We start from the raw sequence: 144,179 nt of genomic DNA on the forward strand, positions 1-144,179 counted from the left end.
ATTGGCCAGTAACAAGAGCATTATACAATTCAACAATTTCGATTAAAAGTGGATGTTGATATGACATGTTGACATGACGAAAGAGAATCAGAAAATATGATAAACTTCTGATATTTTGACTGTTTACAGATATATTTGAGAGCTATTAGAATGGCATTGGCTTCCGCTGTGAAAATAGAAGAGTTATCAGGTAATCTGGATGTGATAGTCCTGGATAGTCCTGGACAGTGGCGCTGGCAACAGTGTCACCATCCTTGGATCCATCTGTAAAGATTGATTTGTAAGTAGTATTATCATATGTGTTTCTTAATTCATGAAATTGGTGTTGATTAACTAGTTCATTTGTTTCAGATTTCTTTCGTCTAGTTAAGGTTAGGTCCTCTGGCTTTATCAACTGCCATGTCGGAGAAGACAAAAGTTCAGTGGGAGCGATATTTTCAAATTTAGTTTAGCAGCAGAAATATAAGATTATTGTCTTATTCCATGTGATTTTCGTAGATTTTCGTAAAGGGGATTAAAAACATATGCTGGATTCGAGTTATTGGTTGTAATTTAGATCCTTAAATATAATAAAGATCCTCTAATGTGCCGTGTTTTAGGGATGGCTCGTCCGCCTTCACATACAGACTATTAATGGATGTAGTAGCAAGAGGTACCACTTCAGGATCTGTTTGATATATCTGCCAAGTTTTGTTGAAAAATATTAAACGGTTACACTGTGGAAAAAAAATGATTACGGACAGAAGTATTTACTAATATTAGAGATAATTAATTTTGTTTTGTGCACATAGCTTGTAGGAGATGTTATAACATATATCTGTCCATCCTCATTGCATATTTCTGTATTTTTGTACTTTATTGTTAGTAGTTTCCTTGAACTCTATGGACATCTGATGATGGGACAATACAATCTGTTCATTTGTTTTGGTGTTGTTTTTTAGAGCATATTTTCAAGCAGCCTTACTCGTGTTACCTGTGGAGCCAGCCTTACTCGTGTTACCTGTGGAGCGAGCCTTACACGTGTTACCTGTTAAGCCAGCCTTACTCGTGTTACCTGTGGAGCGAGCCTTACACGTGTTACCTGTGGACGCAGCCTTACTCATGTTACCTGTGGAGCAAGCTTTACACGTGTTACCTGTTAAGCCAGCCTTACTCGTGTTACCTGTGGAGCGAGCCTTACACGTGTTACCTGTGGACGCTGCCTTACTCATGTTACCTGTGGAGCCATCCTTACTCATGTTACCTGTGGAGCAAGCCTTACACGTGTTACCTGTTAAGCCAGCCTTACTCGTGTTACCTGTGGAGCGAGCCTTACTCGTGTTACCTGTGGAGCCAGCCATATTCATGTTACCTGTGGAGCCAGCGTTACTCATGTTACCTGTGGAGCCAGCCTTACTTGTGTTACATGTGGAGCCAGCCTTACTCATGTTACATGTCGAGCCAGCCTTACTCTTGTTACATGTCGAGCTAGCCTTACTCATGTTACATGTCGAGCCAGCCTTACTTGTGTTACCTGTAAAGCCAGCCTTTCTCGTGTTACATGTCGAGCCAGCCTTACTCGTGTTATCTGTGGAGCCAGCCTTACTCGTGTTACCTGTGGAGCCAGCCATACTCATGTTACCTGTGGAGCCAGCCTTACTCATGTTTCATGTGGAGCCAGCCTTACTCATGTTACATGTCGAGCCAGCCTTACTCGTGTTACATGTCGAGCTAGCCTTACTCATGTTACATGTCGAGCCAGCCTTACATGTGTTACCTGTTAAGCCAGCCTTACTCGTGTTACATGTCGAGCCAGCCTTACTCGTGTTACCTGTGGAGCCAGCCTTACACGTGTTACCTGTGGAGTGAGCCTTACTCGTGTTCAATGTTGAGCCAGCCTTACACGTGTTACCTGTGGAAGCAGCCCTACTCGTGTTACATGTCGAGCCAGCCTTACTCATGTTACCTGTGGAGCGAGCCTTACACGTGTTACATGTCGAGCCAGCCTTACTGATGGTACCTGTGGAGCCAGCCTTATGTTACCTGTGGAGCCAGCCTTACTTGTGTTACCTGTTAAGCCAGCCTTACTCGTGTTACCTGTGGAGCCAGCCTTACTCGTGTTACCTGTGGAGCCAGCCTTACTCGTGTTACCTGTGGAGCCAGCCTTACTCGTGTTACCTGTGGAGCCAGCCTGACTCGTGTTCCCTATGGAGCCAGCCTTACTCGTGTTTAATGTTGAGCCAGCCTTACATGTGTTACCTGTGGAGCCAGCCTTACTCATGTTACCTGTGGAGCCAGCCTTATCATGTTACCTGTGGAGCGAGCCTTATCATGTTACCTGTGGAGCGAGCCTTACTCGTGTTACCTGTGGAAGCAGACACTAGGCGACATCACTAGACTAGAAATCCGGTTTCATCAGCAGTACAGAGGTCTGGACAACTTTCAGTTCTCTGATGGCGATCATGAGCTCTGATTTTTCTAGGTACCCAACTTGCAGATACCTTGGACATACCAATATGCTCATGAATAATGGTTCCAACAGTTCCAACTGATATTTGGAATTCCCTTGAAAGTTCAGATACTTTCACTCGTCAGACAGATAAAATTATTCTTTCAATAGCAGCAATAGTTTCCGATTGGGTGGCATCTGAAGGCCTGCCTGACTTTGGGTCATCGTCTATGGACTCCCTACCCCCTTTAAACTGTAGAGACCAACGGCAAACTGTGGAATAGCCAGGAGCATCCTTAACCATTACTTTACACATGCGATCATGGATTTTTAAGGAACTTTATTACAGCGCGTTGTTCATGCTTGAGAGAATCCATGATTGTGACCACCCTAAGGTGAATGACGCCATCACATCTAATGATGTTATGACTAATGTCACACCTGCCACAAGTTGACATCGTTTGTGTAAACACAAATGCCCAAGTAGCAAAACATATTGAGCGCCCCTCGTAACTGTTGAAACTACCAATATTCATCCATTACATCGATCTGAAGGACATTTCTCCACAAATTGATTCATCTGAAGTAATGTTATAACCCTGATTAACAAAGAAATACGGTAATAATTAGCAAAAAAAACAACATGTGCATGAAGAAATATATATGTTTATTTCTCTTGTACTCATGTCTACATGAAACACAGACATGGTGTTTGTTTATTTGTTGTTGAACGCTGCACTCAGCAATATTCCAGCTATATAACGGCGGTCTGTAAATAATCGAGTCTGGACCAGACAATCCAGTGATTGACATCCCGAACATCGATCCATGCAATTGGGATACAATGACATCAATGCATCAGGCAAGTCAGCGAGCCTGACCACCCGATCTGGTTAGTCGCCTCTTACGACAAGCATGGACTACATCACACAATACATAAGTCATATTAAAACCAATGCAGATATGTCCAGTGATGCTGATGGGACTATTTTTGTTCATGTAGCATAGACATTCCCACAATCCTTTCTGCAGCTAACAATTGTTAGCAATGTCAAAGAAGAGTTACATACTGACTTCCATGCCAGAATACAAAGTGCTTCAATCAAGAAGTTTGACATGCAGTTCATCTCATTCTTTACTTTTTGTTGGTGATGTTGTTTGTTCTGCATTGTCAAACTGATGCTAATATACAGTTACGTCATAATGTGGTCCATGATATCCATGTTCTATTAGAACCTGGCCTCAAGAGCTGACCACACCAGAATTGACAGCTCTAGAATTGACCCATCTTCCCGAGGCATGGGAGTTAACTGACTTTAAAAGTCTATTTTCGACCCCTGACGAACTAGGCTGGAAGTTTGTGGCTTGATTGTAGCGCCACCAGTGGCTATTACCAGTTGTGTCAGATTCCACCTCTCATATCACATGCATTTGCTGCAAACAAAATGGTGGCGCCCAGTTAAGATAATCTGATCTATAATCAAGATAAATATTATAGTAAAACAGGTCTTACCTCGCAAAGTGCATCAAATCATTTGAGCACCTAGGTTAAAAACATGAAAAGATTTGTAAAATATCTGTTGATGCCAAGTTGACGGTACACATGCAAATCCTGCAGTTGATTGATATCTGCACGTTGAATTCCATGTTGTTCATGAACCGGATGTCTAGTTTGTTGCATGATTTTGATTAGCATATACATGTACATAGACTCCATATAGTCCAGCCAAAATATAACTCCTGAATTCCAGTCTAGTTTGGCAAGGGTGGAAACTGGACTTTTACAGTCAGGTAACTCCCTTGCCTCAGAAAGATGGAACTCACCACACCAGCAGTGAGTGTACCTGAAGTCATGACCTGGTAGTGCAGCTGGCCCTGAACTGACTTCTTCCCATCAGTAATAGTGAGTTTCCAGATAAAGGTACCAGGGCTGCTGAGAGTTCTGTCTTGGGTTATTGGGTAGGCTGGCACTGTTCCGCATAACCCTGACAACCTTGTATCACATGGATTGAACTAACTCGAGGACAAATCAGTCATCACTATCTCGTGTGTGCAAACTGAGTGAACTCTAACGTGGTGAAGTTGGGTGCCCTCACCATGGCGTTGTCTGAACAGTGGGTGGGAGAACGGATCTTTATCCGCCGTATGTGTGTATCTCGACCATTTTGGTGATTGGACAGGACAGTGACCTGGATCATGAACGTCCGGATGGGTTTGTCATTGACGTCTTTGAGTGGGACACACACCCAGCCCACCGGCTCACTCATCTCCACCTGCTCCACCTCCGTCAGGTCGTTGAAGTGGTTGCCAGCTCGGATGGATATTCTGAAACAATTCCACCACACAGCATTATTGATGAGTTGGTATGTTTCTGAGGGACTAAACAAGTGAAGCCAAAACTTTCATGAAATAACTCGGTGAAAAAGATTATGTAGCTCACCTTCATGTTTTTGAAAACTAGAAAAATGTTTGGAAGTACATGAAACATAAGAAGCAGCCGGTCATTTCCAGAAAGAATCATTACAATTTACATATAATCATCCATTTCCAGTCGGATGTCTTCAGTTTGGATTATATCTGCCTTCAACAACCTCAAACCAGATTAAACTGCCTTGCCTTCATCATGATATATGAAAAGAAAAAGACACCTAAATGTCCCGAATAATGACATTAACAGTGCCCTGTTCCTCAAAGCGATCTTAGCGCTACGATGATCGTAAGCCTATGTTAAAGTATGGGACTTAAGATCACCTTGGTGCTAACATCACTTTGAGGAACAAGGCCCTGCTGCATGTAGGATTTGCTCAGTTTGGGTTGTGTAACCGTTCAACTTAACTAGAAAATTGGTACTAGAACTGTTAGGTGTGAACTGTTATTAGAGCAGATACACTGTGAGTTTACATGTCGGAAAAATAAGCCAACTTTTCAAACAGCAGACTAAATAGGTCACAGGCTTCTCAATGTTACATAATCTGACCAATAAAAGAAACGGAAACTTTCATCAAGAACCTCTACACATTAGATATCTGTTGACACTAGCTTGGCGACAGGGTCATCCAGTTCTGCTATTTCTGTCACTGGAACTGTCGCTATTGCTGATGTGTGCACCTGAAGTCAGTTAAATGTGTTTGCATGGCTCCAGAATGAACTAGGGTAGAGGAAATTGTTTTCCGGACCACAAGTAAAGCTGTCAATGATTTTGGGGCTCCTACCTGGAAAGGAACTGTACTGTCATTGAAGAAAACAAAATGGTTGTTGTCTCAGGTGACCTGTCTCAGATATAAAATAAACCTCCCGTCAATGTTTCAATATTGTGCGATCAGAATGGACCAAACATAATTTTGTTGACTATGTCATTTTAGCTGTTAATTTCTTTAAAAAACATATTATTTCAGACTGAAGAATTTTGATTTTCTTTAAAAAATGTAAGAATGAGAGTGCGCACACGTGGCAATGGCAAATTGTGAGTAACTGACCAATGAAATTTTATCTTGTCAAACTGGTTATCCTGTCTATCATCTACTAATGTTACAACGGTATTCAGATCGCAGAACCAGTTTTCATTTAGACCAATGAAAGTTTAGCTTAGTGTAAGGGAGGTTACACACATTTGTTTTACTAACTGATCGACTATCATAAGTCCAACATTCATTGTGACATAAACATGATAAAAGACGGCAATTTGTGGAAGAAATTAAATCTTCCAACAGCATTCTGGATGACCTGGCTGAGAGTGGAGTCACATTTCCAACTGTAGAAACTGCTGGTGACAATTTTGTCCAGGTTTGTTCAGCGACATATTCTACATTAAAGTAACTTACGTCCCCATATATCTACTTGTATAAAAAAAAATAACTGGCAATTAAAAAATGTATTATATGTTTTATAACCAGGTTAACGTTCTTACTTACCCAAGTGGCATTTTTTTTTTTTAAATTTACAGTAATATGGGCACATGGAGTGGACAAACACTTCTCTACATTGCTGTGAGGTGAGGGGGAAAAGGGTCACATTTACACTGCACTCACTGTACGTGGGGTACTGGGCACATGGAGTGGACAAACACTTCTTCTCTACATTGCTGTCAGGTGAGGGGAAAAGGGTCATATTTACACTGCACTCAGAAGGATTCCAACCTCATGACTGCAGACTGTCAATAATCCAGTGATTGACATCAGCATCGATCAGCGCAATTGGGATATCACATACATCAACCAAGTCAGTGACACTGACCACCCAATTATTGCCTCAAAACCTAGTCACTTTCAATTAATTTGTGTACAGAAATGCATGCATCAAATGAAAAACTCAAATGTATAAAAACAGCTCACGTAAATAACTTATGAAGCTTTTTCAGCATGCGAACAAAGGAGGTAATTTCCAAAACACAATTCCGAATTAATTTACTTACCGTGAGTGAGTGAGTTAAAAATTTAACGTCACATCGGCAATATTTCAGCCATATCGTGACGAATTTACTAACTGAGTCAAGCCTATATATTTAGAAGTTATATACATCTAAACATAATTTCATTTTTTTTAAATCTTAAAATGTTCACTTATTTTGGGAAAAACACAATAGGGTGATGCATAGATGAGTGAATAAATATTGGTTACCAAATGAAAATGTAATAACCAAATTAAAATAGAAACCCCAGGGTGAAAACTCAATAGCTCAAAAGGCAAGGTTCATGTTTAGATGATTGCATTGTTAACGTTTAGTTGATTGCAAGGTTCATGTATAGTTGATTGCAAGGTTCATGTATAGTTGATTGCAAGGTTCATGTTTAGTTGATTGCAAGGTTCATGTATAGTTGATTGCAAGGTTCATGTATAGTTGATTGCAAGGTTCATGTTTAGTTGATTGCAAGGTTCATGTTTAGTTGATTGCAAGGTTCACGTTTAAATGATTGCAAGGTACACGTTTAGTTGATTGCAAGGTTCATGTTTAGTTGATTGCAAGGTTCATGTTTAGTTGATTGCAAGGTTCATGTATAGTTGATTGCAAGGTTCATGTTTGGTTGATTGCAAGGTTCATGTATAGTTGATTGCAAGGTTCATGTTTAGTTGATTGCAAGGTACACGTTTAGTTGATTGCAAGGTACACGTTTAGTTGATTGCAAGGTTCATGTTTAGTTGATTGCAAGGTTCATGTTTATTTGATTGGAAGGTACACGTTTAGGTAATTGCAAGGTACATGTTTAGTTGATTGCAAGGTTCATGTATAGTTGATTGCAAGGTTCATGTATAGTTGATTGCAAGGTTCATGTTTGGGTGATTGCAAGGTTCATGTTTAGTTGATTGCAAGGTTCATGTTTATTTGATTGGAAGGTACACGTTTAGGTAATTGCAAGGTACATGTTTAGTTGATTGCAAGGTTCATGTATAGTTGATTGCAAGGTTCATGTATAGTTGATTGCAAGGTTCATGTTTGGGTGATTGCAAGGTTCATGTTTAGTTGATTGCAAGGTTCACGTTTAAATGATTGCAAGGTACACGTTTAGTTGATTGCAAGGTTCATGTTTAGTTGATTGCAAGGTTCATGTATAGTTGATTGCAAGGTTCATGTTTAGTTGATTGCAAGGTTCATGTTTAGTTGATTGCAAGGTTCATGTATATTTGATTGCAAGGTTCATGTTTAGTTGATTGCAAGGTTCATGTTTAGTTGATTGCAAGGTTCATGTTTAGGTGATTGCAAGGTTCATATTTAGTTGATTGCAAGGTTCATGTTTAGTTGATTGCAAGGTTCATGTTTAGGTGATTGCAATATTCATATTTAGTTGATTGCAAGGTTCATGTTTAGTTGACTGCAAGGTTCATGTTTAGTTGATTGAGTTTGGTCTCCACTGTGAACCAATGCTTGTTTGCCAATGTAAGGGAGCGATGACACTTTTACACAGCTTGAAGCAAAACAACATTTACATAAACATGATAGACAGTGTACCTGTTAGGAGTGTAGCTTTCATCTGCCTTATAATCCGCATACAGACAGATATCTTGTATTGTTGTTTTCTTCTTGAATTGGATGTTCACAAGGTGTGGCTGAGGTCCATCTGACTGCCAAAAGGTCTCGTAGGATTCATCCCTAAGCTGATCTACTCCAAATCCTGCAAAATGATCACAGCTGTCCATTTGATTATGTTTTTTGCATAGGCCCACAGAAAATGTCAAATTTTTATGTTACTGAAAACAGAAAATATTGCAGTGCAGTTTTCCTGGCTAAGTGTGAGAGGTGAGGTGCGGTGAGATCACGTTCAAGATTATTCCACTTATACCATGTATACAGCGAAATGCGTGCACTTGGGTATGTATGTGTGTGTTGTGTGTATGGCTGCTTGCACTAGTACGGACTAATGCCAATTTTATAGTGCTAGCCGACTGAGAAACCAAGCCCATTTAACAGGAATACCCCACTCAGACACAGTATACTGACTCCAAGCCAACCAGTCCTTATTTTAGACCCTTAATGCTTAGTGCCAGGCAGGGTAACAACAAGTACCATCTTTTTGTATGACATGGCCAGGCACTCTACCACTAGACCAAAGAGGTGGTTACAGTGCAAGAGGACCCATCCCCCGATGGCTCTGGGTGGCGTCACACCTTTAGTTCATGCATGATTCAATTTACAAACAAAAACAACAGGCCTCCGCACAGCGAAGCCGACAACCCAAGTGCTGTGCAGAATAACTGGCTTTGGTCATGTTTTTATTAGAGGAAAATTGAAGAGAAAGCTTCTTTGCATTTCTTACGGATAAGTTACAAAATACAAATTGCCAGCTTGATTGGATTAGATCAAAGCCTAGATTACAACCTAAATGCCTTGGTCATATGAAGATAATCATGTTGAAGAACACTCTCCTACCTAGGGCCAGCCTAGTACCTCTGCCACATCGTCACACCTTACACAGTCCATTAAGATATGCATTATGTTTTTCATCTGTTTCAAATGTGAAAAACTCTTTCCATTTTCGTATTTATCCTCTGTTTACACTGGAAGTATGGCTCTACATGCTGTCATCAAAGCCCTTCGGAGAGGTCATGATACAGTCACTTTGATGTGTAAAGCCATATTGTCATGCATCTCTGTCACAGTTGTAGTACCATATCGATATAATTATGCAAAACAATATGTACATGTACCAAAAGGCTCTCATTAGGCATTTTTTCAGAATAAGTGCGTTTGTAAACAACAAGCACAAAGTCCGGTAAAGCCTACTCCTGTGGTGTGGTCACTGGAGCAGAAACTTCTCCCACGGAATATGGCACGCAGGACCAAGTTAGCTTTGGGGTTATTGTTTGCAAACAATGCTTCAGACTGTCAACATACTGGCCCTTTCAAGGTAGCCACTGAGTAGTCATTTTTTAAACATGGGTACAAGCCTTATCATGCTTATGTAGCAAAACCAGAAGGCTCAATCGAATGTCTACTTATATAAATTGTTTCTTTTGCAGCATGATGTGTACTGCTGTGAAGGGGGATTCCACTGTAGTGTATTTAGGCCATGTGTTTAGGTCTTCCACTGGTGGGGTAGTATGACAGTTTCTGGAATGTTTTTGAAGCAATCTCATTAAAACCAGACCTTAGTTCTCGCTACCGCTAAACAAAGATCTGAAGACATCCCATTAGGGCTAAGACTATCGCGACTCACATACTTTAACAGACTAACGACTGTCGTTGCGCTACAATACGATCGCCTTGTGGAACGGGCCTTGCACCTGAAAGTTTACAATAACGTCACAATACCCGATGACGTAATCTGTGGAATTTTGTTGCAAGATCCATTGGCAAAACAATGCCATGTGATTTCAGCCTAGCAACAAGGTTGCTGGGGTCATCGAGTGTGCATAAGCTCCTCTCAGTGATCTATCAATTCTACACGCAATGTCGTTGAATAAGCCAAGGGATGTTGAGAGCTTTCAATATTTGTTCGTGAAACGTGTTCCGAGAGTACATAAGCACGCGTTTTGGTATTACACAATGTGTAATACAGCTGTATGTAAACGGGTGATCTCTTCAAGGGCAAGTAATAAATCACTGTTATTTTATGTCAATTGAATGCGCAATGTTAGTTTATGCTGATTTCGGAAGAGTTCATGTCTGAGCAGTTCAAACAGGCTGATCTGCAGCATCCTCCAATAACAAGCTTCGCAAATGTATTGGTTCTAGTGTTCATCTCAGACTTCTTACAATCTGGCCATACTCCCGATATTATAGCATGCCAACTCTCCGCTAACTAGGCCTATATCGCAGTGTTCACAGCTCCATGGGCCTACCTGGTTTGCACGATGACAAAGACCATACCGCTTGGTTACCAACTTCTCTCAATTTTCCCTCCCGTTCTGCTTTGAATATATCAACATCCTGCACTCCGTTCATCTTCTTCGCCATTTTAGATAGTACGTAGTTGCAGCTTTTCTATCTGAAGAGAAGACCAAATATGTTCAATTTCGCCGCGATCTTATAACGGAAGTTCATTTGCCTGTAAAATACGGACAATTCCTGTTTGTGCCTGTGGCTGGGATTGCGATAATTTCGTGACCCAAACGAATTCGTACCCCTAGAAAATTCGTAACCCTATAAATAATTAAGAAACTTCGTAACCCTATTTCGTATTTCGGCACCCGTGTTTCTAAATATTCGTTTATGCTTTCCAAACATCTTTTATTCGTGTACATAGATCTACATGGACACTAATACGATAGGTGAGGTGAGGTGAGGGTTAACTTCACGTGCAAGATAATTGCACTTATAAAGCGACGTGCATGCACGTGTGGGTGCGTGGCTGCTTGTACTAGTCCGGACTTATGCCGATTTATAGTGCTAGCCCACTGCCGCAGGTTAACATGAATACCCCACTCAGACACAGGATACTGACTCCGAGCACGACCATGCAGTCCTTGGTTTTGCCCCTTAATGCCGAACGCCAGACAGGGTAACAACAAGTATACTCGGACCCGTGGTACCGCGATAACCCGAGGTTGCAGGCTACCATCTCTTAACGTCTTTTGGTATGACGCTGCCGGGGATCGAACCCCGGACCTTCCGCTCTCCGGGCGGATGCTCACTAATACGATATTTAGGTCTTTATATTTATTTTCTATATTTAGGATCCATGGTGTATGCTATATCATAGTCGCTATCTAGTCATATCGCACATTGTGACGCTGAAGATATGACGTCACAGTCGTTTATAGAAAAATATCCAAATTCCAAGGTCACGGTTGTCCCCAAAACTGAAAATATATTTTCTTTGTAGATTTGTACGAAATATATTGCCAAACATCCTTTGAATATAGCTTTGCGTTTTGTAGCCTATAATTGTACTGTAGATAGAATTGTTTTAATATGCCTACCTACGATGACTGAAAAAAGTACTATTCTGTGAATGTTATAGCTTCTGCGGTGATATAGCCGTCAAATCGGCTGTTCCAATCAGGTTTTTTTGGTGTGATTTGATGCCTCTGATTGACCTATCTAAATCGAGTATTTTCCAAATTCATGGTAGAATATATGTTGTTAAGATCTGTGTGTAAATCACGATTTTATAAAACGAATTTATTGCTTATTGCACAAGAGTTACGAAATTACGATTTGGGGTGCGAAATATCTCATTTCAGGTGATTGGTCGTTGTGGATGAAGGAGTGAGTGAGTGAGTTGGGTTTAACGCCGCTTTTAACAGTATTTCAGTTATATCACGGCGTGCCAGCTTAATGTGGGAGAAAAGCCCGAAGTGATGCAGGTCTGAGACGTTTACCACTTCGGTGAAACCAACGAGCACGGGTGTGGTGCTGACAAACCTAGAAACATAATTGGGGCGAACCGGGATTCGAACCCACAATCATAGGTTTCTGGCGTGCCCAAGGGACGCAACTCTGCACAGCGAATCGCGGCGCCTTAGACGACTACCCCCTGTGTGGATGAAGGAAGTTTGAAACATACGTTGTAGGTATTGAATGCTCCAGAGAGCAAAGGTAGGCCCCACAAACGTGGCATGTACATAGGCATAAGAAACATCAATATGCAAGATACATGTTATACACCGAGCTAGGAGTGTACATAAAACATATTCTGAATTAAGAAAAATGTATATTCTCATTGCTTTTAGACACTGTTCTCCCTAACATCTTTTTTATATCCTAATGCTTGTAAGAAATTGCAAATTGCAAACAACCTCAAATTATTGCATTCTGTGTTCACCATGCTCTGTTGAACATAAACGATTGTTAGCGATGGACATGAAAAAGACTGTATAAAGTTTGCCGAGTGAGTCCGGTTAATATGTCTCCGAAGAAGGAACGGAAATGACGTTTGCGCATGCGTGTCAAATATCAACAGGAAATGGGTTATCTGTATATAATTCTACGGAGATAACTTGAATGATGATTAATTGTATTTCTTACAACTCTGTACGTTAATGTGGAGCTCATTTATATTTCATAGTGTCATGGATGTTAATCAGACATAGATTAGCGAATGTAACGTTTATTACTCTGTGAAATAGGAGCAGCAGCGAGCACTTTCTTGGAGCTGTCAAACTGAGAATGTGATTGTCAGAGCCCTGTCATTTAAGTGTTCAAAATGATATGTCGATAGAGTTCAGCTGATTTGTCTTCTGCATCAACTTAGTGAACCGAAAATTTCTCTACGCAGACTGAAGATGCAACAATCAGCTCCAAATGACAGAGGTTGGTGGACCTATCAGTGTGTTATCTTGTACATGTTGTAGTTGTAAAGAAATTGTGACTTAATTCACTCCTGTAGTTTCTACAACTCTTTCTCATCAGGCTCATATTGTATATATCATATTGTGGCTAGACTTAAGAACTGACTTTCACTTTAAAAGAGTTCTTTGGGAGAATGAACCTCGCAAGCGTTGTCGTTCATACAGATTGCCCCTCACTCTGTGAAGGTTCATACTCCAATAAACTGACATGATCAATTCATAATTTTTTTTTACGAATACTGTTTAATACCTCAAAGAATGCATAGTCAATTTCATTAATAGCAACATTGCAGTACTTCCAGTTACTGTATTTGCTAAAATAACATGAATTCTTTCAGAAGATGTTATAATCATGATAATGTATCATATGACCATGATGACCCCAAATACATGAAACACGCTATTTGCAGTTAATATATGAATATGGTATAACAGGTCTATCTTTTTAAGTTTTGATTGAAAATTGCACATTTTTTCGTAGTTCCGTGTTGTTGATCATCTCAGGGCCAGCAGGCTATTTGTACTAAAATGTCTTGGTTACCCCCAACTCTATCCTTAGCCCTTGGATCCCTTTGCTGAAAAAAATCTAAATGAGAACTAATTATTTGTGAAAGCACCATGGTTCCGTTTAAATAGTTGTCTAATCTAAAATGAGTCTATCCAACGTGTCCAAGTTTCAGACTGTCAAGCGGGCATTTGCGTCCCAGTTGTCTAACATGTCAAAGACACCGCAATTCGCTGTTTTGAGTTGTGTCCCTTGGACACCCTAGAAACCTGTGATCATGATGATTGTGGGTTTGTATCCTGGTTAAGCCTGATTATGTTTCTAGGTCTGTCAGCTCCATGACCATCCAAAGTGGTTAGTTAATGTCTGTGACCTGCATCACTTTGGCGTTTCTTTTCACTCTAAGCAGACCCAGGCTCGCCTTGATATAACTGGAATACAGTTCAAATTGGCATTAAACCCAACTGACTCAAACTTCCTCCACTCATACATTAAATTAGCATGAATAGTGCTACACTTCTTACATGAACACGAAACACATAAGGTTGAAAAGCTCTGAACTGGTCCATGATATGCTCTACTTATAACAGTATCCTTTGTATTTGTATTCAACAACAATCAGAAAGTAACACATGCTACAGTACCCTTGTGTAATATATTGACTCAGAAATGCACCATGTTCACATTCCAGGTTAAAATTGTGATTACTATGCTGGTCGTATGAGGCAACAAAATAGATTGGGTGGTCAGACTCAGTGACTTGGTTGAATGTGTATGATCATACTCCAAGCGTGGATTGTCGCTCACTGTATCGATCACTGGTTTCTCTGATCCAGACTTGATTAGACCGCCTCCGTGGTCTAGTGGTAGAGCGTCCGCCAGGAGAGCGGAAGGTCCGGGGTTCGATCCCCGGCCGAGTCATACCAAAAGACGTTAAAAAATGGTACTTGTTGTTGCCCTGTCTGGCGCTCAGCATTAAGGGGCTAAAACAAGGACTGGTCGGCTTGGAGTCAGTATAGTGTGTCTGAGTGGGGTATTCATGTTAAACTGCGGCATGGTATCTCAGTGAGCTAGCACTATAAATCGGCATCAGTCCGGACTAGTACAAGCAGCCACACAAACACACACACGTACATGCACGTCTCTTTATAAGTGCAATAATCTTGGACGCGACGTTAAACCCCATTTCACTTCACCTCACCAGACTTGATTATTTACAGGCCTCTGTCTTATAACTTCTTTGATAGGCATTTAGAAGTTGGAATACTAAGAAAGGTAGGATTTATGGATGAACAACTTCTTTATTACAATTAAGAGCGACGTTTCAGTGTAGGTTTTTGTCTCTGATATGCATGATATGTGTTTAACTTTAAAATACCACAACTTCTAAGTTCCTCTTTTTATGTGAGAAATAAATTTTCTCACAACAACAAATGTATGCCACCATTACGTGCTGGTTGTGTAAATAAGCTGACCTACATTTTTTTACACAGTTTTCTGTTGTTGCCATGGAAACAGCATGATATGAAAATTTGAAATGCAGGGCATATCAGCATGCTAACTAAGTGTCGACTATGCATGGTTCGTACCCTGCTTAGTCATGTTGCTGAATACTGAACACCTCCAGATTTGTGTATTTGTAAATGATTGTACCTGAACGTGTTGAATGATAACACTAGCCAGGGAATTTATTTTCATTTGCCTGAGGACATTATTTGGTGGATCAGAAAAATAGCAAAATACAGCTTCAAAAATCTAACAGAAAGGAAATGTTTATGTTTTTAATAATAATCATGATAATTGATCCAATACATTTATATACTCTCTGTAAACACCACATTAATAGAACAATGCCATCACTAATAGAAGTAAATAAGTCCCAAACAAACTTGTCATTCATTTTTGCCACTCAACCATGACCATGATGTCCATGATGTCAGCTCAACTGACATACCCAATACAACTGTATGCCAAATAAGCATGATCAAATTGAAACATTTGTTTGGCTGGACAAAATACTTTTTTAATCCAGTGCACACATGTTGCATACTTATCATGTATTAGTTTGCAAAAAACCTGTAAACCCTGAAATTTAATTCCTAAACCCTAAATATTATTTCAATAATAAGAATGTACTGATCGGTTGATAGAAATTAGAAAAATTCAATGGTGATAAATCATGTTTATGTCTGATGTCAGTTCAATCTCACTAAAATCGGACACGCTGAAGACCCGGGTTCGATTCCCGACATGGGTACAATGTGTGAAGGCCATTTCTGGTGTCCCCCGCCGTGATATTGCTGGAATATTGCTAAAAGCCGCGTAAAACCAAACTCACTCACTCATTAAAATTGGATCTTAGTTATCGCTAAACAAAGATCTGAGAACATCCCATTAGGGATCACGTTAGAACAACCTTTCATCCAACCAATCAGAGCGTCGCTTACCAGATCATGAAAGTGACAGTCGGAATGTGATTTCTTACCATGCAACCTCGAAAACATTAATACAGGGTATTCCGAACGATAGTTAGACTCAACGACTGAATCCATACAATCTAGACCATCTGTTCTTTTGTTCAGGTTTCAAATGTTTAATCAAGAATTTGTCAAAATATGTTTTGAAGTGTAGTCACCAATTTGAAATTAGTGCCACAAACATGATAAAGCACGAGAAAGCTGCCTTCTGATTAGCTAATGTCGACTACTTGTCAGTCATTCCATTGGTCGGTCAAAGTTAACTCAAGGTCGGTCTGACGTGACCTGTAAGCGGGTGTTCTCAGATCTTTGTTTAGCGGTAGCGAGAACTATGATCTGATTTGAATGAGATTGGATGTCAGTGTGACATGGGGCAGAATGTAATATCTGAATCAATGTGTTGTAGTTTACATGTGTTGCTCAACAAACAGCCATTGAGAACACGAGAACTCCCATGACTGTACAGTATGCACTGATGTAGGTCATGACATATCAAGGTAACATATGCCTGCTTGCTGCAAGCCTACATGTATCACAATGCGAGAACAGATCCATATTATCAGCTGATATACCTGTGAAGATCTGAGGTAGAATAGGTCTCCAGCAATCCATGCTTGCTGTAAGAGGTCACTAACAGGATTCGGGCGGTCACTGTCAGGCTCACTGACCTGGTTGATGCTTTTCATTGTATCCCAATTGTGTGTATCGATGCTTATGATATCAATCACTGGATTGTCTGGCCCAGACTTGATTATTTACAAACTGCCATCATGTAGCTAGAATATTGCTTTTGTGCGGCAGTAAACAAACAATCAGCTGATCATTCGTACCTCTCAGATATACGTTTTATTGTTTGCAAATTTATGTATGACAGACACAATGTTTACCCTAAATTTTGTCAAAATTTGCATGAAAAAATAACTTAATGAAATCTCTGCCAGTGATGACTGACCTGTAGTTTGACATGCCTGAACATCCATGTACCCAGACAATAGTTATTTTTCAAAAGCGTTTTGTCTTATTTCCCTGGTTACCAACCATTATCATGATAATCTTTTTGACATAAGACCATGAGATGAGTTAAAGTTCATTTGTGGAATTTAATCACAATTTAATTAACTTGGAATCATAATTCAAGTATTACCATCATGAGCATTTGTATGACATTTTCCTAAGTACAGACATTCAGTATTTCAGGTTTTCACATGGCCTCAAGTCTGCTTGAGGAACAATAGCAGGTATATCATGAGTGATTGTAGTGAGAGAGTCAACAATAGTCAAGCAATGTCATGTTGGCAGCCTGTTTATCAAATCCTGTTCAGACAAACCAGGGGTTGACAGCATGAGCAACAATCCCCACTATCGGCACAACGAGGCACAATCATCCTGATCTCACTGTGTAACAACCAGATCACTATTTGTGGCCCCCACCCTAGAATTATGCCTGATGGTGTCTGCCACAACATTAATGGTATTGCATGGTGAAGAATTTTCAGATAAGATTCAGATAAAATTCAGGTTAAACAATGTTAAAGATGTTCACCTGGTTAGCTCTTACCTTTAAAACACAAATGTCCATGTGCTCTGTCTTCACCTGTATCATGCGTATGCTGTCACTGGTTTCACACTGATATAGAATGTATCCAGATTCTGCTGATATTGATTGAAAACCAGTATGGCATAGGTGGTGAGTTAGCTTTTGTTGGGACTGTGAATCGGAGTGCAGTGAGCTCTTGCTTTAAGAGTGACCATGAAACAGATGGAGCACAGGTGGTGGGAGGCTCCCCATGAGGGGGCACAGGCACACAGTGTTAACATTTTAGAACATATGTTTTTCATGTTACATTTGACCCAGTTTAACAAGTGTAGATGCTAGGGTTGGAACGAGTCCACATTTACTACCCGGGTACCCACCTACCTATTACCCAACCCTACCTGGGTACCCACTGTAGGTCTCAAGAGATAGGTACAAAATGTCCGATTGGGAATAGTATGACTGTAGCCCTGGACAAAATGTATTTAGATACACGTATAAAATGATTTGGTCATGCATACACTGAAGTTGACTGAAGTTTTATCTTTATTCAAACATATAAACGTCTGGGTGCATAGTCAGAAAGAAATGCCAACATTGGTGACTTATGATGTAACGATATAGTTCAAGATCATTTTTGTCATTAAAGAATATATCACATGACCAACCAGGGGTCCTTGTAGTTCTCAGTACCCACCTGACACAAGTACCCTAGTTACCCGTCCCAGCCCTAGTAGATGCTGTCCATCAGTTTGTGATGTACTCAATTGACTGGTTGATTAAGGCTCGCTCTTGTACAGTAGTTTTGTTATGCAAACAGATTTTGCTGTTTTTGTGATATGTGGTTAGGTGGTAACATTTCTGCTATAACCTGAGTTGGTATCAGGCTGGGTTATTGTGAAACTTTATAAAGATTACTTTTGAAAATAGAACCTGGATTGAAAGTGTATTGTATATCTTTACATTGAGTGCACATTTGAAATTAATTAAATATTATATATATATACTTATGAAATACACAAAAGGTCATGGAGATAGCATCTGTTTAGGTAAGAAGATAATGATATTTGAAATAATCAAATGGGCTGGAAACACCACACCTATCCAAAAAGATCAATGTGTAAAATATATGTGGACAAATAATCTAGAGCTTGTTTCATAGTTAGTTTGGTGACAGACTTGTATAATATGTTATATAGGTCCGTGGGTTGGTTCAAGCATTACTTACTGAATGTAGAGCAGATGCCCCACCCATGGAGAACCCCCAGGCAGACTGGTTTATGTGACTGTTCGATTATTACAGTCACATCAGTGTGGTAGTTGGCAGAATGACATGACCATCACCTAGGCACACAACACATGTACTCACACATGCAGCCATGGCAGCAAAACTTCTTTGTAGACGAAGGAAAAACAGTTTGCCAAAGTGCAGTAAGACTATGCCTTGTTAATCTGTGTGTGTGTGAATGATGGATGTTTAATGCTACGGCAGGCTGCATGGTATTCAGTGTAACACTAGATGTTACATGTACTGCGCTTTGTGTCTTGTTTCTGTAAAGTATAACCAGGGATTTAGCTTGGATTCCAAACTAAGTGCCTTTGTCTAGCAAATTTGGAAAAAAATTGTGATATTGTTCAAAATTCAATTTTATAAAATGTTCCTCTTTTCGTAAATTCTGAGAATTAGGAAATTAGATTCAAATTTGGTATTTCTACTGTCATTTGCTACAGAATTAAGGACAATTATCGACCTCTGGTTTGCCTAAATCCCTGAGCTTATTCATGTAGGCACATGTATATTTAGTAGTGATAAATTTATTTGTATGTTTCAACATGTTCAATGTAGGCCTATCCTTGAGAGAAAACAACCCGGGTCAACGAGAACCTTTGTCCACACTGATTCTATTTGGCATTCATCATGTTCATGTAGCCAGGTAGCGATTAGATTGTAAACAACTAATATCCTTATGAATAGGAGTTTTAGGTCAAAGGTGATGTGATGTCTGTGCAAAATATATTTCCTTTAAGGGAAAATCTTTCAACATATCTGGTTGTCATGGTAGTTTCCTTGTTTTGTACTCCACAATGTGTAGTCAGTGTCCATTATGAGGGCATGGTTGGCCAAGTGGTGTTAATCATGTTAATTCTCTGTGCAAGGTTGCATCTTTCATATCTGCTGTGTTTGAATTTGGAGATGGACCTAATAACAGGCAGTATAACTGTAGAGTATGTAGGCTATTGATAGATCTGTGTACACACAAGTGTTTGTGTGAAAAGTCTGAAAGATACCTAAAATTTAACAAGACTTTTCACACAATTTTTTCACTGATTTTGATGTTATTTTGACATCTAGAATGAAGCATTCCTAAGTGTGATGGTAGAATTCCAGATTGTTACCCATGATGCACCTTGGTCTGTCAGTTCTTGTGTGTTTCACCCAAGTAGCAATCATGATCATCATCAGTTACGTCACACTGGCTTTCCTCCCCAAGTACAAGCTCTCAGGCCATGCAGTGTTAGAAAGTAATAGTTTATAATGATAACACATAACAAAACCCTTAAATATAGCCAATTTCTACTAGTCCTCATGATACCTTAACCATGTTAACTGTTGGGCAGTTGTTTGGGCAATTTCTATCGCTGCCATGGTGTGACACAGTGTATTGGAAGCAGTGTGAAACTCACTCATTCACTCTGTCTGTCTGGGTCATTGCTCACACTATCAATCACTGGTTCTTTGTCATGGATTGATTACTTGACGAGTATTGAACTTACCGTCTGTCTGGGTCATCAGACAGACGGTAAGTTCAGTAATCGTCAAGTAATCAATCCACGACAAAGTAAAGAACTTGGTCATGGATTGATTACTTGAAACATTACCATGGCTACGGGATGATATCACTCACTCACTCACTCCATGAGGGACAACTGGTTACTCCAGTCACAACAAATGATCCGGAAACAGCAGGCCAGCATTCCTGATCAGTCGTTGTTTGTTGCAGCTAATACATGTATTGGTGATGAGGAAGCCTGCAGGATGAAATGTCAAACATTCCACAGATTAAGTGAACATGCTGAATACATCATTTATCAAAATTGCTTATGATATAATTACAGTGAGCTTATTAAGTTATGGCTGATTGGGTGTCTAAGCTTGAGAGCTATAACAGAGAAACTTGCAACAAGCAGTACAGGCACTTTATTAGATAACGCTTCATCAGTGAGGAGTTATAATTACATAACTCGTGTCCCAGTTGAGTTAGCAGCTGGATATAATTGTCTTGTCTAACTGTTTTAGTTGTCCCATCCATCAATGTATTTGTATGAGTCATAATCTCATATTAAGATTAAGAGATTATGTTAGGTTATTCATGTGTTAGTTGAGTTGATCTCTGCATACCGAGGTGGATCATGTATGCAAACAGAGTCTGATGATAGTCTCCACATACCACTGTGGGTAGCCTTGTCATACCACAATATAGCGTGTTTGCAAACAGAGTCTGTCTGCATAACAGTTGTCCTGGTTGCCATGGTTATTGTTGTATAGGTATGATGAGAAAGTTTAGTTTTGTAAACATAGATACGTTTTCATTCCTAGATGGTGCCCGGCCACCAATGGAATCTGACTTGCTGCTGAAGTTTCCATGGCGACCTAACAACACTAGTACAGAGGAAGGCAAACCTGGGGAGTATATTCTTCGCAGCCTCTTTCTGGAGTTCTGTCGCCTGTCGGAGAAGAAGATTGAACAGGTTCTTGCGGAGCCCCTGGTAAGTTAAACAGTATTCTACAGATCATGAACATAGGAAGTTTAATTTAATTGAGTATAATTGTGATAAGGGGATTGTTTGATTGACATTCTAGCATGTCTAGAAGGCGGTGGGTAAATAGGAAATGTACATCTCTAGGGATAACAACTTCTGGTTATTTGCATATAGTGAGTGACCGTTCGATGTACAGTAAACTACTTTTATGACAAACACGTTTATAGCAAACTGGCAGATGTAACGAACTTTAGGGTGTTGTCCCATATGAGTTTATTTTGCTGTATGTATGATTATAACGAACTACAGTTAAAACAAACTAAAATTAGTGGTCCCTTTGAGTTCGTTATACCGTAGTTTACTGTAGTTAGAAACATCGAAATGTCACTATATACAATAAAACAGTTGTTATCCATAAAGTTGTATGTTTTCTAATAAGGGGATGTTTTCAGTTATGATAGAATTACTTTGGGCTGAATGTTAACTATCATATTGATAAGAATGAGAATGGGATTTTGTCCACCTTTTTATATGTTTCTGTGACTGAATTAGCATGGCTAGGAAATAACATCCAGGAAACATTTCTGTTGAGAATTTCTGGGAGAAGTGGCAGTGTGGTCATCGTCTGCCTGATAAATCGACTGTTCTTGTGTTTCATGATTTTTTTGTTTCCAGGAACGTCCACTGTCCAACTCACTAAGGAGGGGTGAGGATGCCTTGTTTGACCAGGTGGGTGTGGCAGGGTGGGAATCTCTGTGATTAATTCAGGATTTGAAATAAACATGTCCACTAGTCCGAGACTAGAACCAATTAGGATGGACCAGTGATATTTCTTTGAGGGCTACCACTTTTACCATTAGTTTGATGGAAACTGTGATTGGTTTTCTGACTCTGATTGTGCAATTGAACATCATCCTGTTTCAGTTGTAGTACCCAACCACATGCTCATCAATGTTGAGAATTGAGGATAACTTGGAACTCTGTCTATTTCATTATATGATCATGATGATGTTTAAGGAGTAAACGTTTGGAGAATCTTATTGGCATAATGATCTGTAGCTCATGTCAAACTACAGATAACTTACTATTTTGATATGATCCCCAGGACTTGTGAGTTGTCTATTTTACTACATGTTGTATACATTTGATAGTTTATCGAAAAGTTTTGTCAAAGTATCAGCATCATGATAAAAAGGATCTGTTGTCCTCCATTTATTTTTTAATGATGGATTTTGACCACTATCCCTGTACTCCAGATCCTCTGTGACTGCCTCCTTGGTCTAGTGGTAGAGCGTCCGCCCGGAGAGCAAAGGTCCGGGGTTCGACCAAAAGACATTAAAAGATGGTACTTGTTGTTACCCTGCCTGGCGCTTGGCATTAAGGGGCTAAAACAAAGACTGGTTGTCTTGGAGTCAGTATACTGTGTCTGAGTTGGGTATTCATGTTAAACTGAGTCATGGTATCTCAGTGAGCTAGCACTATAAATCGGCATCAGTCCGGACTAGGACAAGCAGCCACACACATGCATGCACATCACTATATAAGTGCAATAATCTTAACTCCATTCCACTTCACTTCACTTCAGATCCTCGGTGCTCTGGGCTGTGTTGCTGAACAGAGTCTGCCGTCCATCCTGCGGACTCTGTTTGTCTGGTACGACAGACAGACTCGTGGCGATGAGGCAATGCAGCAGGACTCTAGACAGCGACACAGGAGCAAGGGGTAAGGCAGGGGGAGGGGAGTGACAGGGAGGATGGATGTGTGGTTGAGGGTGACTAGGTGGTGGTGGGTGGATGGGGGGCCTCCATTAATGGCAAGGAGGCCATGAAGCTGGATATGTCACAGACACAAGGGGTAGGGCAGTGTGTGTGGGTAGGGCAGTGTGTGTGGGTGGGGAAGTCTGTGTGGGTAGGGCAGTCTGTGTGTGGGTAGGGCAGTCTGTGTGAGTGGGGAAGTCTTAGTGGGTGGGGAAGTCTGTGTGAGTAGGGCAGTCTGTGTGTGGGTAGGGCTGTCTGTGTGGGTAGGGCAGTCTGTGTGTGGGTAGGGCAGTGTGTGGGTAGGGCAGTCTGTGTGTGGGTGGGGCAGTCTGTGTGGGTAGGGCAGTCTGTGTGTGGGTAGGGCTGTCTGTGTGAGTGGGGAAGTCTTAGTGGGTGGGGAAGTCTGTGTGGGTAGGGCAGTCTGTGTGGGTAGGGCAGTCTTAGTGGGTGGGGAAGTCTTTGTGGGTAGGGCAGTCTGTGTGGGTAGGGCAGTCTGTGTGGGTAGGGCAGTCTGTGTGGGTAAGGCAGTCTGTGTGGGTAGGGCAGTCTGTGTGGGTGGGGCAGTCTTAGTGGGTGGGGAAGTCTTAGTGGGTAGGGCAGTCTGTGTGGGTGGGGCATTCTGTGTAGGTAGGGCATTCTGTGTGGGTCGGGCAGTCTGTGTGGGTGGGGCAGTCTTAGTGGGTGGGGAAGTCTTAGTGGGTGGGGCAGTCTTAGTGGGTGGGGAAGTCTTAGTGGGTAGGGCAGTCTGTGTGGGTCGGGCATTCTGTGTGGGTAGGGCATTCTGTGTGGGTAGGGCATTCTGTGTGGGTAGCGTTGCGACCTTCATCAGTTGTATAGCACTACTCTCTTTACAATATATTAAGGGAATTACATTGAAATTGTTCGTTTTTATTATCTTGGATTTCATTTTATGTCTCAATGGTTTGTCTGTACCAGACTCGACTCCTGTTTGTATGCTTTACTACTGTTGCATCTACAACTGTCTGGTGTTGCAATCCTCCCCATGTAGGAAAATCACTGTCAATGATAGGAGTACAGAACTTTATGATGGATGTAGCGTTATCAATTTCATGAAATCCATAATCTTTTATGCATCACTTAACTGATGTAATAACCGTAGTTCGTTATGAGCATACATACAGCATATATACAACATATGGTTGGGACTAAAAAATATGTTTGTTATATGAGTCAGTTCGTTATAAGCATGTTCGTTATAAACATAGTTGACTGTATTTCTATTATTGAGTTTTTGTATTGTTTTAGTTGAGATTAGGTAAAGCCTTGAAAGTTGCGCTTCTAGAACACATAATACATAATACCAACCCATGATACACGATAAACATACTTATTCTTCCAGGAGCAAAGACTTCCTGTGTGAAAGGAGAGATGTAAGTTTTCCAAGACTATTCTTTGTACTTTTAGAATCTGATCAACGTACCACAGTGATAATCACAACAATAAATGTCCTGAGACATCCTGAAGATTAGCTACACGAGTGAAAGGAAGTGAATACATGATGCTCAGCAGAATGAATAATCAGCAATCATACACTTCATGTGATCGCGATATGTTTTAAATGTTTGCTATTGTACAGGTTCATGAATTTGTAATGCCATGTTGATTTTGACCGCCTCCGTGGTCTAGTGGTAGAGCGTCCGCCCGGAGAGCAGAAGGTCTGGAGTTCGACCCCCGGCCATGTCATACCAAAAGACGTTAACAGATGGTAGTTGTTGTTACCCTGTCTGGTGCTCAGCATTAAAGGGCTGAAACAAGCACTAGTCGGCTCGGAGTCAGTATACTCAGGATCTGAGTGGAGTATTCATGTTAAACTGCGACATGGTATGTCAATGGGCCAGCACTGTAAATCGGCATCATTCCGGCATGCACGTTGCTATATAAGTGCAATAATCTTGGACGCGACATTAAACCCCATTTCACCTCACCTCACCATGTTGATTTCAGCTTGCTGTGGAGTTTGTGTACTGCCTGGTCCTGATCGAAGTGCTCTCTAAGGTAGGTTCAACTCTCAGTATGCAGTATTGAGATTTTCTGTACCATTGATAAACACTTGACATAGCAGTTGACTAATGTAATGATTCCTATAATTTGTTACGACCGCCTCTGTGGTCTAGTGGTAGAGCATCCACCCGGAGAGCAGAAGGTACAGGTTTCGATCCCCGGCCGCGTCATACCAAAAGACGTTAAAAGATATTACTTGTTGTTACCCTGTCTGGTGCTTGGCATTAAGGGGTTAAAAACAAGGACTGGTTGGCTCGGAGTCGGTATATGGTGTCTGAGTGGGGTATTCATGTTAAACTGCGGCATGGTATCTCTCGCACTATAAATCGGCATCAGTCCAGACTAGTACAAGCAGCCACAGTTACACACACATGTGCATGCACATCGCTATATAAGTGCAATAATCTTTGGCCAGGCGCCAAGCCCAATTTAACCTCAACTATTATTTGTTACATTTAATCAAACACTGCTGATGTTGATAGGATTGTTATGTGGTGGGATCTTTCAGTATACCGGTATTGTCAATCACATGAATAGTTCATGTGATATTACCTTGATGAGTTTAAAATTTTAAAAAGACTAGTCCTACTTGCGGTGTGGATAATGTAGACCATATTTGACTTTATTCTATTGGGTTTGCAGTTTACATACCACCCAGGTCATGACGACCTGGTGAGCCACATCATCAAACAGGCGTTCAAGCACTTCAAGTACAGAGATGGGTAGGTTACCAGCTTGGTCAGGCAATTTGTGGGAACATGCCAATATATTGGAAATCTTTCAATCATGGCTGAGATCCTGCTGCATTAAATATTGCTCAAAACTATGTTGATGATTTTTAGAGGTGATACTATTCCAGTGCTTAAGTGAGGTATGTTTGTCATGTTTATGTTGTATCTGTTGAATTGAACAAGAGGTGGAAATATTGCCTTAAGTTACAGTTGAGGAAATTTCACCTTGATGGATCTCTCTCAGCTTGTGCAGAGAGGGGGAGTTTTTGTAACATCATGTGTCTAGTCATGATAATGCTGTTGGTTAGAATTGGTCCCTGCAATCTGTGCTAGTTGTATGAGGCAACTTCATGGATGGCGTGGTCAACTTCAGTGACTTTGAGTGTGCTCATATCATCAATCACCGGATTGTCTGGTCCAGATTATTTACAGGCCGCCCTCATATAGAGGGGTTATTGCTGACAACAAACACACAAGCAAACAGACAAACTGACACAATCTGTTTTCCTTCAGTCTGCAGACCAACCCCAATGCAGCCAATGTGAACACTATCGCAGACCTCTATTCTGAGGTGGTCGGAGTGCTAGCACAGTCCAGGTATGTAAGAAGGAAGATTTGCTCATCTTTGTTCTTTTTGTACTTTGAGTTCTGTAAATGAACATCTGACTTGAATCACTGCTGTCATTCGTAAATGCCTGTTCAAAAGGTATGATTACTTAACACTGTAAATCTTGAAATAAATGCGTCTCCACATTAATACGACTGCTGACCCATGGCCAATAATACAACTCAATATCAATGCGACTCCCCTCACCCCAACCCCAGTGGAATGATACATATCCTTACCTTAATCCAATCAAGGGGCGGTCGGGTAGCCTAGTGGTTAAAGCGTTCGCTTGTCACGCCGACGACCCGGGTTCGAATCCCGACATGGGTACAATGTGTGAAGCCCATTTCTGGTGTACCCCGCCGTGATATTGCTGGAATATTGCTAAAAGCGGCGTAAAACCAAACTCACTCACTCACTCACTCCTTACCTTAATCCAATCAAGGGGCGGTCGGGTAGCCTAGTGGTTAAAGCTTTCGCTCATCACGCCGAAGACCCGGGTTCGATTCCCGACATGGGTACAATGTGTGAAGCCCATTTCTGGTGTCCCCCGCCATGATATTGCTGGAATATTGCTAAAAGCGGCGTAAAACCATACTCACTCACTCACTCACTCACTCACTCACTAATCCAATCAAACAGCAAATAGCACTGCTTATTAGTGCTGAGTAGAGCACTCCCGTAAAAACAATAAACAGTTTATATATTTACTCTGTTGACTGGCATTAAGGAAATTCAAAGGCAATGCAATATGTGAAAAAAACAACAGTTCACTGATTGGTATGCAGAGCTTGACACAAGTGGGTAGAACTCTTGCCCCCATCAGTGATAACTCACCCGATGCCCATTGTGTAATTCCTATTCTTTGAATGACATTGATATATGCTTGTCACAGCTGCTGCTCAATAAACTGTGTTTGTGTTTGTATTCAAGTTGGTATTTCCACTATCCAAAGTGTGCCGTGAGGCTGTCTTATTGTTGATAGTCATTTTGGAGACATAAATGCATAGTTAGTTAATGGGAGCAAAGACCAGTCGCATTTTTCGCATGTAATTCACGCTCACATTAATTTCAAGATTTACAGTATTCCCATTTCAAAAGTTCTGGTGTAAGAATGAATTGAGAGCATGTCACCCTACAGATGTGAAGGGATAGCATGTTTGCAGGAACTTGATCATGTCGATGGTAACACCTCGATGAAAAGGTACCTGCCTTGAATAAAGGCCTGTTCCTAAAGGTTCTTCTGAAATGAAAAATCTTCTGATGCTCAGTCAAGTATTATGTCTATAAATATGAACCAAATTTTGAAATATCTTCAAGTAGTTCTGAAGTCCCCGTTTTTGAAAGAGGCATTAATGTGACTGAATTGTTGATATTGCCTAGTGTGTGGACCATACTTGCCATCTGTTGTGAATGTAGACCGATGTATTGGCAGATTCCAGGCAGTGAGGAAGACATTCCTTAGTGAGTTGAAGGAGCTCAAGCTGAGAGACCAAACTCCCTACACAGCCCAGAGCATCATCAGCCTTCTGATGGGACTCAAGTTCTTCAGGGTTAAGGTAAGGCTCCCTACACAGCCCAGAGCATCATCAGCCTTCTCATGGGACTCAATTAAGCCCAATTCTACCATGAATTTGGAATTTACTTGATTCTGATTGGTCAATCAGAGGCTATTAAATCACAATAAACCCCCTCTGATTGAAACAGTTGGTTTGACGGCCGCATCACCGCGGAAGCTAATATTAATAGAATAGTACTATTGTCATTGTCGGTAGGCATATTTAAATAATTATATCTACAATTACAGGTTACAAAATGCACAGATGCGGTTACTACAATATTCAAAGGATGTGTGGCAATACATTTCGTGCAGAAAAACACGACAGAAATCAACAAAGGGAATGTATTTACGTTTTGGAGACAACAGAGAGCTTGAAATTTTGGTGCTTTTCTATATACGACTGTGACGTCATATCTTTTGCGTCACAATGAGCGATATGACGTCGTAATGGTGACGTGCGATGTAGAGCGAAAGCCTTGCAAAGCTTGCTTTGTTTTCTTTAGGGATACCCACCTCATGTTAGCTTACCAAGTTGCCGTGCTTATATGCTTTCAATGCCTGTCATATGTTCGAGTGAAGTATTACGGTCTAAACAAACTGCTTGAGTATATACAGCACCATATTTTGTTTGGTGATTCCGTAATTCAGATCGATTACCCACTCAAAACACTGAACTCAATCTATGCCGCTTCACTCAGTATATTTGCTAACACCAAAGAGTTCGCGTTTTATTTAGTCATGATAGAATGGAGTTAAACATACTGTGTTTTCAATGTAGAGCTAGGTTACCTGTAGATTTAACCGCACTAAATTAAACATTTGAAACCTCACGCTGCGCGTTCGGTTCCAAATTCAATTTAGCGGGGTTAAATCTACAGGTAACCTAGCTCTACATTGAAAACAGTATGTTTATCTCCTAATTAACGATACCTGAGAAATTGTTAGAGCATTATTCACAGAATACATGTATTATTCACTAAGAATGGTAGATCAATTGATTCCTTTCCTCCTACATCAGCTGCTTTGTACCAACATGTCAAAAGAGCTGCATTTCAAGCTGGCCACTGTTGGGGACGAAGTCTGGTGTCCGAAACAGACCTTCCCACACCAACTGAGCGAGGATGAAAATATTTAGAATGTCATTACCTACAACTGAGCCAAGTGTCATGCATTTATCTCAAAGTGCACAATTTTTCACGAAATGGCTCCACTAATAACCAATATGATAGTTGTGGAGTGTTTTGGCAGTATTTGTTGTTTTTGATACCAAGGCCTTCCTTTGTTCTAGATGCACCCTATAGAGGACTTCGAAGCGTGTGTGTCATTCCTGCAGGAACTGGGCCACTACTTCGTGGAGGTGAAGGACAGGGACATCAGACATGCCCTGGCAGGACTGTTTGTGGAGATCCTTCTGCCTGTAGCTGCTGTGAGTGTCATGTAGTGGACATGTGTAGTTACAATGGCTGGCTCCAGGGTTCGGAGTGGAGAGGCAGCACTCATAGTTTGATTTTACTCATTTATGTAAAGCCCTTTATCTGTAACCATGTGATGCTATGGTGAATGGGGTGGTGCGGTAGCCTGGTGGTTAAAGCATGAACCTGTCATCCCAAACACTGGGGTTCCATTCCATCTAAACTCTTGATATATTGTGGCTGTCACACACTCACTGTTCATCTTCAGACTGCCAAGAATGAGGTGAATGTGCCAGTGCTGAAGAACTTTGTAGAGTTGCTGTACACTCTGTCTATAGACATGACCACCAAGAGGAAACACACACTGGTGAGTGAATCTGTTGCCATAGAAACACAATGTCATATTCAACACAATAGTAATAGTCAGGAAATCCCTGCACAATAGAGTTCAATGTCTACATTATTCTTGTGCAACAGTAATGGATCTAACATGATGTGGTTGGTGAATGACTATCGAACAGTCCTTTGTAATGTGACCTTTTCACAATTGTTAATGACATTACTCATAATAATCGCGACCCATGAAGATCTGGGGTAGAATAGGTCTTCAGCAACCGATGCGTGCAGTAAAAAGCTACTATGCTACTAGACAGGATCGGATGGTCAGGCTCACTGACTTGGCTGATGCATGTCATAAATCCCAATTGCGTGGATCGATGCTCATGACCTCAATCACTGGATTGATCCAGTCTGGATCAGACTGTTCCAGGCTCAATTATTTACAGCTCTCTGTCATATAGCTGGAATGTTGTGAGTGCGGCGTTAAACAATAAACAAACAAACAAACAAACAAACAAACATGCATAATAATAATCGTAAAATAAAAAAATAATTATTGAAAATGCATTGTGTCATTTTTATCATGTATACCTCTTGTGTCTCAATGTTGCAGGTGCATTCAATCTGTCTGAGACAGTTTGTGAAACACCTCTTCGGATTGATCATGAAATATGTTCTTCTTGGAAGACTTAGTCTTGGAGCTGTTGTCTTTCTGTGTGTCAGTCCCCTGTTGTGTTTCAGCACCTGTTCCCGCTGGTGACCTGCCTGCTGTGTGTCAGTCACAAACAGTTCTTCCTCAACAACTGGCCCTACTTCCTCACCATGTGTCTGTCTCAGCTGAAGAATAAGGACACCAAGATGTCCCGAGTGGCCCTCGAGTCTCTCTACAGACTGCTCTGGTAGGTGCCCACTTGAGGTCATTGTAACCTCCACACTGCACTGTCAGCAATATGTTACAGCTGATGTGATGACTTTGTGTTCATGTTGTGCTGGTATGCTGTGTTGCTAGGGTGATGTCATTACCTTCAGAAGGCGCAATTCTGTGTTGCTAAGGTTATGTTATTACCTATTGAGGGCGGAATGCTGTGTTGTTAGGGTGATGTTATTACCTACTGAGGGCGGAATGCTGTGTTGTTAGGGTGATGTTATTACCTACTGAGGGCCGAATTCTGTGTTGCTAGGGTGATATTATTACCTACTGAGGGTGGAATGTTGTGTTGCTAGGGTGATGTTATAACCTACTGAAGGTGGAATGCTGTGTTGCTAGGGTGATGTTATTACCTACTGAGGGCGGATTGCTGTGTTGCTAGGGTGATATTATTACCTACTGAGGGCCGAATGCTGTGTTGCTAGGGTGATGTCATTACCTTTAGAAGGCGCAATTCTGTGTTGCTAGGGTGATGTTATTACCTACTGAGGGCGGAATGCTGTGTTGTTAGGGTGATGTTATTACCTACTGAGGGCCGAATGCTGTGTTGCTAGGGTGATATTATTACCTACTGAGGGTGGAATGTTGTGTTGCTAGGGTGATGTTATAACCTACTGAAGGTGGAATGCTGTGTTGCTAGGGTGATGTTATTACCTACTGAGGGCGGATTGCTGTGTTGCTAGGGTGATATTATTACCTACTGAGGGCCGAATGCTGTGTTGCTAGGGTGATGTCATTACCTTTAGAAGGCGCAATTCTGTGTTGCTAGGGTGATGTTATTACCTACTGAGGGCGGAATGCTGTGTTGTTAGGGTGATGTTATTACCTACTGAGGGCCAAATGCTGTGTTGCTAGGGTGATATTATTACCTACTGAGGGCCGAATCCTGTGTTGCTAGCGTGATGCTATTACCTACTGAGGGCAGAATGCTGTGTTGCTAGGGTGATGCTATTACCTACTGAAGGCGTAATGCTGTATTGCTAGGGTGATGTTATTACCTACTGAGGGCCGATTGCTGTGTTGCTAGGGTGATATTATTACCTACTGAGGGTGGAAAGCTGTGTTGCTAGGGTGATGTTGTAACAAACTAAAGGTGGAATGCTGTGTTGCTAGGGTGATGTTATAACAAACTAAAGGTGGAATGCTGTGTTGCTAGGGTGATGTTATAACAAACTAAAGGTGGAATGTTGTGTTGCTAGGGTGATGTTATAACCTACTGAAGGTGGAATGCTGTGTTGCTTGGGTGATGTTATTACCTACTGAGGGCGAATGCTGTGTTGCTAGGGTGATGTTATAACCTACTGAAGGTGGAATGCTGTATTGCTAGGGTGATGTTATTACCTACTGAGGGTGGAAAGCTGTGTTGCTAGGGTGATGTTATTACCTACTGAGGGTGGAAAGCTGTGTTGCTAGGGTGATGTTGTAACAAACTAAAGGTGGAATGCTGTGTTGCTAGGGTGATGTTTTAACAAACTAAAGGTGGAATGCTGTGTTGCTTGGGTGATGTTATTACCTACTGAGGGTGGAATGCTATGTTGCTAGGGTGATGTTATTAGCTATTGAGGGTGGAATGCTGTGTTCCCATGGTGATGTCTGTGTTGCTAGGGTGATGTTATAACAAACTAAAGGTGGAATGCTGTGTTGCTAGGGTGATGTTATAACAAACTAAAGTGGAATGCTGTGTTGCTAGGGTGATGTTATAACAAACTAAAGGTGGAATGCTGTGTTGTCAGGGTGATGTTATAACAAACTAAAGGTGGAATGTTGTGTTGTCAGGGTGATGTTATAACAAACTAAAGGTGGAATGCTGTGTTGCTAGGGTGATGTTATAACAAACTAAAGGTATAATGTTGTGTTGCTAGGGTGATGTTATAACAAACTAAAGGTGGAATGTTGTGTTGTCAGGGTGATGTTATAACAAACTAAAGGTGGAATGTTGTGTTGTCAGGGTATACATGGTGAGGATCAAGTGTGAAAGTAACACGGCCACACAGAGCAGACTACAAAGCATCGTCAACAGTCTGTTCCCCAAGGGGTCCAAGATGGTCACACCCAAGGAGACTCCCCTCAACATCTTTGTCAAGATCATCCAGTTCATTGCCAAAGTAAGTTGTAGGATTAGTTAACTACTTCTGAATGCATCCATGTTACGCCTTGATACGACTAGGTTAATTGGAGGAGTCCTATGACATGCCATTACCTTGCACCTATCTACACACCCTAATATCATTTAGTGTATTTGCATTTTGGCAGAAACATTAAAAAGTAATTACATTATGATCCATTTGGAAATGGTTTTGTACTCAAATTAAAATTGCAGTTTTATTTACATAGTGATTATCTCTTCTCATATGGCAAATAAATCGTTAAGTGTACACATGGTGTAGATGGATTGGCTTTGGCTAAGAACATCAACACATAATATGCATTTCTTCCTGCAGGAGAGACTTGACTTTGCCATGCGGGACATCATCTTTGACCTTCTGTGTGTTGGAAGGAACTTCAAGTTTCTCACCCCAGAGGTATGGGTTTCACCACTACCTGCTTGATAGCAACTCGGAATGTTACAACTACTGGCTTGCAATCTCATTAAAATCAAATTTTAGTTCTCGCTTCCGCTAAACAAACATCTGAGGACATCCCATTACGGGTCACGTCAGATCGACCTTGCGCAAACTTTGACCGGCCAGTGGATTGACCAATCAGAAGGGAGCTTTCTCATGCTTTACGGCACTAATTTCAACTTTCTCGTGCTTTACGGCACTAATTTCAAATTGGCGACTACGCTTCGAAACATATTTTGACAAAGTCTCGATTGCAAATTTGAAACCTGAACAAAAGAACATTCTGGAATGGCTAATAGATGGTCTGGACTGTATGGATTCTGTCGTTTAACCCGTAACTATCGTTCAGAATACCCCGTGTTAAAGTTTTCGAGGTTGCATGATTAGAAGTCACATTCCGACTGTTACATTCATAATCTGGTAAGCGAATGTCTGATTAGTCGGATGAAAGGTCGTTCTGACGTGACCCCTAATGGGATGTCTTCAGATCTTTGTTTAGCGGTAGCGAGAACTAAGGTCTGATTTTAATGAGATTGACTGGCTTGAAGATTTAGAAATGGCGCTTTGTGCTGACTTTGGTTTTGTTTTGGTTTATTTATCTTTCACTTGTCACCTGGCAGCAAACATTATATAGTGTCACCTGGGACCTTTTGTAGAAGTGTTTGAGCTTTCTCTCCTGCCTGTCACTTTGATGAACAATCGATACAGCATCAACATTCTTTGTTACCGATACTTCGATTTTTTAGTATATGATGACATCACTCCTTTATTTCCAAGCAAATAAACCTACCAATTTTTCATAGACCTGAGATATTGTCTGACCTTTGAATAATTATGGACAGGTGTATGAAATAGGTTGTGTTTCTGTCTCCAGAGAATGAGCATAGGTTTACGAGCCTTCCTGGTGATTGCTGACAGTCTCCAGCAGAAAGATGGCGACCCACCGATGCCGCAGTCGACAGGGACCCTCCCATCAGGTAGCACTGTGAGGGTCAAGAGACAGTTCCTGAACAAGATGCTGTCTGACCCCATGGCCAAGTCCATCGGCCTGTCACAGTTCTATCCACACATCCGTAAGACATTTGATGCCATGTTGAGAGCCCTTGACCTCCAAGTTGGTCGACCTCTCCTTCTAACCAAGGCAGAGAATGCCAACAAGGAACCCGATGAAATGATTGTGTAAGTCTTCTACAGGAATTGTATGCATGTATTTGCTGGTATCAAGTGTTGATAGATATTTCATGTACAATTTGAGTCTGACTGGACCCTCTTTGGTGCAGATCTTATTGGTAAAATCAAAGATTTCAAAAATGAGTCATGTTCAATTTCTTGTGTGGAGAACTATATTGATGATGATTAAGAAGAAGAGATCAATTTCAGTAGATTGCCTTTAACCATTGCTTACTGGAAGGACCAAACAAATTTAACTTTCATCCAGTGATAACCAAGGTCTAGCTTAAAGGCTGGACAGAGGATATGCATTGAGTCAAACATGTAATGGAAACTACAGAACTTAACTAAAAGTTGAACTGATTGATGTTTTTGATTACAGCGGTGATCGTAAGCCTAAGATTGACCTGTTTCGGACATGCATTGCTGCCATCCCACGGTTGATCCCAGACGGAATGAGTAGCCAGGAAATAGTGGAGGTGCTCACAAGGCTTACTGTCCATGTGGACGAGGAACTCAAGGGGTAAGTCACTCGGGTCACCGTCCATGTTGATGAGGAACTCAAGGGGTAAGTCGCTGGGGTCACAGTCCATGTGGACGGGGAACTCAAGGGGTAAGTCACTGGGGTCACCGTCCATGTGGACGAGGAACTCAAAGGGTAAGTCACTGGGGTTACCGTCCATGTGGACGAGGAACTCAAGGGGTAAGTCACTGGGGTCACCGTCCATGTGGACGAGGAACTCAAGGGGTAAGTCACTGGGGTCACAGTCCATGTGGACGAGGAACTCAAGGGGTAAGTCACTGTGGACGAGGAACTTAAGGGGTAAGGGGTAAGTCACTGGGGTCACCGTCCATGTGGACGGGGAACTCAAGGGGTAAGTCACTGGGGTCACCGTCTATGTGGACAAGGAACTCAAGGGGTAAGTCACTGGGGTCACAGTCCATGTGGACGGGGAACTCATGGGGTAAGTCACTGGGGTCACCGTCCATGTGGACGAGGAACTCAAGGGGTAAGTCACTGTGGACGAGGAACTTAAGGGGTAAGGGGTAAGTCACTGGGGTCACCGTCCATGTGGACAAGGAACTCAAGGGGTAAGTCACTGGGGTCACCGTCCATGTGGACGAGGAACTCAAGGGCTAAGTCACTGTGGACGAGGAACTTAAGGGGTAAGGGGTAAGTCACTGGGGTCACCGTCCATGTGGACGAGGAACTCAAGGGGGAACTCACTGGGGTCACCGTCCATGTGGACAAGGAACTCAAGGGGGAACTCACTGGGGTCACCGTCTATGTGGACGAGGAACTCAAGGGGTAAGTCACTGGGGTCACCGTCTATGTGGACAAGGAACTCAAGGGGTAAGTCACTGGGGTCACAGTCCATGTGGACGAGGAACTCAAGGGGTAAGTCACTGGGGTTACCGTCCATGTGGACGAGGAACTCAAGGGGTAAGTCACTGGGATCACAGTCCATGTGGACGAGGAACTCAAGGGGTAAGTCACTGGGGTTACCGTCCATGTGGACAAGGAATTCAAGGGGTAAGTCACTGTGGATGAGGAACTCAAGGGGTAAGGGGTAAGTCACTGGGGTCACTGTCCATGTGGACGAGGAACTTAAGGGGTAAGTCACTGGGGTCACCATCCTATGTGGATGATTCTGAAGTAATAAATCTGTTACCATGGTTACACTTTGGAAAGACCTGTTGAAACTGTAACACCCTAAGTGTTCCTGATCTAGATGCTGTCATATATTTCATGGATTTCAGTTTTACAAGGCTTGAGGTCTTCAGGTTGTTTCATGGGTATTGTCTTCATTACAGGCTGGCCTTCCAGGGTCTACAGAACCTGATGCTGGAGTCCCCGGCGTGGAAGGAGCATGTTATACATGGTGAGAGGGGCGGGCAGAGTTAGGTCGGCCAATGTGGCTGAGCAGGATGGTTCTTGTGCTTGTTTGATGACTTTGTTTTTACTGTACACTGACTGCTGTTTACATATATGACAAGCTGATGACTGACTATACACTGACTGGACCATGACAACTAGTAATGTTGGTAAAGAAAGAATATTGAAAAACATAATCTGTCAGTGATATCAATCCCTGTTTAGGGCTTTTTGTGTGGTGAGTAAATGTTGCGCAGTTGAATATTAACTATTAACTAAAATGTGAATTTCTCTTTCTCTTGTATGCGGGGAACTAAACGTGACTCTCTTGATATTGATGCCGTAATTCAGATAATAAATGTGGAAACTAAATGTGAATCTCTTCTTAAAAGCATGACAAAATAAACTAAATATGATTTTCAAAGTTTATCAGTCTATCAATAGTCTAAGCTCCATTAGAGCAAGCTATGATGTGCCCTATTGCGACGACCTATCAAAAGGAATGTTCTACCTCCATCCAACCTTGATGAGATATAAAACAAATTTGTTGAATGTATGTCCTATTGCCATGACATATCAATTTATCATGCCAATCTGACAAATGTATGTCCTATCAAGTTGAGATATCAAACCAATCTGACCTGAACTCAAGTGAGTCCGATTTGCCTCGTTTTGCACATACTCGGACAGCACGTGCCTTGTCATACTTTTGTTTTCTCCGCAAAAGCAAGTTGTGGAGGAGCTAACCTCCTGATTCTATGCAAAATGGGGGGCGGTCGGGTAGCCTAGTGGTTAAAGTGTTTTGCTTCTCACGCCGAAGACCCGGGTTCGATTCCCGACATGGGTACAATGTGTGAAGCCCATTTCTGGTGTCCCCTGCTGTGATATTGCTTGAATATTGCTAAAAGCAATACTCAAGGTGTATACTCACTCACTCACTCACTCACTCACTCACTCACTCACTCACTCACTCACTCACTCACTCACTCACTCACTCACTCACTCACTCACTCACTCACTCACTCACTCACTCACTCACTCACTCACTCACTCACTCACTCACTACTCACTCACTCAATCACTCACTATGCAAAATGTGACCATGACAATAAACATTCACTCACTCACTCTGTGCTGACAGCAGCGTAAACAGTTACCTTGCTTGTGTGCAGATTAACAGTGTGTATATGCACTACTTGTAGTTTAGCCATGTGCCTCTTTGTAGAACATTGTTTCTGTGTTGTGCAGGATTTGTGCAGTTTGTGCACAAGGACATCTCCGACACCAACACCCACCTGGTGGACGGTGTACTACGGATGATGATGCAGCTGCTGGTGCAGTGGAAGTCCAACCCTCAGGCCGGCAAAGACATGCACGCTCAGAAGGTGACCACTAGTGTGGGGATGGGCGGTGAGGTGAGGTGAAATGGGGTTTAACGTCGTGTTCAAGATTATTGCACTTACATAGCGACGTGTGTGAGTGTGTGGGTGTGGGTTGGGGTTTGTGGGTGTGGGTGTGGGTGTGGGTGTGGGTGGGTGTGGGTGTGGGTGTGGGTGTGGGTGTGGGTGTGTGGGTGTGGGTGGGTGTGTGGGTGTGTGGGTGTTGGTGAATGTGTAGCTTGCTTGTACTAGTCCTGACTCATGGTGGTTTTATAGTGCTAGCCCTGAGATGACATGCTGCAGTTTGAATGGATACCCAACACAGCACCACAATATCAAAAGTGTCCCTCATCACTGTACCCATTCTGCATCACTTAAGTCTTTCTTCCCACATGGATCGAAGATAACATGCCATGTTGGAACTTAATACTGTTGACAGTGACATCAAGCCTTACTTTGAACCTTTGTACATTGTGTGTTGCAGCAGGACAAGCCCCCAGGGGACCAGCAGACCTCCAACAACCTGGCCAGTCAGGTGATGAGTCTGGGGGTGCTGCATGAGGTGGAGGGGCTAGCCCTCGTCATGATGTGCAGCTGCAGAGTCGTCACACGCAAACTCTCCGTCCATCTACTCAAGGAAGTCCGCAACATCTTCAACTCCTACCGTGTTTCTCAGGTTGGTGGACTGGCTGTGTAGACTTGCTCTTGTCTTGTAGTACAGCAGGCACATACTGAATACATGTTTCTCTGGAGACATGATAGATAAAACATCTTCAGTTTTCTGAACTTGACTCCTGAAATGATCTTCCTGTGCCATCAGCAGGTGTATGCTGAATGGAATCTTTATTCTGAAACTGAACAAAATTAAGCATGAAATGAAATTAAGGTTAAGGGATAAAAAATAAGGGCCTGAAAATTCAAATACTATAGGAGAAAACCTCATGGACCCAAGTACCCCCTTAATATTGAAAACACAGGTTGTTTCCAGGCTGTTCTCAAGTGCACAAGCCATGAGCTAAATCAGACTTGTTCATTGGTCAATTAGGACTAGTTGTCATGTGACATTGCTACATGTTCTCCTTGCAACTTTTGACTTGTCTTGTACCAGTAGACCAGCACTTGTGTGAAACCCCGTGAAAACCTGAAAAAAACCCCAGTGTTCCTGCTTAGAGAATAGTAGAGATAGTAATCACAAGGGAACACACTCTTGTCTTCCTGTTAACATGTTACTAATTATTTTTATTTTTGAACTTTATTTTCAAGGCTTCATTTTACTGGGAGTTGAATGAATAAAACCAAGGTTATAGTCTTTGTCATATTTATACTTGTAGTTGAACCACTTCCAACACATTTGGTTGTATTCTTCGGTTTGTGGTTTGTTTGATATGGCAGCTGCATGAGGTTCTATTGTAGATGTGCACACCGTGTCTGATAGACGTTATAGACAAGGCCTGCCCTGCCATCCTGGAGAAGCTGCAAGTCTTCCTGCCGGCCCAGGAGAAGGTGAGCACACAACCCACAACCTGATGTCTGGACTGGCAAATAATACAGGATATACAGGATATACAGGATATACAGGATATACCTCTACTTATGCCCTGATATACATGCCTCACATGTTGCAGACTCTACTTCATGTTGCCTTTGGGACAAAGAGTTCAGTAACATGACACTGATGTCCATCTTGTGATACCGTCTCTGTTTAGTGTTGAGTCTTGTCAGGAATTGGATTAGCCAAATCTCCCTACATCTGTACTATGTGCTGTGCAGGCAATGTCCTGTCTCTGTCCACCATAGAGCTGTACTATATAATACCTCTGTCCCTGTGTTGTGCAGCCCGTGTGCTGTGACTGTCCACCATAGAACTGTACTATATAATACCTCTGTCCCTGTGTTGTGCAGCCCATGTGCTGTGACTGTCCACCATAGAGCTGTACTATATAATACCTCTGTCCCTGTGTTGTGCAGCCCATGTGCTGTGACTGTCCACCATAGAGCTGTACTATATAATACCCCTGTCCCTGTGTTGTGCAGCCCATGTGCTGTGACTGTCCACCATAGAGCTGTACTATATAATACCCCTTTCCCTGTATTGTGCAGCCGGTGGTGCTATCCCTGTCTAACCTGGACCTGGCCTGGGTGGTTGAGCGAGCCGCTTCCTGCTGGGTTCCTGCTAATGGAGGTTCGACCCAGGATGGCAACCAGATCAACTACAGCTTCCATCGTATCGACGTCTGGATCCGCTTCATTGCCGGCATCACCTCCAAAGACTATGCTCTGACCAACTGTCCCCACGCCCTGGCTCATGCCTGGCCCTTCGTTTACAACAAACTCAACTCTCTCTTCCCGCTTGTGGATCCAAAGTAAGTCCAGATATATCCTGTACTAGGTTTATCATCAGTCTCAAAGACTCCTTTAATTTTATGGTTTGTCTCTATGCTTTTTAGTAACTTGTTCAGCAGAGTGGACATTCAAAGTTAGTATTGTTTATTACCACAGTCCTAACTGTCAACTGTCATTGTGTTGGGGACACGTAAAGGGTCTAGGAATACATTTAAGAGTCTTATTGTCTGCCTATCCAAATGCAATCTCATTAAAATCAGATCTTTTACTTCGAGGCTTTATGTCTCTGCTGGAACATCTGATAAACCGTCCATTGAAAGTCCCATCATGTAACCCTGAGTGGAAGATCTGATATTAATGAGATTGATCCACATTGCAGTTTCAGTAGGGTTATATTCCATTAATTCATTACCAACTGTGTCCTTGTTGCTGTTTCCAGTACTCAGACTAATGAAAATCGCGCATCGTCCATCCTGCGGTCAGGCAGTAAGAAGGTGACCACCGAGCGAGACGTACACATGCAGCTGTGGCAGAACTATGTCGTCCTGGCCTGTAGCATAGCCCAGCAGGGGACAGTCATACCCCACCGATGTTCCTCACCAGAGCTAGGGTAGGTGGTGTTGAGGGAACAGTCATACCCCACCGATGTTCCTCACCAGAGCTAGGGTAGGTGGTGTTGAGGGAACAGTCATACCACACCGATGTTCCTCACCAGAGCTAGGGTAGGTGGTGTTGAGGGAACAGTCATACCCCACCGATGTTCCTCACCAGAGCTAGGGTAGGTGGCCTAGCAGGGAACAGTCATTCCCCACCGATGTTCTTCACCAGAGCTAGGGTAGGTGGCCTAGCAGGGAACAGTCATTCCCCACCGATGTTCTTCACCAGAGCTAGGGTAGGTGCTGTTGAGGGGACAGTCATTCCCCACCGATGTTCTTCACCAGAGCTAGGGTAGGTGGTGTTGAGGGGACAGTCATACCCCACCGATGTTCCTCGCCAGAGCTAGGGTAGGTGGTGTTGAGGGAACAGTCATACCACACCGATGTTCCTCACCAGAGCTAGGGTAGGTGGTGTTGAGGGGACAGTCATACCCCACCGATGTTCCTCACCAGATTTAGGGTAGGTGGCCCACTAGGGAACAGTCATACCACACCGATGTTTCTCACCAGAGTTAGGGTAGGTGGCCCAGCAGGGAACAGTCATACCCCATAGATGTTCCTCACCAGAGCTAGGGTAGGTGGCCCACTAGGGAACAGTCATACCACACCGATGTTCTTCACCAGAGCTAGGGTAGGTGGCCCAACAGGGAACAGTCATTCCCCAACGATGTTCCTCACCAGAGCTAGGGTAGGTGGCCCAGCAGGGAACAGTCATACCACACCGATGTTCTTCACCAGAGCTAGGGTAGGTGCTGTTGTTGAGGGGACAGTCATACCACACCGATGTTCTTCACCAGAGCTAGGGTAGGTGCTGTTGATGGGACAGTCATACCACACCGATGTTCTTCACCAGAGCTAGGGTAGGTGCTGTTGAGGGGACAGTCATACCACACTGATGTTTTTCACCAGAGCTAGGGTAGGTGGCCCAGCAGGGAACAGTCATACCACACCGATGTTCTTCACCAGAGCTAGGGTAGGTGCTGTTGTTGAGGGGACAGTCATACCACACCGATGTTCTTCACCAGAGCTAGGGTAGGTGCTGTTGAGGGGACAGTCATACCACACCGATGTTCTTCACCAGAGCTAGGGTAGGTGGCCCAACAAGGAACAGTCATTCCCCACCGATGTTCCTCACCAGAGCTAGGGTAGGTGCTGTTGAGGGGACAGTCATACCCTACAAATGTTCATCACCAGAGCTAGTGTCGGTGGTGTTGAGGGGACAGTCATACCCTATCAATTTTCATCCACACATCTAGGATAAGACATCTGGTCGTGATTTAGGGAAATTTCCTGTCTTGATATGAAATGAATACAACCAAAGGAAGCCAAGTTTCCTCCTGAGCCACTGGAAGGAATCTCTCAATGCCAGAGATTTGAATGTGGCGTTGACATTTTTAGTAGAAACATTTGAAAGGTTTATTATGAAATATATTCAGAGAGATTTGTATTCAGTTAATGAACAGTTTTTCAGCCTCTGAATGTAACAGCAACTTGACATGTACATGAAGATGTGAGTGAGAGTGTTACTGTTGTATTGTATGCATGCTGCTTGTTCAGCAGTGGATTCCGGGGTAGAATAGCAACCTGCGTTTGTTGTAAGAGGCGACTAAGCGGATTGGGTGGTCAGGCTCTCTAACATGGTTGATTGTATATCAGCGTTTCTCATGTGTGTGGATCAATGCTCATTATGTTAATCACTGTATTGTACTGTCTGGATTATTTACAGACTGCCAAGATATAGGTGAACGATTGCTGAGTGGTGTTAAACAAAAAACAATCAGTCAAAACAATCAATGTTGCAGAAGCTCCTCCCCAGAGAGTGCGACGGGGTCCGACAAGGGGGAGTCCCGCCAGAACAGTGGCAACAGCACCGCCACCAACCTGTTCCGTCTCCTGGTGCCGCTGATGAAGTGTGAGAACTCCGACATGAGGGACACCGTGGTCAATGGGCTGGGATACTGTAACCCTGTCGTCTTTAAGTGAGTGCCAATCCTTGGTGGAAGAATTAAGAATTGACTTTTTGTTTTTCTAAGAATTGACTTCAGTTTGTTATTATGTTTATGGAGATATAAATGTAATCAACTTCAGATGAGAGGTACTTCCCTTTAGTTTGACCAGCAACAGGTAGGAAAATGATGACAATGTCAATACTCGAAATATTATTTATAGCATTAACATGGCCATAATCTTACAGGGAACTGGCGGAAGAGTTACTGCCCTTCCTGAAGGAGGCGATAGATAAGAAGCAGGACAACCTGCGCCGTCGCCGCAAGAGAGATGTTCTGCGTGTACAGCTGGCACATATATTTGAGCTGATGGCAGAAAACAAAACTTTTGCACAGAGGTACGCCAGAGCTTATTTATTTAAGAAATATTAAAACATCATTAGTGTTTTTCAACAGCTTCTGTAACACATGCGAAATCCATCTAATTTTGACCTAATTACAGTACTCCTGCTGAATGTGTTCACAGTGTAAATAGAGTTCATACAAATGTTTCTTTACACAGTGAGTCCGGCATCATCGACAAGGACCGTGGGTGTCTGAGTGGGATGTTCGTGGACTACATTGACGGAGCACGCCAGTACCTGGAGGGAGAGAATGACCGAGACCTGCCCATACTGCAGGAGATCAGGCTGCACTTCAGTGGCTTCATACAGAATCTCATTTGTAACACTCCATGTAAGATGGCACAGACCCCAGGGGATTCCGGGGTTAAAATAGCTAGGTCCAAGACAACCTGTATGCTTGTTGTTCCATGGGGATTCCTGGTTAAAATAGGTCCAAGACAACCTGTATGCTTGTTGTTCCATGGGGATTCCTGGTTAAAATAGGTCCTAAGCATCCAACTCCCATCTGACCATGGGGATTCCGGGTTAGAATAGGTCCATGACAACCTATACGCTGGTCATACCATGGTGATTCCTGGTTAAAATAGGTCCGTGACAACATGTATGCTTGTTGTTCCATGGGGATTCCTGGTTAAAATAGGTCCAAGACAACCTGTATGCTTGTTGTTCCATGGGGATTCCTGGTTAAAATAGGTCCAAGACAACCTGTATGCTTGTTGTTCCATGGGGATTCCTGGTTAAAATAGGTCCAAGACAACCTGTATGCTTGTTGTTCCATGGGGATTCCTGGTTAAAATAGGTCCAAGACAACCTGTATGCTTGTTGTTCCATGGGGATTCCTGGTTAAAATAGGTCCTAAGCATCCAACTCCCATCTGACCATGGGGATTCCGGGTTAGAATAGGTCCATGACAACCTATACGCTGGTCATACCATGGTGATTCCTGGTTAAAATAGGTCCGTGACAACATGTATGCTTGTTGTTCCATGGGGATTCCTGGTTAAAATAGGTCCAAGACAACCTGTATGCTTGTTGTTCCATGGGGATTCCTGGTTAAAATAGGTCCAAGACAACCTGTATGCTTGTTGTTCCATGGGGATTCCTGGTTAAAATAGGTCCAAGACAACCTGTATGCTTGTTGTTCCATGGGGATTCCTGGTTAAAATAGGTCCTAAGCATCCAACTCCCATCTGACCATGGGGATTCCGGGTTAGAATAGGTCCATGACAACCTATACGCTGGTCATACCATGGTGATTCCTGGTTAAAATAGGTCCGTGACAACATGTATGCTTGTTGTTCCATGGGGATTCCTGGTTAAAATAGGTCCAAGACAACCTGTATGCTTGTTGTTCCATGGGGATTCCTGGTTAAAATAGGTCCAAGACAACCTGTATGCTTGTTGTTCCATGGGGATTCCTGGTTAAAATAGGTCCAAGACAACCTGTATGCTTGTTGTTCCATGGGGATTCCTGGTTAAAATAGGTCCTAAGCATCCAACTCCCATCTGACCATGGGGATTCCGGGTTAGAATAGGTCCATGACAACCTATACGCTGGTCATACCATGGTGATTCCTGGTTAAAATAGGTCCGTGACAACATGTATGCTTGTTGTTCCATGGGGATTCCTGGTTAAAATAGGTCCAAGACAACCTGTATGCTTGTTGTTCCATGGGGATTCCTGGTTAAAATAGGTCCAAGACAACCTGTATGCTTGTTGTTCCATGGGGATTCCTGGTTAAAATAGGTCCATGACAACATGTATGCTTGTTGTTCCATGGGGATTCCTGGTTAAAATAGGTCCAAGACAACCTGTATGCTTGTTGTTCCATGGGGATTCCTGGTTAAAATAGGTCCTAAGCATCCAACTCCCATCTGACCATGGGGATTCCTGGTTAGAATAGGTCCATGACAACCTATACGCTGGTCATACCATGGTGATTCCTGGTTAAAATAGGTCCGTGACAACATGTATGCTTGTTATTCAATGGGGATTCCTGGTTAAAATAGGTCTTAAGCAACTGACTCCCATCTTACCATGGGGAGTCCTGGTTAAAATAGGTCCATGACAACCTATATACTAGTCATACCATGGGGATTCCTGGTTAAAATACATTCCCAGCAACCTATATGCTGGTCGTAACATGGGGATTCCTATTTTAAATACATCCCCAGCAACCTATATGCTGGTCGTACCAAGGGGATTCCTATTTTAAATACATCCCCAGTAACCTCTATGCTGATTGTAGCAGTGGGAGTCGGGATTCAAATAGGTCCCCATCTACCTGTATGCTTGTTCTACCACAGGGACTCTGGGTTAGAATGTGTCCCCAGCAACCTATGCTGGTCATACCATGTGGAGTCCGGGTTATAATGTGTCCTCAGCAACCTATGCTGGTTGTACTGTGGGGAATGTGGGTTTGAATAGGTCCCAAGCAACCTATAATGGCCGTACCGCAGGGAATCCGGGTTAGAATAGGTCCCCAGAAATCTATGCTGGTCGTAAGAGGCGACCAAATGGATCGGGTTGTTACTGTGTCCGTAATGTAAAGATTTATGATTAATGTCATATATCATTATTATCCTTCAGTAATGATGTATGTGTGTCACGTTGTAGTGGAACTGAGGAAGACTCTGTTGTCCCGGGACCTGAGGTACGGGTTGTTCCACCTGTTTGCCAGCTGGAGTGGTCACTTCAGTCACACGTTCGGAGCACTGGATAGAAGGTAAGATTGAGATGTGACCGCTATCCATGCCAGGATAAGCTGAATGATGGTTTGAATCCAAGGCTAACTATATTTTATCCTTGGCCTGTAAGCACCATGACATGTTCATGGGTTAAACTAATCTGGTAACCAGGTAAAATCTGCATCACTTGGGGCTTTCTCCCACATGATACTGACATATTACTGATGTAACTGAAATACAGTTCTAAGAGGCGTTACTCTTACCATGAAGATCCAGGTTAGAATAGGTCTTCAGCAACCCTTGTGAGGCACTAACAGGATTGAGTGGTCAGGCTCGCTGACATGGTTGATGCATGTCATCATATCCCAATTGCGAAATTCGATGATCAAAATGTTGATCACTGGTTTGTCTGGTCCAGACTTGATTATTTACACTCAGCTGTTATATAGCCTAGATATGTAGCATTAAACAACAAAGAAAACAAATGCCCAAATCACTCATTCATCTTAAGAATATCTTTAGTGTTTGATGGAGTCTCTAATGGCTCCACTCCCTGTGTAATGATACTCAACTGTTCTGTGCCAGATTGTCAAAGGAGGAAGCTTGGAACGAGCAGGAGCTGTCGGCTGTCCGCGCCATGTCGGCCGTGTTGTGCTGTGGTCCTGTGTTTGACCTGACCGGCCTTGGAGATGATGGCTACATCTACTCCTGGCTGGACACTCTGCTCAGCTCGCATGATGAGAAGGTTGGTCTGAGTTGCCCCTCTTTATCGTTAAGTATATGAAGTTGTACATTGGTGAAACTCTCCATACAGTTTCAACATCTATCATTGAATTCAGCTTCAGCTTTATCAAATACATTTCACTGTTTCACATTAATCCTTTAACATTATCATACATAAATAGCTGATAGACCTGATAAGAATATGCTTAAGTATTCATGTAATAACTATCAGGGATGACAGAGAGTTAAAAGCCTACAAGGATGTTCTGTGTTCCAGGAACTTCACCTTGGACCCGAGACTTGATGTTATAGCAAGAAGTCTGGGGTCCGAGGTGAACTTCATGAAAAACAGACTTATTCTTTGTCCTCCCTGTTTTATATCCATCCTACTTGTGCTTTACTGTAAATCTTAGAGCATTTGTTATTGAATATTTGAAATGCACCAGTTACTCTGACCCAGGACTGAGTCTGACTCTACATTCCTGCTGTCTCTAGTGCACTGTGGACAAAGATGGTCGCCCGTCTGTCCACATATCTGTTAGATGTAGATGAGACTTGTAGAATGTGTCTACACTTTGTTCTCTGTGTGCATGAAGGAGGTCAACTCCTGTAGTCCTGTGCAAACAAATTTCAAAATAGTCACTTTCTTAACTTTTGACATTTTCATGCATTGAGGACCTTGAGCAGTCTGGAACTCTAATTGACATTATCTGAAAGAAAACAAATCTGATTTCTTGTAGTGCAAAGTTCTTTCTTAACTTTTAGCATGAAAGAAATGAATCTGTGTAGAATGACATAGAATGAACCGTCAGAACCATATGGATGGAATGAACTCTGTGTGCCAAGCTGCAGGTGTATTGTTTCCACTTGTCTGTCAATCAAATAATGTAAAGGGAAATGGAGCTTAATCTGAAGGACACATGTAGATTCAGTGTTGATGTTTGGGGGATATGTCACTTCGGACTTTCCGCCAACATTAGGCTAACATGCCATGATAAAACTGAAATACTGTTCAAAGTGGCATTAATCTCAACTTGCTCACTCATCTGGTAAGGGATGTCTGTTGTTTGGCTTGTTCAAACGTTGTAAGTGTTGATGAGGTAGACCTGTGGTTAAGGCATTCACTCATCATGCCGTAGGCACGGGTTTGACTCCCCACATGATTACAATGTGTGAAGCCCATTATTGTTGAGTCCATATAGCTGAAATATTGCCAATTAAGTCCACCTCGCTAGTGCCTGTGTGATGCTGCTGTTAAACCTCTTCCCTAACATGCCTGTGAAGGTCACAGCAAGGTGATAACTCATCACAGAAGGGTTTCATGCAGTGTGGTACTTTGTGCCATCATATGAAACAATACAAACATATATATGAAGGCGTTCAAAATAGAAAGAAAACAAATTGTAAAATACTGTTTTCTGACAGTATGTTACATACAAGAGTTTTCAAGACCAGCTATTTGACAGCCATAATGCTAGGGCCACTGTTCAGGAATAGCATGGGGGAGGGTCAGGTTGTTAGTAGTTTGTCTAAGTGGGATCTAGTACCTTATTGATGTGACTGTCAGAGCTTTGACCTGACAGCCCTTCAAATAAGGTCACAGACGGCGCAGGGTCTGTGATAGGGGATAATCCTTCTTCAAAGGTTGGGTGACATTCATTTCATCTGGGATGACATGTGTCCCTCTCTGTGCAGCTGGTAGACATGAGCCAGCCATATGGTTCTGTCAGAGCTCTAGTTGATATTGTGTCTCTCATGACCATCTCTTGTCTCTCTCTGATGTCAGATGAAGCCGAAGGTAAGTGGTCACCACCGTCTCTCAGTCGCTACTGCATGTAGTGCAATCTCATTGGCAGCCATCTTGGATCCCTCACTCTGGTATCTAGCCTCACTGCGTTCTCTTGCCAACAATGAGACTCTAAGAGTCGGCATGGTCAGTGTAGGGGTGTGTGAGACTCTCACAGTCAGCATGGTCAGTGTAGGGGTGTGTGAGACTCTTACAGTAGGCGTGGTCAGTGTAGGGGTGTGTGAGACTCTCACAGTCAGCATGGTCAGTGTAGGGATAAGGGTGGGTGTGTCTCTCACAGTCAGCATGGTCAGTGTAGGGTAGGAGTGGGTGTGTCTCTCGCAGTCAGCATGGTCAGTGTAGGGTATGGGTGGGTGTGTCCCTCACAGTCAGCATGGTCAGTGTAGGGTAGGGGTGGGTGTGTCTCTCACAGTCTGCATGGTCAGTGTAGGGTAGGGGTGGGTGTGTCTCTTTCTGTCAGTGTATGGTAGGGGTGGGTGTGTCCCTCACAGTCAGCATGGTCAGTGTAGGGTAAGGGTGGGTTGGTGTGTCTCTCACAGTCAGCATGGTCAGTGTAGGGTAAGGGTGGGTTGGTGTGTCTCTCACAGTCAGCATGGTCAGTGTATGGTAGGGGTGGGTGTGTCTCTTACAGAGCATGGTCAGTGTAGGGTAAGGGTGTGTGTGTCTTCCAGTCAGCATGGTCAGTGTGGGTTAGGTCTTGGTGTGACGCTTACCCTTGGTGTAGGGTTAGGGGTGGGTGTGACTCATACAGTTGGTGTAGGGTAGGGGGTGTGACTCTTACAGTCAGTGTAGGGTAGGGTGTGTGACTCTTACAGTCGGTGTAGGGTAGTGGGTGTCTCTTACAGTCGGTGTAGGGTAGTGGGTGTGACTCTTACAGTCGGTGTAGGGTAGTGGGTGTGATTCTTACAGTCGGTGTAGGGTAGTGGGTGTGACTCTTACAGTCGGTGTAGGGTAGTGGGTGTGACTCTTACAGTCGGTGTAGGGTAGTGGGTGTGACTCTTACAGTCGGTGTAGGGTAGTGGGTGTGACTCTTACAGTCGGTGTAGGGTAGTGGGTGTGACTCTTACAGTGGGTGTAGGGTAGGGTAGGGGCGTGTGTGTCTTCCAGTCAGCATGGTCAGTGTAGATTAGGGTAGGGGTGGTAGTGTCTCTTACAGTTGATGTAGTAAATGTAGGGTAGGTGTTGGTGTTCTTACCCTCGGTGTAGAGTAGGGTTGGGTGTTACTCTTGGTGTAGGGTAGGGGTGGGTGTGACTCTTACACTCGGTGTAGGGTAGGGGTGGGTGTGACTCTTACACTCGGTGTAGGGTAGGGGTGGGTGTGACTCTTACCCTCGGTGTAGGGTAGGGGTGGGTGTGACTCTTACTGTCAGTGTAGGGTAAGGGTGGGTGTGTCACTTACTGTCAGTTTAGGGTAAGGGTGGGTGTGACTCTTACTGTCAGTGTAGGGTATGGGTGGGTGTGTCTCTTACTGTCAGTTTAGGGTAAGGGTGGGTGTGACTCTTACTGTCAGTTTAGGGTAAGGGTGGGTGTGTCTCTTACTGTCAGTTTAGGGTAGGGGTCGGTGTGACTCCTACTGTCAGTGTAGCGTAAGGGTGGGTGTGCCTTTTACTGTCAGTGTAGGGTAGGGGTGGGTGTGTCTTTTACTGTCAGTGTAGGGTAGGGGTGGGTGTGACTCCTACTGTCAGTGTAGGGTAGGGGTGGGTGTGTCTTTTACTGTCAGTGTAGGGTAGGGGTGGGTGTGTCTTTTACTGTCAGTGTAGGGTAGGGGCGGGTGTGACCCCTACAGAACAAGGTAGGGGTGGAGGTGATCAGTGTTGGTTAGGGTTAGGCACTACAGAGATAAAGACACTATTTTTAAGCACTAGGAAACCTTAGGAGACAAAATTTACTTGATGTGGAAAAATTGGTAATGTGGCTATGGTTAATGTTGTGTCATTACCTTAATTTGTGATAGTACGAAAAGGAATTGGCATTATGAAAATGGTAGGAGTCATGGAAGCCTCACTGCTGGGGCTCTTGTAACCCTGCTGTTTCCTCTGATTCGTCATCATAGCATCCTGTAAAGATCACTGCCTGTGTTGATAAGAATGTCATGTATGTATCACCTTAATGTGGACTAAGACCATGTTGTCGACTGTACTTTGAAACAGCAGTTAACTATAGGTAGCCAGTCTTGCAGTTCTAATGAGATGATGTCAAGGAGATGGTGTGTAGTTCTATCTGAATCTTGATGTAGACAAACAGGCGACTTCTACAACTTCTGTTGGGAAGATAATATCATGTAACTATGGGTATAGAAGTGATTGAGAGAGATGAGGCTAGATATCTGAGTAACCACTTTAATTTCAGTGTTGTCAGTCTGTGGCCAGTATTTCCCTTCTTTTGTTAGTCTGAGAAGCACTGTTAAAGACACTTTTGAAGATTTCATTTAAACTGATTCACATTTTCCTTTTAATAGATAAATAATGATAAAAATAATTTGATGGTTTGCTGAAATAAAAGACTGTAGACATTTATCATTTTTATAGGTCTGATCTCTATATAATTATATTTTGAAGATCACTGTTAATTTGCCAAGGGTGTGTTTAACAGTGTCTACCAGCCTTTGTTCTGCAGTATTATGCTTGTCATGATTTCATTTGCATTTGTTTTATTTTATAAACAATCACGAAGGATTCATACCATATCTTTTTATATAGCGACCAACGTCTTGAATGTTATTATCATTGTCACTATTAAAATTGAATGTGAAATAGCTTATGTAATGTTGAACTTCCTCCAGGTACAAACGCTTCCATATGCGCCAAACCACAATCACAAAATCCATTAAAACACTCTTGTAATCTGAACCCATTCAGCATGTTATCATTGAAACATCATCTCCAAATTCTGCTCCTCTAAGCTAGAATGATGCTGTGAAAATGTATACCTCTTGATGATAGTCTGTAATTCCCCAGCCATGCATTTACAGCCAATCATCTTCCTAGTCTGATCAACCTAGAAGTGGAATAAGATATATGTACATGGTATTAATCACTCATAGCCTGATGTCATACTGGCTCCATGAGGCTTTTGTATTAAATATGTTATGGGTTAAACATGTCTCTCCTTTGTGACTTTTCAAGGTGCATGTTGATCTGACTTTTTTTTAAGAATATAAAGGTACGTCATGTACATAATATGTTTTTTTTTTAATATTGTTTGATAGTGAGTAGAATATATTAACTGAGTATCAAGTATTTTGACGTGCTGTTTGTCCCACCCCATCAAAATGTTAGGTATTGTGACACAGAGTGTGATGGTTGTTTTTTATTGTTCATTGAGTGTGGTTCAGCAGTTGTTCAGTTAGATACTGTTCAATTTGCATGCTATATTTTGCTGAGTTTGTGTGCTGACTGAACATTCTATTTTGTAAATAATGCTACAAGCAGGTCAAAATTAACATGTTTTGTTCTCTTGGTCCTAAGGATCAGGCTGAACTTGATGATGGTGCTTGTCTGTAATCATCAACATCCGTTTTGTGAAGTTACTAAACTGACTCAGCTTGCTCGCAAATAGCTGCAAGATTGCTGATGTGGCAATAATCACCCACTCAAACTCAGCAGTAAGAGATGGATTGGCTTTTTATATATGTTTTAGTTTTCCAGTGTCTGTGTTTTGATATGAGTTTTGTTGAATTGGAAATATAATCCCTAAAGTTCATGATAAGGGTTTCCCAGTGTGAAGAGTGTCACAGTGGAATTCTGTTTTTGAATGACACCAATATGCAGAAACCATACACGGATTTGTGTACAGTACAGCACACTTAGGTATTAGTGCATAAATGCCTCATAATTATGAACAGTCACATACAAATTTATCCCGAAACCTATAATCTATAGTTACATTCTCCCACGGAGGTGATGGAGGTCATGTTGGGCAAAAGAGTGCTGAAGACACTACTAGATCGTCATTCATTTCCAGTTAGTACTTCGTTAGTAAGAGCAATGTGCAGTATGTAATGCAGGATAAGTATAAAATATAATCCATTGTATTTAACTTTGTAAAATATTGGATAAGTATATAAAATAGATACACTCGATAATGTAACAATTTTAATCGAAACTTTTAACATTGTCAATGATTTCCTAAAACCCTCAGTTACGTGGAAATGTGGTTGTGGTAGTTAATTTGTGTTCCTAGAGCAATATAATGCACACTGACCACTGTTTTACATTTCAACAGTTAGATCATATTAATGTTGGAAATACCTGTCTCAGATAAGGTTAGATACTCTTAACACAGACAAGCCGACATCTCCAGTTTCCGCTGTCCACGTTTTGACAATGAAGTGAATCAGCTGAATGTAGAAGTCATGTAGGATACAGTTAGGGTGTTTGTTATTCAATTGATCCGATCACTCATCATTCAGTGCTACAACAGTCACGATATGGCTGAAATATTGCTGATGTGACTATAAATTTTAACTCACTCACTCATTGCTACAACAATATTCCCATCATACACCTAGCCACTCTGTGTTGAGTTAGGTGAGCTACATATATGTTTGTGCACCATTTGTTTTAGTAGCTTGGCATATTTTTTTTGCTGACAATTATTGCCTCAACTTGAGTAATAAACTGTAGACTATTTCTTCCCAGAATTGTTTCAGTCAGCTTTAGTGAGCTTGTTTCAGAACATTGATTTTCAGTGTGCTTGGCGTTTGTAGTTAGGTTAATACAACTGCTTAGTTACATTGGTTAAATAATCCTGATTTTGACAGCTGAGATGATGATAATGGAAAACATTTAAAGTCGATAGCCATTCGTGTAGGAAGAGGTTCTAGTATTTTCTTAAAACAGAATATACAATAGCTGATGATATGATAGCAGAATAGATATTATGACAAGTTTTCAACTGAGCCTATGGTTGTTTAAAGTTGGCTTGTGGTAAAAATGGTTGTCATGTGTCCTAGTCTGGCACCAGGAATCTGTAACGAGGGGATTGTATCAGCAGCTGCAGTAGGTGCTTCAGGGGGATGGAGATCTGTGCTCCAGCATCTGAGACTGTATCAGCAGCTGCTGCAGCTGTTGCAGGGGGATGGAGATCCGTGCTCCAGCATCTCGGACTGTATTTCAGATCTACTACCTAGCGAAGGAGACGGTGTACCTCCTGCTGGACTTCAACCCTGATGTCCAGGGGCTGCTGGACTGGGTCATCGACAGGTGCTACACAGGCTCCAATGAAGTGGCCGATGGTTGCTTCAATGCCCTTGCCGCTGTCTTCCAAACCAGGTGGGACTTTGACACTGTGACTTAAGATCCTCAAATCAGCTCTCAACCGTTCTAGATGCTAAAGGTTTTCATTTGTGATTTGTGTAATGTATTCAGTCTTATATACATGGGTAATTGCTTATAAAGATATGTTAGAGCAGACAACATATCGCTCTTTGAACAAGATATTAACCATATGTCAGGATTACTAATTGATGATGGATATTGCATAATGATTCCATACAATCCTGACAGTGTTGTTTGCAGGAGAAACAATTATGACTGACTTTGTGAGAATCTATTCTTAAGCCTGCTGTATTATTTGTGATACAAGAAAAACCACAACCAAGTTACAACAAGTGATACTTGTCCTATTGTGTTTTCTTGTCTTACAGACGAGAGTACCCCTGTGACCATGTAGCGATGCTTAACCTGGCTGTGTTAAATGTGGGCAACCCACGCATCCAGACTCACGACACAGCTCTACAGCTGCTCCACCTTCTGGACACCCGCTTCTTCCAGGAGGAGCCGGTGTTCACGGACAGCTCAGAGGAGATCCACCAACCTCAGCTGCCCCTCAATGACATCCTTCTGGCTGTATCCTACTGCCATTCTCAGATGTACCTGTCTGAACAGCTAGCCAGAATACACCCGGATCTCACCATGCCCATGTTCTCGGGTGAGTGTCTGAACAGCTAGCCAGAATACACCCGGATCTCACCATGCCCATGTTTGCAGGTGAGTGTCTTAACAGCCAGCCAGAATACACCCGGATCTCACCATGCCCATGTTCTTAGGTGAGTGTCTGAACAGCTAGCCAGAATACACCCGGATCTCATCATGCCCATGTTCTCAGGTGAGTGTCTAAACTGTAAAACAGCTAGCCAGAATACACACAGGCCTCACCGGGCCCATGTTCTCAGGTGAGTGTCTGAACAGCTAGCCAGAATACACCCGGATCTCACCATGCCCATGTTCTCAGGTGAGTGTCTGAACAGCTAGCCAGAATACACCCGGATCTCACCATGCCCATGTTTGCAGGTGAGTGTCTTAACAGCTAGCCAGAATACACCCGGATCTCATCATGCCCATGTTCTCAGGTGAGTGTCTTAACAGCTGGCCAGAATACACCCGGATCTCACCATGCCCATGTTCTCAGGTGAGTGTCTGAACAGCTAGCCAGAATACACCCGGATCTCACCATGCCCATGTTCTCGGGTGAGTGTCTTAACAGCTAGCCAGAATACACCCAGATCTCACCATGCCCATGTTCTCGGGTGAGTGTCTTAACAGCTAGCCAGGATACACCCGGATCTCACCATGCCTATGTTCTCGGGTGAGTGTCTTAACAGCTAGCCAGAATACACACAGGCTTCCCCGGGCCCATGTTCTCAGGTGAGTGTCTGAACAGCTAGCCAGAATACACCCGGATCTCACCATGCTCATGTTCTCAGGTGAGTGTCTTAACAGCTAACCAGAATACACCCGGATCTCACCATGCCCATGTTCTCAGGTGAGTGTCTGAACAGCTAGCCAGAATACACCCGGATCTCACCATGCCCATGTTTGCAGGTGAGTGTCTTAACAGCTAGCCAGAATACACACAGGTCTCACCGGGCCCATGTTCTCAGGTGAGTGTCTGAACAGCTAGCCAGAATACAGCAGACCAAAACCAAAATTGTTATGATGGTAGACAATTTCCCATTGACATACTAAATATTTTGTTTACTATAGAATTTTCTGTTCTTTTTTTCAGAAATCACACACAGGTTTCAAACAGCAAAGCCCTCAGTGCGACAAACGTTGCTGAAGTATCTGTTGCCATGGTTACACAACATGGAACTGGTTGATCCAGCAGTGCCCCCTGCCAACCCCATCTCCAACTTCCTGAACCGACTCCAGGACAGCCAAACGGAGTCCATCTTCTGCCCCCTGAAGGGAGAGGGATGGGGGTCCACTCAGGCCACAGAGATGGTCCTAAACAACCTCTTCTTCATCACAGTCAAGGTGATAACTCTATCTGACCCAAACCCCATGGGGATTCCCAGTTACTAAAGATCCCCAGCAACCTGTGCTTGTCGTAAGAGATGACCAAATGGATTGGATGGTTCATGCTTGGTAACTTGGTTAATTGTGTGTCACTCTACCCCAAATATGGCAATTGATACTCACAGTCTCAATCACTGGATTGTCTGGTCCACACTTGGTTATTTACATGCCTCCATCATATGGCTGTTACATTTTGAAGAGTGTTATATTAAACAACAAACAAACAAGCAAACTTTCCTTTCTTCACTGTCCAATGTTGGGCACATGCGACCCTATGGCTTTAAGGTGCTTAAAGTGGCTTAAAGTGGCTGTACAGTGTTGTGTCCCTCAACTATTGCAGGATCTGCTGTTATGGGTTTGATTCCCCTTTGACTCTGATTATGATCCTTGGTTTGTCACCAAAGCCGTTCTTGCGGGTTTCACTAAAGGTAAAATGTCTATTACGATTTGTAACAGGTAACTTAAATCCCTAAAGGCTGGTCAGTGTATCAACTGGATTATGCTTCTTTCATACCGACAGTTTCACTCGTGAGATTTGCTTCGAGCTGACATTTTGTAACAGTGACAGCACTGAATGCTTCATCTGTTGGTTGTGAAGTGTATTCTGTCTGTTGTAGTTTGGCGATGAGCATCCGGTGGAGATCGAGGCGCTGTGGGCGGCTCTCATGGTGTGCTGGCAGAACAACCTGAAGGTGGTCATCCGGTACCTCGTCGTCATCACTAATGTCGCACCCACACACCTGCTTTCATTTGTAAGTAAAGTTTTTGTGACAGTGAGTTGATGTGTGCTTGACAGTAATATAAATCACCTTATACAAAGGTAGGTGATAAAGGTAGGCCCCAACAATGTGTGTTATAAAATGTGTGCTCAACAACCATGGAGATATATTGCTAAGCAAAGATAGTTCACACAAGGATAACCCCAGGTATGAACAGCCTTTATGGACCAGGGTTGACTTGCACAAATCGATCCTAGCGCTAAGATGATTGTAACTCCCGTACTTTAACATAGGCTTACAATAGTCGTAGCTCTAATATCGCTTTGTGCAAGTGGGCCCTGGTCGAGAAAGGGTGGATGTCCACACTGTGATAATGAACACAACAACAGTTTAGTCCTGTTTATTTTACTGAACATGCTGAATGGCCTTTGATAAATGTGAAACTTTCATGAACTACAGTGTGACTATTTCACAATACTGTACTGTAAACTACCATGAACAAAACACTACAAGAGAGATCCATCTCAGAGAACCATCTTACATTGCAACACATGTGACTGAACAATCAGGCCATGTGATGCATACACCTGGTGATCCTCTCTATCTATCCTGGACTCACATTTCTGTAAACCAACACTAACCCCTGGACCTATCCTCTATCTATCCTGGGACCTATCCTCTATCTATCCTGGGATCTATCCTCTATCTATCCTGGGACCTATCCTCTATCTTTCCTGGGACCTATCCTCTATCTATCCTGGGACCTATCCTGGGACCTATCCTCTATCTATCCTGGGACCTATCCTCTATCTATCCTGGACTCACATTTCTGTAAACCAACACTAACCCCTGGACCTATCCTCCATCTATCCTGGGACCTATCCTCTATATATCCTGGGACCTATCCTGGGACCTATCCTCTATCTATCCTGGGACCTATCCTGTATCTATCCTGGGACCTATCCTCTATATATCCTGGGACCTATCCTCTATATATCCTGGGACCTATCCTCTATCTATCCTGGGACCTATCCTCTATATATCCTGGGACCTATCCTCTATCTATCCTGGGACCTATTCTGGGACCTATCCTCTATCTATCCTGGGACCTATCCTCAATCTATCCTGGAACCTATCCTATATCTATCCTGGGACCTATCCTCCATCTATCCTCCATCTATCCTGGGACCTATCCTCCATCTATCCTGGGACCTATCCTCCATCTATCCTGGGACCTATTCTGGGACCTATTCTCTATCTATCCTGGGACCTTTCCTCCATCTATCCTGGAACCTATCCTCCATCTATCCTGGAACCTATCCTATATCTATCCTGGGACCTATCCTCCATCTATCCTCCATCTATCCTGGGACCTATCCTCATCTATCCTGGGACCTATCCTCCATCTATCCTGGGACCTATCCTCTATCTATCCTGGGACCTATCCTCCATCTATCCTGGGACCTATCCTCCATCTATCCTGGGACCTATCCTCCATCTATCCTTCTCTAACATTTTGGTAAACCTGCACTAAGCCCTGGATCACCCTTGGTTTTCATTAACATGTTATCGACCAATCAAACATCGAGATGAGTGAAAAGGAAATGGGTAAGGAGTTGGACATGAAGAAATTCTTTCCATCATAAAGAATTTTGAGGTGACTGAGAAGCATAGCAAATCAAATTGGCTAATGAAAATCAAGGGCATGTAATTTAAGATTTCGAGAATCATGGGAATTGATACAGAGATGAGCGAGCTCTGGAGATATAGAGGATGAAATGTGGTCTGGTCTTGAGATGTCATAGTTGTAAATGCTGAATGATTGGCTGACTGGTTTACCTATGTGTTGCAGGTCAAGAGGGTGGTGAGCTACCTTGGCCGAGCAAAGCCCGAGAAGTTGGTGGACGAGCTGATGAATGAGCTACAGGTTAGATTCCTTGCCTATCTGTCAGTGTGTCAGTTGGTAAACAAACAGAATTAATATTTAGCTGGAACTTGGTATCTTTTGCTGCTACTGTTCCTCATGTTTAGTCCAGGAAGTATAGATATAGTCAGGATGCTTGTATCTCCGTTGTTACCAAGTACCTGTCGGTATTCATGGGCAGAACCAAGTACCCATGCTTGTTGAACGATTCAGTTCTTTAGGTGGCTACAGTGGCTCTGTGTCAGTTTACCCTGACGTCATGGATTGTTCGTCCTGCAGTCGACCATTAGTTCGACCAAACTGGTTGTTTGCAGGATGCTGCTTTATGGAGTTAATATTGCTGACTGTGACATGAAACAGTAGGAATATACACCAAAATATCATGCTTTGTAAATACAGAAGATGTTATTCATTTGTTGGCATGTTACCAACATGTAACGTTGTTGATTTGTCCCAGACTGTGGAGACTCTGAACATGAACATCGAGAGGACCCAGACTCCTCCATACTACCGCCTGTCTGCTCAGCGTAAAGTAGGTGGCGCTCCGAACACCACTGATGACGAGAAGCTTGTGTGTCAGACTACGGACTGTCAGCTGGAGAAGGGTGTACTCCACACCAAGAGACACAGCACCAATGAGGATCTGCCCAGTGAAGCGTGAGTATTACCGGCTGTCAGTCAGAGAAGGGTGTACTCCACACCAAGAGACACAGCACTAATGAGGATCTGCCCAGTGAAGCGTGAGTATTACCGGCTGTCAGTCAGAGAAGGGTGTGCTCCACACCAAGAGACACAGCACCAATGAGGATCTGCCCAGTGAAGCGTGAGTATTACCGGCTGTCAGTCAGAGAAGGGTGTGCTCCACACCAAGAGACACAGCACCAATGAGGATCTGCCCAGTGAAGCGTGAGTATTACCGGCTGTCAGTTAGAGAAGGGTGTGCTCCACACCAAGACACAGCACCAATGAGGATCTGCCCAGTGAAGCGTGAGTATTACCGGCTGTCAGTTAGAGGAGGTTGTGCTCCACACCAAGACACAGCACCAATGAGGATCTGCCCAGTGAAGCGTGAGTATTACCGGCTGTCAGTTAGAGAAGGGTGTGCTCCACACCAAGACACAGCACCAATGAGGAGCTACCTAGTGAAGCGTGAGTTCGTCTGACTACACATGGCTCTGCGAAGGCTCTGACATGTATATATATCTTTAAGTGGGTAATAATGATAAATTGATAGACATGTGTGTGCAGTATCTGGTTTGGTGACCAACTTGACCCAGCTGGAATATTTTCTATTCAATTCTTTGTTGTTTCAAGGTCATCTGACCCCAAATGCATAAAACAGTATGGTATCATAGTACATGTACATGCACATTATAAGAAGTGCAGCAGTATTAGGAGATTGTTGTTGATTGCCATAAAAGGTGTATTAAATACTGGTTACATTTATTATATTTACCTCATACTAGATACTCAAAGCAATGTTATATACCATTGAAGTCTCTAGATGCTGCTGGTCACATTACATGGGTCACATATGATAAACAAAGGTTATTTGATTATGGATGGGAATTTGTTTAGTTTTCGCAAGAAGTTGGTGATTGTAAAATATTTATTGATATCTTTGTACAAAGACTGAAAGATTGTTATCAACAAGAATGGTATAGTAAAGTTTGTGACACTCATAAATTAATAATCTATAACAAATTTAAGTTACTTTTGAACCTGGAATTCTATTTAACAAATTTATCTAGCCAAGGTTATAGACATGTTATTTTTCTGTTACGGTCTGGTGAGCTACCCTTGATGAAAAATATTGGTTGACACTGTGGTGTGGAATATTTTCAAAGACTTTGTAATTATTGTGACATGCAAGCTGTTGAAGATGAGTTCCATTTCATGTTAGTATGCCCATATTATAAGCATTTAAGAAACAGATATTTCCCAAAATATTATTGTCATAACCCATGTTGAAGAAAATTGTACTCTCTAGTGTCATGCAATAAGCAATTGATGTTGATTAATTGTGCAAAGTTTATATAAACTCTCTATTTGTTAGACAAAATGCACATCTGTCTCAAAATTGATTTTTGTAATTTATTGTACGTGGGCCAATGGCCTTTCTTCTGAAATAAACTTTGAAACTTTACATGCACATTTCATAATATTTTCTCCACAAACTCCTAATACATTGTTTGGATACTTTCCTGATGCATTTGCTTTTAGTGTTTCTTAATTTTGAAACCAAGAAAGAGGAATAATCATACACTTTTCTGTTTGTAATTTAACAACATCATTTAAGTGTAATTCTGCATACAGATTAGCATGATATGTATCTCATTTTCTGGAACATTTCAAATGATTTATGTTATGCACTATTTATTCATTAAGTCTCATGTAGTAAAGATGATGTTCATGAACTGTTATTTACTGTGCCATTAATTTTGATAGGCTCTGTTTGTATTTGACAGGCTGTGTTTGTATTTGACAGGCTGTGTTTGTATTTGACAGGCTGTGTTTGTATTTGACAGGCTGTGTTTGTATTTGACAAGCTGTGTTTGTATTTGCAGCACTCCACGAACCAACTCCTCTGCTTCACTGAAGAGTGCTGCGAGTACTGCCTCCACATCAGACACACTGCCCCAGGGTAAGTACTGCCTCCACATCAGACACACTGCCCCAAGGTAAGTACTGCCTCCACAGCAGACACACTGCCCCAAGGTAAGTACTGCCTCCACAGCAGACACACTGCCCCAGGGTAAGTACTGCCTCCACATCAGACACACTGCCCCAGGGTAAGTACTGCCTCCACATCAGACACACTGTCCCAGGGTAAGTACTGCCTCCACATCAGACACACTGCCCCAGGGTAAGTACTGCCTCCACATCAGACACACTGCCCCAAGGTAAGTACTGCCTCCACATCAGACACACTGCCCCAAGGTAAGTACTGCCTCCACATCAGACACACTGCCCCAGGGTAAGTACTGCCTCCACATCAGATACACTGCCCCAGGGTAAGTACTGCCTCCACAGCAGACACACTGCCCCAAGGTAAGTACTGCCTCCACATCAGACACACTGCCCCAGGGTAAGTACTGCCTCCACATCAGACACACTGCCCCAGGGTAAGTACTGCCTCCACATCAGACACACTGCCCCAGGGTAAGTACTGCCTCCACATCAGACACACTGCCCCAATTTATGATCTATCCTTTCTGTACACTCTTTGTTCAACCTGACTGTGTATGCTTGACCCACAGAGGAGGAAGTACATGGACTGGGCCACACACCCACAAGGTCCAGGGAGCGTTCCCAGAGTGGGTCCCCTGACCCCTATCCACTTCCCATGCCGGCATATGGAGGATACTTTGCTCAACTTAATGAGTTCCTGCCTGAAGACATCCAGCCGACCCCAGGCTTTCACAGGTGAGGCAGTCAACAGTGCCAGTGTGGATGCTGGATGACTATTGCTGGGTCCACCTAAATACAAGTCAGTCATTAGAATTTGTTAACCAGAATTGACTCTAATAGAATTCAATAGTCAAGGTTTGAGTGTGCTTTATACACTTTGGTCCTGTCGCACAGGCTGATCTTAGCATTGTGGTCGTTATTCTCTTTCAGATTAAATCCTCCTTGGGGCACTTATTGCATTTTCCTGGCTCAAGAAAATCTACATGACATAGTTGTAACCATTTTCCTTAATAAAAATTGTTACCACACAAAAAACTTTGTTTTTGTATGATATACGTCCACCCTTATGGTGCCTCACCCTCCACGGCGCGTCACGCCAAGGGAAGCAACTCTCACCCAAATCACTTTCCTTATGTCATCTGACAAAGACAGACGTGCTGTTTTTTTCAAGACAATATAAAGACAAGATTATCGTTTGTACAAGAACCATGGCAGACCAAACTGTATGTATGGTACATTTCTTTCATGCAAAGGCGTAATACCTCGCATTGTAAAGTTATAAAGTTGTAATTATGTGACACGTGTACGATACCTTTGAAATAAGGCCGTCGTAGCGTCCATTTTGTAGTGCCACGTATGATATATGTAACACCAGGGCCATCAAAAACGGCTTCGGTTTTTTAATCTATATCATCGGGCTTTAGCCTACAATCTTTTCCTTTAAATAAACCCAAGGTGGTGTGTTAATTATTTTAAATTACACTTACCTTTTTTACGGGTTTTCTACACCTTCGCGCGTAACACGCCCACTTTGGTGTTATAATTATACTACGACATTGGCTATTAGTATCGCGTTACCAATCGCATTCTAAATTACGCCTTTGCTTCTAGTTACACAATTTATGCACGTATCTTTCCGATCTTTCAATCGCACTTTATTACCCTTCCCGCCAAACTCAAAAATTACGGTCTTTTTTACAGACCTTCAAACTGTGTACGGGGTGCTCGGCTTCGATTCCCCCCCAAGACAGGCATGATACCTGCATAAAGTGTTTGGCCGAAGACGGGCATGACGATGGGTCATGCCCGATCTGTGTTGCATTTACACCACGGGCGCAAAAAAAGAGAAATGTGGACCTCTTACACTTTAAGGGTCTATTGAAGGCGGGGGTGGACATTAGGTCGGCAAAGACCGCCCCGCCCCCCTCAAAAAAAGTAAGAAAGGGTAAAAAGGCAGCTGAGACTGTCTCCTCCGCTCCCTCCCCGGGGGCCGGGGGAGAAGGCTCTAGGGTCCCCGTCACAATCACTGCACCCTCTCCTGCACCGTCTTTGGCAGACATCTCTGCCTTGTTGAGGTCGCAGATGGCGTCGATGATGGAGGAGGTAAAGTCTCAGCTCCGAGAGGAGTTGCGGACCGAGCCTTCCCCGTTGTCGGCGCCGGACGCGGCTTCGAGACCTTGTGATATGCCCGGCGTCGGCCGAGGCAGGCCACTTGGTCTCGGGGACGAACTCAGACCGGGCTTCGGCGCCGGCTCGAGGTCGCTCCCCAGCGGAGGGGTGGCGGGCACTGGCCCGTTCACTACCGACGCACAGTTCTCCCTAGCGGAGCCAGACGCCTCTTCCGAGGCCGAGGCTTCCTCTAGCGGATTTCTAGCCCAGAGCCAGGTGGGTTCCCTTGAACCCCCGGCACCTCGGGACCGGGACTCGGCTTCGGGCCGGGTGCAGCCCGGGGATGCGAAGGCCCAGGCCTTCGGGCGTCCCCTTCCGACTTCGTCTGCCTCTTCTCTCGGGGAAGAGTCGATTAATTTCGGCTCGGAATCGAGAGAGGAGGAGTGGATGGAGGAGGGGGGAGACGACTCGGAGACCTCGGGAATATTTTCCTTCGTTTCCTCGTTGAGGCATGTACGGGACAAAATTGTCCAGGTACTGCCTCAGGTGGCTGCGCCCATGCCCCAGTCGGATCCGACTGAGTTCCGCCTTCCGGGGGACGCTTTTGCTCCGAGCAAGGCGCCCCAGGTGCGGCTCCGTATTCTGTCTTCATTGGTGCATGAAGTCATCAACCCTCTGTTGTCGGGTGCCCGCAGGAAGTTCGACCTGCCCGAACTTATTAAGCGGTACCCGTTAGCAGAGGATGGTGATTTTGAGGTACCGGTGGTGGACGAATGCGTCTGGACCTCCGTTACCCTGGGGGGGTCTTCGACCCCCAACTTGGCTAAGGTCAAGCAGGGCCGGCGGTTGCCACCCTTTCCCGCGTGCGGTACGGAGCTGAAGGCTGCTTACGTTTGCTTCGAGGAGCAATATCGTAACGCATGTCAGCAGCTCCGGGTGTCCGTACACTCCGCTTATCTGTCGGCCGTACAGAGGGAGTTAGCGGGAGAGGGGCCGGCCGACTCTTCGGAGTTGGCCGCGCAACTGACGGAGGTACATAGTCATCTTGCGAGGGACGCTATTCGTAGCTGTGCCTCGCAGATGATGTGCGCAGTCATGGGCATGCGCAGGCTGTGGATGTCGGTATCCAAATACTCGGCTTCCACACGCCAGGATCTACTTGCTTTGCCTTATAAGATGGGTGCCACCCTCTTCCCTGGGGCTCAGCAGGTGGTCCGAGAGGCCGCACAGTTGTATGCCTCCATCAAGGATTCTAAGGCCTTGTTGGAGGTACCATGCGTTAAACCGCGTAAGCGGACCTCTCCACTTGCTTCCTCCTACGCTGACGCGCCGGGTCAGAAGTCTGCACCTGCTTGGAAGCAGCCGCTTCCTTCAGGTAAGGGCGCCGGGAGGAGCAAGAGAGGCAGGGGCCGGGGCAGGGCAGCTGGTCGAGGCCAGCAGCCTTTTCGCGGGGCCGGGAACCCATCGGGTTCCCATTAGCGCCCGAAGCGCCCCGGGCGGACCCACGGTCGCATGTTTTCGAACTGCCGACAGCCGGGGTCTGCTGCCTCAAGCCGGATGTCCCCGTAGGCGGCCGACTGGCTCTATTCCTGCAGGAATGGGAGACAGTCACATCCAATCCCTGGACCCTGTCCACTCTAAGGGATGGCCATTTGCCTCGGTGGAAACATCATCCGCCCCCCTTCTCCGGGATAAAGCACACTCCGGTGCCTGCTACCCTGGAGAGGGCGGAATTCCTCCGTGCCGAGGTCGACGCACTTCTTATGAAGGCTGCGATCGAACCGGTTCCCGTGGGACAGGAAAGCGAGGGCTTCTACTCGACATATTTCCTAGTCACCAAAAAAGACGGAGGGTTCAGGCCTATTCTCAATCTGAGAAGGCTGAACAAACTTATAGAGGTACCGTCCTTCAGGATGGAGACACTGCGCTCGGTGATCTCAGCTGTCGAGACCGGAGAATGGCTAACGTCAATAGACCTAAAAGACGCCTATCTCCACGTACCCATACACCCCGAGTTCAAGAAATACCTCAGGTTTTCTTTCGACGGGAGGTGTTATCAGTTCAGGGTTCTACCATTCGGGATCGCTACGGCCCCGAGGGTGTTCACCAAGCTGATGTTGATTCCCGCCCAAGTGGCCAGGTCAAAAGGTCGGTTCTGCCATCCGTACCTCGACGACTGGTTACTAAGAGCTCTATCGCAATCCCTGAGTCAGATAGCTACACAACAAGTGATAGATATTCTGATCACTCTAGGGTGGATAGTCAATCTCAAGAAGTCAGATCTGAGCCCTACTCAGAATCTAGTCTTCCTAGGGGCGAATTTCAACACGGTGAGCGGACTTGTATCTCTGTCACAAGATCGCATTACCAAGGTCAGAAGTGTTACTTCCCAGTTCCTTCTGTCCGCCAGTCACACTGCTCGTACATGGCTCCAGTTACTGGGCAACATGGCGGCGACAGTGGATGTGGTTTGGCGGGCGCGCTTGAGAATGAGACCCATTCAACAAGCGCTCCGTCGACTTTGGGTGAACTCGGAAGATCTCGAGACTGTTCTCGAGACTCCGCAGTGGCTCAATGCACACCTTCAGTGGTGGACCGAGGTCGGGAATCTGTCCCGGGGGCTCCCCCTCGACACTCCCGTGCCGTCTCTCACAGTTCAAACAGACGCGTCACTCTCCGGCTGGGGAGGCGTTCTGAACGATCACACTGCCTCGGGACTATGGTCCCAGCAGGAGATCAAACTGCATATCAATGTGCTAGAACTGAGAGCGGTCAGGTTGGTGTTCCAACGCTTCCTGGATCTGCTTCGTGGCCAAGTGGTGCGTCTAGAGATGGACAACCAAACGGCGATGACTTACATCCGGAAGCAGGGGGGAACGGTGTCTCCGTCGCTTCTCCAAGAGACGTGGCAGTTCCTCCTATGGTGCGACTCACACGTTATCAGGGTGCTACCTGTTTATCTCCCGGGGGTAGACAACGTCCGTGCGGACGCTCTGTCTCGCCGGATCCTCGCTCCTCACGAGTGGAGGCTCGACCCGGGGATATTCGGGATTATCTCCCAGTTATACGGGTCGTTCCAGGTGGATCTGTTTGCGTCTGGGGTGAATCACCAGACACCAACGTTCTGCTCCCGAGTCCCCGACCCGAGGTCGGTGGCACCGGACGCCTTCCAGCTAGATTGGACGGACAGAATACTGTGGGCATTCCCCCCAGTACCTCTGATTTCCAAGGTCCTGTCTCAGCTAGCCACTCAGCCTGCGCGACTACTTGTGCTCCTGGCACCCCTTTGGTCGGCGCAGAGTTGGTTTCCAGTCATACTCAGGTTTCTGGCTCAGCCTCCTGTTCTATTACCTTTACGACCGGACCTCCTATCCCAGAACGAGGCCCTCCACCCGAATCCCAGGATTCAGTGGGTGGCTTGGCCACTGTCCGGAATCGCCTCCAGGAGAGCGGTATTCCTGCACGAGTTGCAGACACAATACTGGCTTCGCGGAGGGATTCGACAAACGTTCAGTACGAGGATAGATGGGCCTGCTATGCGCGCTGGTGTGTCGATAGAAGGATTGCAGATCCCTTTTCTGCAGATCTCGTAGCCGTACTTGAGTTCCTCCAGTCGCGACTAGATGTCGGCCTGGCCGCATCGACAGTCCGGGGGTACTCTACAGCTATCGCTGCCTTTCACGTCCCCGTCGACGGGGCACTTTTGGGTGCGCACCCATTAGTGCAGCGTTTTTTAGCAGGTGTGGACAGGATCCGACCGCCTGTCCGGCGGATCAGTCCCCCTTGGGAATTGTCAATCGTTCTTGATTGGCTGTCCGGTCCTTCCTTTCGGGATCTGTCGTCTCTCTCTCTTCAGCTGTTGAGCTGGAAGACGGCGTTCCTTGTGGCGGTAACGTCCGGCAGACGGGTAGGCGACATTCACGCAATGTCAGCCGATCCCGAACTAACTGTCTTTCACCGGGACAGGGTCAGTATTCGCCTGCCGGACTCTTACCGTCCTAAGGTCGCACACGCCTTCCACGTGACGGCTCCTATTGAGCTACCTGCTCTTTCACAGCCTTCCTCGTCGGGGACCACTACAAGACATGCTCATGTATTGGATGTCCGCAGGACCCTTAAGTCCTATATCAGCAGAACTAAGGGTATCCGTAAGGATAATCAACTATTTTGCTGTTATGGCGGTAGGAAGGCTGGCTCACCTGCGAGCAAACAAACTATCTCGCGGTGGATAGTCTCTACTATATGTACGGCGTACACGCTTCAAGGCAGGGACCCCCCTACCAAGTTGAAGGCTCATTCGGTTAGAGCAGTGGCTACGACACAAGCGTATGCTGCGGCTCTGCCCATTGAGGAGATCTGCTCCGCGGCTATTTGGAGCCAGCCGAGCACGTTCATCAAACATTACCAACTCGACAAACACTCAAGCGAGCGTGCTCGGTTTGGTCAGTCAGTTCTCCGAACTGGGCAAAGTACTACATCTCTAGCCGATTGAGCCTTCGAGATTTTAGACCGCCCGGACCGGTTATAACACTGCTCAGTAACGGTCCGGATTTTATCTTCTACGGTCGATACAATACCAGCCATTACTAGTCGATAATCATCGTAATTGCACATGCACTCCTTCGATTACGGGGACCCTCTGGCCTAGCTCTGTGCGGGTTTATAGTCTCTCGTGATCTGTGCCCCCAATATCACTTGTTCAAAAAAGTGGGTGGGGTGGGGGGTGTGTGTGTCTCGAGTTCTCGATATGATGAGCCACAAAGAATGGCTCTTTTCATTGTGTATGGTCGATAACGCCCTGTCTCCAGCCCCCGCCTTTCGACGGTGGTGCCTCACGATAAGGTTGGTTCCATTTATTGAACTCTTGTTTATTCATTGAAATAATCAAAATACGATGTATTTTATGCACGCTTGTTGCTGACGGATGCCACTTCCTAGATTATCTTTAGGAGTCTATCTTGATGCAATAAGTGCCCCAAGGAGGATTTAATCTGAAAGAGAATTTTACAAACCTGTAGAGGTTATGAATTCTCTGATGAAATCCTCCTTGGGGCACGGCCACCCGCCTCCCCACATTCCGTCAGCATTAGACATATGGAAAGTGATTTGGGTGAGAGTTGCTTCCCTTGGCGTGACGCGCCGTGGAGGGTGAGGCACCATAAGGGTGGACGTATATCATACAAAAACAAAGTTTTTTGTGTGGTAACAATTTTTATTAAGGAAAATGGTTACAACTATGTCATGTAGATTTTCTTGAGCCAGGAAAATGCAATAAGTGCCCCAAGGAGGATTTCATCAGAGAATTCATAACCTCTACAGGTTTGTAAAAATTTCAGATACGTTCATAAAACGTCAGTCAGTTAAGATGAACTCAATGTAACAAACTACACACCTGTCATATGTCTAGAGGAAAGCTAGAAGTGTAATATATGTGTGTTAATAATGTAAATTAGATGAATGCGAGAAAGATGCTTATAACTGACAATTTGCTGAATGATGCACACTGCCCTTTCTACAACAGGAGCAACCTGGCAGTGATGTTCCTGTCAGACCTGGTCCTGGATGGGCTGGAGATTGACTGGTCCCCACATCTCCCCCTCATGCTGCACATCATCTTCCTAGGTCAGTACTCAATCATGACATCATCACCCTAGGTCAGTGCTCAATCATGACATCATTACCCTAGGTCAGTGCTCAATCATAACATCATCACCCTAGGTCAGTACACAATCATGACATCATCTTCCTAGGTCAGTACTCAATCATGACATCATCACTCTAGGTCAGTGCTCAATCATGACATCATCACCCTAGGTCAGTACACAATCATGACATCATCTTCCTAGGTCAGTACTCAATCATGACATCATTACCCTAGGTCAGAGCTCAATCATGACATCATCACCCTAGGTCAGTACTCAATCATAACATCATCTACCTTGGTCAGTACTCAATCATGACATCATCACTCTAGGTCAGTGCTCAATCATGACATCATCACCCTAGGTCAGTACTCAATCATGACATCATCACCCTAGGTCAGTACTCAATCATGACATCATCACCCTAGGTCAGTGCTCAATCATGACATCATCACTCTAGGTCAGTGCTCAATCATGACATCATCTCCCTAGGTCGGTTCTCAATCATGACATCATCTTCCTAGGTCAGTTCTTAATCATAACATCATCTTCCTATGGATCTGTACTCCAATCTTGAGATTGTACTACAATTCAGCTTGTTATCCAAGTGATGTTATAGTTGATAGGCTTCTGCTAGAGTGGCTCTGGGATATGTTTATGTTGATTGGGTCCTATGATGTTTGTCAGATGTTTGGGTATTTCTATATGCATGACGTGTGTAACTGTCCCACTCATGTGTAGGTCTGGACCACTCAAGGGCTCTGGTGTATGAACACTGCAAGAAGCTGCTGCAGAACCTGTTGCTGCTGGCGTCGTCACAAGACCGCCACGACACCTCCCGAGTGCTGCTAGGGTACCGCAGTAGCCAGGCAGATGCTGTCAAGGTCAACTCAGAGGACAGGGACATGCCCCTGACGTCAGGTGAGTCTCTTCTCAGGGGAACCTGGAGTCTAGGATAGAATACATCACCAGTACACATGTTGGTCGGAAGAGATCATGTTGTCACAGTGTGCAATGTAGTCAACCACTTACTTGCTCCTCCAGACTGTGCTTGCAATTATGCTTATGATGATTTAAAGCAGAATTCACTCTCTTAGATGGAATCAATCAATGTTACCTGTCTGTCCCTCAGCATTAAGGGGCTAAAACAAGTCAGTATACTGTGTCTGAGTGGGTGATTCATGTTAAACTGCGGCATGGTATCTTAGTGAGCTAGCACTATAAATCGGCATCAGTCCGGACTAGTACAAGCAGCCACACACACGCACATGCACAAACACACACACAAGCATGCACGTCACTATATAAGTGCAATAATCTTGGACGTGACTTTTAACCTAATTTCACCTCACCTCACCAATGAATATTTATGTGTCTTGTTTCCTTTTCATAGAAACACCCACCCACATATCAAACAACACCTTGCTGTCCATCGGCAAGTCCACCTTCAGCATCGACAGCAGCGCCACCATCACCCCAGACACCATGAGCAACCTCACCGACCCTGACTCGCTTGGTTCAGTGGAGGAGGTTATCAAGGCAATACTGAACTTCATGGAGGCCAGGTTGGGAGACGTGTAGAAACTGAATAATGACTTGAAATGTTTATAACCTTCAGAGAATAGTCCTATTAAGAAACAACATAGTAGATATTTCCAAACATGCATTTTGAATAGTTTGTAAACAGTGGTTTGAACTTTCCTCAGAGTGAAGTTTACTAGGTGGCTAGTGACAAATAACAGTACTGCCTGTGTGTAAGATGGTACATGAGATACAAGTAGACTGGAGGTTACAGGTAATCGTGATGTGTTGCAGGAAGTGCAAGTCACTGTGGAGCTGTGAAGACATCACACCCAAGACACTCAACACACAGAGCTCCTCACTGCTGGAGTACTTCCTCAAGTGTGTTGTCAAGTCCTTTAAGGAGTTATCTCCCCTGGCCCTGGTGGAGCAGCGGTGGTCACAGACAGCTCTTCAGCTTGCTCTCTCCTGCTCTTCCCGGCATTACGCAGGCCGCTCATTCCAGGTGAGTGTGAACACTGTGTTTATGCGCTGAGTTATTTGGAGTGAGGTGAGTTGCCGCTTCTTTAAAAACAGACAAAACAAGTTTGGATTCATACAGCTCGGTCACAGAAACATTTGTCTTTTTAGGTCTATATCTGCTGTGTTTTGTGTACATTGTTTGTAGCTGTGTTAAAATGCAGCTGGAAGAATTATTTGAGGGGGTTGTTGTTGGAAATATAAGATATTTTCATGAAGATATGGGCAGTAATTACATTAAGTAATACGTTACCACTGTTATACCGAGGCTGTTGTCTCCCACAACTGCTGCTATAGCGAAATCTACCACAGAGATCTCAATTACCTCATGCAGCACGTGCGTAGCCACCTAGCTGCCATGTGACACCCTTCACTCTTGTCTCTTCGCTTGCTCTAGCAAGACGTACAATAAACTGCTCCAGTGTTCCTGTTTCTCCGACCATTCTGTGATATTTATTACTGTTTATTCTCTCTAATAAACTGTGCTTTTACGGGGCGTTTGCTGTAACTACGCTTGGAAATATTTTTCCCGCCAAAAGGAAATATTTTTCCCGCCCTTTTTTTTCTATATACTTGCTGGGTGTCTCGTATGCATGTTGCGTCTTACGTTCCCCTGTTCTAGTATATCTTGGGGTTTTTACATCACTTATTCCTCTATATGTTATATGTGTATGTTCTATATTCCCATTGCTCGTTTATTTTCTTCTTAAAATACTCGTTTGTGACTATTTGTGGTGCGTGTGTTGTAACCATGTTTTGCTCTTTGTTCATAGTACAAACAAAATGTCTGACATGGATGTTTCGCCGTCCTCCACCCCCTCTACCCCCGCAACCAGGAGCTGCGGGGTGTGACGCAAGCGAGCGCTACCGGCTGTATGTGCAGTCCGTTTCCACCCCTGTGGTGGCCGGCTTGTCCGGTCGGGGTCCCCTTGCGGGTACCACCACCACGGCTGCGGCGGATCCCTTGGCGGCCCGTGGGCTGTCCGGGGTTTCCGTCGCTGCATTACTTGCATAACTTGTGGACTCCAAGCTGGTGGCTTTATCTCAGGATAGGCCGCTGGCTGTTCCGTCCCCGGCCACTTCGGTGGCCGCGGGGTCGGACGCGGGGTCCACCGGTACGGCGGCGGCTCCCGTGGTCACCGGTCCTTCCCCCGAACCGTTGCTCCCGCTATCGGTTAAGGACCGCGTGGCCATGGTTTATGACCTCTTTGAGGACATGCCCCGGCCGGTACCGCGGGGAATCCACGACTGTGGGTTCCTCCGAGGTATACGATGAGTCTTCTGACACGGCTTTCCCCGCATCAACCTTGCTGCGCGGTATCAAGCCTTCCTTGGAGAACGCCTTCGCGGCGGCCTGGTCGAAGGTTCTCCCACAGACCGTGACCAGCGCATTTACAACTGCCTGCTCAGTTTAAATGTTTCCCTGGAGTACGTTGCCGAGGACTCTCGGCACACAATTGCTCTTGTTGGGTCCCTGCATAGGCGCCTGGGTGCCGCTCCTAACCGGAGCGCGCCCCAGGCTGCTTCGGCCGGTAGGTCTAAGGGGTCGGGTTCTTCTTCCTCTGGGAAGTAGCCCCGCCCTGAGGGCTCCGGTATGGGCAATCAGCTGCCCTTTCCCGGGAAGACGGGGAACTGGGGGAAGCCCAAGTCGTCGACGGACGGCAAGGGCCCCTCCAGGTGACTCTCATTGGAGGGGTTCGTATGCCGACAGCGCCAACTTCGGTTGGCCCTTAGGCGAACCCGAGTCACTTGGCCCTGGACAGTTGCGCCTGCCGCAGCCTGTCAGGGCCCCCTCTCCTTCCCCAGTGGGAGCCAGACTCCAGACTTACTGGGAGAATTGGGAACAAGTGTTCGACGACCTGTGGGTGGTCAACACGATTCGGTACGGCTATCGGCTCGATCTCAAAGCGAATCCGCCGCTCACCGTTGCCCCGTCGGCAGGTTTCTATTCGGAAACCGATCTTCCCTTCCTCGCCGATGCCATCGGCAGGTTGGTGGAGAAGAGGGCAGTTCGGGAGTTAGCTCTACCAGAAATAACACCGGGGTTTTACTCCAGGATATTTCTCGTTCCCAAGAAGGACAGTGCCGAACTCAGAATGATTCACAACTTGAAATCGTTCAACGAGTTCTACCTGCGCAAACCGCCCAAGTTCAGAATGTTGAGCTTGACGGACCTGAAAGCACTGATCATGCCGGCCGACTGGCTAGCTTCGATCGACCTGAAGGATGCTTATCTGCATGTTCCGATTCACTCGGATCATCACAAGTATCTCAGGTTTGTCTTTCAAGGCAGGCACTACGAGTGGGTTGTACTCCCATTCGGTCTTTCATCCGCTCCCTGGCTGTTCACCCAGTTAACCACCCCCATAGTGGGGTTCCTCCACAGGAGGGGTGTCCGGTACTTCGCGTACCTGGACGACTCGCTAGTAGCAAATCGAATGACGGACACCCTGTCACGTCATCTCGTTTTCGCATGTCGGCTCTTGGAGCAATTGGGGTGGATTGTCAATCTCCCCAAGAGCGAGTTAACCCCTTCTCAGAACTTGCAGTTCATCGGAGGTCGGTTCAACACGGTGTCCCATCGCCTCTTTGTCCCCCCAGACCGGTGGCACAAAATTCAGGCGATGATTGCCAAAGTCTTAGCGGTGCAACAGACTGTTCACTTTTGGGAACAGCTGTTAGGGCTACTTGTATCAGCCCAGGACTGCACCGAACGGGGTCGTCTCCAACTCCGCCCGCTGCAACGGTTTTTAATCCAGTTGTTAGCAACGGAGGTGAACAGTGCGACCGTCGCCCTCCCGGATCGGCTCCGACCGCATCTGGAGTGGTGGACGGTCCCTTACATTGTCTTATCAGGAGTCTCTATGCGGCCCTGCCGGGCCACGTTGACCCTGTATACAGACGCCTCTCTAGTGGGCTGGGGCGCCCATCTAGAGGGGGAGGTGAGCTCGGGGCTGTGGTGCGTAGACGAAGGTCTTCACATCAATTGTCTCGAGTTCAAGGCAGTGATCAACGCAGTCAATCAGTGGAAGCATCGTCTCGTCGACGCCCGGCTCATGCTGGCGACCGACAACACGACGGTAGTGTCCTATGTGAACAAACTGGGGGGAACCCACAGTCACTCGCTACTCGATCTCACGTTAGAGTTTTACGCTCTGGTGGACAGTGTCCCGTGCCAGATACGCGCCCGTCACATCCCAGGTGTGCGGAACGTACTGGTCGATGCTCTATCGAGGCCTCAGGATCCGAGCCCCACAGAGTGGATGCTGAACCCAGTAGTGTTTCAGTGGCTGTGCGAATGTTTGGGTCGTCCGATGGTCGACCTGTTCGCAACGCGGTTCAACAATCAACTCCCGTTGTTTGTATCACCAGTCCCGGTCCCGAGGGCCATCGATCACGATGCTCTCGCGTTAGACTGGACGGGCTTGGTCGCTTATGCTTACCCGCTGACAGCGTTGATACCACACATTCTAAGCCGGCTCCGAGGAGTTCGCTGTCGAATGTTACTGATCGCGCCCATGTGGCCGAACAGATCGTGGTACCCCGACTTGTGACCCAGGTCACGCAGTCGCCACTTCCACTGCCTGTGAGACCGGATCTCTTGATCCACCCTCACACCCGTCAGCTTCATCCAAATGCAGGGCAGTTCAATCTGCACGCGTGGATGTTGTCACCGAGCGTCTGAGGAGTAAAGGTTTTTCTCGCCGGGCGTCTCGGGCATACGTTAGTATGCATCGTGATTCTACCCAGAAGGTGTATAATGCACGTTGGGTTATTTTCACGAAGTGGTGTTGTAAACATCACATTCATTCGCCAGATAAGGTATCTGTGCAGGATATTGCTCGTTTCATGTCTCACTTGCGAGAGACCCGGAAACTCTCCGGGGGTTCCATTGCCAACTATGTCTCGTCCGTTGCTACGGTATGGGACGTTGCTATGTGTACCAGTCTCTCCAAAGAGCCGGTGATACGGGGTATTATCAAGGGTTTCAAACAGCACGATCTTAAAAAGGGCCGCCTTCGGGCACCGGCCTGGGATCTTTCCCTAGTGTTGCAATCACTTACGGAAGCTCCGTATGAACCCTTGCTTAGTGCTTCGTTCCGGCATGTGACTTGGAAAACAGCATTTCTCCTCTCCTTTGCCACGGCGGCACATGTATCCGAAATTCATGCACTCGATGCTGCCAAGGTACGATTCGAAAGAGGTGACGAAGGAGCGGTCCGCCTGGGCCTGCTCATGGGCTTCGTCGCCAAGAATCAGAGAGTCGGGCAAACGGAGAGAGAATTCACTGTAAGATCCCTCAAAGAAATCTTACATCCTGCTGATACTGAGGACAGAGCGCTGTGTCCGGTTAGGGCCCTTAAGTATTATCTTAAGGCTTCGAATGAACGTAGACAAGGGCGTGACCGTCTGTTCATATCGTGTAACCCTAATCGCACGGTTGACATAACTCGCAACTCGATTGTGTTGTGGCTTCGTTCTGTCATCAATCTGGCGTACCGGTCTCGGGGGTTACCGGTCTCGGGGGTTACCGGTAGCGGGGTCAAACCCGCACGAGATCAGGGCGCTAGTGGCAACATTTGCCCTACACTCGAATATCTCTGTTCGCAGAATATTACGAGGTTGTTACTGGCGTTCTGACTCGGTTTTTGCCAATCATTACCTCAAACAGGTCGCTGATGCCGTCGTGGAGAGTGTGCACCGTCTTGGCCCTCGGATCGCGGCGCAAGCGGGCACCTAAGGGGTGTGCCCAGCGCAATTCCGAACTCCTCAGGCGTCAGACCTTGCACGGTGGTCAATCTGGGTCGACTCCATTGTTCTCACTGCCGTGGCTACAGGAGTTGGGGTCACACCACAGGTGAGGGCGGCTTTTTGTGTGCTTTGTCCTTATTTGTATTTTGACAATTATGTATTTAATTGTCTGTCGTGTATCCCAACCTTGTGATGTATGCTTACAAATACTGGAATTAGGTCACGCGCCTAATGCATACTAAGTAGGCTTGCTCTGGGATATACGGTCTGAATGAAATTAATTTCCCTCTTTTCGACTGTTTAACCTGATCTAAGATTAAGCTCACGCGGATACAGTGTTCTCATCCGCTGCGGCGATGAAATACCTATCCAGTGGGGCCGTTTGGAATCCAGTGGGGCCGTTTTGGCAATGACGATTGAGCCTTACGGTATGCGCTTGCCAGTGCTTTGGTATTCCTATAGGGTAACGCCTAGCTAGGTGCATGCGCATCGAGTGCTTCCGCCTTGGTGTTTACTTCCGCTGGTCGGAAGAAACGCTAGCAGTCAGGATTCGGGTTGTAGGTGCTCCCCGCCGCCTACTGTGGTAGTCAGCCTCGGTATAACAGTGGTAACGTATTACTTAATGTAATTTGTAGACTTTTCCTATTCGGAATATTCTATAAGTAATACGTTACCACTGGGCTGCTGCCCGCCCGTCCGTCCCCCGAGCACTTGCTCTCGCAAGAGACAAGAGTGAAGGGTGTCACATGGCAGCTAGGTGGCTACGCACGTGCTGCATGAGGTAATTGAGATCTCTGTGGTAGATTTCGCTATAGCAGCAGTTGTGGGAGACAACAGCCTCGGTATAACAGTGGTAACGTATTACTTATAGAATATTCCGAATAGGAAAATTCTACAATTTTTGACACCGCTGGAGGTAAACATTATGGTTTGCATTTTTTGTTTTCTTTCAGATACTTCGAGCCCTTAGAATCCGTCCATCTACGCAGATGTTGTCTGATATTTTGTCTCGACTTGTGGAGACTGTGGCAGAACAAGGAGATGACATGCAGGTAAGACACATGCTCCATGGCCAGCAGGCTTCAGTAGCTGCCATCAGGCAGAACTCGCACTCAGGGCAGTACCATGACAACTGACAGTAACGGTAAACCTGATCCCAGGATGGCAAAGAAACATGCGAGAGAACCTTTCTGATCTGGATTAGAACTGTGACAAATGTTAAATTTGGGCTAAAACTTTGTTGATAAAGTTCAGATTCTAGTACTTTTTTTGGTTGAGTCCTATCTGAAATTTGAACCCACACTGCCAAAGTGAGGAGGCATGGGGGAAAGTTATGAACACACGATGCCATTTAGGAAGTACATTTAGAATTTATACTTTACTGAGAAAGTGTTATCCCAAATGTAACATTCATTACGATTGACCACTTTCTAAATGGCTTTGTGTGTTTATGGTTTCGGACATGGGAGCTGTGCCAATTTACACTTGTCAGAGGGGTATACAAACTATGTGATCTAGACAACCAGTTGTCACAGACTTTCATTTTTGTGGAAGTGCCAGAGGCTGAGTGGGTTAGATTGCTGACTTTGTTTGTTGGTGATTAGGTGCCTAACTTAGCCAGTGTGGGTTCAAATCCTTGATGGGACCCAACCCAAAATAGTACTAGAGTCTGTACGTTACTAAGAAAGCGTTATGCCAGATGTTACATTTGTTACATTTGTTACATTTGACCACTTTCTAAATGGCTTTGTGTGTTCATGGATTAGTTCTGTTGGAAATACTTACATGTGATACAGGCTATTCAATTATCCTAATGAGGGGGTCGAAGATGGGTCTATGCCTGTGACACTACAGTTTTAGTTAACATTAGATCAGAGGTCATTTTGGACTGATCTTTTATCTCCTATCACTAATCTTTTTATCCTATACCAATGATTCTTTAATCCTCAAATTTGGCTGAGTTCTGGAACTGGTTCACATGGACTGGAACTGGTCCACATTAGTATGGGTTCTGCCTGTAGAAGTCACAGAACTAATGCTTTACATGTGTTTTCCCATAATGACAATGATGAGACCATATCTCGATGATCCTGACGAATGGACAGAACACACCATGATCGACCAGTACATCAGCACTTTAACATTGATTTCTTCCAGGGCTATGTGACAGAGATAATGCTGACACTTGAAGCAGCCATTGATAACCTTGACCTTGAATTCCGACCAATCGACTTCATGAAAGAGCTGTTCATGTCAACGCCCAATCTTGCCAAAGACTCGGATGGTCGCCGTGGAGCAATGACAGCCCCCAAACAATCGCTGCCCCACCACTCCCGCAGCACCAGCTACTCCGTGTCCGTCATCATCCAGAGGGCTCACGCTGCTGCCAGTTAGTGTCCTGCATAGTTTCCTTTAGACCGGGGTCGCGAGGGGATGCTGTGTTTCAATTGGTCCCCTGAAACCTATACTTGTCTTAAGGCAATTCAATTGATCTCTTAAAAGTTCTCAGAATTGACTTAATTGATAGTGTGCCAATGTGCCCCAATGTGGGTAGAGTTGCTCATAATATCAATCACAGATTTTTCAGGTTCAGACTCAATTTGTAACAGGCTGCTCTCATATTGCATGGGTGGCCCAGTTGTCTGAGGTGGTGCAACTCAATGATCAGAGTTGTCTCCCTTAGGCATCATGGACTGAATCGCGTATCTCGCCCAGATTATGTTTTTAGGTTGTCAGCACCATACCTGTGCTCCTTTGTTTCACCAGAGCTGTAAACTTCTAACACCTGCATCACTTCGGGCTTTCCTCAAACATAAATTAAAGCTGACATGCTGTGATATCACTGAAATACTGTTCAAAGTGGCATATAAACCAAACTTAGTCAGTCACTCACTCACTGGTTAAAGTGATCATTTGTCACAGTAATGACCCAGGTTCATGTCCCACAGGGGTGTGATTTGTGACGCCCACACTTGGTATTGCTTAAGTGTTGCTGATGCAGCTAATAAACATTCCATTCTTCCACATCCTGCTGATTACTTGAAAAGCTTTCTTTTCACAGATGACTCACGTAACAGAGCAAGCACTGACCTTGACCATCGTCGAACAAATCTTGGCCGGTCTCGCAGTGCCCAGTCTCTGAAGAACCTGGACCAAAACGGGACAGAGGACAAACAGACCCTGGTGACGCAGATGTTCTGGATCGCAGTGTCGCTGCTGGAGTCAGACTACGAGTATGAGTTCCTCCTGGCAGTGCGACTCCTCGACAAGATCCTGTGTCACCTGCAGCCCGAGAACCCTGAGTGGAAGGAGAAGCTGGACAAGATGCAGCAACAGATCAAGTGGCCCAACTTCCCCGGGCTACAGACGCTTCTGTTGAAGGTAAGAGTAGGCCTGCCATCTCAAATCATAGCTTGAATATTGCTGACTGTGGCATAAGGCAATGTTCACTCACTCACTAACTTCTAACAATGACCCTTCTGTCCCCAGGGCTGCACGTCCCCAGTAACAGCGGAGGCCACCTGGTCCCTGCTGTCAAAGATCATCCTGTGTATCAAGGCACCTGTCATTGATCCCTCCGGCAAATGGGGTTTGTTCACTTTCATTCCATTTCTGAATTAATCAAAACTTATCTGAATTTTTTTCATCTGTGATATGAGTCAAAAGTTGTTTGTCATTTCTTAGAGTCTGTGTGTTAAATGTTTCCTAACTGTCACTGTTTTGTGTATGTGCAGGGTTTCCTATGAACACAATAGCCATGCTGCCATACCTGGTTGCCAACTATAAAAACCCCAACCAGACCTGTCGTGAAGCATCTGACCATATCGCACAGGTTGGTCTCTTCATCTGTCTTATCTGTCCTGTTTCACATGTGTAATGTAGCACTCTGACTGATGCAGATACTTTTGCATAGACTTACAACAGCTGTACCAGAATGAGGATTCCTGGTTAGAACTAGTCCCAAGCAACCGAAGCTGCTCATCAGAGGGGACCAGATGGTCAGACTCGGTGACTTGGTTGGTAGCATGTCCTCGTACCTCAAAGGCGTGTGTTATTGAGCACTATATCTTTCACTGGATTGTCTGGTCAAGACTCGATTACTTACAGGCCCCTGTCAAATGGCTGGAATATTATATTGCTGTGTGTGTCATTTTTAAACAACAAACCAACGAAAGGGTCCCTGGTGAAGAATAAGCAATAGGGTAGTCTTGAAGGATGTTTACTCATGATCAGGCAACCAATAAAGTTGCTGCATGGTAGCCTGAGGATGGATTACCCCCTACTTTCAAGCCCATGAGCAACACTGTATTTGAAAACCAAATGCAATTATTGCATACCTACATTTTTTGAGTGTTTGATAAGACCCTTTTATTCAAAAACAATTCAAACGTTTGTAAAGGTTACTGAATGATGTTAGGATTTTGTGCATATTGTTCAAGATTTAAGCATCACAGGATATTGTTTGTGTGACAGATGTGCAGCCAGCAGACCGACCGACTGTCCAACCTGGCCACAGTGATGTCGCTGTACAGCCGCGGCACCTTCGGCAAGGACAGCCTCCAGTGGACCAAGTGTGTGGTCAAGTACCTGCTGGACGTCAACTCCTTCGCTGCCGTCAGCATGCTCACCTTCCTTGTAGAGGTCAGTCGGACTCATGTTTTGACAAGTTAATGCAGTCAATGATCATGATATTTATTTTGGATTTATGATCCTGATGTGAGTCGATGGTGTTTGATGTTTGACATGTTGAGGTGTTTGATGTTTGACATGTTGCAGGTGTTTGATGTTTGACATGTTGCAGGTGTTTGATGATTGACATGTAGCAGGTGTTTGATGTTTGACATGTTGCAGGTGTTTGATGTTTGACATGTAGCAGGTGTTTGATGTTTGACATGTTGCAGGTGTTTGATGTTTGACATGTAGCAGGTGTTTGATGTTTGACATGTTGCAGGTGTTTGATGTTTGACATGTTGCAGGTGTTTGATGATTGACATGTAGCCGGTGTTTGATGTTTGACATGTTGCAGATGTTTGATGTTTGACATGTTGCAGGTGCTGGAGAAGGGTCCGGCCTCCAACCAGCCCGGAGTGCTGCAGATACTGCACTGTATGACGCACTATGTGGACATCAACTCCACCCACAGCTCAGCACACAACTCGGTCCTTAACACAGAGGTGTTCCACACTGCCACCAAGTATATTCAGGTCAGGGCGCCATTGGGAACATCAACTCTTCAGTTGAGATGTTACTTGTATCTAACCTGAGCTGTTGTGTCTGGCTGACCTCAAGTCCTTTGTCTGGTTTGGCATTATGAAGAGCAAAAAAACAGGAACAATTAAACTGAAGTTTCTCCACAAGTGATGACATCTGTGCAGTCGTTTTTTAAGACAGCTCATCCAAATTTAAGTTTAAGTCATGAGGGGAAACTTGTCTGCCATTACCTTTGCCCTCCCTTTCTTCAGATGATAGGAAATGTGTTTCTTTGTGGTGAGACTGAAAGTGTGTATTTTTGTGCCATATTATACAACATATATACTGTTTTCTCACTTTCTTATGACATACAATTGAAACTTATTATGTGAAATTGTTTAAGAGTGATGAGTGTAAAACTGAGATTCAAACTTTCCCTTGAGATATGTTGTAGGGGAAGTGTGTTCGCCTAATGATGTTAGTGTTTTGTAGTCATATCTGAGATCTGGGTATGATTCACAATATGGGTACAGTCTGCGTCACACATCTGGTGTTTAATGCTGAAGTATTGTTGGGATATTATGAAAACAGCAAAAGGACTAACTTAACTTAAACATGTTTTAGCTCTCCATGTCCCTCTCTTCCTCTCTCCCTCTCCCAGTCTGTCCCTCCCTCTCTCTGTCCATCTCTGTGCACCATCTACCCATCCCTTTCTGTGTTAGAACTGAACATGACTCTAGTTTGACACATCTGCAATCAGGTGATAATTTCATCCAATGATAGTGAGCTTTTGAACCTCTGGTACTCTGGTGGACACACATTGTACTGATGCAGACTTCATTAATCCACTCCCCACCATGTGTTTAGAGTGTCCACTGGAAGGAGGCTCTGAAGATCCTGAAGCTTGCTGTAACGAGATCGTCCACCCTGGCTGCAGCCCCGCCCTCACTCAGCTTCTCCGTCAGCTCCGAGCTCAGCATGTACTCCCACACCTCCTTCGCTGAGGCCGAGATATACACCAAGATTCACAAGGAACTGCCAGGTAATCTCTGCCGGGACATCACATTTGTTCGATGAAGGCCATGTGTACAAGACACATCCTGTTAGTTCTGCATCACAGCAGCATCCATTTTGTCAAGATAGCTCACCCTCTATCTATATTTGATCAACAACAAAGGTTTTTTTGGATTTGACTTACAATAATCGCTGTATAAAGAGCTCTACTGCAATAGGCATCCCCTGAACAATTTCTAGACCAATCTGTAGGTAATTCTTATTAACGCCCACTATTATAGCTGATAATTTACATGACAGTCTCTATATTCTTGTGTATATTACAGATTTTTTACAGAAAACAGCAGCATAGAATGGGTAGTGCTTAGTAACTATCATCGAAAAAATGTTAGCTTCATCAATATTTGAACTAAGTTTGTTCACTACCGCTCAGTCACTGACAACAAATTTAGCTCGTTGTGTATCTGTGGTCAGGGCAGTCAGAAAGGTCACAGTGATCTCTTGATGTCACCTGGGTGTATTAGTTGTCTTGCACACAAACTTTAATGTTTTTGTAGAGGCTGGATGACCTGTTGATCTTTGACCCTGCAAAGTTATTTCCCTTAGCTGCCAGTATCCGCTAGTCAGTGGTTTGATTTGCCAGATAATGCTGCAGGTCTGGCAATGTACTCCTGCCCATGGATTTCCTTCTAGTGATTAATGACAAGGACCTCGAATATTGACTTGTCTCATGATTAGTATTGACCTGAAACGTGATGAATATTGACTCGTCTGCTAGAAAAGAAGGTCGCGTGTTGTACGAACATTTTATGTTTCGCAGCTGAGTTACTGTAAAGAACCAGAAGATGGTTTAAAGACTTCATAAACTCTAAAGTGAATTTCGGTATAACAAAACAAATGATTCATGATGTCAGACCACCTCATGGGTCGGGTGGTCCTTGTTTTCACATATTGACCTCATCAAGAGTACTTTATATAATGTCTTCTACCTATTGTAAGCAATGAACTGGTGTACCAGGAGTGGAAAGCTGTTCAAAACATGAGTAAACCGAGGCTCACTCAATATTGTTCTGTAGGTCGCACTCTGGACTTCTCTGTTGACCTGTCCAAGACGCCCATCATAGGCAGGAAGTTTTTCGTCAATGACCAGTCATCAGCCGGAGGTGCTGCTGCAGCTGCTGGTGCTACTGCCGGTGCTACTGGTGGTCCTGTACAGAGCAGCTCGTCATCGGGTGTGTCGTTGTCAAGGAAACCATCCAACAACCAGGACATTGACTCTGTGTGGCGCCGACCCCAGGCTTCACAGGTCAGTCACTGTACTAGGTGAAGGTCATTCTGACACAGTGTCAGCCACACCTGGTCGGAATACATCAATAGATTCAATATTCTCTTGTTTTAGTGCTAAATTCAAGTACACAAATTTGTGTTTGACAATTGTTTTCTTTCATTTATGATGTAACATAAAAATAACACTGCTTTTGTTTTTTTAATAGATTACTAACAAATTACTAACTGCTTACTGTAATTTCACTGAATTTCACTATTATCTTGTTTGGGATATTTTGCACTTTCATATGTTATTTTTGAATTTCAGGCTCGAACTCGAGAGCGCCTTGTTAACCTGCTGACCTGTTTCGGACCCCGCGTGGGACTGCTCAAGAGCCCCTCAGTAAGTAGGCACTGCCTCCTGACGTCTCAGTCTTGTGTTACTAGAATGTATTGGAACTTTACTAATGCACATGCAGATATTTGTTGTGGGAAAGTTGATATTATAAGTTCTGCATATGTTCTGTTTTATTTGTCAACATTATGACGTTGAGAAACTGCATGCATTGATCCTTTTCAGCAGGTGTCTTTGTGTTCAATAGTTCTGACATAATGCTTAGTACTACATAGTGGTGATGAATTTCAAAATTGTCCGGTTTCACAAAGAAATCTGTGCTATGACTTGTGTCAGATTTCAGCTTTATGTTATTAAGCTGATTATGTCCTGATGCATGTTGAAGCCAAGTAGTGCATACCTTGAGCATACTTTGTGTATGTTGTGTGTATGTTGTGTGCATGCTGTGTGTATGCTGTGTGCTGGTTGTGAGTGTTGTGTGTTCATTGTAGGGCTGAAACGATATCCCGGGACACCGATGTATCGCAATTCACTCCATACGATACGTTGTGCGATTTGTGAGGTGCTGTATCTCGATTTTTCACGATACGTTTTTTTCAAAGTCGTATATACGTACGTCTTTGTTTTTGTACATAAACTTTTATCACAGATACGTTTTAAATGTGTTTAAACTCTTTCAACACCGTAGGAACTGAGTCCCCAGGCACCGGCCAAGCCTTAGTCACGTCAAAATTGTATATATATTTATGGACCTACCTGTCATACCATTCATTTATTAAATCTATCACATCTCACAATGTCTGAAATACGAATTCTATTTCAATTTATCATTATTTATCGATAGATTAAAAGTTATTCACTATTTCCCGCAATGTTATTGAAAATATAATTCTCGATCGCACACTTCGACAACGGGTGCACATCAAACATGTCAAAGAGCAAAACAAAGACGTTTCAAGCAAATCTTAAAATATATTATTCAAAGTGATAAATAAAATCAACAAAAATATATCTAAAAGTGGTCAAACTTACAGCTAAGTTATTATTTCCATCTTTTCGTGCGATCACGTGTAATGTTCTTTAAATGACATCTCTGCTTTTGGCGCCTCGAATTCTCGGCTCGGACACGATGTTCGATGCCAAAATATATGCATGAAAAATCTTTGTCACAGCTTGTAACCTAGTATGATACATCCACGAAGCTCCATATTTTTAATATAGATCGCGATTTCCTGCTTAAAACGTTCAGAATAACACGATTTAACCAAAATATTTCATAAAAATCTGAAATTCATCGTACACAAGGATTTGTAATTTGATTGCCTGCCTCAGGTCACGAGCTCTGACCAATCATGAACCTTGTAGCAGACTTCGGCAAGAAAGCGTCATTAGGAACCATTTTTTATACCTGCGAAAAGACTCCAGGCAATGTTACGAGCGTGTTGTTACGATGAAACAACAAGCTTTCTAACGATGTGTCATATGTCAGTCTTCGAAGAACGTTTTATTCATACGAAGCTTTCGAAAACGGAGGTATTTCTTCATGTTACTTAGCGGACAGCCGCTGTTATCTGGAAATGGGTGAAATCAGATACTATTCATAATTCTTTTTAAAATAATTTTCCAATTACGTAAATGAAAATAAAAAAGGAAATAAGTAGATCTAGATCTTTTGAAATCTTATATTTGCCCCAAATCGTCAAATTTTCGCTTCCTTGGTCCTTAATCTGGATGTTATGAATGCGTTAGCTTACATTTTGTATATTTACAACGAACTTAATTAAGTTGTCAAGTTGTAAATAATGTTATAAACATAACTTTCATATTTATAAACACCAGGATTAGACCTTTCAAATAGTGTATAACATGGCTGTTGCTACAATTGTTTTTAATTGTTTTTTTGCCTTTATACATGAAAATGGCAAATCATTAGTTACTGGACACTGGTACATTTAGTATTTACTCCTAGAATCTACCATCTGGTCACAACTCACAAATATGTAGGACTGTTACTTTTATGTTTGCTAGCCATTACATGGAAATGGCAGATGATTCATTAAGTTAAAATGCTCATGACCAGTATATATTTTATGACTCATGAACATTCATTCACTTTCATTCAATTTTTCATTTTAATAAACTAAGTTTAATTCATTTATCTCTTTTCTTCTCGTCACTATATGTATCGTAGCGTATCGAGATACGTATCGAATCGTAATGTAAGTATCGTGATACGTATCGTATCGTGACCTAGGTGTATCGTTGCAGCCCTAGTTCATTGTGTGTGATGTGACTCTCCTGCAGGCATGAACATTGCCACCACAGTCTGTCTGGCAGGAATGACTGCATGAGCTACCAGCTACTGTGAGCCGTGTATGCTGAGCCCTGTTGTAGCTGAGATACCGCTGATACAGCGGCAAACCCTTCTTACCCCCTCACTCACTCATGCCGGTGTGAAACTACGTCACTTTGTCCTTATTACATGAGATATTGACATCACACGGTGTGAAACTAAGGCACTTTGTCCTTATTACATGAGATATTGACATCACACGGTGTGAAACTAAGGCACTTTGTCCTTATTACATGAGATATTGACATCACACGGTGTGAAACTAAGGCACTTTGTCCTTATTACATGAGATATTGACATCACACAGTGTGAAACTAAGGTACTTTGACCTTATTACATGAGATATTGACATCACACGGTGTGAAACTACGGCACTTTGTCCTTATGAAATGAGATATTGACATCACACAGTGTGAAACTACGGCACTTTGTTCTTATTACATTAGATATTGACATCACACGGTGAGAAACTACGGCACTTTGTCCTTATTACATGAGATATTGACATCACACGGTGTGAAACTACCGCACTTTGTCCTTATTACATGAGATATTGACAAACTATAACATCACTATGTTTTGTCCTGGTGTTTAGGACACTGTAATCAATAAGGTAAGACGTTGACCAGGACGTCGACATCCACCAACAACTTTATACTTCATTTCTATCAATATCATGTCCTCCTGTGTTGAGCTGCTTGTGTCGCACAGTCCCCACTCTTCTCCTACCATGCCCCCTGTGACTGGAGCAGTGTCCCGCCACAACAGTACTGGCCACACAACCCTGCCCCGCCACAACAGTACTGGCCACACAACCCTGCCCTGCCACAACAGTACTGGCCACACAACCCAGCCCCGCCACAACAGTACTGGCCACACAACCCAGCCCCGCCACAACAGTACTGGCCACACAACCCAGCCCCGCCACAACAGTACTGGCCACATAACCAGGCCCATCACAACAGTACTGGCCACACAACCCTGCCCCGCCACAACAGTACTGGCCACACAACCCTGCCCCGCCACAACAGTACTGGCCACACAACCCTGCCCCGCCACAACAGTACTGGCCACACAACCCAGCCCCGCCACAACAGTACTGGGCACACAACCCAGCCCCGCCACAACAGTACTGGCCACACAACCCTGCCCTGCCACAACAGTACTGGCCACACAACCCTGCCCCGCCACAACAGTACTGGTCACACAACCCAGCCCCGCCACAACAGTACTGGCAACACAACCCTGCGCCGCCACAACAGTACTGGCCACACAACCCTGCCCCATCACAATAGTACTGGTCACACAACCCTGCCCCGCCACAACAGTACTGGCCACACAACCCTGCCCCGCCACAACAGTACTGGCCACACAACCCTGCCCCGCCTCAACAGTACTGGCCACACAACCCTGCCCCGCCACAACAGTACTGGCCACACAACCCAGCCCCGCCACAACAGTACTGGCCACACAACCCAGCCCCGCCACAACAGTACTGGCCACACAACCCTGCCCCGCCACAACAGTACTGGCCACACAACCCTGCCCCGCCACAACAGTACTGGCCACACAACCCAGCCCCGCCACAACAGTACTGGCCACACAACCCAGCCCTGCCACAACAGTACTGGCCACACAACCCTGCCCCGCCACAACAGTACTGGCCACACAACCCTGCCCCGCCACAACAGTACTGGCCACACAACCCTGCCCCGCCACAACAGTACTGGCCACACAACCTTTGCACGCCACAACAGTACTGGCCACACAACCCTGCCACCTCTCAGCATGTCTGGCCACACAACCAGGCCCACCACATGAGTCCTGGACACACAAACATGCCACCTTCGACCATACTTACCACACAACCATGCCCCATCACAACAATACTGGCCACACAACCACGCCCCCTCACAACACTGTGTGGCCTAGATTACCATTGATCTGCTTGCTCCAGATCTTATACTAACAGCCAGCCAGTATTCCCCGCCCTCACTACACCATTCTAAGCAGTACTGTTTGTGTCATCAGGCTAAGACACGTCCAGTCCCAGGGGGCTCCCAGGTGTGTGTTCCGAGGGGCATGTTTTGGTCGCTGCACATTCTCATCATTCTGTTGCTGACGTCCTTCTCTTTCAGACGCCCTTTGTTATGTGGGATGATGCACAGGCTTTGCATCATGGTACATGGGTCATTTTCATCCTCCCTATCTCAATCCCACCATTTCCATTTAAAGACTTCTAATTGGTCTAATTTAGTTATAGTAGGGCATTATAAAATATTTATTGCCTGTCTTCCCCCTATAAATCACCTTGTTCCAGTTTGTGTGGGATGGGTGTTCATTTCTTTCAGAATTTTCAAAACTTCTGTAAAGCATGGAATGTGGATCCAGTAATATATATTGTATCACTAGATTACTCATTGTTTGAATATGGCTAGAGAAATAGTTGTGTGTATCTGGCAAGACAAATATTACATGATATGCGTACCATCATGTTGCAGTCAGTTCATGATACATGTGTTTGTTTGCTTATTATGTTTGCTTACTATGTTTAGTTTGTATTGCTTATATCTATTTGGATACTGATTTGTGTGACAGTGACAGAAATGATATATGGTGATGATGCCTAGCTGTTTTTGATGTTTCAATTTCTGCCACTGTCGTGTCTGCCATATATACCTAGTGCACCAGACACTTCATCAACATGTGTGACACACCCGTGAAGATCCGGGGTAGAATAGGTCTTCAGCAACCCATGCTTGCAGCAAGAGGTGACTGTGCTTGTCGTAAGAGGCGACTAATAGGATCCGATGGTCAGGCTCTCTGACTTGGTTGATGCATGTCATCTTATCACAATTTCATGGATTGATGCTCATGATGTTAATCACTGGATTGTCTGGTCTGGACTTGATTATTTACAGACCGCCGTCATATAGCAGGAATATTGCTGAGTGTGGCGTTAAACAACCAAGCAAACCAAACAAACAAACATGTGTGACATACTTCATGATATGTATAAATATATTTATGAAAACAGAACACTTCTTAGTTCTTTCGAAGAAATTACTTGCCTTTTTAAGGCTTTTGAACTCAAGTAAAACCAGACAAATAATATTTCCATTAACATTAATTTGTTCAGTTTGGGGTCAATTTCAAATGAATTACTAAGGTTCCTTCCAAGCCATTAGGGGAGGTGGGGGTTGTGTGCTCAGGGGCCCTTGGGTGTGCGCCTATGCATAGTTGCCTCCCTTGTATCAGCACCATACCTGTACCCTTGGGTTTCCAAGTGGTGAACGTCTTAAGTAATTTATCTCCAAATTAAACAGACACAAGATAATGTAGCTGGAATACTTGGTAAAGCAGCACTAAACCCCAGTTTGCTCACACTGAAACTTATCTTCCTGGAAAAGAGAAAATTATTGTGTCAAAAAATAGAACATTTTTTACAAATCTAGTTTAGTTTTTGCGTATTTATATTGATACTTTGATAATCTGAAGCCATCATTTCATAAGTTTATATGACATTATTGTTTTGTGTGATTGTATGTTCATTGTACACAAGTACATCCAGAAACTGCTGATAACACAACTTATACTCCCTGAATCTCAGGTACTAGTCACGTTAACACATCCATCATAATACTGGGATGGCGTCAGGTGATATATTGTTCTCCTATTTTGTTTGTGATTGTAACCTATCATAGATCACAAGATCAATACTCTGGGCCACATAACACAATCGTAGTGTTATGACTGTTGTAAGCTATGTTTGAGTTTGTACTCATACGATTGTGATCTGAAACAGCCTACCGTAGGTGAGAAGCAGGAATCTTTGTGTAGGACCATATGATTGGGGTGAATCATGACCTTGCATTTACTTCCAGGTCATATTCAGCCAATCAAGTGACACGCTGGACCACCAACACAGCGTGGCGTCAAGTGGCGAGGAAGCCTCCCTGCCCGAAGCCCCCTCCTCCAGTAAGACTTGACAATCTGAGGGACATTGTACCTAATAACTCTTTTTGTTGTGTGCAATTGTAGTATGTTGTTTGTATAGGATTTCTGCCAACATGTCATAAGGATGGGTAGTCAAACATGTGACACTGACCTTTTGCACATTAATCCTGAACAAATTAATTTAAGTTCTGATAATTTTGGTTCACGTTGTTTCAAAAATAATATCTTCTCAGAGATAACATAAGATATGATAAGGCTTTACTATCCCAAGGGAAAGTCATATTCAGATAACACTATCATTTTGACGGTTGATATAGTCCGTAATATTAAAGAGCTGTGATAAATGATGATGTTGTATAGCTTGTCGCTGGATGATGCAAGCAGGAGTAGTGACTGTACACAATGGGACAATCGGCCATGTTGTATGTGTTGCAGACAATGTGCTGGATGACAGTAGTGGCAATGAGTTGATGGTCACATTCAAGGGATTCGACTTCCTGGACAATGAACTGGAGGAATCGGAGGTAAGTTGGGACTCAAAGTGGGGACTTAGTCTGTCACTGTTGTGATCTGAATTTTGGTGAAAGTGGTTTGTATTTAAAAGAATGAAATCACTGCATCTTGGAATATCTATTCCTGTTTGCATATTTTATCATTGAGGGAGCTGCAGGTTTACTCATGTTGCAAATTGTTTTGTAAGGATATTATCAGTCAGCTCCATTCAATTCTGCTATTTAAACAGCCATTTATCTCCATTTTCTTCACAGCTCTCAATGTGTTGTCATTAAGAAACAGGAATTGCTATTTCATTGAATATTTTCTGTTTGACAGAATGAGGACTTCTTCTCGCAATTTGGTGACAGGCGTCATTCCCTGAACCTCCAAGACTCGCCGACGACGGTGCGTCCCCACTTCGGTAGCGTGCCTGATCTGAAGCTGATTGGCTCTCCCAGTCTGACAGAGATCACCATCTCCCCCAGCGAGAGTCTCAGTGTCAAGGAAACCCTCTCTGAGGATGAGGTGGGTCCTGTGGAGACTAACACATACACTTGTACCATACTGATGTATACCTGTTTCCAACAGTGACAGTAAAACATGGATTCTGTCTCTAATTTGATATGATACAAACACAGGCATAATACTGACAAGTCTGTTTATCTATGTTTCATTACTCATTATGTATAATAATAATAATAATACTAAAAGGGAGATACCCATCATACAATAAATCAACACGTTGATTTGAGCACATACATAACAAATATAGTCATCACCAGTGGTTTAGTTTTTTATGAAGTATTTTGATACAATGGGATAATATGAATGGACATTGAAAACTGATGTGAGCATGGGTTGATGTCGAAAATTATGCTTTGATAAAGTAGCTGAGTTACTAAGGCAGATGTTGTCAGTTTGTGTTGACATTTCACAGGTTTTTGTGACCACGATTTTCTTGGAAGATGTTTCCATGTCTTGTATTCCCTCCTTCAGTCGGAGAGTTCTGCAATGGATGACAATGATGACATCCCCCAGGACTTGCCGGCTTCGGAGTCCATCGTGGTGACCAACCCCAAGCTGGAGAGACGACGGAGATCCAGTCCCCTCACAGCATCCACGTAGGTGTCAAAGCAACAACATTTGTACTGTGTGTGGGTCCAGTCATGTACTCTGAACAACAGTTGTACTGTGTCGGTCCAGTCGTGTACTCTGAACAACAGTTGTACTGTGTGGGTCCAGTCGTGTACTCTGAACAACAGTTGTACTGTGTGGGTCCAGTCGTGTACTCTGAACAACAGTTGTACTGTGTGGGTCCAGTCGTGTACTCTGAACAACAGTTGTACTGTGTGGGTCCAGTCATATCCTCTGAACAACAGTTTTACTGTGTGTGGGTCCAGTCATGAACTCTGAACAACAGTTGTACTGTGTGGGTCCAGTCGTGTACTCTGAACAACAGTTGTACTGTGTGGGTCCAGTCGTGTACTCTGAACAACAGTTGTACTGTATGGGTCCAGTCGTGTACTCTGAACAACAGTTGTACTGTGTGGGTCCAGTCATATCCTCTGAACAACAGTTGTACTGTGTGGGTCCAGTCATATCCTCTGAACAACAGTTGTACTGTGTGGGTCCAGTCATATCCTCTGAACAACAGTTGTACTGTATGTGGCTCCGGTCATATACTTTGAACAACAGTTGAAGTGTACGCATGGTATCGGTTGTGCACTTTGAACATCAGTTGTAGTTTACACGCATGGCTCTGGTTGTGTACTAAGAACATCAGTTGTAGTGTACACGCATAGCTTAAGTCATATACTCTGAACAACAGTTGTAGTGTAAACGCATGGCTCGGGTCATTTACTCTGAAAACAGTTGTAGTGTACACGCATTGCTCGGGTCATATACTCTGAACAACAGTTGTAGTGTACATGCATGGCTCAGGTCATATACTCTGAACAACAGTTGTAGTGTACACGCATGGCTCGGGTCATATACTCTGAACAACAGTTGTAGTGTACACGCATGGCTTGGGTCATATACTCTGAACAACAGTTGTAGTGTACATGCATGGCTCGGGTCATATACTCTGAACAACAGTTGTAGTGTACACGCATGGCTTGGGTCATATACTCTGAACAACAGTTGTAGTGTACATGCATGGCTCGGGTCATATATTCTGAACAACAGTTGTAGTGTACACGCATGGCTTGGGTCATATACTCTGAACAACAGTTGTAATGTACATGCATGGCTCGGGTCATATACTCTGAACATCAGTTGTAGTGTACACGCATGGCTTGGGTCATATACTCTGAAAAACAGTTGTAGTGTACACGCATGGCTCGGGTCATTTACTCTGAACAACAGTTGTAGTGTACACGCATTGCTCGGGTCATATACTCTGAACAACAGTTGTAGTGTACATGCATGGCTCGGGTCATATACTCTGAACAACAGTTGTAGTGTACATGCATGGCTCGGGTCATATACTCTGAACAACAGTTGTAGTGTACACGCATGGCTTGGGTCATATACACTGAACAACAGTTGTAGTGTACACGCATGGCTCAGGTCATATACTCTGAACATCAGTTGTAGTGTACACGCATGGCTTGGGTCATATACTCTGAAAAACAGTTGTAGTGTACACGCATGGCTTGGGTCATATACTCTGAAAAACAGTTGTAGTGTACATGCATGGCTCGGGTCATATGCTCTGAACAACAGTTGTAGTGTACACGCATGGCTCGGGTCATATACTCTGAACAACAGTTGTAGTGTACACGCATGGCTTGGGTCATATACTCTGAACAACAGTTGTAGTGTACACGCATGGCTCGGGTCATATACTCTGAACAACAGTTGTAGTGTACACGCATTGTGTACCAGGTAGGTCATGCTACCAACTACTGTTTTTCTGGTCCAGACAGTCCTGTTTTAACTGACATATGATAAAGTAGCATTCACACCTTCTCTTGGTTTGGAATGTAAATGCTTAGTGGAAGAACTATCAAACCTACAAAACTGAAAGATGATTTCTTAAATGATTATGTACTTCGTGTAAATGTGTCATCTTTGACATTGCAAGATATCCCACTGATACCATTACTCTCACAGTCTAATACTCCATGTTGTGTATCCCTGCAGGCGTAGTCTGTGCAGCAACCCCAGTGAGACGGACATCGTGGAGTTGACAGCGTCGGTGTCGTCGCCTAGCTTCTCCCAGCTGCAGTCGCTGAGTCTAAACCTGCAGAGTGACGAGGTAGAGGAGGTGTGGAAGAACCACGTTACCAAGGTGATGGGGGAGGTGTCCCTGGCCCACACCTTCAGCACCTTCCAGGTGTTCCCCAGGCTGTTCCGGGTGAGTGGAGTCCTTGCTGGCAGTAAGATAGCCCACTGGGAACAGTGTTGCTTATTGCTGACAGGGCGTTGCTTATTAATGGCAGTAGGGTAGCCCAGTGGAAAGAGTGTTGCTCATTACTGGCAGTAGGGTAGCCCAGTGGGAAGAGCGTTGCTCATTACTGGCAGCAGGGTAGCCCAGTGGGAAGAGCGTTGCTCATTACTGGCAGTAGGGTAGCCCAGTGGGAAGAGCGTTGCTCATTACTGGCAGTAGGGTAGCCCAGTGGGAAGAGCGTTGCTCATTACTGGCAGCAGGGTAGCCCAGTGGGAAGAGCGTTGCTCATTACTGGCAGCAGGGTAGCCCAGTGGGAAGAGCGTTGCTCATTACTGGCAGCAGGGTAGCCCAGTGGGAAGAGCGTTGCTCATTACTGGCAGTAGGGTAGCCCAGTGGGAAGAGCGTTGCTCATTACTGGCAGCAGGGTAGCCCAGTGGGAAGAGCGTTGCTCATTACTGGCAGCAGGGTAGCCCAGTGGGAAGAGCGTTGCTCATTACTGGCAGTAGGGTAGCCCAGTGGGAAGAGCGTTGCTCATTACTGGCAGCAGGGTAGCCCAGTGGGAAGAGCGTTGCTCATTACTGGCAGTAGGGTAGCCCAGTGGGAAGAGCGTTGCTCATTACTGGCAATAGGGTAGGTCAGGGGGAAAAGTGAATGCTCATTAGGTGGATGACTGAGGTTTGAATCACCCACATGGGCATAATTTGTGAAACCTAATCATTGTTGTGCCAAGCTCCTACTTTACAGGAATATTGCTAAATACAGAAGTGACACAAAGAAGGTAATAATCTTGTGAACAGATACACTTGTCCTGTTAGTAAGCATGCTATATATTTTCATGTGATCATCCAGTTGGGATGCTAGGAAGAATAGGCTCCCAGTACCCCATGGTTGTCATAGAAGTGTATGATAATGCATGATTGTATCCCCATGAGTGGATAGTTGCTCATGCTATCAACCACTGGTTTGTCTGGGTCAGACTCCATCATGCACAGGCCCTGGTGATATATCTTGATCATGCTATAGCATTAGCCCACACTCACTCTGACTTGTGTCCACTTCAGGAACTGCGACGCCGGTTGATGACGATGACAAAGGAAGCATGTTTCTACATCTCCAAGACTGAGTCTCTGAAGACTATTGCCTCACAGATCAATATCCTTTATTACACTATGTACTAGTGGGCAGTGGGTAGTCAAGTGGTATAAACTTTCTCTCTCACACTGAAACCTGGGTTTGATTCCCCAACTTGTATCTACTTGTACAGATCCAGAAACACAATATCTCCATAATCCCAAGCAAGTCTGTAATAGTTAGGCAAGTCTGTAATTAAGGCTAAAAAAAATAATGGTTTTGGTTCTCAGGCACCGCCCGCATAATGTCATAAAGTCTGTTACATGTTTCGCTTTTATTTTCATTTAAAAAAACAACAAAACCCTTAAATATTCCACATCTCAAATGTACAACCCCTTGGCAGTGAAATGCTACAATACTAAAAAACCAATGCAATCCAATATAGCGAGCAGTTACTTCCCTTCACATGCACACTGCTTTACTACGCATCTCTGGTTATGGTCATGGCGGCAATAGGAGTTTGTGTGCTTGTTTTGTTTTTTGCAAATTTGGTCAAAGAAAACATGTAATTTACGATAAAACATCACTAGACATGATGATTTACAAATTCAATTATTTTTCTGTACTGTATGTCAGACAATGCTTCATATGCAGAGATTAAGCTTACATGTGTATTTGTCTTGTAAAATAAGCCGGAAATGGCTATCAGCTATTCACACATTTTCTCCCCTATCTATGGGTGATATAGTTTAGAAAATAATTAATGTCATGGCCAATATCATAACTGAAAAGAAATTTCTGTACAGTGATAGGAAGAACTCAGTATTTAGAGTATTAGTTGTATCCGTATGTTGTTAGGTACTATAGTACACATTGGTGGTGGATCTACTAAATATGTGTTTTTAGCAAATCCTTTGCAGCACAAACTCAAACATTCTGTAATGTAAAGCAAAAGATTGCTTAATGTTTTCGCAACTGAAGAAAGTTATCTTCCTGACATAATCACTGACGGTTCTGGATATGCTGTATGTGCAGATGGAATGTCCCTTCATATTTGCTGAGTCCGACAGTGTGAGTATGGCTAGCGTGTCTCACAGTATGCGTACGTACTGTTGCCATCTTTCTGAGGCAAGGGTATTAATTGACTATAAAAGTCCAGTTTCCACCCTTACTGAACTAGGCTGGAATTTCCTGGCTCGATCGATAGTGCCACCAATAGCTGTTATGAGTTCTGCCCCTTCTATGCCCCTCTTATTTAGTGATCAGATTGCATCTCTCATATCACTTGGTGGCGCCCAGTCAAGACGATGTGAGATAATGTAATAGATATTGTAATAAGATGAGTCTTGCCTGGCGAAGTGCATCAAATCACTATAGCACCTTGATTAAAAATATGAGAAGATTTGGAACTTATCTGTCGATGCCCAGTTGACATGCCAGCAATAGACTGTAATCTGCTCAGCAGTCGCTGTGTTGTTTACAAACTGGAAGTAGATTTCATTACGCGATTGTGATTGGACTATGCATACACTCATTAGTCCAGCCAAAAAATAACTCTGAAATTCAAGCCCAGATCGGCAAGGGTGAAAACTGGACTGGTCAGTTAACCCCCTTGCCTTGGGAAGATACATGTTACACACAGCCCATGGGGGTTTCATGGAATTTCTAGCAGCCTATGCTTGTCAAGGGAGCTGACTGAATGGATGAGGTGGTCTCACTTGGAAATGTTTTGGATTTCAATTTTTTTCCAAAAGAAAACCCCTCAGCACCAACAGTTTGCATTGGGTTTTTTAAATAGCTCTTTCAATTTTAGGGTAAGCTTGTCTGTAAATACAAAAGATAAACAGCTTTTGCCTTTTGTATTACAAGTTTTACGTTGGTTCTATAGTTTTTGGCATCGTTTAGGAGATCTGCCTTTGTTATGGCTGATGCTGTGCTGTGTTTGTCTTCATTGTGGCTGAATCTATTTTCCTGCTACAGTTGTATGCAAGTGATTTTGATGTGCCTTTTGTGATTTTTAGTTGATAGGCAGTCGAGTGTTGGAGCGCCACCGTTTCTGTATGTTGGAGATACAGGAATGTTTTGAGACCTACTGCATGAGAAAAGACCAGTCAGAACAGGTATGTGATTCTACTGATCATGCTCTGCTAATTTCACTATCTTTTCAACCTTTGTTGATGCGTTGTTATTCATCTGATTGATGTTATTTCTGATTGTATTGACAGAGCCTTGAAGCCCTCAAGTCTTCCATTAAACAACAGTCCCTGGGAGATGGTGGAGGGACAGCTCTGTTGTGTGGGGAGGAACAGGTTAGTCCACCAGGGAGGCAGATCTGAAGTGTAAATAAATGTGTGATATGTCGTTGAAAGTCTGTCTACATTTGAAGGTGTCAGTCAGTACAGTTTTGTTTTAACTGCAGAAGGTGAATCTGTGTCGGAGGCTGTACAAGCTGGTATTCGGGCTGGTGTTGCTGTTTGAGAGTTACCTGAAGCTTCTGGAGGTCTTCCACTCTGTCACGCAGTCCCCACAGGTAGGACAACGTCTCGTTAGCATTCCATCACCTGGTATACACAGGTAGGACAACGCCTTGGTAGCATTCCATCACCTGATATACACCTCGTAAGCATTCCATCACCTGGTATACACAGGTAGGACAACGCCTTGGTAGCATTCCATCACCTGATATACACCTCGTTTGCATTCCATCACCTGGTATACACAGGTAGGACAACGCCTTGGTAGCATTCCATCACCTGATATACACCTTGTTAGCATTCCATCACCTGGTATGAACAGGTAAAACAACACCTCGTTAGCATTCCATAACCTGGTATACACAGGTAAAACAACACCTCATTAGCATTCCATCACCTGGTATACACAGGTAGGACAACACCTTGTTAGCTCTATCACCTGGTATACACAGGTAGGACAACACCTCGTTAGCAATAAGGTAACTGAAGCAAAGTCTCTGGATTTGACTGCATGTGCCATGTCTGTACAGGTGACGGATATGTCGCTACAAGCCACATCGGTGAAGAGCTCCCTGTCTCACGCCATGCAGGAGCTGGAGAACGGACAAGCGTCGCCATTCAATGTGGACTGCAAGGTGGTCAGCAAACAAGAGGCAGTGTCCAGTCTGGCCGAGTACATCCACAGTCAGCAGTACCCAAAGGCCATCCAGTTGCTGCGGTCATTCAGGTGGGTGGACAGTCTCTGCTTGGGGGAGAATGTTGATTGTTGCAGTCTGACATGTAGCAGGAATGTCTCTGTAGCCAGTTGATAACTAGCAGCCCTATGATGGGGACTGCTCTAAGGTCTTGTTGGAGTTTGTGCAGCAAACATAATAAGAATCCAAATATTATTGACAATAGGGATGATGCTTCCATTGTCTTCTTCCAAGTTTCCCTGTGGAATTAATTCTTTTCGCACATGTCATGAAAAGGTCAATGTTAAAGTTCATGAGATTGAAATTCTTTTTCGTAAAAAGTTTATAGTTAACTTAGTCAAAAGGTTATGGATGCATTTGTCATTGAACTTAGTGTATGCCTTTTCAAGGATGGGTCCATTGTCTGAAAAGGTTTTAGTAATTATTAGTCAGAGGTCAAGGTCATCATTCAGGAATTTGCGAAGACATGGCAATGTTATTGTCAGTTTCTGAGTCATGTTTACCTCGACAGGAATGAGACTTGATGTTTGCGTGTATCTTAACAAATCCTACCGCACTGAATGTTGAAATGGTGCTTATATCTATCAAAGGTCAAGGTCATCTCTGAAGTTGTTGTTAAATATGGTTGTATCATTCATTGCCAGCTGCTGTTGCACTGTACCTGTACAGTCCTGACACTTGATAATTGTTGAATCTTACGCAGCTGTCTTGATCGAGGTCATGGTCAGGAATTAATGCTATTGTACTGGAAGCGCATGTGGTATTTGATAACATTGGGAAAATGGTGTTGAAGCATCTTCCTGAGGCAAGGGAGTTAACTGAGTGTTAAGTCCAGTTTCCACCTTTGCCGAACTAGGCTGAATTTCTTGGCTCGATCGTAGTACCAACAGTGGCTTATTACAAGTTATGTCCCTTCTATGTCCCTCCCACTGGCCAATCAGATTCCACCTCTCATATCACTTGCACTTGATTCAAAGGGAATGGTGACGCCCAGTGAAGACGATCTGATCGATAATCAACGGGTATTACTTTGCGAAAATCACGTGAACACCTTGATTAAAAACGTGAAAAGATTTGAAAAATATCTGTTGACGCTAAGTTGACGGTACTCAGGCTTTGCAAACCTGATTTTGTTATGCAGTTTTGATTGGACTATGCATAGACTCTTTAGTCTATGCAGAATATACCTCCATAATTCCTGCCCAGTTCAACAAGGGTTTGAACTGGACTTCTACAGTGAGTTAACTCCCATGCCTCGGGAAGATGGGGATGAAGAGGCTGCTTCTGTGTTGTACTTGCAAACACCTTCAGTTTAGTCTGGACCAGACAAACCATGTATTGAGCAGCAGTGACCCTCTTTGTGGATGACACATGATCAGACAGTGCACACATTGATCACACATGATCCATGTAATTGGTGATATGATCTCATTCTTCCTGGCATCAGTTAGGAATGATGAAATTATGATGTTTATGAAACACTACTTACCGTATATTTGACATAACTTAAACCTTATACTTGTCTTAACAGGTCGACTCGTGAAGATCTGGGTTAGAATTAGTGTTCAGCAGGCCATGCTTGTCGTAAGAGGCGACAAACGGGATCAGGTTGTCATGCTCTCTGACTTGGTTGATGCATGTCATTGCATCCCAGTTGGGTAGATCGATGCTCATGAAGTCAATCAGGATTGTCTTGTCCAGACTGATTATTTACAGACTGCTGTCATGTAGCTGGAATATTTGCTGAGTGTGGTGTTAAACAAACAAATAAAAAATCTTAACAGTTTAGTTTGAAAGAAAGACATACAAGGTATCATTGGTCAAGACAGGTTGGAGACATTCTTTTGAATCTTGATGAATTTTAGGTTAGACTTTGCATTTACAGCTGAAGAATAACATCATTCTACAAATGTCTAAATAATTCAAATGTTGGCCTGTCATGTTTTCAGATCTATCTGGCCCAATGATGTTTTTGGGATGTCATCTGAAGACGATATCCTCACACTGCTCAACATCTTCTGTAGCTGTCTGGCAGAGAAGAAAGCTGGTGAGTGTCTGACTGAGCTGTAGAGAGTCTGTGAAGCTGCCATATTTGTTTATTTGACTTAGTGAACTTCTTGTCACCACAGCTTTTACATCATTCATTTCTCTGTGTAGATCTACCTGCCTGAAGGGATACATATTTGCTGATCTATTTTTGACTGGTGATGTTTTCAATTATTGTCAGAAAATAGGAGGGCTGAAAGCTTGATACATGTTTTTAATTAGGTTGAGCCAATATGGCCAGTTGTCAGTGGGTTGATCTTGTAAATCAAGAGTTTATATTTCAGATATTTCTTGAAATTCTCCTGAGGTGAAAAAATAATATGTCACATTTAGTTCCTACTGTTATTTCTTTCAGGTATTTTTGTTCTAACTCGAGTTGACCTTGACCTCAATCAGCTGTACGGTCACTTGATGGACATCAACATTAAACTGAATCATGAGTGGCCCCAATCGGCATCAGTGTCCAACAGCCGCACCGATCAGGTCATGAAACAGCAGGACTCCAGTTCTCTGTGACCACTCTTCTGATGTGACCACCATGAATGATGTGACTTGACGTGACCACTGGGATCTGATCACCGAAGTGTGAACACTGTCATGTGACCGCTGTCAGTGTGATGTGAACACTGAGAACACTGTTGTGTTACTGTCTCATCAGTCAATACAGCTGATTGGTACTGATAATGGTTGCCTAGCACTGGGACTGTGTCACAGGACTGTCACCTAGCAACCAGACATTAATGACTTCCTTCTACTAGACAACACACTTTGAACCACTCTATTTTATGGCCATCCATGTTTATTTCATGGTTTGTTTTACTTGAAATATGTTTGATATGTACTAAATGCTCAGCTTTTGTTTTACATGCTGGTCTGGCATCAAATCTAATACTTGTCTTGATGGAGATGATTGCGAGGCCATCATGTCTTTGTTAGTCTGGATGAAATAGAGAACTGTAAATAATAAAGAACAACCAAATTTGAACAGATTTAATAGTCCCAGATATGAGGAAGAAAACCGTCCTTTTTATGAAGCTTCCATTCATCAACAAATATCTGATCTTCAGATCTTCTATCGCATCTTCAGAAACAAGCTTGTTGTCACTGCAGACAATTTAGGTCAGTCATGACTAATGTCTGGAGAATCTTTACAAATGTCTGAGTATTAGCTGTGTCATTATGCTTTAGTGAAATTATGTTGAATAAAGGCCCAAAATAATTTTTAATACATCTATTATTATAATGTATTCCATAAGTGTTATTGCCTTTCAATAGAGGCACTAGTAATTCTTCAATACCCAGCAGTGTGCAGGCATTCACACGTCCACTCATCCATGCTGCTGTCCTACTTGGCTCTACTGTTCCCATCTCTGATAGAGCGAGGTGAAGAGTTTCTAGTTGTGTGTTCAACAAAACATGACTGATCTTAGTATTGGGGAAATGTTAATTAAAATGAACTCCAAACAGGGACAGAGCGCAGCTGAGGAGCTTCACATCAGTGTTGCCATGTCGGAACAACTTCCTAAACAGCTCATAAATCTGCTTCAATGTGTTCCAAAATCATGATCATTTTGACCTCAGGCAGGTTTTCTAACAGTCTTCACCAAGGTTGCTTGGATTAAATGGTACAGCCAAGAAAATACAGCAGTGATTTGTGGCCCCACAAGTGATGGCATTACTGTGTTTTGTATAGAGTTAGTGAGTATGTTTTACGCCGCTTTAAGCAGTATTCCAGCAATATCACAGCAGGGAACACTGGAAAATGGGCCTCACACGTCGTACCCATGTGAGGAATGGAACCCGGGTCTTTGACTCAACGAGACAACGCTATAACCACTAGGCTACCCCACCGTCCTTGGGGAGGACCGATGAATCATAAAAAGATACATGAATCTCATATCTGTTTCATTTGTCATTGTGTCCTGATTTTACAACAGTTTTCTGCCATGTATTGTTTACTTATGCCATGTAGCCTTCTCTGTATGCTTCCATGTATTGTGGCTTTAATTGCACATCGATTTGCTGTTATATTTGTATGTGTTTGATTCAGCAATATTTCATTTATCGTTTGATTGATTCAGTGTTGAGTGTTGCTGCTGTGAGTCCCAGCTTCCTGAGTGTGCCAACCATCACTACTGTGGGTATTAGCAACAAAGACTTTATCTTTGTCAGAACCAACAGTGTTTTTGCTGTTGTGACGTCTACAAAGTGATGCTCGTTGACTTGGCTCAACTCTGCAGTACACTAGCTAGAGACAGGTTAAGATACCATAGTGTTTTTCATCTGCAGTTACCAATGTTGTGAGCTTGACTTTCATTTCACTCTTTGAAATCAGATGCATTCTCAAGTTAAGTCTTTGACCTGAAATTTAGTGTTTACAACAATCTTATGATATGCACATTCATATTCTAGTCTAGACATCTCTGAGATCCCAGTTTTACGTTAAGGCAAAATATGTAAAGCATTATAGTTTTGAAAAAGTTGAACAGCTTCTGGAAAACTGTTTTTTTTCGATTTGAAAAGGACTTGTTTTCTCATACTTAAATTTGAGATGGACCAAATTTGTTTCATAAATTGCAGTAGCGGGTATAGAGATGTCTTGAAACAGGGTACTCTGCATCTGACTTGTTCAACACACCACTAGTCTTACAGTCCATACAGCAGGCAATACGTTATTTACTCTGCTAGAGGGTATCTGTACAGCTAGATCTATGTGTTTAATGTTAAGCATTTGTTTTTTAAAATTAACAGGTTTTTTATCTTTTAGATTTGTATGTTATATCTGTAAGAAATATGGATTAAGGTGAAGCAATTGCAGTTTTCATCTTCATAAGCCTATAGTGTATGTGGTCCCAACATTGTTAAACATTGACTCATGATGATGATGATTATGATACTGGAAGACCATTATGCTAGTGTATATATACATGTGTATTGAAGTGCTAGTGTGTATACATGTGTATTGAAGTGCTAGTGTGTATGCACATGTATTGAAGTGTTAGCATGGTGAGTGCTGTCGAACATGTGTGTGATAGTGTGATTACTTTACGTGGAGGGGGGAGGGGAATCTAGTCAACGCTTACCTTGTATTGACACAGACAGCATTTCCCAGTCTGGCCACAATCAATTGATTGTTACATTTGGATCCTTTCCTTTTTCATCTAAATCTGTTTTGACATAAAAAAAAAAAGAGAAAAATGTGAATGCATGGACATTTCTGAAGAATTAAAATTCAGGACCTACTTTCAAGATATGTATTAACATCATGAAGCAAGGTGGCTGAATACTGAATAAATCAAGTGATGTGTTTCAGAGTGAAGTGTGCAGAGGGAAAACCTGACACTTAATTTATTGTGGCCTTTAGTTGTGCATATGGTTTTGACAAGTTTTCTGAAACATTCATGTTGACATGGAAATTATTGAATTCATTAACATTCTACAGTAACTAGATCAGCATTAACAGTGTATTGGTGAATTCATTCTTTGTTCTTTCTTTCATTTTGTTGTAGTATTAAGTCATTGTAAGGTTTGGTTTTCTGTTTTAAATGGTGGTCTGTTTTCTTCATATAGTATCAAAGTTAGTGCAGAATATATTAAGTCAATGCTGTCTAACGTAAATACCCATGAACTGTATATATGTACGGATCAACCCAAAGATACGTACATGTATTTCATATTGGTGAAAAAAAAGAAATTCCTGAAGTAATATTCTTCCATAGATGTCACATAAGTACCATTGATTTGTCTTCACTGTACTGTACATTTTCACTTCTAATCATGAAACTCTTGTGAAAATCTGTGACACTGAACCAAAGGTTTATAAATACTGTCCCTGTGATCTTTTGGATACAGATTGTGATGACGACTATTTTGACCAAGAATTGCATTGTGCCGTACATTCTCATATTTGTACAAATAGTTTTGTACTTACTAAACCACATTTGTAAAATAAAGTTTGAACTCTTTACTAATATGCTGTCATATTTTATATAATCACTGCATGTCGGCTGTGTGTGGGAGGAAAGCCAGAAGTGCAGAGGTTGTTACTACCTTGAAGCTTACAAGGAATGGTACTGACAGACCAAGATACGTAACTCGGGCTAATCTGGGATTCGAACCAAACAACAGCGGATCTTGACACGACTAATACCCACACATATGTGTGTACATGTTTATACATGTGTAGAAATACATACATGAGTATACTTGTCATGTGAACGTGTTTACACATGTGTGTATATTTACACCAGGAGCAAATTTGCATCATGTCTGGAGCAGGTGCAAATGTAAATGTAAATTTGCACTGCGTGCATATGTTGCAATGTGAACGTTTATGCCAACGTAAGAGGATGATCTAATTAATATCTATTCTTTTGCAAACACCAAACAAACTGTCAACAGTTGCCAACTTTTATGCTTATATACAGAGTTGAGCGGACAGTGTTTTCTTTTGGTTTCAAGGAGTCAAAATTTTGTGTACAAATTAAATCAAACACTTGTAGCTTCTCGGTGAAGTAACTCTCTCCTCATTCAACTTTGATTGGAAAACAACCTGTTTCGTGTTGAAAGTCTTGAACAGATTGACGAATATGTGTGCCTTACACAATTTACATACTTTATTTACAACCTAAGATGCTTTTCATGTGAACGCATAGTAAATTTACATATATGCACGTATGTATAGTTACACGTGTAAAATTACCCACGTTAGTTAAAGTTGTGCATGTGAACGGGGTATAAGAAAAGCAACTCAGAACAGTGATTTGCGCCTTTTGTGGACTGCGTAATATTGACTGAAGTCACCTGAGCCACGGCTGCCGTGATGAGATGGAACTTGATGTATGGTACACAACTGAGCATGTCTACCATCTCCTTGCAAACTCGTGGAAACCATTTAGAAGATAAATCTGTTAAAAACAATTATAAGTACTAACCACAATATTCTACCAGATCTTTAACAGAGTCTTAAAGTACTTGTGCAATTGCACAGTCAGAAATTTTAATTGAATGCATTTTGCTATGTTTTCATGTGCAAACATGCTGGCTATTTATAATAACAAAACAGTTGAGGAAACTGAGACGTGTGTTTATCTGTACTGACTACCAAGTCCCCAGGGTCGTGGGTGGGACAATCAGACGTAGAGCGGACTGCATGTATAAATAAATGATCACACTTTTGGAGCTTTCATATGTGTTTCAATCACCTACATATCATATGGCCTGGCTTATACCTTCAGTAAACACGGGCGGTTAAGACAGACAGTGTTGTGTTGTGAAGTGTTGAAAAACATTAACACAGAAACCCAGACTGTCATCTTGCCCCTGTTGGAGCTGTGGTTGTACACAGGGGCCAGCATACAAACAGGGATATAGAACATGGATATTTGTTCCAAAAGCAGAAATGTTTGTGAAATTACTATTATGTTTTTGCTTTTCTGGAATTAATTGACGACATTCCACAATGTTTGATAACTATGGGTAGTTACGTGACCTGTAATGTCGGAACAATGCTATTCTATTGTGTGATACGTCCTCTGTGACGTAGGAACAACACTATTGTCATGTTTCATACGCTCCCTGTGATGTAGGAACACCGCTATTTTCATGTTTCATACGTCCTCTGTGATGTAGGAACACTGCTATTCTCATGTTTCATACGTCCTCTGTGATGTAGGAACAATGCTATTTTCATTATTTAAATGTCCTTCGTGACGTAGAAACAACGCTATTCTCATGTTTCATGCGTCCTCCATGATGTTGGAACACCACTATTCTCATGTTTCATACGTCCTCTGTGATGTAGGAACACCGCTATTGTCATGTTTCATACGCTCCCTGTGATGTAGGAAAATGGCTATTCTCATGTTTCATGCGTCCTCCGGATCCGTGATGTAGGAACACCGCTATTCTCATGTTTTATACGTCCTCCGTGATGTAGGAACACCGCTATTCTCATGTTTCATACGCTCCCTGTGATGTAGGAAAATGGCTATTCTCATGTTTCATGCGTCCTCCGGATCCGTGATGTAGGAACACCACTATTCTCATGTTTCATATGTCCTCCGTGATGTAGGAACACCGCTATTCTCATGTTTCATACGCTCCCTGTGATGTAGGAACAATGCTATTTTCATTATTTAAATGTCCTTCGTGACGTAGAAACAACGCTATTCTCATGTTTCATGCGTCCTCCATGATGTAGGAACACCACTATTCTCATGTTTCATACGTCCTCCGTGATGTAGGAACACCGCTATTCTCATGTTTCATATGTCCTCCATGATGTAGGAACACCGCTATTCTCATGTTTCATACGTCCTCCGTGATGTAGGAACAATGCTATTTTCATTATTTAAATGTCCTTCGTGACGTAGAAACACCACTATTCTCATGTTTCATACGTCCTCGGTGATGTAAGAACAAGGCTATTCACATGTTTCATACGTCCTCTGTGATGTAGGAACAATGCTATTTTCATTATTTAAATGTCCTTCGTGACGTAGAAACAACGCTATTCTCATGTTTCATACATTTCCTGTGATGTAGGAACAAGGCTATTCTCATGATTCATACTCTCCGTGATGTAGGGACAACGCTATTCTCATGTTCTCCCTGTGTGAGAGAGCGTTGTTGACACAAGATTCAATCTACTTTCTGTCCTCTATCAGTGTACATCAAGCCATGCCACTTGAGCGCTCGTGAGAAGAGGTGATCGATTCCAGATCCTGCATTGTTAACTAAGTAACTGATATTCTTGGTGTAAAAACGTATGGAACATAGTAACTAGTCCCTGCACTCCTGCCTGGCGGACTAGCAATCGTGGTTGTATTACAGACATGCATATCCAACACACACAGGCTTATGGAGAAACCTGATGTGTGAAAGAGTCAGAGTTGCAGCCACGTCAGCAAACTTGATGGAACCGGAGATATTCCAATCAATGAGTCGGTCAGAAACTTACCATTTCTGTCCTGTAGCTTAATGTGTCAGGAAAGTCCAATATGCTATATATGTCCAAAATGCACTCACTTGTCGCTCAATATGATCTGTTAAGTTATATGGAGGTGGTTCAGGCTGTCACGAGTTGACTTTTCAGAAGGACAGATACTTAAACAATGTGTTGTGATGGGGTTTTATTTGCCTGCATATGGTGCTGCGATATAGCCATTTCGAGTTTAGGCAGTCGCTGATATGTCTGCATTCCAACATGGGGCCCCGTTCCACAAAGCGATGGTAGCGCTACGGCTGTAGAACTGTTAGGTTTGGGTTGTATAATCGTCTCAGCACTAAGTGGTACTGCGTACTGTCGCAAGTCAATGTTTAAGTATGGCTTTTATGATCATCTCAGCACTAAGTGCTACTACGTACTATCGTAAGTCAATGTGAAAGTATGGGTTTTATGATCCAGCGTTAGAAATTGGCACTAGTCATATAGCCCTTGCCAAACTGCCCAATGGTAAAGGTATCATAAGGACTAGTAGAATTTTGCCCTTTTTGATGGTTTTGCTATATGTTATCATTATAAGGACTAGTGGACGAAAACTGTTAGTTCTAACCCTGTGATCATCTCAGCACTAAGTGGTACTGCGTACTGTCGTAAGTCAACGTTAAAGTATGGGTTTTATGATCGTCTCAGCAATAAGTGCTACTACGTACTGTCGCAAGTCAATGTTAAAGTAAGGGTTTTATGATCATCTCAGCACTTAGTGGTATTACGTACTGTCGTAAGTCAACGGTTAAAGTATGAGTTTTATGATCATCTCAGCAATAAGTGCCACTACGTACTGTCGCAAGTCAATGTTAAAGTAAGGGTTTTATGATCATCTCAGCAATAAGTGCTACTACGTACTGTCGTAAGTCAATGTTAAAGTATGGGTTTTATGATCATCTCAGCAATAAGTGCTACTACGTACTGTCGTAAGTCAATGTTAAAGTATGAGTTTTATGATCATCTCAGCAATAAGTGCTACTACGTACTATCGTAAGTCAATGTTAAAGTATGGGTTTTATGATCATCTCGCAGTAAGTGGTAGTACGTACTGTCGCAAGTCAATGTTAAAGTATGGGTTTTAGGATCATCTCAGCACTAAGCGGTACTACGTACTGTCGCAAGTCAATGTTTAAATATGGGTTTTATGGTCATCTCGCAGTAAGTGGTAGTACGTACTGTCGCAAGTCAATGTTAAAGTATGGGTTTTAGGATCATCTCAGCACTAAGCGGTACTACGTACTGTCGTAAGTCAATGTTAAAGTATGGGTTTTATGGTCATCTTAGTTTTACGTACTGTCGTAACTCAATATTAAAGTATGGGTTTTATGGTCATCTTAGTATTACTTACTGTCGTAACTCAATATTAAAGTATGGGTTTTATGATCATCTCAGCACTTGGAGGTACTGTTCCAGTCTCATTAAGACATGACAGACACACTTATACAGCGTTGAGCTCTGTGCTCTAGATTTTCTTCACTTTATTGACTTTCATGGGGGCATTCTGGAGCTTTTCATACCCAGTTGCCTTCCCAAGTAGATTTGTTCATTTTTTCCCATCTCCAGAAAGCCTAAATGCTCCACCTCCTTCTACTAAGCTTGCCTCGTTTAAGCAACATTAACGTTGAAGATGACATGAATGGTAATAGACAACATGACAGAATGTGGCCAGTTTCTACAGTCGCTATATCAACACAGCAACAAGGCCGATCATTGTTTAGCGACACAACATGCTATATAGTATATTTACAGAACCACATGATTGATAACCATCGTGACAATTGATTTGTACAGCTTCTATTGTTTGACATTGTTCATATACTGTCTTGAAGATACGGTATATATTGATTTGTCAAGACACTATGTATGTTGTGCAAATGTAATATGACAATACCACGTCATCTATTGTTTACTATACCGGCAATCAGAATGGGGGTATTTGGTACGTCTTGTTTGATGAGTTACTGCGGGCAATGATATAGAATAGTGTATTTCATGTACACGTAATTCATTAATGAATTATTGTTGAGTGTGTCCTTATGATCTGAGGATTATCATACTCCTCCTCATGCACCAACAGTGCTCTCCTGTCTCACACTTTTGTGTAGTTACAGACTTTTGCATACTTTCAATAATCCCCAGTTTCAGAAAGCTTCGTCCATAAGTCATGGCACACTGCTGCCACCCCAAAAATACGTTATGAAATGCCACGTGGTACATTTTACAACCATGCAGATCGATTTTATTCAGAGTGTTTTCAAGGCCATAGACCCATGACGTGAAGGTCACTATGCAGGGGTGTTGTACCTTATGTTGTACCATCCATCAAGTGTTGTATCGTGTGTCATCCATCAAGTGTTGTATCTTGTGCCATCCATCAAGTGTTGTACCTTGTGTCATCCATCAAGTGCTGTATCGTGTGTCATCCATCAAGTGTTGTATCGTGTGTCATCCATCAAGTGTTGTACATTATGTCAGCCATCAAGTGTTGTATCTTGTATCAGCCATCAAGTGTTGTATCTTGTGTCAGCCATCAAGTGTTGTATCTTGTGTCATCCATCAAGTGTTGTACCTTGTGTCATCCATCAAGTGTTGTACCTTGTGTCAGCCATCAAGTGCTGTATCGTGTGTCATCCATCAAGTGTTGTACCTTGTGTCATCCATCAAGTGTTGTATCTTGTGTCAGCCATCAAGTGTTGTATCTTGTGTCAGCCATCAAGTGTTGTATCTTGTGTCATCCATCAAGTGTTGTACCTTGTGTCATCCATCAAGTGTTGTACCTTGTGTCAGCCATCAAGTGCTGTATCGTGTGTCATCCATCAAGTGTTGTACCTTGTGTCATCCATCAAGTGTTGTATCTTGTGTCAGCCATCAAGTGTTGTATCGTGTGTCATCCATCAAGTGTTGTATCATGTGTCAGCCATCAAGTGTTGTATCGTGTGTCATCCATCAAGTGTTGTATCATGTGTCAGCCATCAAGTGTTGTATCGTGTGTCATCCATCAAGTGTTGTATCGTGTGTCATCCATCAAGTGTTGTATCATGTGTCAGCCATCAAGTGTTGTGTCTTGTGTCAGCCATCAAGTGTTGTATCTTGTATCAGCCATCAAGTGTTGTATCTTGTGTCAGCCATCAAGTGTTGTATCGTGTGTCAGCAATCAAGTGTTGTATCTTGTGTCATCCATCAGGTGTTGTATCTTGTGTCAGCAATCAAGTGTTGTATCTTGTGTCAGCCAACAAGTGTTGTGTCTTGTGTCAGCCATCAAGTGCTGTACCTTGTGTCAGCCATCAAGTGTTGTATCTTGTATCAGCCATCAAGTGTTGTACCTTGTGTCAGCCATCAAGTGCTGTACCTTGTGTCAGCCATCAAGTGTTGTATCTTGTATCAGCCATCAAGTGTTGTACCTTATGTCAGCCATCAAGTGCTGTACCTTGTGTCAGCCATCAAGTGTTGTATCTTGTATCAGCCATCAAGTGTTGTACCTTGTGTCAGCCATCAAGTGCTGTATCTTGTATCAGTTATCAAGTGTTGTATCGTGTGTCATCCATCAAGTGTTGTATCGTGTGTCATCCATCAAGTGCTGTATCGTGTGTCATCCATCAAGTGTTGTATCGTGTGTCATCCATGAAGGGTTCTATCTTGTGTCATCCTTCAAGTGTTGTATCATGTGTCAGCCATCAAGTGTTGTATCTTGTGTCAGCCATCAAGTGTTGTATCTTGTATCAGCCATCAAGTGTTGTATCTTGTATCAGCCATCAAGTGTTGTATCTTGTGTCATCCATCAAGTGTTGTATCTTGTGTCAGCCAACAAGTGTTGTGTCTTGTGTCATCCACAGAGTGGTGTACGTTGTATCAGGCATCAAGTGTTGTATCTTGTATCAGCCATCAAGTGTTGTATCTTGTGTCAGCCATCAAATGTTGTATCTTGTGTCAGCCATCAAATGTTGTATCTTGTGTCATCCTTCAAGTGTTGTATCTTGTGTCATCCTTCAAGTGTTGTATCTTGTATCAGCCATCAAGTGTTGTATCTTGTATCAGCCATAAAGTGTTGTACCTTATGTCAGCCATCAAGTGCTGTACCTTGTGTCAGCCATCAAGTGTTGTATCTTGTGTCAGCCATCAAGTGTTGTATCATGTGTCAGCCATCAAGTGTTGTATCTTGTGTCAGCCATCAAGTGTTGTATCATGTGTCAGCCATCAAGTGTTGTACCTTGTGTCAGCAATCAAGTGTTGTATCATGTGTCATCCTTCAAGTGTTGTATCTTGTGTCAGCCATCAAGTGTTGTATCTTGTGTCAGCCATCAAGTGTTGTATCTTGTGTCAGCCATCAAGTGTTGTATCTTGTGTCAGCCATCAAGTGTTGTATCATGTGTCAGCCATCAAGTGTTGTACCTTGTGTCAGCAATCAAGTGTTGTATCATGTGTCATCCTTCAAGTGTTGTATCTTGTGTCAGCCATCAAGTGTTGTATCTTGAATCAGCCATCAAGTGTTGTATCTTGTGTCAGCCATCAAGTGTTGTGTCTTGTATCATCCATCAAGTGTTGTATCTTGTGTCAGCCAACAAGTGTTGTGTCTTGTGTCATCCACAGAGTGGTGTACGTTGTATCAGGCATCAAGTGTTGTATCTTGTATCAGCCATCAAGTGTTGTATCTTGTGTCAGCCATCAAATGTTGTATCTTGTGTCAGCCATCAAATGTTGTATCTTGTGTCATCCTTCAAGTGTTGTATCTTGTGTCATCCTTCAAGTGTTGTATCTTGTATCAGCCATCAAGTGTTGTATCTTGTATCAGCCATAAAGTGTTGTACCTTATGTCAGCCATCAAGTGCTGTACCTTGTGTCAGCCATCAAGTGTTGTATCTTGTGTCAGCCATCAAGTGTTGTATCTTGTGTCAGCCATCAAATGTTGTATCTTGTGTCAGCCATCAAATGTTGTATCTTGTGTAATCCTTCAAGTGTTGTATCTTGTGTCATCCTTCAAGTGTTGTATCTTGTATCAGCCATCAAGTGTTGTATCTTGTATCAGCCATAAAGTGTTGTACCTTATGTCAGCCATCAAGTGTTGTATCTTGTGTCAGCCATCAAATGTTGTATCTTGTGTCAGCCATCAAGTGTTGTATCTTGTGTCATCCTTCAAGTGTTGTATCTTGTGTCATCCTTCAAGTGTTGTATCTTGTATCAGCCATCAAGTGTTGTATCTTGTATCAGCCATAAAGTGTTGTACCTTATGTCAGCCATCAAGTGTTGTATCTTGTGTCAGCCATCAAGTGTTGTATCTTGTGTCAGCCATCAAATGTTGTATCTTGTGTCAGCCATCAAGTGTTGTATCTTGTATCAGCCATCAAGTGTTGTACCTTGTGTCAGCCATCAAGTGCTGTATCTTGTATCAGTTATCAAGTGTTGTATCGTGTGTCATCCATCAACTGCTGTATCGTGTGTCATCCATCAAGTGTTGTATCGTGTGTCATCCATCAAGTGTTGTGTCTTGTGTCATCCATCAAGTGTTGTACATTATGTCAGCCATCAAGTGTTGTGTCTTGTGTCATCCATCAAGTGTTGTACCTTGTGTCACCCATCAAGTGTTGTACCTTGTGTCAGCCATCAAGTGTTGTACCTTGTGTCAGCCATCAAGTGTTGTATCATGTGTCAGCCATCAAGTGTTGTATCTTGTGTCAGCCATCGAGTGTTGTATCTTGTGTTAGCCATCAAGTGTTGTATCTTGTATCAGCCATCAAGTCTTGTACCTTGTGTCATCCATCAAGTGGTGTGTCTTGTGTCATCCATCAAGTGTTGTATCTTGTGCCATCCATCAAGTGTTGTATCGTGTGTCATCCATCAAGTGTTGTATCTTGTGTCAGCAATCAAGTGTTGTACCTTGTGTCAGCCATCAAGTGTTGTGTCTTGTGTCATCCATCAAGTGTTGTATCTTGTGTCATCCATCAAGTGTTCTGTCTTGTGTCATCCATCAAGTGTTGTATCGTGTGTCATCCATCAAGTGTTGTACCTTGTGTCAGCCATCAAGTGTTGTATCTTGTGTCAGCCATCAAGTGTTGTATCTTGTGTCAGCCATCAAGTGTTGTATCGTGTGTCATCCATCAAGTGTTGTACCTTGTGTCATCCATCAAGTGTTGTATCTTGTGTCATACATGAAGTGTGGTACCTTGTGTCAGCCATCAAGTGTTGTATCTTGTGTCAGCCATCAAGTGTTGTATCTTGTATCAGCCATCAAGTGTTGTATCTTGTGTCAGCCATCAAGTGTTGTACCTTGTGTCAGCCATCAAGTGTTGTATCTTGTGTCAGCCATCAAGTGTTGTATCTTGTATCAGCCATCAAGTGTTGTATCTTGTGTCAGCCATCAAGTGTTGTACCTTGTGTCAGCCATCAAGTGTTGTATCTTGTGTCAGCCATCAAGTGTTGTATCTTGTGTCAGCCATCAAGTGTTGTATCTTGTATCAGCCATCAAGTGTTGTATCTTGTGTCAGCCATCAAGTGTTGTATCTTGTATCAGCCATCAAGTGTTGTATCTTGTGTCAGCCATCAAGTGTTGTATCTTGTATCAGCCATCAAGTGTTGTATCTTGTGTCAGCCATCAAGTGTTGTATCTTGTGTCATCCATGAAGGGTTCTATCTTGTATCATCCTTCAAGTGTTGTATCTTGTGTCAGCCAAAAAGTGTTGTGTCTTGTGTCATCCTTCAAGTGTTGTACCTTGTGTCAACCATCAAGTGTTGTATCTTGTATCAGCCATCAAGTGTTGTATCTTGTGTCAGCATTCAAATGTTGTATCTTGTGTCAGCCATCAAATGTTGTATCTTGTGTCATCCTTCAAGTGTTGTATCTTGTGTCAGCATTCAAATGTTGTATCTTGTGTCAGCCATCAAATGTTGTATCTTGTGTGATCGTTCAAGTGTTGTATATTGTGTCATCCTTCAAGTGTTGTATCTTGTATCAGCCATCAAGTGTTGTATCTTGTGTCAGCCATCAAGTGTTGTATCTTGTGTCAGCCATCAAGTGTTGTATCTTGTGTCAGCCATCAAGTGTTGTATCTTGTGTCAGCCATCAAGTGTTGTACCTTGTGTCAGCCATCAAGTGTTGTATCTTGTGTCAGCCATCAAGTGTTGTATCTTGTATCAGCAATCAAGTGTTGTATCTTGTGTCATCCTTCAAGTGTTGTACCTTGTGTCAGCCATCAAGTGTTGTATCATGTGTCAGCCATCAAGTGTTGTATCATGTGTCAGCCATCAAGTGTTGTGCCTTATGTCAGCCATCAAGTGTTGTATCATGTATCCGCCATCAAGTGTTGTATCTTGTGTCAGCCATCAAGTGTTGTATCTTGTGTCAGCCATCAAGTGTTGTATCTTGTGTCAGCCATCAAGTGTTGTATCATGTGTCATCCTTCAAGTGTTGTATCTTGTGTCAGCAATCAAGTGTTGTATCTTGTGTCAGCCATCAAGTGTTGTATCTTGTGTCAGCCATCAAGTGTTGTATCTTGTATCAGCTATCAAGTGTTGTATCTTGTGTCAGCCATCAAGTGTTGTATCTTGTATCAGCAATCAAGTGTTGTATCTTGTGTCATCCTTCAAGTGTTGTACCTTGTGTCAGCCATCAAGTGTTGTATCATGTGTCAGCCATCAAGTGTTGTATCTTGTGTCAGCCATCAAGTGTTGTACCTTGTGTCAGCCATCAAGTGTTGTATCTTGTGTCAGCCATCAAGTGTTGTATCTTGTATCAGCCATCAAGTGTTGTATCTTGTGTCAGCCATCAAGTGTTGTATCTTGTGTCAGCAATCAAGTGTTGTATCTTGTGTCAGCCATCAAGTGTTGTATCTTGTGTAAGCCATCAAGTGTTGTACCTTGTGTCAGCCATCAAGTGTTGTATCTTGTGTCAGCCATCAAGTGTTGTATCTTGTATCAGCAATCAAGTGTTGTATCTTGTGTCATCCTTCAAGTGTTGTACCTTGTGTCAGCCATCAAGTGTTGTATCATGTGTCAGCCATCAAGTGTTGTATCATGTGTCAGCCATCAAGTGTTGTGCCTTATGTCAGCCATCAAGTGTTGTATCATGTATCCGCCATCAAGTGTTGTATCTTGTGTCAGCCATCAAGTGTTGTACCTTGTGACAGCCATCAAGTGTTGTACCTTGTGTCAGCTATCAAGTGTTGTATCTTGTGTCAGCCATATAGTGTTGTATCATGTGTCAGCCGTCAAGTGTTGTATCTTGTGTCAGCCATCAAGTGTTGTATCTTGTGTCAGCCATCAAGTGTTGTATCATGTGTCAGCCATCAAGTGTTGTACCTTGTGTAAGCCATCAAGTGTTGTATCATGTGTCAGCCATCAAGTGTTGTACCTTGTGTCAGCCATCAAGTGTTGTATCATGTGTCAGCCATCAAGTGTTGTACCTTGTGTCAGCCATCAAGTGTTGTACCTTGTGTCAGCCATCAAGTGTTGTACCTTGTGTCAGCCATGAAGTGTTGTATCCAGTGTCAGCCATCAAGTGTTGTATCTTGTGTCAGCCATCAAGTGTTGTACCTTGTGTCAGCCATCAAGTGTTGTATCTTGTATCCGCCCATCAAGTGTTGTACCTTATGTCAGCCATCAAGTGCTGTACCTTGTGGCAGCCATCAAGTGTTGTATCTTGTGTAAGCCATCAAGTGTTGTATCTTGTATCAGCCATCAAGTGTTGTATCTTGTGTCAGCCATCAAATGTTGTATCTTGTGTCAGCAATCAAGTGTTGTATCTTGTGTCAGCCATCAAGTGTTGTATCTTGTGTCAGCCATCAAGTGTTGTACCTTGTGTCAGCCATCAAGTGTTGTATCTTGTGTCAGCCATCAAGTGTTGTATCTTGTATCAGCAATCAAGTGTTGTATCTTGTGTCATCCTTCAAGTGTTGTACCTTGTGTCAGCCATCAAGTGTTGTATCATGTGTCAGCCATCAAGTGTTGTATCATGTGTCAGCCATCAAGTGTTGTGCCTTATGTCAGCCATCAAGTGTTGTATCTTGTATCAGCCATCAAGTGTTGTATCTTGTGTCAGCCATCAAGTGTTGTATCTTGTGTCATCCATGAAGGGTTCTATCTTGTATCATCCTTCAAGTGTTGTATCTTGTGTCAGCCAAAAAGTGTTGTGTCTTGTGTCATCCTTCAAGTGTTGTACCTTGTGTCAACCATCAAGTGTTGTATCTTGTATCAGCCATCAAGTGTTGTATCTTGTGTCAGCATTCAAATGTTGTATCTTGTGTCAGCCATCAAATGTTGTATCTTGTGTCATCCTTCAAGTGTTGTATCTTGTGTCAGCATTCAAATGTTGTATCTTGTGTCAGCCATCAAATGTTGTATCTTGTGTGATCGTTCAAGTGTTGTATATTGTGTCATCCTTCAAGTGTTGTATCTTGTATCAGCCATCAAGTGTTGTATCTTGTGTCAGCCATCAAGTGTTGTATCTTGTGTCAGCCATCAAGTGTTGTATCTTGTGTCAGCCATCAAGTGTTGTATCTTGTGTCAGCCATCAAGTGTTGTACCTTGTGTCAGCCATCAAGTGTTGTATCTTGTGTCAGCCATCAAGTGTTGTATCTTGTATCAGCAATCAAGTGTTGTATCTTGTGTCATCCTTCAAGTGTTGTACCTTGTGTCAGCCATCAAGTGTTGTATCATGTGTCAGCCATCAAGTGTTGTATCATGTGTCAGCCATCAAGTGTTGTGCCTTATGTCAGCCATCAAGTGTTGTATCATGTATCCGCCATCAAGTGTTGTATCTTGTGTCAGCCATCAAGTGTTGTATCTTGTGTCAGCCATCAAGTGTTGTATCTTGTGTCAGCCATCAAGTGTTGTATCATGTGTCATCCTTCAAGTGTTGTATCTTGTGTCAGCAATCAAGTGTTGTATCTTGTGTCAGCCATCAAGTGTTGTATCTTGTGTCAGCCATCAAGTGTTGTATCTTGTATCAGCTATCAAGTGTTGTATCTTGTGTCAGCCATCAAGTGTTGTATCTTGTATCAGCAATCAAGTGTTGTATCTTGTGTCATCCTTCAAGTGTTGTACCTTGTGTCAGCCATCAAGTGTTGTATCATGTGTCAGCCATCAAGTGTTGTACCTTGTGTCAGCCATCAAGTGTTGTATCTTGTGTCAGCCATCAAGTGTTGTATCTTGTATCAGCCATCAAGTGTTGTATCTTGTGTCAGCCATCAAGTGTTGTATCTTGTGTCAGCAATCAAGTGTTGTATCTTGTGTCAGCCATCAAGTGTTGTATCTTGTGTAAGCCATCAAGTGTTGTACCTTGTGTCAGCCATCAAGTGTTGTATCTTGTGTCAGCCATCAAGTGTTGTATCTTGTATCAGCAATCAAGTGTTGTATCTTGTGTCATCCTTCAAGTGTTGTACCTTGTGTCAGCCATCAAGTGTTGTATCATGTGTCAGCCATCAAGTGTTGTATCATGTGTCAGCCATCAAGTGTTGTGCCTTATGTCAGCCATCAAGTGTTGTATCATGTATCCGCCATCAAGTGTTGTATCTTGTGTCAGCCATCAAGTGTTGTATCTTGTGTCAGCCATCAAGTGTTGTATCTTGTGTCAGCCATCAAGTGTTGTATCATGTGTCATCCTTCAAGTGTTGTATCTTGTGTCAGCCATCAAGTGTTGTATCTTGTGTCAGCCATCAAGTGTTGTATCTTGTATCAGCTATCAAGTGTTTTATCTTGTGTCAGCCATCAAGTGTTTTATCTTGTGTCATCCTTCAAGTGTTGTACCTTGTGTCAGCCATCAAGTGTTGTGTCTTGTGTCATCCACAGAGTGTTGTACCTTGTGTCAGCCATCAAGTGCTGTACCTTGTGTCAGCCATCAAGTGTTGTATCATGTGTCAGCCATCAAGTGTTGTATCTTGTGTCAGCCATCAAGTGTTGTATCTTGTGTCAGCCATCAAGTGTTGTATCATGTGTCAGCCATCAAGTGTTGTACCTTGTGTCAGCCATCAAGTGTTGTACCTTGTGACAGCCATCAAGTGTTGTACCTTGTGTCAGCTATCAAGTGTTGTATCTTGTGTCAGCCATATAGTGTTGTATCATGTGTCAGCCGTCAAGTGTTGTATCTTGTGTCAGCCATCAAGTGTTGTATCTTGTGTCAGCCATCAAGTGTTGTATCATGTGTCAGCCATCAAGTGTTGTACCTTGTGTAAGCCATCAAGTGTTGTATCATGTGTCAGCCATCAAGTGTTGTACCTTGTGTCAGCCATCAAGTGTTGTATCATGTGTCAGCCATCAAGTGTTGTACCTTGTGTCAGCCATCAAGTGTTGTACCTTGTGTCAGCCATCAAGTGTTGTACCTTGTGTCAGCCATGAAGTGTTGTATCCAGTGTCAGCCATCAAGTGTTGTATCTTGTGTCAGCCATCAAGTGTTGTACCTTGTGTCAGCCATCAAGTGTTGTATCTTGTATCCGCCCATCAAGTGTTGTACCTTATGTCAGCCATCAAGTGCTGTACCTTGTGTCAGCCATCAAGTGTTGTATCTTGTGTAAGCCATCAAGTGTTGTATCTTGTATCAGCCATCAAGTGTTGTATCTTGTGTCAGCCATCAAATGTTGTATCTTGTGTCAGCAATCAAGTGTTGTATCTTGTGTCAGCCATCAAGTGTTGTATCTTGTGTCAGCCATCAAGTGTTGTACCTTGTGTCAGCCATCAAGTGTTGTATCTTGTGTCAGCCATCAAGTGTTGTATCTTGTATCAGCAATCAAGTGTTGTATCTTGTGTCATCCTTCAAGTGTTGTACCTTGTGTCAGCCATCAAGTGTTGTATCATGTGTCAGCCATCAAGTGTTGTATCATGTGTCAGCCATCAAGTGTTGTGCCTTATGTCAGCCATCAAGTGTTGTATCATGTATCCGCCATCAAGTGTTGTATCTTGTGTCAGCCATCAAGTGTTGTATCTTGTGTCAGCCATCAAGTGTTGTATCTTGTATCAGCCATCAAGTGTTGTATCATGTGTCATCCTTCAAGTGTTGTATCTTGTGTCAGCCATCAAATGTTGTATCTTGTGTCAGCCATCAAGTGTTGTATCTTGTGTCAGCCATCAAGTGTTGTATCTTGTATCAGCCATCAAGTGTTTTATCTTGTGTCAGCCATCAAGTGTTGTATCTTGTGTCAGCCATCAAGTGTTGTATCTTGTGTCAGCCATCAAGTGTTGTATCTTGTATCAGCCATCAAGTGTTTTATCTTGTGTCAGCCATCAAGTGTTGTATCTTGTGTCAGCCATCAAGTGTTGTATCTTGTATCAGCCATCAAGTGTTTTATCTTGTGTCAGCCATCAAGTGTTTTATCTTGTGTCATCCTTCAAGTGTTGTACCTTGTGTCAGCCAACAAGTGTTGTGTCTTGTGTCATCCACAGAGTGTTGTACCTTGTGTCAGCCATCAAGTGCTGTACCTTGTGTCAGCCATCAAGTGTTGTATCATGTGTCAGCAAGCAAGTGTTGTATCTTGTGTCAGCCATGAAGTGTTGTATCTTGTGTCAGCCATCAAGTGTTGTATCATGTGTCAGCCATCAAGTGTTGTACCTTGTGTCACCCATCAAGTGTTGTACCTTGTGTCAGCCATCAAGTGTTGTACCTTGTGTCAGCCATCAAGTGTTGTATCATGTGTCAGCCATCAAGTGTTGTATCTTGTGTCAGCCATCGAGTGTTGTATCTTGTGTTAGCCATCAAGTGTTGTATCATGTGTCAGCCATCAAGTATTGTACCTTGTGTAAGCCATCAAGTGTTGTATCATGCGTCAGCCATCAAGTGTTGTACCTTGTGTCAGCCATCAAGTGTTGTATCATGTGTCAGCCATCAAGTGTTGTACCTTGTGTCAGCCATCAAGTGTTGTACCTTGTGTCAGCCATCAAGTGTTGTACCTTGTGTCAGCCATGAAGTGTTGTATCCAGTGTCAGCCATCAAGTGTTGTATCTTGTATCCGCCATCAAGTGTTGTACCTTGTGTCAGCCATCAAGTGTTGTATCTTGTATCCGCCATGAAGTGTTGTACCTTATGTCAGCCATCAAGTGCTGTACCTTGTGTCAGCCATAAAGTGTTGTATCTTGTGTCAGCCATCAAGTGTTGTACCTTGTGTCAGCCATCAAGTGTTGTATCTTGTATCAGCCATCAAGTGTTGTATCTTGTGTCAGCCATCAAGTATTGCACCTTGTGTCAGCCATCAAGTGTTGTATGTTGTATCAGCCATCAAGTGTTGTATCTTGTGAAAGCTATCAAGTGTTGTATCTTGTATCCGCCATCAAGTGTTGTACTTTATGTCAGCCTTCAAGTGCTCTATCATGTGTCAGCCATCAAGTGTTGTATCTTGTATCAGCCATCAAGTGTTGTACCTTGTGTCAGCCATCAAGTGTTGCACCTTGTGTCAGCCATGAAGTGTTGTATCTTGTATCAGCCATCAAGTGTTGTACCTTGTGTCAGCCATCAAGTGTTGTATCTTGTATCAGCGATCAAGTGTTGTATCTTGTGTCAGCCATCAAGTGTTGTATCTTGTGTCAGCCATCAAGTGTTGTATCTTGTGTCAGCCATCAAGTGTTGTATGTTGTGTCAGCCATCAAGTGTTGCACCTTGTGTCAGCCATCAAGTGTTGTATCTTGTATCAGCCATCAAGTGTTGTATCTTGTGAAAGCCATCAAGTGTTGTATCTTGTGTCAGCCATCAAGTGTTGTATCTTGTATCAGCCATCAAGTGTTGTATCATGTGTCAGCCATCAAGTGTTGTATCTTGTATCAGCCATCAAGTGTTGTACCTTGTGTCAGCCATCAAGTGTTGTATCTTGTATCAGCCATCAAGTGTTGTATCTTGTGTCAGCCATCAAGTGTTGCACCTTGTGTCAGCCATCAAGTGTTGTATCTTGTATCAGCCATCAAGTGTTGTATCTTGTGAACGCCATAAAGTGTTGTATCTTGTATCCGTCATCAAGTGTTGTATCTTGTGTCAGCCATCAAGTGTTGTATCTTGTGTCAGCGATCAAGTGTTGTATCTTGTGTCAGCCATCAAGTGTTGTATCTTGTGTCAGCCATCAAGTGTTGCACCTTGTGTCAGCCATCAAGTGTTGTATCTTGTGTCAGCCATCAAGTGTTGCACCTTGCGTCAGCCATCAAGTGTTGTATCTTGTATCAGCCATCAAGTGTTGTATCTTGTGAAAGCCATCAAGTGTTGTATCTTCTATCCGCCATCAAGTGTTGTATCTTGTGTCAGCCATCAAGTGTTGTATCTTGTGTCAGCCATCAAGTGTTGTATCTTGTGTCAGCCATCAAGTGTTGTATCTTGTGTCAGCCATCAAGTGTTGTATCTTGTGTCAGCCATCAAGTGTTGTATCTTGTGTCAGCCATCAAGTGTTGCACCTTGTGTCAGCCATCAAGTGTTGTATCTTGTATCAGCCATCAAGTGTTGTATCTTGTGAAAGCCATCAAGTGTTGTATCTTGTGTCAGCCATCAAGTGTTGTATCTTGTATCAGCCATCAAGTGTTGTACCTTGTGTCAGCCATCAAGTGTTGTATCTTGTATCAGCCATCAAGTGTTGTATCTTGTGTCAGCCATCAAGTGTTGTATCTTGTGTCAGCAATCAAGTGTTGTATCTTGTATCAGCCATCAAGTGTTGTATCTTGTGTCAGCCATCAAGTGTTGCACCTTGTGTCAGCCATCAAGTGTTGTATCTTGTATCAGCCATCAAGTGTTGTATCTTGTGAAAGCCATCAAGTGTTGTATCTTCTATCCGCCATCAAGTGTTGTACCTTGTGTCAGCCATCAAGTGTTGTATCTTGTGTCAGCCATCAAGTGTTGTATCTTGTGTCAGCCATCAAGTGTTGTATCTTGTGTCAGCCATCAAGTGTTGTATCTTGTGTCAGCCATCAAGTGTTGTATCTTGTGTCAGCCATCAAGTGTTGCACCTTGTGTCAGCCATCAAGTGTTGTATCTTGTATCAGCCATCAAGTGTTGTATCTTGTGTCAGCCATCAAGTGTTGTATCTTGTATCAGCCATCAAGTGTTGTATCTTGTGTCATCCTTCAAGTGTTGTACCTTGTGTCAGCCATCAAGTGTTGTATCATGTGTCAGCCATCAAGTGTTGTATCATGTGTCAGCCATCAAGTGTTGTGCCTTATGTCAGCCATCAAGTGTTGTATCATGTATCCGCCATCAAGTGTTGTATCTTGTGTCAGCCATCAAGTGTTGTATCTTGTATCAGCCATCAAGTGTTGTATCATGTGTCATCCTTCAAGTGTTGTATCTTGTGTCAGCCATCAAATGTTGTATCTTGTGTCAGCCATCAAGTGTTGTATCTTGTGTCAGCCATCAAGTGTTGTATCTTGTATCATCCATCAAGTGCTGTATCTTGTATCAGCTATCAAGTGTTGTATCTTGTGTCAGCCATCAAGTATTGCACCTTGTGTCAGCCATCAAGTGTTGTATGTTGTATCAGCCATCAAGTGTTGTATCTTGTGAAAGCTATCAAGTGTTGTATCTTGTATCCGCCATCAAGTGTTGTACCTTATGTCAGCCTTCAAGTGCTCTATCATGTGTCAGCCATCAAGTGTTGTATCTTGTATCAGCCATCAAGTGTTGTACCTTGTGTCAGCCATCAAGTGTTGCACCTTGTGTCAGCCATGAAGTGTTGTATCTTGTATCAGCCATCAAGTGTTGTACCTTGTGTCAGCCATCAAGTGTTGTATCTTGTATCAGCGATCAAGTGTTGTATCTTGTGTCAGCCATCAAGTGTTGTATCTTGTGTCAGCCATCAAGTGTTGTATCTTGTGTCAGCCATCAAGTGTTGTATGTTGTGTCAGCCATCAAGTGTTGCACCTTGTGTCAGCCATCAAGTGTTGTATCTTGTATCAGCCATCAAGTGTTGTATCTTGTGAAAGCCATCAAGTGTTGTATCTTGTGTCAGCCATCAAGTGTTGTATCATGTGTCAGCCATCAAGTGTTGTATCTTGTGTCAGCCATCGAGTGTTGTATCTTGTGTTAGCCATCAAGTGTTGTATCATGTGTCAGCCATCAAGTTTTGTACCTTGTGTAAGCCATCAAGTGTTGTATGATGCGTCAGCCATCAAGTGTTGTACCTTGTGTCAGCCATCAAGTGTTGTATCATGTGTCAGCCATCAAGTGTTGTACCTTGTGTCAGCCATCAAGTGTTGTACCTTGTGTCAGCCATCAAGTGTTGTACCTTGTGTCAGCCATGAAGTGTTGTATCCAGTGTCAGCCATCAAGTGTTGTATCTTGTATCCGCCATCAAGTGTTGTACCTTGTGTCAGCCATCAAGTGTTGTATCTTGTATCCGCCATGAAGTGTTGTACCTTATGTCAGCCATCAAGTGCTGTACCTTGTGTCAGCCATAAAGTGTTGTATCTTGTGTCAGCCATCAAGTGTTGTACCTTGTGTCAGCCATCAAGTGTTGTATCTTGTATCAGCCATCAAGTGTTGTATCTTGTGTCAGCCATCAAGTATTGCACCTTGTGTCAGCCATCAAGTGTTGTATGTTGTATCAGCCATCAAGTGTTGTATCTTGTGAAAGCTATCAAGTGTTGTATCTTGTATCCGCCATCAAGTGTTGTACCTTATGTCAGCCTTCAAGTGCTCTATCATGTGTCAGCCATCAAGTGTTGTATCTTGTATCAGCCATCAAGTGTTGTACCTTGTGTCAGCCATCAAGTGTTGCACCTTGTGTCAGCCATGAAGTGTTGTATCTTGTATCAGCCATCAAGTGTTGTACCTTGTGTCAGCCATCAAGTGTTGTATCTTGTATCAGCGATCAAGTGTTGTATCTTGTGTCAGCCATCAAGTGTTGTATCTTGTGTCATACATCAAGTGTTGTATCTTGTGTCAGCCATCAAGTGTTGTATGTTGTGTCAGCCATCAAGTGTTGCACCTTGTGTCAGCCATCAAGTGTTGTATCTTGTATCAGCCATCAAGTGTTGTATCTTGTGAAAGCCATCAAGTGTTGTATCTTGTGTCAGCCATCAAGTGTTGTATCTTGTATCAGCCATCAAGTGTTGTACCTTGTGTCAGCCATCAAGTGTTGTATCTTGTATCAGCCATCAAGTGTTGTATCTTGTGTCAGCCATCAAGTGTTGTATCTTGTATCAGCCATCAAGTGTTGTATCTTGTGTCAGCCATCAAGTGTTGCACCTTGTGTCAGCCATCAAGTGTTGTATCTTGTATCAGCCATCAAGTGTTGTATCTTGTGAACGCCATAAAGTGTTGTATCTTGTATCCGTCATCAAGTGTTGTATCTTGTGTCAGCCATCAAGTGTTGTATTTTGTGTCAGCCATCAAGTGTTGTATCTTGTATCAGCCATCAAGTGTTGTATCTTGTGTCAGCCATCAAGTGTTGCACCTTGTGTCAGCCATCAAGTGTTGTATCTTGTATCCGCCATCAAGTGTTGTATCTTGTGAAAGCTATCAAGTGTTGTATCTTCTATCCGCCATCAAGTGTTGTACCTTGTGTCAGCCATCAAGTGTTGTATCTTGTGTCAGCGATCAAGTGTTGTATCTTGTGTCAGCCATCAAGTGTTGTATCTTGTGTCAGCCATCAAGTGTTGTATCTTGTGTCAGCCATCAAGTGTTGTATCTTGTGTCAGCCATCAAGTGTTGCACCTTGTGTCAGCCATCAAGTGTTGTATCTTGTATCAGCCATCAAGTGTTGTATCTTGTGAAAGCCATCAAGTGTTGTATCTTGTGTCAGCCATCAAGTGTTGTATCTTGTATCAGCCATCAAGTGTTGTACCTTGTGTCAGCCATCAAGTGTTGTATCTTGTATCAGCCATCAAGTGTTGTATCTTGTGTCAGCCATCAAGTGTTGTATCTTGTGTCAGCAATCAAGTGTTGTATCTTGTATCAGCCATCAAGTGTTGTATCTTGTGTCAGCCATCAAGTGTTGTATCTTGTGTCAGCCATCAAGTGTTGTATCTTGTATCAGCCATCAAGTGTTGTATCTTGTGAAAGCCATCAAGTGTTGTATCTTCTATCCGCCATCAAGTGTTGTACCTTGTGTCAGCCATCAAGTGTTGTATCTTGTGTCAGCCATCAAGTGTTGTATCTTGTGTAAGCCATCAAGTGTTGTATCTTGTGTCAGCCATCAAGTGTTGTATCTTGTGTCAGCCATCAAGTGTTGTATCTTGTGTCAGCCATCAAGTGTTGCACCTTGTGTCAGCCATCAAGTGTTGTATCTTGTATCAGCCATCAAGTGTTGTATCTTGTATCAGCCATCAAGTGTTGTACCTTGTGTCAGCCATCAAGTGTTGTATCTTGTATCAGCCATCAAGTGTTGTATCTTGTGTCAGCCATCAAGTGTTGTATCCTGTGTCAGCCATCAAGTGTTGTATCTTGTATCAGCCATCAAGTGTTGTATCATGTGTCAGCCATCAAGTGTTGTACCTTGTGTCAGCCATCAAGTGTTGTACCTTGTGTCAGCCATCAAGTGTTGTACCTTGTGTCAGCCATGAAGTGTTGTATCCAGTGTCAGCCATCAAGTGTTGTATCTTGTATCCGCCATCAAGTGTTGTACCTTGTGTCAGCCATCAAGTGTTGTATCTTGTATCCGCCATGAAGTGTTGTACCTTATGTCAGACATAAAGTGTTGTATCTTGTGTCAGCCATCAAGTGTTGTATCTTGTATCAGCGATCAAGTGTTGTATCTTGTGTCAGCCATCAAGTGTTGTATCTTGTGTCAGCCATCAAGTGTTGTATCTTGTGTCAGCCATCAAGTGTTGTATGTTGTGTCAGCCATCAAGTGTTGCACCTTGTGTCAGCCATCAAGTGTTGTATCTTGTATCAGCCATCAAGTGTTGTATCTTGTGAAAGCCATCAAGTGTTGTATCTTGTGTCAGCCATCAAGTGTTGTATCTTGTATCAGCCATCAAGTGTTGTACCTTGTGTCAGCCATCAAGTGTTGTATCTTGTGTCAGCCATCAAGTGTTGTATCTTGTGTCAGCCATCAAGTGTTGTATCTTGTATCAGCCATCAAGTGTTGTATCTTGTGTCAGCCATCAAGTGTTGCACCTTGTGTCAGCCATCAAGTGTTGTATCTTGTATCAGCCATCAAGTGTTGTATCTTGTGAACGCCATAAAGTGTTGTATCTTGTATCCGTCATCAAGTGTTGTATCTTGTGTCAGCCATCAAGTGTTGTATCTTGTATCAGCCATCAAGTGTTGTATCTTGTATCAGCCATCAAGTGTTGTATCTTGTGTCAGCCATCAAGTGTTGCACCTTGTGTCAGCCATCAAGTGTTGTATCTTGTATCAGCCATCAAGTGTTGTATCTTGTGAAAGCCATCAAGTGTTGTATCTTCTATCCGCCATCAAGTGTTGTACCTTGTGTCAGCCATCAAGTGTTGTATCTTGTGTCAGCCATCAAGTGTTGTATCTTGTGTCAGCCATCAAGTGTTGTATCTTGTGTCAGCCATCAAGTGTTGTATCTTGTGTCAGCCATCAAGTGTTGTATGTTGTGTCAGCCATCAAGTGTTGCACCTTGTGTCAGCCATCAAGTGTTGTATCTTGTATCAGCCATCAAGTGTTGTATCTTGTGAAAGCCATCAAGTGTTGTATCTTGTATCAGCCATCAAGTGTTGTATCTTGTATCAGCCATCAAGTGTTGTACCTTGTGTCAGCCATCAAGTGTTGTATCTTGTATCAGCCATCAAGTGTTGTATCTTGTGTCAGCCATCAAGTGTTGTATCTTGTGTCAGCAATCAAGTGTTGTATCTTGTATCAGCCATCAAGTGTTGTATCTTGTGTCAGCCATCAAGTGTTGCACCTTGTGTCAGCCATCAAGTGTTGTATCTTGTATCAGCCATCAAGTGTTGTATCTTGTGAAAGCCATCAAGTGTTGTATCTTCTATCCGCCATCAAGTGTTGTACCTTGTGTCAGCCATCAAGTGTTGTATCTTGTGTCAGCCATCAAGTGTTGTATCTTGTGTAAGCCATCAAGTGTTGTATCTTGTGTCAGCCATCAAGTGTTGTATCTTGTGTCAGCCATCAAGTGTTGTATCTTGTGTCAGCCATCAAGTGTTGCACCTTGTGTCAGCCATCAAGTGTTGTATCTTGTATCAGCCATCAAGTGTTGTATCTTGTGAAAGCCATCAAGTGTTGTATCTTGTGTCAGCCATCAAGTGTTGTATCTTGTATCAGCCATCAAGTGTTGTACCTTGTGTCAGCCATCAAGTGTTGTATCTTGTATCAGCCATCAAGTGTTGTATCTTGTGTCAGCCATCAAGTGTTGTATCTTGTGTCAGCCATCAAGTGTTGTATCTTGTATCAGCCATCAAGTGTTGTATCATGTGTCAGCCATCAAGTGTTGTACCTTGTGTCAGCCATCAAGTGTTGTACCTTGTGTCAGCCATCAAGTGTTGTACCTTGTGTCAGCCATCAAGTGTTGTATCCAGTGTCAGCCATCAAGTGTTGTATCTTGTATCCGCCATCAAGTGTTGTACCTTGTGTCAGCCATCAAGTGTTGTATCTTGTATCCGCCATCAAGTGTTGTACCTTATGTCAGACATAAAGTGTTGTATCTTGTGTCAGCCATCAAGTGTTGTACCTTGTGTCAGCCATCAAGTGTTGTATCTTGTATCAGCCATCAAGTGTTGTATCTTGTGTCAGCCATCAAGTATTGCACCTTGTGTCAGCCATCAAGTGTTGTATGTTGTATCAGCCATCAAGTGTTGTATCTTGTGAAAGCTATCAAGTGTTGTATCTTGTATCCGCCATCAAGTGTTGTACCTTATGTCAGCCTTCAAGTGTTGTATCTTGTATCAGCCATCAAGTGTTGTACCTTGTGTCAGCCATCAAGTGTTGCACCTTGTGTCAGCCATGAAGTGTTGTATCTTGTATCAGCCATCAAGTGTTGTACCTTGTGTCAGCCATCAAGTGTTGTATCTTGTATCAGCGATCAAGTGTTGTATCTTGTGTCAGCCATCAAGTGTTGTATCTTGTGTCAGCCATCAAGTGTTGTATCTTGTGTCAGCCATCAAGTGTTGTATGTTGTGTCAGCCATCAAGTGTTGCACCTTGTGTCAGCCATCAAGTGTTGTATCTTGTATCAGCCATCAAGTGTTGTATCTTGTGAAAGCCATCAAGTGTTGTATCTTGTGTCAGCCATCAAGTGTTGTATCATGTGTCAGCCATCAAGTGTTGTATCTTGTGTCAGCCATCGAGTGTTGTATCTTGTGTTAGCCATCAAGTGTTGTATCATGTGTCAGCCATCAAGTTTTGTACCTTGTGTAAGCCATCAAGTGTTGTATGATGCGTCAGCCATCAAGTGTTGTACCTTGTGTCAGCCATCAAGTGTTGTATCATGTGTCAGCCATCAAGTGTTGTACCTTGTGTCAGCCATCAAGTGTTGTACCTTGTGTCAGCCATCAAGTGTTGTACCTTGTGTCAGCCATCAAGTGTTGTACCTTGTGTCAGCCATGAAGTGTTGTATCCAGTGTCAGCCATCAAGTGTTGTATCTTGTATCCGCCATCAAGTGTTGTACCTTGTGTCAGCCATCAAGTGTTGTATCTTGTATCCGCCATGAAGTGTTGTACCTTATGTCAGCCATCAAGTGCTGTACCTTGTGTCAGCCATAAAGTGTTGTATCTTGTGTCAGCCATCAAGTGTTGTACCTTGTGTCAGCCATCAAGTGTTGTATCTTGTATCAGCCATCAAGTGTTGTATCTTGTGTCAGCCATCAAGTATTGCACCTTGTGTCAGCCATCAAGTGTTGTATGTTGTATCAGCGATCAAGTGTTGTATCTTGTGTCAGCCATCAAGTGTTGTATCTTGTGTCAGCCATCAAGTGTTGTATCTTGTGTCAGCCATCAAGTGTTGTATGTTGTGTCAGCCATCAAGTGTTGCACCTTGTGTCAGCCATCAAGTGTTGTATCTTGTATCAGCCATCAAGTGTTGTATCTTGTGAAAGCCATCAAGTGTTGTATCTTGTGTCAGCCATCAAGTGTTGTATTTTGTATCAGCCATCAAGTGTTGTACCTTGTGTCAGCCATCAAGTGTTGTATCTTGTATCAGCCATCAAGTGTTGTATCTTGTGTCAGCCATCAAGTGTTGTATCTTGTATCAGCCATCAAGTGTTGTATCTTGTGTCAGCCATCAAGTGTTGCACCTTGTGTCAGCCATCAAGTGTTGTATCTTGTATCAGCCATCAAGTGTTGTATCTTGTGAACGCCATAAAGTGTTGTATCTTGTATCCGTCATCAAGTGTTGTATCTTGTGTCAGCCATCAAGTGTTGTATCTTGTGTCAGCCATCAAGTGTTGTATCTTGTATCAGCCATCAAGTGTTGTATCTTGTGTCAGCCATCAAGTGTTGCACCTTGTGTCAGCCATCAAGTGTTGTATCTTGTATCAGCCATCAAGTGTTGTATCTTGTGAAAGCCATCAAGTGTTGTATCTTCTATCCGCCATCAAGTGTTGTACCTTGTGTCAGCCATCAAGTGTTGTATCTTGTGTCAGCCATCAAGTGTTGTATCTTGTGTCAGCCATCAAGTGTTGTATCTTGTGTCAGCCATCAAGTGTTGTATCTTGTGTCAGCCATCAAGTGTTGTAGCTTGTGTCAGCCATCAAGTGTTGCACCTTGTGTCAGCCATCAAGTGTTGTATCTTGTATCAGCCATCAAGTGTTGTATCTTGTGAAAGCCATCAAGTGTTGTATCTTGTGTCAGCCATCAAGTGTTGTATCTTGTATCAGCCATCAAGTGTTGTACCTTGTGTCAGCCATCAAGTGTTGTATCTTGTATCAGCCATCAAGTGTTGTATCTTGTGTCAGCCATCAAGTGTTGTATCTTGTGTCAGCAATCAAGTGTTGTATCTTGTATCAGCCATCAAGTGTTGTATCTTGTGTCAGCCATCAAGTGTTGCACCTTGTGTCAGCCATCAAGTGTTGTATCTTGTATCAGCCATCAAGTGTTGTATCTTGTGAAAGCCATCAAGTGTTGTATCTTCTATCCGCCATCAAGTGTTGTACCTTGTGTCAGCCATCAAGTGTTGTATCTTGTGTCAGCCATCAAGTGTTGTATCTTGTGTCAGCCATCAAGTGTTGTATCTTGTGTCAGCCATCAAGTGTTGTATCTTGTGTCAGCCATCAAGTGTTGTATCTTGTGTCAGCCATCAAGTGTTGCACCTTGTGTCAGCCATCAAGTGTTGTATCTTGTATCAGCCATCAAGTGTTGTATCTTGTGAAAGCCATCAAGTGTTGTATCTTGTGTCAGCCATCAAGTGTTGTATCTTGTATCAGCCATCAAGTGTTGTACCTTGTGTCAGCCATCAAGTGTTGTATCTTGTATCAGCCATCAAGTGTTGTATCTTGTGTCAGCCATCAAGTGTTGTATCTTGTGTCAGCCATCAAGTGTTGTATCTTGTATCAGCCATCAAGTGTTGTATCTTGTGTCAGCCATCAAGTGTTGCACCTTGTGTCAGCCATCAAGTGTTGTATCTTGTATCAGCCATCAAGTGTTGTATCTTGTGAAAGCCATCAAGTGTTGTATCTTGTATCCGCCATCAAGTGTTGTATCTTGTGTCAGCCATCAAGTGTTGTATCTTGTGTCAGCCATCAAGTGTTGTATCTTGTATCAGCCATCAAGTGTTGTATCTTGTGTCAGCTATCAAGTGTTGCACCTTGTGTCAGCCATAAAGTGTTGTATCTTGTATCAGCCATCAAGTGTTGTATCTTGTGAAAGCCATCAAGTGTTGTATCTTGTATCCGCCATCAAATGTTGTACCTTGTGTCAGCTATCAAGTGTTGTATCTTGTGTCAGCCATCAAGTGTTGTATCTTGTGTCAGCCATCAAGTGTTGTATCTTGTGTCAGCCATCAAGTGTTGTATCTTGTGTCAGCCATCAAGTGTTGTACCTTGTGTCAGCCATCAAGTGTTGTATCTTGTATCAGCCATCAAGTGTTGTATCTTGTATCAGCCATCAAGTGTTGTATCATGTGTCAGCCATCAAGTGTTGTATCTTGTGTCAGCCATCAAGTGTTGTATCTTGTATCAGCCATCAAGTGTTGTATCTTGTATCAGCCATCAAGTGTTGTATCATGTGTCAGCCATCAAGTGTTGTATCTTGTGTCAGCCATCAAGTGTTGTATCTTGTGTCAGCCATCAAGTGTTGTATCTTGTATCAGCCATCAAGTGTTGTACCTTGTGTCAGCCATCAAGTGTTGTATCTTGTATCAGCCATCAAGTGTTGGACCTTGTGTCAGCCATCAAGTTTTGTATCTTGTGTCAGCCATCAAGTGTTGTATCTTGTGTCAGCCATCAAGTGTTGTATCTTGTGTCATCCTTCAAGTGTTGTACCTTGTGTCAGCCATCAAATGTTGTATCTTGTGTGAGCCATCAAGTGCTGTATCTTGTGAAAGCCATCAAGTGTTGTATCTTGTGTCAGCCATCAAGTGTTGTATCTTGTGTCAGCCATCAAGTGTTGTATCTTGTGAAAGCCATCAAGTGTTGTATCTTGTGTCAGCCATCAAGTGTTGTATCTTGTGTCAGCCATCAAGTGTTGTATCATGTGTCAGCCATCAAGTGTTGTACCTTGTGTCAGCCAGCAAGTGTTGTATCATGTGTCAGCCATCAAGTGTTGTACCTTGTGTCAGCCATCAAGTGTTGTACCTTGTGTCAGCCATCAAGTGTTGTACCTTGTGTCAGCCATCAAGTGTTGTACCTTGTGTCAGCCATCAAGTGTTGTATCTTGTGTCAGCCATCAAGTGTTGTACCTTGTGTAAGCCATCAAGTGTTGTATCTTGTATCCGCCATGAAGTGTTGTACCTTATGTCAGCCATCAAGTGCTGTACCTTGTGTCAGCCATCAAGTGTTGTATCTTGTATCAGCCATCAAGTGTTGTACCTTGTGTCAGCCATCAAGTGTTGTATCTTGTGTCAGCCATCAAGTGTTGTATCTTGTGTCAGCCATCAAGTGTTGTATCTTGTGTCAGCCATCAAGTGTTGTATCTTGTGTCAGCCATCAAGTGTTGTACCTTGTGTCAGCCATCAAGTGTTGTATCTTGTATCAGCCATCAAGTGTTGTATCTTGTATCAGCAATCAAGTGTTGTATCATGTGTCAGCCATCAAGTGTTGTATCTTGTGTCAGCCATCAAGTGTTGTATCTTGTATCAGCCATCAAGTGTTGTATCTTGTATCAGCCATCAAGTGTTGTATCATGTGTCAGCCATCAAGTGTTGTATCTTGTGTCAGCCATCAAGTGTTGTATCTTGTGTCAGCCATCAAGTGTTGTATCTTGTATCAGCCATTAAGTGTTGGACCTTGTGTCAGCCATCAAGTGTTGTATCTTGTGTCAGCCATCAAGTGTTGTATCTTGTGTCAGCCATCAAGTGTTGTATCTTGTGTCATCCTTCAAGTGTTGTACCTTGTGTCAGCCATCAAGTGTTGTATCTTGTGTGAGCCATCAAGTGCTGTGTCTTGTGAAAGCCATCAAGTGTTGTATCTTGTGTCAGCCATCAAGTGTTGAATCTTGTGTCAGCCATCAAGTGTTGTATCTTGTGTCAGCCATCAAGTTTTGTACCTTGTGTCAGCTATCAAGTGTTGTATCTTGTGTCAGCCATCAAGTGTTGTATCATGTGTCAGCCATCAAGTGTTGTACCTTGTGTCAGCCATCAAGTGTTGTATCATGTGTCAGCCATCAAGTGTTGTATCTTGTGTCAGCCATCAAGTGTTGTACCTTGTGTCAGTCATCAAGTGTTGTACCTTGTGTCAGCCATCAAGTGTTGTACCTTGTGTCAGCCATCAAGTGTTGTATCTTGTGTCAGCCATCAAGTGTTGTACCTTGTGTCAGCCATCAAGTGTTGTATCTTGTATCCGCCATGAAGTGTTGTACCTTATGTCAGCCATCAAGTGCTGTACCTTGTGTCAGCCATCAAGTGTTGTATCTTGTGTCAGCCATCAAGTGTTGTATCATGTGTTAGCCATCAAGTGTTGTATCATGTGTCATCCTTCAAGTGTTGTACCTTATGTCAGCCATCAAGCGTTGTATCTAGTGTCAGCCATCAAGTGTTGTACCTTGTGTCAGCCATCAAGTGTTGTATCTTGTATCAGCCATCAAGTGTTGTATCTTGTGTCAGCCATCTAGTGTTGTATCTTGTGAAAGCCATCAAGTGTTGTATCTTGTATCCGCCATCAAGTTTTGTATCTTGTGTCAGCCATCAAGTGTTGTATCATGTGTTAGCCATCAAGTGTTCTATCTTGTGTCAGCCATCAAGTGTTGTATCTTGTGTCATACATCAAGTGTTGTATCATGTTTCAGCCATCAAGTGTTGTATCATGTGTCAGCCATCAAGTGTTGTATCTTGTATCAGCCATCAAGTGTTGTATCTTGTGTCAGCCATCAAGTGTTGTATCTTGTGTCAGCCATCAAGTGTTGTATCTTGTGTCATACATCAAGTGTTGTATCATGTTTCAGCCATCAAGTGTTGTATCATGTGTCAGCCATCAAGTGTTGTATCTTGTGTCAGCCTTCAAGTGCTGTATCTTGTGTCAGCCATCAAGTGTTGTATCTTGTGTCATACATCAAGTGTTGTATCTTGTATCCGCAATCAAGTGTTGTATCTTGTGTCAGCCATCAAGTGTTGTACCTTGTGTCAGCCATCAAGTGTTGTATCTTGTATCAGCTATCAAGTGTTGTATCTTGTATCAGCCATCAAGTGTTGTATCATGTGTCAGCCATCAAGTGTTGTATTTTGTATCAGCCATCAAGTGTTGTATCTTGTGTCAGCCATCAAGTGTTGTACCTTGTGTCAGCCATCAAGTGTTGTACCTTATGTCAGCCATCAAGTGTTGTATCTTGTATCAGCCATCAAGTGTTGTACCTTGTGTCAGCCATCAAGTGTTGTATCTTGTATCAGCCATCAAGTGTTGTATCTTGTATCAGCCATCAATTGCTGTATCATGTGTCAGCCATCAAGTGTTGTATCTTGTATCAGCCATCAAGTGTTGTATCTTGTGTCAGCCATCAAGTGTTGTACCTTGTGTCAGCCATCAAGTGTTGTACCTTATGTCAGCCATCAAGTGTTGTATCTTGTATCAGCCATCAAGTGTTGTATCTTGTGAAAGCCATCAAGTGTTGTATCTTGTATCCGCCATCAAATGTTGTACCTTGTGTCAGCTATCAAGTGTTGTATCTTGTGTCAGCCATCAAGTGTTGTATCTTGTGTCAGCCATCAAGTGTTGTATCTTGTGTCAGCCATCAAGTGTTGTATCTTGTGTCAGCCATCAAGTGTTGTACCTTGTGTCAGCCATCAAGTGTTGTATCTTGTATCAGCCATCAAGTGTTGTATCTTGTATCAGCCATCAAGTGTTGTATCATGTGTCAGCCATCAAGTGTTGTATCTTGTGTCAGCCATCAAGTGTTGTATCTTGTATCAGCCATCAAGTGTTGTATCTTGTATCAGCCATCAAGTGTTGTATCATGTGTCAGCCATCAAGTGTTGTATCTTGTGTCAGCCATCAAGTGTTGTATCTTGTGTCAGCCATCAAGTGTTGTATCTTGTATCAGCCATCAAGTGTTGTACCTTGTGTCAGCCATCAAGTGTTGTATCTTGTATCAGCCATCAAGTGTTGGACCTTGTATCAGCCATCAAGTTTTGTATCTTGTGTCAGCCATCAAGTGTTGTATCTTGTGTCAGCCATCAAGTGTTGTATCTTGTGTCATCCTTCAAGTGTTGTACCTTGTGTCAGCCATCAAGTGTTGTATCTTGTGTGAGCCATCAAGTGCTGTATCTTGTGAAAGCCATCAAGTGTTGTATCTTGTGTCAGCCATCAAGTGTTGTATCTTGTGTCAGCCATCAAGTGTTGTATCTTGTGAAAGCCATCAAGTGTTGTATCTTGTGTCAGCCATCAAGTGTTGTATCTTGTGTCAGCCATCAAGTGTTGTATCATGTGTCAGCCATCAAGTGTTGTACCTTGTGTCAGCCAGCAAGTGTTGTATCATGTGTCAGCCATCAAGTGTTGTACCTTGTGTCAGCCATCAAGTGTTGTACCTTGTGTCAGCCATCAAGTGTTGTACCTTGTGTCAGCCATCAAGTGTTGTACCTTGTGTCAGCCATCAAGTGTTGTATCTTGTGTCAGCCATCAAGTGTTGTACCTTGTGTAAGCCATCAAGTGTTGTATCTTGTATCCGCCATGAAGTGTTGTACCTTATGTCAGCCATCAAGTGCTGTACCTTGTGTCAGCCATCAAGTGTTGTATCTTGTATCAGCCATCAAGTGTTGTATCTTGTGAAAGCCATCAAGTGTTGTATCTTGTATCCGCCATCAAGTGTTGTACCTTGTGTCAGCCATCAAGTGTTGTATCTTGTGTCAGCCATCAAGTGTTGTATCTTGTGTCAGCCATCAAGTGTTGTATCTTGTGTCAGCCATCAAGTGTTGTATCTTGTGTCAGCCATCAAGTGTTGTACCTTGTGTCAGCCATCAAGTGTTGTATCTTGTATCAGCCATCAAGTGTTGTATCTTGTATCAGCAATCAAGTGTTGTATCATGTGTCAGCCATCAAGTGTTGTATCTTGTGTCAGCCATCAAGTGTTGTATCTTGTATCAGCCATCAAGTGTTGTATCTTGTATCAGCCATCAAGTGTTGTATCATGTGTCAGCCATCAAGTGTTGTATCTTGTGTCAGCCATCAAGTGTTGTATCTTGTGTCAGCCATCAAGTGTTGTATCTTGTATCAGCCATTAAGTGTTGGACCTTGTGTCAGCCATCAAGTGTTGTATCTTGTGTCAGCCATCAAGTGTTGTATCTTGTGTCAGCCATCAAGTGTTGTATCTTGTGTCATCCTTCAAGTGTTGTACCTTGTGTCAGCCATCAAGTGTTGTATCTTGTATCAGCCATCAAGTGCTGTGTCTTGTGAAAGCCATCAAGTGTTGTATCTTGTGTCAGCCATCAAGTGTTGAATCTTGTGTCAGCCATCAAGTGTTGTATCTTGTGTCAGCCATCAAGTTTTGTACCTTGTGTCAGCCATCAAGTGTTGTATCTTGTGTCAGCCATCAAGTGTTGTATCATGTGTCAGCCATCAAGTGTTGTACCTTGTGTCAGCCATCAAGTGTTGTATCATGTGTCAGCCATCAAGTGTTGTATCTTGTGTCAGCCATCAAGTGTTGTACCTTGTGTCAGTCATCAAGTGTTGTACCTTGTGTCAGCCATCAAGTGTTGTACCTTGTGTCAGCCATCAAGTGTTGTATCTTGTGTCAGCCATCAAGTGTTGTACCTTGTGTCAGCCATCAAGTGTTGTATCTTGTATCCGCCATGAAGTGTTGTACCTTATGTCAGCCATCAAGTGCTGTACCTTGTGTCAGCCATCAAGTGTTGTATCTTGTGTCAGCCATCAAGTGTTGTATCATGTGTTAGCCATCAAGTGTTGTATCATGTGTCATCCTTCAAGTGTTGTACCTTGTGTCAGCCATCAAGTGTTGTATCTTGTGTCAGCCATCAAGTGTTGTACCTTGTGTCAGCCATCAAGTGTTGTATCTTGTGTCATCCTTCAAGTGTTGTACCTTATGTCAGCCATCAAGTGTTGTATCTAGTGTCAGCCATCAAGTGTTGTACCTTGTGTCAGCCATCAAGTGTTGTATCTTGTATCAGCCATCAAGTGTTGTATCTTGTGTCAGCCATCTAGTGTTGTATCTTGTGAAAGCCATCAAGTGTTGTATCTTGTATCCGCCATCAAGTGTTGTATCTTGTGTCAGCCATCAAGTGTTGTATCATGTGTTAGCCATCAAGTGTTCTATCTTGTGTCAGCCATCAAGTGTTGTATCTTGTGTCATACATCAAGTGTTGTATCATGTTTCAGCCATCAAGTGTTGTATCATGTGTCAGCCATCAAGTGTTGTATCTTGTATCAGCCATCAAGTGTTGTATCTTGTGTCAGCCATCAAGTGTTGTATCTTGTGTCAGCCATCAAGTGTTGTATCTTGTGTCATACATCAAGTGTTGTATCATGTTTCAGCCATCAAGTGTTGTATCATGTGTGAGCCATCAAGTGTTGTATCTTGTGTCAGCCTTCAAGTGCTGTATCTTGTGTCAGCCATCAAGTGTTGTATCTTGTGTCATACATCAAGTGTTGTATCTTGTATCCGCAATCAAGTGTTGTATCTTGTGTCAGCCATCAAGTGTTGTACCTTGTGTCAGCCATCAAGTGTTGTATCTTGTATCAGCTATCAAGTGTTGTATCTTGTATCAGCCATCAAGTGTTGTATCATGTGTCAGCCATCAAGTGTTGTATTTTGTATCAGCCATCAAGTGTTGTATCTTGTGTCAGCCATCAAGTGTTGTACCTTGTGTCAGCCATCAAGTGTTGTACCTTATGTCAGCCATCAAGTGTTGTATCTTGTATCAGCCATCAAGTGTTGTACCTTGTGTCAGCCATCAAGTGTTGTATCTTGTATCAGGCATCAAGTGTTGTATCTTGTATCAGCCATCAATTGCTGTATCATGTGTCAGCCATCAAGTGTTGTATCTTGTATCAGCCATCAAGTGTTGTATCTTGTGTCAGCCATCAAGTGTTGTACCTTGTGTCAGCCATCAAGTGTTGTACCTTATGTCAGCCATCAAGTGTTGTATCTTGTATCCGCCATCAAGTGTTGTACCTTGTGTCAGCCATCAAGTGTTGTATCATGTGTCAGCCATCAAGTGTTGTATCTTGTGTCAGCCATCAAGTGTTGCACCTTGTGTCAGCCATCAAGTGTTGTATCTTGTGTCAGCCATCAAGTGTTGTATCTTGTGTCAGCCATCAAGTGTTGTATCTTGTATCCGCCATCAAGTGTTGTACCTTGTGTCAGCCATCAAGTGTTGTATCTTGTGTCAGCCATCAAGTGTTGTATCTAGTGTCAGCTATCAAGTGTTGTACCTTGTGTCAGCCATCAAGTGTTGTATCTTGTATCAGCCATCAAGTGTTGTATCTTGTGTCAGCCATCAAGTGTTGTATCTTGTGAAAGCCATCAAGTGTTGTATCTTGTATCCGCCATCAAGTGCTGTATCATGTGTCAGCCATCAAGTGTTGTATCATGTGTCAGCCATCAAGTGTTGTATCTTGTGTCAGCCATCAAGTGTTGTATCTTGTGTAATACATCAAGTGTTGTATCATGTTTCAGCCATCAAGTGTTGTATCATGTGTCAGCCATCAAGTGTTGTATCTTGTATCAGCCATCAAGTGTTGTACCTTGTGTCAGCCATCAAGTGTTGTATCTTGTATCAGCTACCAAGTGTTGTATCTTGTATCAGCCATCAAGTGTTGTATCATGTGTCAGCCATCAAGTGTTGTATCTTGTATCCGCCATCAAGTGATGTACCTTGTGTCAGCCATCAAGTGTTGTACCTTGTGTTAGCCATCAAGTGTTGTATCATGTGTCAGCCATCAAGTGTTGTACCTTGTGTCAGCCATCAAGTGTTGTATCTTGTGTCAGCGATCAAGTGTTGTACCTTGTGTCAGCCATCAAGTGTTGTATCTTGTATCCGCCATGAAGTGTTGTACCTTATGTCAGCCATCAAGTGCTGTACCTTGTGTCAGCAATCAAGTGTTGTATCTTGTGTCAGCCATCAAGTGTTGTATCATGTGTCAGCCATCAAGTGTTGTATCATGTGTCATCCTTCAAGTGTTGTACCTTATGTCAGCCATCAAGTGTTGTATCTAGTGTCAGCTATCAAGTGTTGTACCTTGTGTCAGCCATCAAGTGTTGTATCTTGTATCAGCCATCAAGTGTTGTATCTTGTGTCAGCAATCTAGTGTTGTATCTTCTGAAAGCCATCAAGTGTTGTATCTTGTATCCGCCATCAAGTGTTGTATCTTGTGTCAGCCATCAAGTGTTGTATCATGTGTCAGCCATCAAGTGTTGTATCTTGTGTCAGCCATCAAGTGTTGTATCTTGTGTAATACATCAAGTGTTGTATCATGTTTCAGCCATCAAGTGTTGTATCATGTGTCAGCCATCAAGTGTTGTATCTTGTATCAGCCATCAAGTGTTGTACCTTGTGTCAGCCATCAAGTGTTGTATCTTGTATCAGCTACCAAGTGTTGTATCTTGTATCAGCCATCAAGTGTTGTATCATGTGTCAGCCATCAAGTGTTGTATCTTGTATCCGCCATCAAGTGTTGTACCTTGTGTCAGCCATCAAGTGTTGTACCTTGTGTTAGCCATCAAGTGTTGTATCATGTGTCAGCCATCAAGTGTTGTACCTTGTGTCAGCCATCAAGTGTTGTATCTTGTGTCAGCCATCAAGTGTTGTACCTTGTGTCAGCCATCAAGTGTTGTATCTTGTATCCGCCATGAAGTGTTGTACCTTATGTCAGCCATCAAGTGCTGTACCTTGTGTCAGCAATCAAGTGTTGTATCTTGTGTCAGCCATCAAGTGTTGTATCATGTGTCAGCCATCAAGTGTTGTATCATGTGTCATCCTTCAAGTGTTGTACCTTATGTCAGCCATCAAGTGTTGTATCTAGTGTCAGCTATCAAGTGTTGTACCTTGTGTCAGCCATCAAGTGTTGTATCTTGTATCAGCCATCAAGTGTTGTATCTTGTGTCAGCAATCTAGTGTTGTATCTTCTGAAAGCCATCAAGTGTTGTATCTTGTATCCGCCATCAAGTGTTGTATCTTGTGTCAGCCATCAAGTGTTGTATCATGTGTCAGCCATCAAGTGTTGTATCTTGTGTCAGCCATCAAGTGTTGTATCTTGTGTCATACATCAAGTGTTGTATCATGTTTCAGCCATCAAGTGTTGTATCATGTGTCAGCCATCAAGTGTTGTATCTTGTATCAGCCATCAAGTGTTGTATCTTGTGTCAGCAATCTAGTGTTGTATCTTCTGAAAGCCATCAAGTGTTGTATCTTGTATCCGCCATCAAGTGTTGTATCTTGTGTCAGCCATCAAGTGTTGTATCATGTGTCAGCCATCAAGTGTTGTATCTTGTGTCAGCCATCAAGTGTTGTATCTTGTGTAATACATCAAGTGTTGTATCATGTTTCAGCCATCAAGTGTTGTATCATGTGTCATCCTTCAAGTGTTGTATCTTGTATCAGCCATCAAGTGTTGTACCTTGTGTCAGCCATCAAGTGTTGTATCTTGTATCAGCTACCAAGTGTTGTATCTTGTATCAGCCATCAAGTGTTGTATCATGTGTCAGCCATCAAGTGTTGTATCTTGTATCCGCCATCAAGTGTTGTACCTTGTGTCAGCCATCAAGTGTTGTACCTTGTGTTAGCCATCAAGTGTTGTATCATGTGTCAGCCATCAAGTGTTGTACCTTGTGTCAGCCATCAAGTGTTGTATCTTGTGTCAGCCATCAAGTGTTGTACCTTGTGTCAGCCATCAAGTGTTGTATCTTGTATCCGCCATGAAGTGTTGTACCTTATGTCAGCCATCAAGTGCTGTACCTTGTGTCAGCAATCAAGTGTTGTATCTTGTGTCAGCCATCAAGTGTTGTATCATGTGTCAGCCATCAAGTGTTGTATCTTGTGTCAGCCATCAAGTGTTGTATCTTGTGTAATACATCAAGTGTTGTATCATGTTTCAGCCATCAAGTGTTGTATCATGTGTCAGCCATCAAGTGTTGTATCTTGTATCAGCCATCAAGTGTTGTACCTTGTGTCAGCCATCAAGTGTTGTATCTTGTATCAGCTACCAAGTGTTGTATCTTGTATCAGCCATCAAGTGTTGTATCATGTGTCAGCCATCAAGTGTTGTATCTTGTATCCGCCATCAAGTGTTGTACCTTGTGTCAGCCATCAAGTGTTGTACCTTGTGTTAGCCATCAAGTGTTGTATCATGTGTCAGCCATCAAGTGTTGTACCTTGTGTCAGCCATCAAGTGTTGTATCTTGTGTCAGCCATCAAGTGTTGTACCTTGTGTCAGCCATCAAGTGTTGTATCTTGTATCCGCCATGAAGTGTTGTACCTTATGTCAGCCATCAAGTGCTGTACCTTGTGTCAGCAATCAAGTGTTGTATCTTGTGTCAGCCATCAAGTGTTGTATCATGTGTCAGCCATCAAGTGTTGTATCATGTGTCATCCTTCAAGTGTTGTACCTTATGTCAGCCATCAAGTGTTGTATCTAGTGTCAGCTATCAAGTGTTGTACCTTGTGTCAGCCATCAAGTGTTGTATCTTGTATCAGCCATCAAGTGTTGTATCTTGTGTCAGCAATCTAGTGTTGTATCTTCTGAAAGCCATCAAGTGTTGTATCTTGTATCCGCCATCAAGTGTTGTATCTTGTGTCAGCCATCAAGTGTTGTATCATGTGTCAGCCATCAAGTGTTGTATCTTGTGTCAGCCATCAAGTGTTGTATCTTGTGTCATACATCAAGTGTTGTATCATGTTTCAGCCATCAAGTGTTGTATCATGTGTCAGCCATCAAGTGTTGTATCTTGTATCAGCCATCAAGTGTTGTATCTTGTGTCAGCCATCAAGTGTTGTATCTTGTGTCAGCCATCAAGTGTTGTATCTTGTGTCATACATCAAGTGTTGTATCATGATTCAGCCATCAAGTGTTGTATCATGTGTCAGCCATCAAGTGTTGTATCTTGTGTCAGCCATCAAGTGCTGTATCTTGTGTCAGCCATCAAGTGTTGTATCTTGTGTCATACATCAAGTGTTGTATCTTGTATCCGCCATCAAGTGTTGTACCTTGTGTCAGCCATCAAGTGTTGTACCTTGTGTCAGCCATCAAGTGTTGTATCTTGTATCAGCTACCAAGTGTTGTATCTTGTGTCATACATCAAGTGTTGTATCATGTTTCAGCCATCAAGTGTTGTATCTTGTATCAGCCATCAAGTGTTGTATCTTGTGTCAGCCATCAAGTGCTGTATCTTGTGTCAGCCATCAAGTGTTGTATCTTGTGTCATACATCAAGTGTTGTATCTTGTATCCGCCATCAAGTGTTGTACCTTGTGTCAGCCATCAAGTGTTGTACCTTGTGTCAGCCATCAAGTGTTGTATCTTGTATCAGCTACCAAGTGTTGTATCTTGTATCAGCCATCAAGTGTTGTATCATGTGTCAGCCATCAAGTGTTGTATCTTGTATCAGCCATCAAGTGTTGTATCTTGTGTCAGCCATCAAGTGTTGTACCTTGTGTCAGCCATCAAGTGTTGTACCTTATGTCAGCCATCAAGTGTTGTATCTTGTATCAGCCATCAAGTGTTGTACCTTGTATCAGCCATCAAGTGTTGTATCTTGTATCAGCCATCAAGTGTTGTATCTTGTATCAGCCATCAAGTGCTGTATCATGTGTCAGCCATCAAGTGTTGTACCTTGTGTCAGCCATCAAGTGTTGTATCTTGTGTCAGCCATCAAGTGTTGTACCTTGTGTCAGCCATCAAGTGCTGTACCTTATGTCAGCCATCAAGTGTTGTATCTTGTATCCGCCATCAAGTGTTGTACCTTGTGTCAGCCATCAAGTGTTGTATCTTGTGTCAGCCATCAAGTGTTGTATCTAGTGTCAGCTATCAAGTGTTGTACCTTGTGTCAGCCAACAAGTGTTGTATCTTGTATCAGCCATCAAGTGTTGTATCTTGTGTCAGCCATCAAGTGTTGTATCTTGTGAAAGCCATCAAGTGTTGTATCTTGTATCCGCCATCAAGTGTTGTATCTTGTGTCAGCCATCAAGTGTTGTATCATGTGTCAGCCATCAAGTGTTGTATCTTGTGTCAGCCATCAAGTGTTGTATCTTGTGTCATACATCAAGTGTTGTATCATGTTTCAGCCATCAAGTGTTGTATCATGTGTCAGCCATCAAGTGTTGTATCTTGTGTCAGCCATCAAGTGTTGTATCTTGTATCCGCCATCAAGTGTTGTACCTTGTGTCAGCCATCAAGTGTTGTATCTTGTGTCAGCCATCAAGTGTTGTATCTAGTGTCAGCTATCAAGTGTTGTACCTTGTGTCAGCCAACAAGTGTTGTATCTTGTATCAGCCATCAAGTGTTGTATCTTGTGTCAGCCATCAAGTGTTGTATCTTGTGAAAGCCATCAAGTGTTGTATCTTGTATCCGCCATCAAGTGTTGTATCTTGTGTCAGCCATCAAGTGTTGTATCATGTGTCAGCCATCAAGTGTTGTATCTTGTGTCAGCCATCAAGTGTTGTATCTTGTGTCATACATCAAGTGTTGTATCATGTTTCAGCCATCAAGTGTTGTATCATGTGTCAGCCATCAAGTGCTGTATCTTGTGTCTGCCATCAAGTGTTGTATCTTGTGTCATACATCAAGTGTTGTATCTTGTGTCCGCCATCAAGTGTTGTACCTTGTGTCAGCCATCAAGTGTTGTACCTTGTGTCAGCCATCAAGTGTTGTATCTTGTATCAGCAATCAAGTGTTGTATCTTGTATCAGCCATCAAGTGTTGTATCATGTGTCAGCCATCAAGTGTTGTATCTTGTATCAGCCATCAAGTGTTGTATCTTGTGTCAGCCATCAAGTGTTGTATCTTGTGTCAGCCATCAAGTGTTGTACCTTATGTCAGCCATCAAGTGTTGTATCTTGTATCAGCCATCAAGTGTTGTATCATGTGTCAGCCATCAAGTGTTGTATCTTGTATCAGCCATCAAGTGTTGTATCTTGTATCAGCCATCAAGTGTTGTATCATGTGTCAGCCATCAAGTGTTGTATCTTGTATCAGCCATCAAGTGTTGTATCTTGTGTCAGCCATCAAGTGTTGTACCTTGTGTCAGCCATCAAGTGTTGTAGCTTATGTCAGCCATCACGTGTTGTATCTTGTATCCGCCATCAAGTGTTGTACCTTGTGTCAGCCATCAAGTGTTGTATCATGTGTCAGCCATCAAGTGTTGTATCTTGTGTCAGCCATCAAGTGTTGTATCTTGTGTCAGCCATCAAGTGTTGTATCTTGTGTCAGCCATCAAGTGTTGTATCTTGTGTCAGCTATCAAGTGTTGTATCTTGTATCCGCCATCAAGTGTTGTATCTTGTATCAGCCATCAAGTGTTGTATCTTGTGTCAGCCATCAAGTGCTGTATCATGTGTCAGCCATCAAGTGTTGTATCTTGTGTCATACATCAAGTGTTGTATCATGTTTCAGCCATCAAGTGTTGTATCATGTGTCAGCCATCAAGTGTTGTATCTTGTGTCATCCTTCAAATGCTGTATCTTGTGTCAGCCATGAAGTGCTGTACCTTGTGTTAGCCATCAAGTGTTGTATCATGTTTCAGCCATCAAGTGTTGTATCTTGTATCAGCCATCAAGTGTTGTATCTTGTGTCAGCCATCAAGTGCTGTATCATGTGTCAGCCATCAAGTGTTGTATCTTGTGTCAGCCATCAAGTGTTGTATCATGTGTGATCCATCAAGTGTTGTATCATGTGTCAGCCATCAAGTGTTGTACCTTGTGTCAGCCATCAAGTGTTGTATCTTGTGTCAGCCATCAAGTGTTG

The 144,179-nt window shown here is 43.2% G+C and overlaps 2 protein-coding genes across 8 annotated transcripts; one reads left to right on the forward strand and one right to left on the reverse strand.

Moving 5' to 3' along the window:
• Window positions 1-3,431: 3,431 nt before the first annotated feature.
• Window positions 3,432-17,866, reverse strand: LOC124141895 (anaphase-promoting complex subunit 10-like). Of its 2 annotated transcripts, XM_046510086.2 has the most exons (4): window positions 17,694-17,866; window positions 10,703-10,848; window positions 8,373-8,535; window positions 3,432-4,753 (listed from the first exon to the last, which is right to left on the reverse strand). In XM_046510086.2, exons 2-4 carry the CDS (start codon window positions 10,815-10,817, stop codon window positions 4,468-4,470), a joined length of 564 nt encoding a protein of 187 aa, XP_046366042.1. In that variant the 5' UTR covers window positions 10,818-10,848; window positions 17,694-17,866; the 3' UTR covers window positions 3,432-4,467. The 2 variants fall into 2 exon arrangements, with proteins under 2 accessions (XP_046366042.1, XP_046366041.1); XM_046510085.2 differs by lacking the exon at window positions 17,694-17,866 and having other exon boundaries at window positions 10,703-10,899.
• Window positions 12,759-103,803, forward strand: LOC124141893 (protein furry-like). 6 transcript variants are annotated; one of them, XM_048387691.1, is made up of 64 exons: window positions 12,759-13,115; window positions 21,268-21,437; window positions 22,107-22,160; window positions 23,017-23,153; window positions 24,549-24,579; window positions 25,154-25,204; window positions 25,853-25,932; window positions 26,455-26,538; window positions 27,984-28,107; window positions 29,398-29,535; window positions 29,790-29,888; window positions 30,602-30,759; window positions 32,737-32,893; window positions 33,230-33,310; window positions 34,227-34,531; window positions 34,905-35,045; window positions 36,338-36,405; window positions 37,647-37,813; window positions 38,262-38,453; window positions 39,191-39,280; window positions 39,878-40,140; window positions 40,560-40,730; window positions 42,579-42,755; window positions 42,971-43,120; window positions 43,285-43,457; window positions 45,744-45,852; window positions 46,400-46,559; window positions 48,324-48,335; window positions 53,463-53,617; window positions 53,992-54,275; window positions 55,353-55,603; window positions 56,263-56,397; window positions 58,217-58,291; window positions 58,746-58,945; window positions 60,856-60,932; window positions 61,549-61,714; window positions 68,610-68,710; window positions 69,472-69,651; window positions 70,124-70,295; window positions 70,546-70,756; window positions 76,476-76,574; window positions 77,680-77,911; window positions 78,584-78,903; window positions 79,012-79,111; window positions 79,257-79,354; window positions 79,996-80,163; window positions 80,574-80,726; window positions 81,580-81,754; window positions 82,803-83,032; window positions 83,321-83,395; window positions 86,296-86,313; window positions 89,585-89,678; window positions 90,093-90,181; window positions 90,489-90,677; window positions 91,149-91,273; window positions 93,300-93,513; window positions 94,608-94,698; window positions 95,624-95,688; window positions 96,639-96,737; window positions 96,843-96,926; window positions 97,037-97,147; window positions 97,622-97,818; window positions 99,736-99,833; window positions 100,188-103,803. In XM_048387691.1, exons 1-64 carry the CDS (start codon window positions 13,088-13,090, stop codon window positions 100,346-100,348), a joined length of 8,862 nt encoding a protein of 2,953 aa, XP_048243648.1. In that variant the 5' UTR covers window positions 12,759-13,087; the 3' UTR covers window positions 100,349-103,803. The 6 variants fall into 6 exon arrangements, with proteins under 6 accessions (XP_048243648.1, XP_048243645.1, XP_048243649.1 ...); XM_048387688.1 differs by lacking the exon at window positions 12,759-13,115 and adding an exon at window positions 18,992-19,100; XM_048387692.1 differs by lacking the exon at window positions 12,759-13,115 and adding an exon at window positions 18,992-19,100 and having other exon boundaries at window positions 37,647-37,783.
• Window positions 103,804-144,179: the final 40,376 nt, after the last annotated feature.

The sequence above is a fragment of the Haliotis rufescens genome, unplaced genomic scaffold (assembly GCF_023055435.1).
Source record: "Haliotis rufescens isolate VD_foot unplaced genomic scaffold, xgHalRufe1.0.p SCAF_7, whole genome shotgun sequence".
Lineage (NCBI taxonomy): Eukaryota > Metazoa > Mollusca > Gastropoda > Lepetellida > Haliotidae > Haliotis > Haliotis rufescens.

Excerpts from the sequence above, each read along its gene's own strand:
- LOC124141895 (XM_046510086.2), bottom strand. The coding sequence starts at position 10,817 with ATGGCGAAGAAGATGAACGGAGTGCAGGATGTTGATATATTCAAAGCA. Across the intron at positions 8,536-10,702 it reads TTTGTCATCGTGCAAACCAG|GATTTGGAGTAGATCAGCTT; the intron begins GTAGGCCCATGG and ends ATCATTTTGCAG. Across the intron at positions 4,754-8,372 it reads GAAAGCTACACTCCTAACAG|AATATCCATCCGAGCTGGCA; the intron begins GTACACTGTCTA and ends GAATTGTTTCAG.
- LOC124141893 (XM_048387688.1), top strand. The coding sequence starts at position 19,049 with ATGGCAGCAAAACTTCTTTGTAGACGAAGGAAAAACAGTTTGCCAAAG. Across the intron at positions 43,458-45,743 it reads TCTCATTTGTAACACTCCAT|TGGAACTGAGGAAGACTCTG; the intron begins GTAAGATGGCAC and ends GTCACGTTGTAG. Across the intron at positions 70,296-70,545 it reads CTGAACTTCATGGAGGCCAG|GAAGTGCAAGTCACTGTGGA; the intron begins GTTGGGAGACGT and ends GATGTGTTGCAG.